This window comes from Oncorhynchus clarkii, chromosome 4 (assembly GCF_045791955.1).
Source record: "Oncorhynchus clarkii lewisi isolate Uvic-CL-2024 chromosome 4, UVic_Ocla_1.0, whole genome shotgun sequence".
Taxonomy (NCBI): domain Eukaryota; kingdom Metazoa; phylum Chordata; class Actinopteri; order Salmoniformes; family Salmonidae; genus Oncorhynchus; species Oncorhynchus clarkii.
In genome coordinates, this window is record NC_092150.1 from 59,186,533 (window position 1) to 59,330,711 (window position 144,179).

At 42.4% G+C, this 144,179-nt stretch overlaps 4 protein-coding genes and 1 pseudogene across 5 annotated transcripts; 2 read left to right on the plus strand and 3 right to left on the minus strand.

The window, feature by feature from the left end:
- Positions 1 to 13,519: 13,519 nt before the first annotated feature.
- LOC139407750 (insulinoma-associated protein 1a-like) lies at positions 13,520 to 15,858 on the minus strand. The gene has a single exon (XM_071151608.1). It carries the CDS (start codon positions 15,763 to 15,765, stop codon positions 14,353 to 14,355), a length of 1,413 nt encoding a protein of 470 aa, XP_071007709.1. The 5' UTR covers positions 15,766 to 15,858; the 3' UTR covers positions 13,520 to 14,352.
- Positions 15,859 to 23,704: 7,846 nt separating this feature from the next.
- LOC139408015 (cilia- and flagella-associated protein 61-like) lies at positions 23,705 to 53,392 on the minus strand (annotated as a pseudogene).
- Positions 53,393 to 55,215: 1,823 nt separating this feature from the next.
- LOC139407009 (crooked neck-like protein 1) lies at positions 55,216 to 61,410 on the plus strand. Its single transcript, XM_071150250.1, has 14 exons — positions 55,216 to 55,444; positions 55,840 to 55,992; positions 56,179 to 56,270; positions 56,398 to 56,556; positions 56,754 to 56,920; positions 57,772 to 57,950; positions 58,055 to 58,225; positions 58,355 to 58,546; positions 58,658 to 58,717; positions 58,821 to 58,901; positions 58,986 to 59,225; positions 59,397 to 59,498; positions 59,644 to 59,892; positions 60,651 to 61,410. The coding sequence occupies exons 1-14, from the start codon at positions 55,397 to 55,399 to the stop codon at positions 61,224 to 61,226; spliced, it is 2,469 nt and encodes an 822-aa protein (XP_071006351.1). The 5' UTR covers positions 55,216 to 55,396; the 3' UTR covers positions 61,227 to 61,410.
- LOC139407010 (N-alpha-acetyltransferase 20-like) lies at positions 61,304 to 63,186 on the minus strand. Of its 2 annotated transcripts, XM_071150252.1 has the most exons (6): positions 63,098 to 63,186; positions 62,702 to 62,726; positions 62,473 to 62,563; positions 62,238 to 62,373; positions 61,879 to 62,024; positions 61,304 to 61,800 (listed from the first exon to the last, which is right to left on the minus strand). In XM_071150252.1, exons 1-6 carry the CDS (start codon positions 63,148 to 63,150, stop codon positions 61,715 to 61,717), a joined length of 537 nt encoding a protein of 178 aa, XP_071006353.1. In that variant the 5' UTR covers positions 63,151 to 63,186; the 3' UTR covers positions 61,304 to 61,714. The 2 variants fall into 2 exon arrangements, with proteins under 2 accessions (XP_071006353.1, XP_071006352.1); XM_071150251.1 differs by having other exon boundaries at positions 62,238 to 62,563.
- A 685-nt stretch (positions 63,187 to 63,871) lies between these two features.
- Positions 63,872 to 85,459, plus strand: LOC139408016 (CD109 molecule). The gene is made up of 33 exons (XM_071151857.1): positions 63,872 to 63,885; positions 64,048 to 64,181; positions 64,426 to 64,454; positions 64,933 to 65,172; positions 65,321 to 65,446; positions 65,884 to 65,923; positions 67,497 to 67,578; positions 67,792 to 67,885; positions 68,030 to 68,168; positions 68,307 to 68,416; positions 68,800 to 69,078; positions 69,229 to 69,330; positions 69,577 to 69,639; positions 69,761 to 69,937; positions 70,140 to 70,292; positions 71,740 to 71,817; positions 71,943 to 72,012; positions 72,110 to 72,215; positions 72,378 to 72,495; positions 73,189 to 73,302; positions 74,584 to 74,802; positions 75,033 to 75,174; positions 75,891 to 76,067; positions 76,155 to 76,236; positions 76,347 to 76,575; positions 76,679 to 76,850; positions 78,677 to 78,867; positions 79,764 to 79,919; positions 80,056 to 80,153; positions 80,860 to 80,967; positions 81,169 to 81,325; positions 84,640 to 84,742; positions 84,847 to 85,459. Exons 1-33 carry the CDS (start codon positions 63,872 to 63,874, stop codon positions 85,038 to 85,040), a joined length of 4,296 nt encoding a protein of 1,431 aa, XP_071007958.1. The 3' UTR covers positions 85,041 to 85,459.
- The last annotated feature ends 58,720 nt before the right edge of the window (positions 85,460 to 144,179 follow it).

Consider the following 144,179-nt stretch of genomic DNA (forward strand, 5'->3'; position numbering starts at 1 on the left):
AAAAAACATTTACTTTACTTTTGCCATTTCTTACAAACGCAAAGTGTGCACTGTGCAGGGGACAAGTTAGCCTCGGACAGTAGTGTCATGCACTTGAGGGATTCTCTTAAGCAGCAGGAAGGTCGTTCTGGAAGTGGACTGTAAAACGCTTGTTCTCTAGTGGACCATCTTGATCTGACAGACCGAAGGGCCCCCTCTGTGGCACCCTTTGTGACTCCCTCTGTGGCCCCCTCTGTGGCGGTCCAGACCCCAGGCTCAGGTGCTCCTTGGCTCAGAGTTGCAGCAACCTCTTTCAGCGATTCGTTATGCCTTGGGCCAGGCCTGCTGCGCCGGCACGTGCCAGACTTTAGCAAGGAGTCACACACAGGGACCCTGGCAACCGTCCGGCCCGGCAGCCTCACCACCCCACCCCACCACCTCCCCGCCCAACCCCAGCCCAGGACAAGAATAGGCAGAGCCCCGAAGGGCATGTAGGGTCCCCTCTGGAAGAAGAGGAGGAGAAGGAGGAGGTGAAGGGCCTCTCTATTCTCCCCTGCAGCCCGGCAGGCTATTCATTAGCCCGAGTCATCAGGAGTTCAGTGTCTGAATGAGACAAGGACAAGTGGAGGGAACCAAATGCACACTGCAGAGAGAGCAGACAGACCGTGGCTGTTAGAATCGGAGCTGTGTGAGGAACACAGCGGAGAGGGAGTGTTTAACTGGGTTCGCTGCTCTGTGGCGATTAACAGCTATCTCTGTCAGAAAGGTCACGGCTACAGTCACAGGTCACTCTGCTGTTGTGATGAACACAGCTATATGAATAGAACACTGAGGTGGTTCAGAACATCAGAGTCAATGAGGACAAGGGCTATCAAATCCTGTCTGCTGTCATATCAGTTGGATTAGAGCTTGTCTTTTAAAGGAGGAAATATAAGGATTCTACTTGATCTGACTGTTCACAATCTGTTTCGTTCAATGAATAATAATATTGCACAATTTTTTCAAGAAAGCAAATTCTGAACAACCAACATCAACAATATACAACAACAATTTTACAATGATAAAATGTACAAATGCATTAATTTACTGTTTATAGAGAGAAATGACTCTTGGCTGAACTGGGTCTGGTGTCAGCCTGTGGCATGGGGTGCCCAGCTGGTCCCCTCATGGTGTCGATGCCCGCCCCCCCTGTCCGTCTGGCTGTATGCATAACATCATCAGACCCTTCATGGGGTCCCACATAAAAAAAAAATACTAGAATATACTATGGTAGAAATACTATAATATTCACTGTAGTGTTTTTGTGGACTTTACTGTAGTGTTGTGGACATGGATGTAGTATACTGTAGTATTTACAGTTTACTATAGTATAAACAACTGTTCAAAAGTTTGGGGTCACTTAGAAATGTCCTTATTTTTAAAAGAAAAGCAACATTTTTGTCCATTAAAATAACATCAAATTGATCAGAAATACAGTGTTGACATTGTTTAATGTTGTAAATTACCATTGTAGCTGGAAATGGCTGATTTTTATGGAATATCTACATAGGGGTACAGAGGCCCATTATCAGCAACCATCACTCCTGTGTTCCAATGGCACGTTGTGTTAGCTAATCCAAGTTTATCATTCTAAAAAGCTAATTCATCATTAGAAAACCCTTTTGCAATTATGTTAGCACAGCTGAAAACAGTTTGAGTTGTTTAGACTTGTTGAGTATCTGGAGCATCAGCATTTGTGGATTCGACAAATAACTTCGATAAATAACTTTCTTCTGAAACTCGTCAGTCTATTCTTGTTCTGAGAAAGGAAGGCTATTCCATGCGGGAAATTTCCAAGAAACTGAAGATCTGAACGCTGTGTACAACTCCCTTCACAGAACAGCACAAACTGGCGCTAACCAGAATAGAAAGAGGAGTGGGAGGCCCCGGTGCACAACTGAGCAAGAGGAGAAGTACATTAGAGTGTCTAGTTTGAGAAACAGACGCCTCACAAGTCCTCAACTGGACTTGATCAATTTTATGTTATTTTAATGGACATCAAATGGACCTCGGGGTCCTCATATGTAGTTACGGCCACTAACCTGTTTTGAACCCCACCTGTTTAGCAAACAAATTATAATAACAAAAATAAATATTTAAATATATATTTTTTGCCTGTTTTGCATGTGTCACGTATCAATTTGCAAACAATAGTCTTAATAATTGGTCTCTTTTTTGCTTTCTTGAGTAAGGCAGCTCCAAAATGCAGGTCTTTCAGCTTAGCTCAGTGTTTTCTGTAGTGGAGGGGAAGCCAGCGTGTGTAGGTTGGTAATGTTCTCTAGTTGCGCCGTGATTGGCTCAGTGTTCTGTCACTGATGGGGACACCACGTCACCGCATAATCTATGGGTAGAGCTCGAAAATTCAAGCCCCTTGGGTGCTACCATAGAGTTACATTAAAAGTTCCCATCCAAGAAGGCTCAAGATCATTGGCCACAGATAAAATGACATATTATATCTACAGTAGCTTTGATTGGACATGTCAACATCATACTTTCAAAATCTTAGCTAGCAAGCTAGCAGTCATCATCATGAATCACGTCGACAATCTACTGTCAAATCCTTTTTACTCCTTATCATGTGAAGATAAATAATGAAGAGAAATTATAGATAAAACGTGTCGGTGCTCATCGGCCATTGGACATAAACATCACACAAGTTGGAAATCGCAAATTCAACAATGAGTGATTTGGAAGGAATCAGAGGCTAACTGCAAGCATTGCAAAGTAATCACTAGCCTGCTATTCAGTGGAGTGGGTGTGTGGTCCCAAGTCTGGGTTTAAAGTTCTCTTTCCCAAGCTTAAAAGGGTCAACAAAATTCAACATTGTCCATGCTGTCAATCCAGCATGTCTTCTGCCGCGCTCAAAACAACTCGGGACTGGGAAATCTGACTTCAGTGAGTTCAAGACAACTGGGAACTGGGAAATCTGACTTCAGTGAGTTCAAGACAACTGGGAACTCTGAAAAAACATGCTCTGACTGGAAAAATATGTTTTAAATGGTCATCCAATTCGGAATTGCAAGTATGTAACTCGGGCCTCTTTCTAGAGCTCTGACCTGAAGATCACTAATGTTATCATGATTCAACCTTGTTTTTTTCCAGAGTTCCCAGTTGTCTTGAAAGCACCATAAATCCAGAGAATGCCAGACTTTTGATGACAACATTTTCCCATGAAGGACTGCCGCGCCACCTTCCTGTTCAAGTGAACACAGCACAACAAGGTGAGTCCGAAAATGTCTTCTATATCTCCCTGTAATATGCCAGGGAGATATGTACACTGTCTGTGGTTAAGAAATTAATACTGGGTGTATGTTGTCTAGTAAGCTGTTAGCAGCCCATCCTAATAATTTGGACACATTTCCCCTCGTAATTTCACCTACTGTTCTGACTTGGTGGTGCACATGTAGCCTATAGCCTGTTTTAGAATTCTGTCGCTGTACATTTCAAAAGTGCTGAACAAATAGTTACATTGACTATGTCTGTCCTAGCTCGCTCATTAATGTCTTAATCGAAACTACAGACTGCCTCTGATCCGCTTGTCCCCTTATGCCATAGTTTGTACATCTCAATTGTCAGTATAAACCACATTTGTTTAAGCAAGTCAGCCATATCAGCTATGTTTTTTAAAAGGCAGTAAATGAGGCTGAATGAACTGTTTTGCTGCCGGACAAGGCTCTGCTGATTGCCAGGTGTAGCAGTGGTAAGGTGTTGGGACTCTGCTGTTGGGACAGCTTTATGTAGGCCCTAACAGTGTGGGCACAGTTTGTCACAGTTATAGTGCAATTCATGTTTTGTTTAGTGTTGTGTTGTGTCGTGGCTTTGCTGGCATGCATGCCCCACCAAGACTTACATGCTAAAATTGCCACTGGTTACAGCCATGGGTAGCCCTGAACAGATAGTTCAATGTTAACTATAAACTGTAGTGAACACAGTATATGGTCTATACTTGGCATGTAGGTTCCTCACTTATGGGTGGCACAAACTGGGATATGGGGGAGGGAAATGAGCAGGGTATATGCAAATTAAATACTGTAGTACAGTATATACTGTAGTAATTACTGTAGTGTTTTTGTGGACTGTAGTGTTTTTGCTGACATTACTGTAGTATTTACTGTAGTGTTTTTGCGGACCTTACTGTAGTGTTTACTGCAGTGTTTTTGCTGACATTACTGTAGTATTTACTGTAGTGTTTTTGCGGACCTTACTGTAGTGTTTACTGCAGTGTTTGGCTGACATTACTGTAGTATTTACTGTAGTGTTTTTGCGGGCCTTACTGTAGTGTTTACTGCAGTGTTTTTGCTGACATTACTGTAGTATTTACTGCAGTGTTTTTGCTGACATTACTGTAGTATTTACTGTAGTGTTTTTGCGGACCTTACTGCAATGTTTACTACAGTGTTTTTGCTGACCTTACTGTAGTGTTTACTGCAGTGTTTTTGCTGACATTACTGTAGTATTTACTGTAGTGTTTTTGCGGACCTTACTGTAGTGTTTACTGCAGTGTTTTTGCTGACATTACTGTCGTATTTACTGTAGTGTTTTTGCGGACCTTACTGTAGTGTTTACTGTAGTGTTTTTGCTGACATTACTGTAGTATTTACTGTAGTGTTTTTGCTGACATTACTGTAGTGTTTACTGTAGTGTTTTTGTTGACATTACTGTAGTATTTACTGTAGTGTTTTTGCTGACATTACTGTAGTATTTACTGTAGTGTTTTTGCTGACATTACTGTAGTGTTTACTGTAGTGTTTTTGTTGACATTACTGTAGTATTTACTGTAGTGTTTTTGCTGACATTACTGTAGTGTTTACTGTAGTGTTTTTGTTGACATGACTGTAGTATTTACTGCAGTGTTTTTGCTGACATTACTGTAGTATTTACTGTAGTGTTTTTGCGGACCTTACTGTAGTGTTTACTGCAGTGTTTTTGCTGACATTACTGTCGTATTTACTGTAGTGTTTTTGCGGACCTTACTGTAGTGTTTACTGTAGTGTTTTTGCTGACATTACTGTAGTATTTACTGTAGTGTTTTTGCTGACATTACTGTAGTGTTTACTGTAGTGTTTTTGTTGACATTACTGTAGTATTTACTGTAGTGTTTTTGCTGACATTACTGTAGTATTTACTGTAGTGTTTTTGCTGACATTACTGTAGTGTTTACTGTAGTGTTTTTGTTGACATTACTGTAGTATTTACTGTAGTGTTTTTGCTGACATTACTGTAGTGTTTACTGTAGTGTTTTTGTTGACATGACTGTAGTATTTACTGTAGTGTTTTTGCTGACATTACTGTAGTATTTACTGTAGTGTTTTTGCTGACATTACTGTAGTATTTACTGTAGTGTTTTTGCGGACCTTACTGTAGTGTTTACTGCTGTGTTTTTGCGGACCTTACTGTAGTATTTACTGTAGTGTTTTTGCTGACATTACTGTAGTATTTACTGTAGTGTTTTTGCGGACCTTACAGTAGTGTTTACTGTAGTGTTTTTGTTGACATTACTGTAGTATTTACTGTAGTGTTTTTGCGGGCCTTACTGTAGTGTTTACTGCTGTGTTTTTTTGGACTGCAGTACACTGTAGTATTTACTATAGTATTTTACAGTATACTACAACATGCTATAGTAGCACTACACATGATCGGGGGACACTACAGTGTAGTATAGTATTCTACAGTATAGTACAGTTTACAACGAAATTCTATACTAAAATGTAGCACTTTATAATGTGTGGTATGTCCCAAATGCACCCTATTTCCAATATAGTGCACTACTTTCAATCAGGGCCTGGTCAAACGTAGTGCACAAAATAGGGAATAGTGTGTCATTTGGTACGCATACATGGTCTTTGTTCTGCTTTGGTCTGGTCCATTCCACACTGCCACCATCCGGACATTGGACATTGTCAGTCACCTGCTTACATTCCCCACGTACACTCACATCACATTACCAAAAACGTACATCAATGCCATAAAAGCTATTTGTTATTGAGTTATTGAATTTGCACAGATTCAATCAACCACTAATAAAATCAGTCTTTGTACACTTGGGTGCTTTTTCATATGATATGACACATTTGTTTCTGTAAGTGTGTGTGCACGTGCCATATTTGTGTGTGTGTGTGTGTGTGTGTGTGTGTGTGTGTGTGTGTGTGTGTGTGTGTGTGTGTGTGTGTGTGTGTGTGTGTGTGTGTGTGTGTTTATTAGTGTGTGTGCATGTCAGGGGATCATCTGCACAGGCTCACAGAGCAGAGGGCAGGCCAGAACAGCAGACTGGCAGGAACAGAGGGGAGCCAGGGCTATTTGCATAATTATGCCCCTGCTTCCTGGAGAGGCAATGAGAAACACTTCTCTAACCTCTATCGACCTTTCATGAACTGGAATACTGAACAGCACAGGGACAGAGGGAGAGAAAGAGGAAAATAAAGAGGTTACCAAAAATCTGTAGTATTCAGTTGTATTGTGCAAGGTTGTGTGTATACCCTGTGAGTGTGTGTGTGTGTGTGTGTGTGTGTGTGTGTGTGTGTCAGTTTGTTTAGGCTAGTTACGGTATGTGTTGCCTATGTGTTTTATGGATGTTATCTATGCGTCTTCAATTCAGGTAGGATTCCTTTGTAGTCAAGCCCCTATTGGCCGTCAGGACGATCACCCAGCCATTGGTTAGTCTAAGAATACACATTTATCTGCATTGATCGTAAATGGAGGATTTGTATCTCTCATCCCTCCATAAAACAGGACCACGTCTGCAACATAATCAGGCTCTAATGTGAGAGGCCTCTCCTGCCTTATTGGAAATTCATTCTGAATAGCTTGTTATTATCTTGGCCTCTGGATGTGTGAATAGATTTACAAGCATTAGGGCCGGGGCATTGTGTGGGGCATGTGTGGAGGACGTCCGGGGTCTTTTGTGTGTGCTGGGGTTGGAATCAGCTGTCCCCTCCACAAAAGCCGTCTGCTTGGAGGAACACAACAGAGAAATGTGTCGCTGTGTTTTCAGGAATCACCAAGTAGACATGTGCCAGCTTTAGACTGTGTCTCGCTCTAAACAAGCAAGCTGTTAACACGTAGGCTACAGACTCATGTGCATGTACAAATAAATGCGGGCGATGCGCTTGAGATTGTAGGGTTGAACGGTGGTTGGGGGAGGATGTCGTGATTTTTAAAAAGAATATATGGAGATATTTAAAACTATAAAATACTTCAAAGTCGTGACGGTTTGAGACAGTAAACCTTCACATCACCTGATGATCGTGTCACAACAATTGTCTGGAGGCCTATCTCTCTTGTCATTAGGATCCAAACAGACCGTTCCCTCCTCTCTGGTCTCTTGGTTGAAATAATTAGTCTTTCACTTTGAGAGTGTGTCAGGTCAACAGGGGGATTGGGGCTTATTGTTTGAGCCGTGCTCGTCCCACAGAGAAAGATGGGTATCAGAGCCACCTGTGTCCTGAACGCCACAAAAAAGGATCAGTAGCCATCTGCAGGACTAGACTCCCAACAGCCTTGAGCTGTGTCAGGGATCTGTAGCTAGGCTAGGAACAAGAAGGGCCGGGGGGGGGCATAGACATGATTATGTAAGAGTGGAAATTGGACTTAATTCTTTAGCAGCAACAGTCATTCAAGTTTCGTGAGCTCCTCTATGCTGTCTTCATTTTCCCGTGGTTGATGTGCCAATCTCCGTAACATCCAAATGACATAATCGAGTTATATAGGCAGGGGCAAGCTGTCACAACTCACCTTATAAAATTGTGGACAAGTAACAATGTAGAGATACGTGTACTATCGAAACAGCAACAAAAAAAGGAACCTCTTCCTACAGCTGTTCTATATGTTGTGGAAAAGTCGATTCAAAGATCTAGGCAGAGACTATTTAAGGTACAATAGTACATCTGTAATAGAAGCAGCTGCAGGGAGACCTGTCTCTGATTTACAGTCAGGGAAGAACTCACAGGGGAGATGGTTGCATGTCACTCATATAGAGGGAGGTGGTAGTAGTAGTTTTTATACAAGCAACATTAACAGACAACAATGGCCTTGTGTTGGGGTGCAGACATATAACAGGCGTAGGACTCTATGAAATGCAGTTCATCACAATTCAACACAGAACAGAGCATAGACCTTGAGAAGTTACAACAGCTCACCCCAATTTTGCCACCGCATATATAATGTCATTTGACAGGGTCAGATGCTGAGTTTGAGTAAAAAAAAAAAAATCTTGCTCACAGGTAAAACTGAAGAAATGCCGAATTTACAATACTAATAATTACAAAAAACGTAACACATAATGCATGACATAAAAAGAATACAGAACACTTGAAACGTTACAGGACATTTTTCATGATGGAAATTGAAATATTAAAATGTGATTGTAAAAAAAAAGGATGCAGGCTATTAATGACACACGGATTACCAGCCCCCCAAAACAAACAATGCAGTTGTAGTCACAACAATTTTTCTGTGTGTGTGTGTGTGTGTGTGTGTGTGTGTGTGTGTGTGTGTGTGTGTGTGTGTGTGTGTGTGTGTGTGTGAGTGTGTGAGTGAGTGTATGTGTGTGTGTGTGTGTGTGTGTGTGTGTGTGTGTGTGAGTGTGTGTGTGTGTTTGTTGACTCTCCTTGGGGTTGCCTGGACCTGACACCAACACCTGCCGTACTGGAAAATGCCTGGAGGTTTGTTTGACTTGCCATGGGCAGCCGGGGGGAGTGGATGAGAGTGTGTTTACTTTTCTTCTTTTGTCTTTTTCTTAGAACGGTGAAGATAAGAGGCACGCGCTGTGCTGCACTCTGCTGTGGACTAAGCTGAAAGACTGTCTGTTCACTTTTCCTTTTTTTTCAGGAGGTATGGAGCCGATAAGTAGATAGAGGATGTGAATCGAAAAGAGAGGAAAGGAAATTGGGGGTGTGGCTGACAAGCAAAGGGCAGGTGTAACTTCCACCACCGTGTGTGTGTGTGTGTGTGTGTGTGTGTGTGTGTGTGTGTGTGTGTGTGTGTGTGTGTGTGTGTGTGTGTGTGTGTGTTAGGTTAGGTTAGGTTAAAAAACACACACACACACACACACATACACACACACCCACATGTATGCCCTCACACACAGTAACACATCCAACCATGTAACACTACTCCCCAGGTCTGGCTAACCGCATTACACCGCGATGGATGTCTGATTACATCAGCTAAATTAAATAACTCTGTGTTGCTTTCATGTGAGATATCGAGTCAGCTCACAGGAGAAAATAAAGGTGTATTTGAACAGGACCAGAGAGGAGTAGAACTGCCTTGGGATGCTGACTGTGAAGCCTCTGCAATGCACACTTAAAGACAACACACAATGCAATTGTAAACAAGACTGGGGTTTCAGCTCTGTGACACTTAACCCTTCCTTAATTACAGAGTCAGTAGTGCCAGGATACATATACTCCATGTCCCTGTTACATTAACACAGTCTCACTCCTCTCTCCTTCAATGTTGATCAGATTAGCTGTCATATTTGAATAGTAGACGTGTGACTATTTGTAAATGCTACGGTTTTTTATCTTTCTCCAAAGGTTTTTTTCTCCTTCTGTGTAGATGTAGACTGCGACAGACAGCTCTATTATAGTGCAGCAGCGGTCTGTAATGTTTGTGTGAAAGGCTTTATCTGGAGCTCTTATCTTTGGCCCGCTCCCCAGCTGCCTGCCCTACACCTGTCTGTCTGTCAGACCCAGTGGGAGGAGGTGTGTGGATGGGTGGGGGTGGGGTGGGGGGGGGGGGGGGGTGCAGGCTGTTGGCCAGGCCGTCGCTGTGTGAGGAGTGGGGTTTGGGGTTCAGGGGGAACTGAAGGAATGTGTTGTGATTAGTGAGGACATACTTTGTGGTCACCGCAGGGCGTTTGTGAAGTGCAGTTGAGGACATTTCCTTGTCAGTGTTTTTTTTTATTTTTAAAGAGAGTCCAAGAATATTCAGCGTGATTATGTGACGTTTTACCACGACCGTCTTCTTGTTTTCTACATTACAGAATAATAGTGAAGACATCAAAACTATGAAATAACACATGTGGAATTGAGAGAATGCCAAGAGTGTGTAAAGCTGTCATCAAGGCAATGGGTGGCTACTTTGAAGAATCTCAAATATAAAATATATTTTGATTTGTTTAACACTTTTTTGGTTACTACATGATTCCATATGTGTTGTTTCATAGTTTTGATGTCTTCGCTATTATGCTACAATGTAAAAATAAAGAAAAACCCTTGAATGAGTAGGCGTGTCCAAACTTTTGACTGGTATCCATAATTTCAAAGCTCAGTGATTCACTCATAATGGTCCATTTCATAGAGAATGTTGCAAACTGGACGACATGTAGGAAATTACTTTTAAGAGATGGTGATTGGGTCGAAATAGGCATTTGGCTATTGCTAAATTCAGTATACGTGTCTTTAACTGCCACTTCCCGAAAGTGAGGCTCTTCCCACATGTCAACTCATTATTCTCAGCTTCGGAAGCATCGTCATTCATCAAAGTTCGTGTGGCTATCATTCAACACTGCATCCTTGGAAATATTCTCCAGACTTAGAGGGAGGTGTTGATATGTTGTCAATTTATTATTCTAGACCAAATTTTCTTCCCAAAATGCATTTTACGTACATGTCTTAGCATGTATTTTTTAGGCCAACTGTAAATGCAAATATGTACATATTTAATTCAATATAAACTGATTTGCATATCCTATCATAAAAAAATGCAGAAAATTGTTAATACAAAAAATGATTATATTTGTGTCTACATTCAGCTGGTAAAAGTTGATTGTGACATGATTAAGTTTTTAAAAAAATCCTTATTATAGTGTGGTGCCTGATCTTAATGTATACATTTTCTGTTTTTATCATCCAGCTTAAGTTTTTTTTGTCCAATCATTTTATAAGCTGAGGTTAGAAACAACCATAATAGGGCCATGCCTTAAGTTCCTGACCCATGCCACTCCCAGTGGCAATGACCATATGTGTGATTGACAGCATGTAGGCCTCTATCACAGGCAGCAGGTACTGTGTGAGGGTGTGGCTGGCCCAGCCATCACACCTTTCTACTCCTCCAGTGATCTGGTTGCCATGGAGAACCAGGTGCAGCCCAGGTGTGAAGCGTAGTGTGAGCTGTACAGACATGCTCAGTTACTAAGACACACTGAGCCGGGGGGCCATTTTCTTACCCCCTTAGTTGCAATGTTAAAAAGGTCCCCTTATTTCCTTTTTTTTTTTAAACACAAAACACTGTACTCAGTATCACTAAGCCAAATACAATGTCATTGCATGATTATTAATGTGCTTTCTGAAAAGTGATACTTTTATAATTTTTATACTACAGCCATACTTAAATGGTAGAAAAATAAAAAGAATATAGACCTATTTCCTCCGTTTTAAGCAATCAACTCCAAACCAAAGTTGAAATGTGCAGACTGACTCAACTTAGTGTGCTTGGATTCAGAATTGTTATACTATTTATCCTTTTTAAAAAAAACATTTGAAATTTGCATAAATGAACAATGGTTTGATTGAGAACCATAGGAGTACAGTGGTAGCTATTCAAAATGCCCCTGCCAATTAAGCTACAAGATTTTAAAACATCCCGGCTCAAATTCTCTAACACTTCTATAAACTATTACTAATTGTAATTTGCATAAATTAGCATACAACTTCAGAGATTCAATGCCAAGCAAGGTTATTATAGTTTTTTGATTTTATATTTGTTTTTATTTCTATTCGTTTTATTTGAAATTCTGTTTACTTTCAGTTCGTTTTCAGACCTGATTTACTAGTTTTATTTAGTTTCAGTTGTAAAATAAAAAATAAAAAATGTATTTTATTATTTGTTGTCAGTTTTAGTTGTAGTGTTAGGGACAGAAATCATGACTGGGAGGCTAGAAGCCATTCGTGACTTTTGTGTGTTTTTCGGGATGTCACTTCTTGCAACTCGGAGGCAGTAATACATAAGGTGATGGGTCAGGTCATAGGTCAGGTTCAAATTATAATGGTAATGTTCTTTTGCTCAGACGTTGCATGCATCAACCAATGGTTGCATGCTATGTCATCTAATGTGCAGTTTGGCACCAGATTGCTATAACATATGATGTGGTTAGCTGATATGTAAAATACCTATCCAGGCATTGAAAGATCTGGCATGCGTCAGGAACATACCCAATCTCAATGTGACTTGGATTGAAAAGGAATAGTGCAGAGACTGGTGCCAAAAGAAATATGACGTAAGGAAAATCTCTCTCGCCCATGTTTACACCAATCCAATGCTTTTTAACTTTAGTGGTACATGCAAGAAGAATCAAGTTAGTTACCTAGAAAATGTTTTCCGGTAACAAACTAGGCCTATTTGAAACATTGCTATTTCCTGGCCACATTTACCCCCCAGATTTGAGTTTGTTTTGGAGTCAAGGATAATAGTTTAATATAGTTTTAGTTTTTCAAGCAGGTTTGTTTTTTTTTTTTTAAATCAGTTTACTACATTGTTTTTTCATGATTAGTGTTAGTTTTGATTTCAGCTTTAGTTTGCTATAATAACCTTGATGCCAACCACAAGAAGACCGTGGTAGACATTTTAAATGCTACTACTCTTGAACCATTTCAGCTTCAAACATTAAAACAACTTTAACATGTTCTAAACAAGAGCAATTATAACTATTAACATTATCATAAAATAATAACCCACAGTTAAAGTAACGCTTAAACCATTCAAGCTAGAGACACCAAACCAACTTTCACATGTTCCGGGCATGCTATCTATCAGTCAATCAATCTTTCCATCGACCTACTTTTTCAACTATAAAAGGTCACTACTATTACTACGGTAGCCACTACCACTGCTAGAACTTATTTCACAACCGTAAATACCTTAAGACAAGCTAGCAAGCACACATATTTTCTTTAGGAAATGTACTTGTATAGTTATGTGGATAATAATTAAGTGTCTGATAATATCTAAAACATGTATGTGACTTCTAAGTAGCCCTAGTAGTGACAGAACCTACTGTAGCAGAGTATCCTTTCTCTCTAACTATCCTCTGCTGTGCTGATGGGATGCAGTGAATAAACACAGTGCCCCCCCCCCCCCGTCCCCCCCACTATCTGGTGCAGTAGGGCCATCTCTGCTTCCTGTTGGTCTGCTCTGTGCTGCTAGGATGTCGCTAATGGAGGCTGCCTCTTGTGTGAAGACGATAGCCTGAGACCCAACGTCAGTGTAGTGAGGGGGAGCCTCAACAAACTCAAGTCAAGTGTCTGTCTTGCCACCTGCTAAACACCTGCAACTGCCCTGTGCTCCCTCACTGACTGACCATGCAGTGCCAAGTCGAGGCTGTGTCCATTTACTTACGGACAATAGTGACATGCACTGCAATATGGTGTTGACACCAGCACTATGGCTGCAAGGTCCTACCTAAGCTCAGGTCAGCAAACATAAATTAGTCCAAGTTAGTCAAACAATATGGATTTTTTTGCTTTTATTATTTGGACATTTAGCAAATACTGCAGAAACATACAAACGCGATAAGAGCTTATAGATACAAAACAATCAGAGGGGAAAAAAATATGATTGCATTTAAGAGCATTGATGAGAATGTTTTATAAGCTCATGGTCATTAGATTGTAGCCTACTTCACTCATACACCATTCTCGGTATCTATGTAAACTTGACATAAATAAGTAAAAATGATACTTTGCTATGGCATGAAGAAATGCATTAATGAGTCACACATAAATCACACAAAACAATAATTTACATAAGATAAATTCAATAAATAAATAAATAAAAATCATGATGGTTTACTTGTAGTATATTGGCAATACAGTATGCAAATAACAGTAATGATACAATATCTGGCCAAGGATAAATAAGACATTAAAAACAATCATTATTCGACACATAAATTAAGGCAGTTTTACAGCAGGTGTGTACAAGAGCTCTAATCCAAGGCATTGATGGATAGGGAAAACCTTTCAAATTCTATTATGTTCAGAGACAAAGCTAAAAATGGAATGTCCACAGATTCACAAGCTATAATAAAGCTAATAGATACATTTCCAGCCTGTGAATTAAAAGGCAATTTTATGACAACGGTACAGCTAGGATATCCCTTTCTTAGGTCTAGAAGCTAATGCAAAAGCACTTGTGCAGAGATACTAGAAAAATAAGTTAACAGTCTAATGCTTTACTTTCTTTAGATCAACTAAGATGAGTCTGAAAAATATAGAATTCAAGCTCCAAACAGGATTTAAAATCCCCCTTTACTAAATGCACAGGCTGAGGATGGAGTCGAACTCACGCACATGACTTCCATGCGTACAGACACAGGTTCAACAGGCTGGGCGATTAACAGGCTGGGCGCACAGGCATCTGAAGGAGGATCACCTGCCTGTTTTCTGAGGGATGACATTTGTTGATGTGCCGTGTAAGTCCCGGTGAACTGTAGAACATGGCAGGGCAATATTTGCATGGGTAGACCTGCGAGGAGTGGAGGAGACGGATATGCCTTTCCTGGTTGACTCTGTTGGGGAAGTTCTCTCCACAGACAGGGCACAGGTGGCACCCTGAGGAACTCAGATTCAATGGTGCGTGGCTTGGAGTTTGGTCACTGGGCTTTCCCTCGCTTTGGGATGGTGGATAGGCATCGTGGTCCTCGCTGCTGGTGTTGTGGGAGGATGTGGCATGTTGAGATAGGATGTGCTTTCTCAGGTATGCCTGGCGTTTAAACTTTTTCCCACAGTGATGACAATCATAGAGACCCTCCTCTGATCCAACTGATCCCGACTCTGACAGCCCGGGGCTGGGTGTGTCTCTTTCGCTCCGGAGCTTTATTTCTTCAGACACAGCCTTATCAATCGCCGGCATCTTATCACTCTGGGATTTCATATTTTGCGCACCAGATATTGACGCTGTATTCTGTGGCTTTGGTTTATGCCAGCGCCTATGGGAGGCTAGGTTCGCCGGGCAGCTGAACACCTTATCGCATTCAGGGCATCTGTATTCAACTCTCACAATCCTGGAGCACTTGTGCTGGGCCAGCGCGAACGGGTTGCCATATGCTTCTCTGCACAGTTGACAGACGAACTCACCGAGGGGTTTGTCACCTGCTGCCGGCTGTGGTCTGGGTTTTTGGTCGACAGGCGCCTCTTTAATTTTGAGGCCAAGCACGGGTGATGTGGTCATCTCGTCTTCGAAGTGTAGTTTCCTGATAGCTTTGTTTTTTTTGGATGGAGGCTTGTTTTTACGCTCGGTGTCGCTTGAAGGCCTTTTGGTGCCATTCCCGGTGACAGCGGGTGGGATTGGGTTCGTGGTTGTCCCGGTCCGGTTGCTGTTACTGGTACCGATTTTTAGGTCCACTGGGGCAAAGAGATTATCTAAAGTGGTAAGCGCTGCAGGTGTGGGAAATGATTCAGCAGACACAGGTGAGCCTAGATTTAAACGTCTCTCAAAATATGCCCGTTCATGGTCCTTACTGACGGGCCGGGTGGGGCTGTAGAGCGCCTGGTACAATGCCTCCGGGTTCCCAAACTGAACGGGTTTAGCGTCATGTCCGGGTGCCGCTGCTGTGGCTGATGCCTCGCAGAACACCGATGCTGCTGCTGAGCGCTCAGGGAAGGATGCGAGAGCCTCCGACTGTAGTGCGTCTTTTGGACTCTGTAAAGCGTGTATTTGTTGTCCCTGCTCCTCTTCGTCAGAGCGCACCCTGTAAGACACAGGGTTCGCTTTCTTGTTCCTTTTCACTAAAAACCCTCTTGGCATTTTTGCGGTGGACTAAGGCACTTTGGACCCACAGATGATGTTGAAATAAAATCCAGGTTCAGGTTATTATTGCAGACACATCGGACACTTTGATTTTCACCGTCCCCTGTTATTGATTCGTTCTCTTCCCGAGATGCTTTTACCACGACATAGCTGCACTCTTTTTAAGGAGACATGATGACATTGTTCTCGCCCCTTGTTGCCTCATCCCCAACCAATCAGATGGAACCAACATCCCTATGGATTTGCGAGTGGGTGGGGAGGGTGGAGAGGTGGGCTTGGTTTCGGGTGGAAATGTAGGAGGATTTGCAGATTTCTAAACAGATGTACCTGAGTTTGTATTATATTACTATGTGCTCATTGCCCCCCTCCCCTCTCTCCCTATCCCGTTAAAGGCACACGCCGGGACCCTCCTTTTTTACGGTCTGATGAGTTTGTATAGAAATGCACACGTGCCTCGGCTTTGTGTCTCCTTTGGGGGGGGGGGGGGGGGGGGGGGGGGGGGGGCTCTGATCTGCCAAAAAGGAGACGTCCGTCACTACACAACAACCATCAGAATCTAAAATCCAAATTAGGTAGGGGTGCCTGATTAACGGACAATGACAAAGATTCAGGGGTTGGTGTTGTTTATTAGTAGGTCCTACTCAAAATATTATCTTCAGTGCAGACACGCACACACACAATGTTGAGTGGCATGTTTTAGTCTGCTTCAATTGCATCCATATGCAACCTTATTCGAGGCTAAACCGTTTCGGCAAATTATTTATTGGCAACCTATATTCAAACATGTTGTATAGATTAGGCTATCCCATAAAAACACACAAAGCCCAAACAAGCAAATATATATATATATATATATATATATATATATATATATATTTGCTTGTTTGGGCTTTGTGTGTTTTTATGGGTATATATATATTAAGCAGCGACAAAGAAACATTTTAAGGCATTCATAGCGACATGTGTTGGATACGACAGTTGAACTCGGGACATATGAAGCAGTCATTTTACGCATACATAATTAACAAAAGGGGTTTCCTGTTTTGCATTACAATGGCCGCGCTTGTGCAAGCTGTAGGCCTATACCGCTTGTGATTGAAAAGGAAATTGCACGGTAAAATGGGCCCCAAAAGCAATCTGGCCAAGAGATACTGTCGGCGCGTGCTGTGCGTAATCAGTGCAGTTTGGACAAAGCGGACGGTCTCTAAATGGGCCAAACCATGATTATCTCTCCGTTAAAACAGTCAAACTCAATTCCTTCAGGGTCAAATCATATCCCATCTCTAAAATATAGCTTAGGCTACCCACCACCATCGCGATGAATGAGAAGATTTGTCTAGTTTGGTAAATGCGACAAGATTTAATTCCATTGTGCCATAAACCACATGTCTAGCAAGTGTTTTCGTGTCTATTTCGATGACACACTGCTGACATAATTTCACCCAATAATATTTTATTTGTATGCAATGGAATTGGTTATTGGAATGGCCTAAACCTCACCCGTTGTTAATAGGCCTAAATATGTATAGGCTACAACAACAAACACTCGGTCAAAGTCATCTGAAATGGAACTACGTGAAATGATTAATGATCAATTCAGAAAAAGCAAATATGTCGAGGCAAAAGCTCCTTTGAGTATTAAGTGTAGGCCTTCGACAACATAATTATCAAATAGGCCTAATGAAATCACACAAATGAGCTACGAATTAAAACAATCACACACATCTGGAAGATTTAATTTAGTTAGGAAAAGGCTAGGCCCATATGATGCAAACAAAAAAAAATAATTGGAAAAACTCTTAAAGTGTTTGGAAAATGTTTATAGGTCTACATGGCCTTCCTCTGTAAAAATTGTTCACATTAAAACTGGCGAATCAAGATACGACACAATTCATTGGGTGTCATTGAGCCGTGTCATTTTATAAATTAATATATTCTCGTTCTCCCCATTAACGTTTATCTTACCGAGCTATGTGATAAACGCGTGAACGACCCAATACACTGAGGCGCGTGTGCGGTTATTTGTTTGGTGGCGTGTGCTGCGCAAAGAGAGGCAGTGAAGATTTCAGGCACATTACCATACAGCTGTAGAATATAGAACCCCCTCCTCGCCATCACACTTTCATCTCCAGCCCTAGGTCAGGTCCTTATCAGTCATTCCAATTACCTTTCCAGTCACAAATTCGAGTAAGCCTATTCAAGGCGAATTTCAGAAGGAAAAAAAACTGTTGACTTGTTGTGAGAAAGCTGAATTTGACAATTCCTTGTGACTTTATTTTTTTTAATTATTTTTTTATTTTTACTTAAAGAGAATATTTATTTTAGGATTCTGTTTTGTTTTCTCTGGGGTAGATGTAAATAGAAAATGCAAATCTGTCTCCCTCAAGTTAGTATGAAATGTTATGTTTATATGGTATATATTAATTTGGGGCAGCAGGGTAGCCTAGTGGTTAGAGAGTTGGACTAGTAACTGAAAGGTTGCAAGTTCAAATCCCCAAGCTGACAAGCTACAAATCTGTCGTTCTGCCCCCTTAGGCCGTCATTGAAAATAAGAATTTGTTCTTAACTGACAAAAAATTTATGGATATCCATAATCCATTTCATATGATACAGTATGTTACTAATTACGATTTGTATGATATGTTACGAATTGCAATTACTACAATATGTATGACATGTTACAAATTCATTTTTTGTGTGGCTAACGTTGGCTAGGCGTCAGGGTTAGCTAACATGCCAAATTGTCCTTGATGTGATTTGAACACACAACCTTTGGGTTGCTAAACGTTTGCGTTATACACCCACCCATCCCCAGACAAACATCCCACATTCAAACCTGCACTTGATTCCATTTCCTGCTCAAAGTCCGCAAAGTGATGATGATCATGTGATCATGATATGTTGCCAAGCACCATTTCTCCTTGAAATAACTACAAAACTATGCACGCACACAGGCACGCACCCAGATCGTATAGCTAAACACGTCCACACACACACACACACACACACACACACACACACACACACACACACACACACACACACACACACACACACACACACACACACACACACACACACACAGTTAGTGCTTCATCTAATAACCCCCAACAACAGCAGCAGCAACATGGTCAATCAATTATTTTACCGGTTCATGATGTGTTCAGTCAGCTCCAATAATGACATTGAGAGTGGCCTTATTCAGAGCCATGACAAGGTCCAGTGAAAAATCCAGATTTAATATGTGTTACAGAGCCTTATGACCACTGCAGGGTGGCTAAGCCATTGTCTCCTCCATAGAGCAGAAAAGCAGATTAGGGACCTGCATAAACAGATTAGACCCAGGGACAATGGCTCCTATATCTGGGGGTCGCTTGTGTTGAAACATCAGAAATGAGGTCACCCACACACAGATCTTCAAATTCTAGCCAACCAGGAAACACTGACAGGGGATAATATCTGAGAGAGCTGCCTACTTCAAGAGGCTGATTTATACAACTAATAAAGACAAGCATTGCTTTACGACTCCCTATACCATACTTGTCTGTAAACATTTTAAATGTAACTATATCTTTCCAGTGACCTGAACACCCCCACTTCCTCCCTCTCCTCTCTGTCATGTAAACAGCCCCAGCAGCTACCTGTAGAGGTCGTGAACCAGGCCTTCATCATACCGGGAACACAGGTGGTTGAGCAACAGCTCATGTTTTCCATAGAGACACATGTAGTTGGACACTGGGAGAGGCTTCAGTGACAAACAAGTGATGGTCTCCACCATGTCATACTGGTTCAGGTGCAGGTGGAAGTAGTTGCCAGTCTCTATGCGGCCAGTCAGGATCTCTCGGCCCTGGGAAAAATAGGACGGATCAGATAGATTCCCGTGTTGCTGTTAACAGCACAACTTGTATGAGAACTTCAAAAAATGATCCCTATCCTTTTCATATCTCTTACTAAAATGTTCCAATGATCAAAGTAATTGAGAGAGAAATCCTAGATCTTACTTTGCAAAAGGAGCAGTCGAATTACGTCACAAAGAGATATGCATACCGATGTGGAAAAAAATAATTGAGTCATGCACTTTCTAGTGAGCATTTTCTGGAGTGATGACGCTTCACCAACGGACAAATCCAACGGACAAATCTGGGTTTGGCGAATGCCAGGAGAACGCTACCTACCCGAATGCATAGTACCAACTGTAAAGTTTGGTAGAGGAGGAAAAATGGTCTGGGGCTGTTTTTCATGGTTTGGGCAAGGCCCCTTAGTTCCAGTGAAAGGAAATCTTAACTCTACAGCATACAATGACATTCTAGATTATTCTGTGCTTCCAACTTTGTGGCAACAGTTTGGGGAAGGCCCTTCCCTGTTTCAGCATGACAATGCCCCCGTGCACAAAGCGAGGTTCATACAGAAATGATTGAGTGGCTCAATGGAAGTCCCAGCAGCAATGTTCCAACATCTAGTGGAAAGCCTTCCTAGAAGAGTGGAAGTTGTTATAGCAGCAAAGGGGGGACCAACTCCATATTAATGCCCATGATTTTGGAATGAGATGTTTGACGAGCAGGTGTCCACATACTTATGGTCATGTAGTGTACCTAATTAGTTTAACATTCCCAAAAGCAAATTGTAATAATTAATAATAATATTAGTAATAATAATAAAACAAATAATAATACTGACAATAATAATAACTTGGAACTTAGTAACTTGATGAGCAATAAATAGTTACAGTATGCATTTTCAAATGAACAGAATTGTGTATGTGTGGATGACTACCACTGCGGAACAGAAAATGCTTTAGAATTAGCAGTGAAATGCCTGGTGATGATATTGAATTTCTACCACTAAAAAAATGTAAAAAGCTATTTCATTCATTCGAAAAAAGAGAAGTGATTGTCTTGTAAACACACTGCTTGACATAACCTTGTTTACCATGTGACTAACCTAATGCAGAATAGGTCAACGTTGTTTGATTATCAAACTGAGTAGCTCAGAGATTCCATTACCAGGGAACAATGGAACACTGTATAAAAATGTGGAATACAGTCTCCTGAACAGACGTTTGCATAACAGGGTAGACAATGTGCTAATGTGTGGTTTTCAATACAATCAACACAGTGACAGAAAAAAAGTACAATTAGTTCTAATCAGAATTATGACTCAATCAGGGCCTCGTATCCCAGAGCCTTTGTAGCATTAAGATAATTGTTCGAACCTTCTTACGATGTATCTTCAGTAGCTGCAGCATTTCCTAGAGCCTTTGTTAGTAACGTGGCTCTTAAAAACGCTCATCTTGACCACTCATAGAGCATCGTTAGATGTTTTTTTTTGTTGCCCTTCCTCGTCACATTAGTCACAGATATCCTCTAAACATAGCCTAAACATCTGGATTCTATCCGTCTGACAGTGACTGCCGATAACTTACAATAACAAGAATACAAAGTTGCTAAAGTATTTGAAATGGTTAAAAAACAAGTGAAGGATAAAATGATTCTTCAAATGAAAACTGAGATGACTCTATTAAAAGATACATGGGCCTATATCAGCTCTTTGAATCATATTGAAATCAATTTCATGTTCAATCAATTGAGTTCTATTTTGCGTCTAGGCTGTCTCTAATATTTCGCTCAATGTGTTCCATGATATAAGACAAAACAAATCGTCACATGCGCCGAATACATCAGATGTAGACCTTTAAGTGAAATGCTTACTTAAAAGCCCTTAACCAACAATGCAGTTTTAGGAAAAATACCACACAAAAAAAGTAAGAGATAAGAATAACAAATTATTAAAGTGCAGCAGTAAATAACAATAGCGGGGCGATATACAGAGGGTACCGGTACAGAGTCAATGTGCAGGGTCACGGTGTCGCGGTAATTGAGGTAATATGTACATGTAGGAAGAGTTATTAAAGTGACTATGCATAGATAATAAACAGAGAGTAGCAAATAGTCTGGGTAGCCGTTTGATTAGCTGTTCAGGAGTCTTATGGATTGGGGGTAGAAGCTATTTAGGAGCCTCTTGGACCTAGACCTGGCGCTCCAGTACCACTTGCCGTGCGGTAGCAGAGAGAACAGTCTATGACTAGGGTAGCTGGAGTCTTTGACAATTTTTAGGGCCTTCCTCTGACACCGCCTGGTATAGAGGTCCTGGATGGAAGGAAGCTTGGCTCCCGTGATGTGCTGGGCCGTACGCACTACCCTCAGTAGTGCCTTGCAGTCGGAGGCCGAGCAGTTGCCATACCAGGCAGTGATGCAACCCATCAGGATGCTCTCGATGGTGCAGCTGTAGAACCTTTTTTAGGATCTGAGGACCTGTGCCAAATATTTTCAGTCTCCTGAGGGGGAATAGGTTTTGTTGTGCCCTTTTCACGACTGTCTTGGTGTGCTTGGACCATGTTAGTTTGTTGGTGATGTGGGCACAGCTCTCCACCTGCTCCACTACAGCCCCGTCGATGAGAATGGGGGCGTGCTCTGCCCTCTTTTTCCTGTAGTCCACAATCATCTCCTTTGCCTTGATCACATTGAGGGAGAGGTTGTTGTCCTTGCACCACACGGTCAGGTCTTTGACCTCCTCCCTATAGGCTGTTTAATTGTTGTCGGTGATCAGGCCTACCACTGTTGTGTCATCAGCAAACTTAATGATGGTGTTGGAGTCGTGCCTGGCCGTGCAGTCATGAGTGAACAGGGAGTACAGGAGGGGGCTGAGCACGCACCCCTGAGGGGCCCCCGTGTTGAGGATCAGCATGGCGGATGTGCCGTTACCTACCCTTACCATGTGGGAGTGGCCCGTCAGGAAGTCCAGGATCCAGTTGCAGAGGGAGGTGTTTAGTCCCAGGGTCCTTAGCTTAGTGATTTGAGGGCATTATGGTGTTGAACGCTGAGCTGTTGTCAATGAATAGCATTCTCACATAGGTGTTCCTTTTGTCCAGGTGTGAAAGGGCAGTGTGGAGTGCAATAGAGATTGAATTATCTGTGGATCTGTTGGTGCGGTATGCAAATTGGAGTGGGTCTAGGGTTTCGGGGATAATGGTGTTGATGTCAAAACATTTCATGGCTACAGACATGAGTGCTACGGGTCGGTAGTCATACAGGCAGGTTACCTTTGTGTTCTTGGGCACAGGAACTATGGTGGTCTGCTTGAAATATGTTGGTATTACAGACTCAGACAGGGAGAGGTTGAAAATGTCAGTGAAGACACTTGCCAGTTGGTCAGTGCATGCTCAGAGTACACGTCCTGGTAATCCGTCAGGCCCTGCAGTCTTGTGAATGTTGACCTGTTTATAGATCTTACGTCAGCTGCGGAGATCGTGATCACACAGTCGTCCGGAACAGCTGATGCTCTCATGCATGTTTCAGTGTTACTAGCCTCGAAGCGAGCATAGAAGTTATTTAGCTCATCGGGTAGGCTCATTTCATTGGGCAGTTCTCACCTGTGCTTCCCTTTATAGTCTGTAATAGTTTTCAGGCCCTGCCACATCCGACGAGTGTCGAAGCCAGTATAGTATAGAAATGAGGTAAAACTGATTTAAGTTTCCCTGCATTAGAATCCCCGGCCACTAGGAGCGCCGCTTCTGGATGAGCATTTTCCTGTTTGCTCATGGTGGTATACAGCTCATTGAGTGCGGTTTTAGTGTCAGTATCGAATTGTGGTGGTATGTAGACAGCTACGAAAAATACAGTTGAAAACTATCTAGGTAGATAGTGTGGTCTACAGCTTATCATGAGATACTCTACCTCATGCGAGCAAAACCTTGAGACTCCCTTAGATATCGTGCACCAGCTGTTGTTTACATAAATGCATAGTCCCCCGCCCCGTATCTTGCCAGAGGCTGCTATTCTGTCCAATCTGCTGTACTGTCCAACATGTGCCCAATCTGTGATTTAATGCATTATTTTTGGATAAGCATCATAAGGCACTTGTTGGACGGCAGCAGGCCTTAAATCTTGGCCTGTGTGTAGTTGGTGATGAGGCAGTCCAGGTCGGCTGGAGGGTTGATGGCCAGTTCCAGGGTGAGGTCGAAGAAGGGCAGCAGAATAGCAGCCAGCTCCTGGTCCACCTCCCTGGAGTTGAATCTGGAGTGTGACCACCGGTCTGAGTGGTAGTGCCGGGGAAACTTGGTCAGATGCCCAACGGCACGGATGGTGGAGTCGCTGGTATGGAAGGTGGTGTCTATGACCAGTCGACCATCGTACACCAGACAGGCATCGTAGTCCACCCCATTGGAGGAGAGGTTCATGAAAACCCACAATAAATCAAGGATGTGAACAGTTTTACTAAATTTGTATCAAAACCCTTTTCTACCAGCTATTTTACACTGCTCATAAGAGGATGAAATCGACAATGAAAATGGACAATAAGAAAACAACAATGATTGAAGCACTTCGGAGAAAAAAGACCACAAAACCACTTTTGTACAATCCATTTTAGAGATCTCTTCAACAATTCACTGAATCAAGTATAAGGTTACTGCACCCTAGTCAGAGCCCCTCTTTTCTCTCAGAGCTGTTGAGTTGGACTTAAAGAGCACTCCAGCCTGAGAGGTTGACTGTCACTGGTGAAGGACATGAAGGTGATTGACTCAGGGCAGTGTCCGTCATTCATCTGGGCCAGAAAACAGTTGTGGTGAACATGGACCCCACTTGTCCAAGGCCTTCTCCACCATGTGGTTACTGAAGCAGGAGCTGGGGCTGCAGCTAGAGCCTTCATCAGTGGGCAAGTGGATACGAAAGCCTTCAACACCCAGGCTTAACAGAATCCTCACACAGGTGTACATGTCGATGGTGTTGCTGTGATGATGGTATTACCTGTCGCGCCAACATAAAAACTAGACATTCAAACAAAGAACAGAGATTGAATGAATAGTGAGCTTGATGCAATTTACAATCACAAAAAGAGGATTGATTGAAATCTTTCACAGCCAACCAAATTACTCAGACGCTACGTGGATGGGGAAGATCAGGTCACTTGGCAACAAGGGGGCAAGGCAACCAAACAAATACTGCCTAATCGTCCCCTTATCAGGGTGAGATGAGAGCAGCTATCCCAGTGACCTCTGAATTCTTACAGCTCAGCCTCTGTATGTAAGACATGCATTGGTGATGAAAACACAATTATGCTAATAATGACAGCAAAAGGAGGATCTAAATGAGTTTAGCCTCAGTGAATGGGTTCTTTGATGCACAGGCTTCGGAAGTGACAGCTTTCTGCTCGGGGTAGGCATTCTTACCCTTGGCGTATTATCCTCAATGGGAGGAACAACAATGGTTGCGTCCCAGTTGATTAGAGCTTGTGCCTGAATAAAGTCATTTATTTAAAATTACTTTGTAGAAACAGAAAGCAGTTTATTGAAGGCCCTCACTGTTTTCCAGTTATTTTCTGTGCCCCTGTCCATGGTGCTGAAGTGGATAGCTACAGCAAAGCCACTGCATAGTACAATACTGCACTTTAAATGCATGCTATATTTCTATGATTTCTATTCATTATTATTCCTCCTTCCTCTTTCTTATTCTTCAATTCCTTTCAATTTTTTTGAGAGGAAATAAGGAACAAATAGAATACAGTCATTTCCAAAACATTTTCATTCTGTCTATAACATTCAATTCGTAGTAACAGTAATTTGCATTTTGTAATGATATCCTCCATAATGAACAGATCCTCTAATTAGTGAATATAATAGGCTTAATCTGAATCACTGCACGTCTCATATTCCTTCAGAGGAAAAAGATTAATTCCACTTAATGACATCAGTCTTTTCATCAGCAGAAAACAGAAAACCTTTTCTCTGCCTACGTTCCAAATGGCACCCTATTCCCTTTATAGTGCACTACTTTTGACCAGGGCCCATAGGCTCTGGTCAAAAGTAGTGCACTATATAAGGAATAGATTACCATTTGGGACACAGCCTCTCAGAAATTAATGTCACCCTGTAAATGGAGAGAGATGGAGGAGGCAGACCTGGTTGAGAGAGATGAAAGATTTCCCCCTTCTCACTAATTACCGTTATTATTCATATCCTATTGAACAATGGCACATCAGTGGGAATTAATGTAAGGGGGTTATCATGCCTTTAGCACTTCCTACATACAGTACATACAGTGCATTCGGAAAGTATTCAGACGGCTTGACTTTTTCCACATTTTGTTACGTTACAGCCTTATTCTAAAATGGATTACATTCTTTCTTTCCCTCATCAATCTACACAAAATACTCCATAATGACAAAGCAAAAACAGGTTTTAGCAAATATATTAAAAGTCAAAACACTGAAATAGAACATTTACATAAGTAGTCAGACCCTTTACTCAGTACTTTGTTGAAGCACCTATGGCAGCGATTACAGCCTCGAGTCTTCTTGGGTATGACGCGACAAGCTAGGTACACCTGTATTAGAGAGGTTTTTCCCGTTCTTCTCTGCAGATCCTCTCAAGCTCTGGCAGGTTGGATGGGGAGCGTAGCTGCACAGCTATTTTAAGGTCTCTCCAGAGATGTTCGACCGGGTTCAAGTCCGAGCTCTGGCTGGGCCACTCAAGGACATTCAGAGACTTGTCCCGAGGCCCCTCTTGCATTGTCTTGGCTGTGTGCTTAGGGTCGTTGTCCTGTTGAACGGTGAACCTTCGCCCTAGTCTGAGGTTTTGAACGCTCTGGAGCAGGTTTTCATCAATAGTCTCTCTGTACTTTGCTCCGTTCATCTTTCCCTCAATCCTGACTAGTCTCCCCATCCCTGCCACTGAAAAACAACCCTACAGCATGATGCTGTCACCACTATGCTTCACCGTAGGGATGGTGCCAGGTTTCCTCCAGACATGACGCTTGGCATTCAGGCCAAAGAGTTCAATTTTGGTTTTATCAGACCAGAGAATCTTGTTTCTCATGGTCTGAGAGTCCTTTAGGTGTCTTTTGAAAAACTCCAAGCGGGCTGTCATGTGCCTTTTACTGAGGAGTGGCTTCCGTCTGGCCACTCTAACAGAAAGGCCTGATTGGTGGAGTGCTGCAGAGATGGTTGTCCATCTGGAAGGTTCTCCCATCTCCACAGATGAACTCTGGAGCTTTGTCAGAGTGACCATTAGTTCTTGGTCACCTCCCTGACCAAGGCCCTTCTCCCCTGATTGCTCAGTTTGGCCAGGTGGCCAGCTCTAGGAAGAGTCTTGGTGGGCCCAAACTTCTTCCATTTCAGAATGATGGAGGCCACTGTGTTCTTGGGGGACCTTCAATGCTGCAGAAATGTTTTGGTACCCTTCCCCAGATCTGTGTCTCGACACAATCCTGTCTCGGAGCTCTACGGACAACTTCTTTGACCTAAAAATGTATAAAAACCTGTTTTTACTTTTTCATTATGTGTAGATTGTGTGTAGATTGATGAGGACCATTTTTTATATAATCCATTTTAGTATAAGACCGTAACGTAACAAACTGTGGAAAAAGTCAAGGGGTCTGAATACTCTCAGGAGCTAGCCTGGTTACTAGTCTGTTTGTGCCACTCCTCAACATTTGCTTGGCATGACAAGGAGTGGCAAGGTCTGGAATGTTGGCACAAACAGACTGGTGCCCAGGCTACATTCATACCCTCCAGCTCTACAAAGTTCAGGTGAGGGTGAAGAGGTCTATCTACGGCGGGGCTAGGAGCTGGCTGTTGGGAGGAAGTTAGCTTATGTCCACACCAGCGGGACAGGGAACCTAGCAGGGATGAATCTAGAAATCCTCACAGCAATCATTCCACATTGTGCACGTAAAAAGAAAAAGCACAGTATGTCATCAGTACAGCATCAGGGCGTTAAGAAATGATGATGATTATGTCGAAATAACTTGCTCCACCTATAGAAACATAGGGCTCTATTTTCGTCCAAAAGCACGTTCGTTTTTTTAGTCATGAAAAAGCTAACGCTTTTGGCATTTTCCATCCAAACACCAGGTTTGGAAATTTACCTGTGTATCATCAGCTCACTTGAGCTGAGGTAGGAGGGGTGGCAATATTTGACGTTTGTCCTTAAAAACAAGCACAAACGTGACAATTTCATGCAGTGCTAATGGGGAGTTTGAAGACCCACAAAAAGCAGGTCCTAACAGTAAAGCGGTTGATAATGGTATCATGGATTTTGAGAGCGGAAGCGAAGCCTATCCAGCCTTGACACACAGTGCCCATTGAAGGAATGATGTGGTGAATCTCATATTTAGAATCTCATATTTAGAAACATAAAATAAGTATTTGTTTCCCCCCATTTTGTTTAATTGTTATTATTATTTTTTTTACAAATAATGAAGCATAGCCTACCCTCCCCTCATTTAAGGCTGGTTTAGCAGCATTGGTTTGTCTTTTTATCTTGTCCATTAGCTGAGTAGTCTATGAATAAAGGGGCTTTACCGAGAGGGCTTTGAAGTATTTTGGACATTTTTCCCCCTTTTTTTTATTATCCACAATTCACATAACTGTCATTTTGCTTGTTTTAAGTAGGCTATCCATCCCCATTTTCAAAGAGTGCCCCTCGTCTGATTACCAAAGACAAGCTCCTCCAAACTATTCAACCTATAATGCCACATCAACGGCATACTTTTTTGAGAATCTGCCTCACACATAGGCAATGATACAATTGACAGGAGCTAGTATTTCGATATAGACCTTGTGAATGTTATGCATAAAGAAATGTAGGCCTACAGTGCCGCGAGAGAAGCGGTATATGATATCGTGCTTCTGACCCAATCCTATTTAGAGATGTTGTTGTTTGTTTTTCATCTAATTTGATTAAAAAAACACTGATTATAAAGATTCACTGCCCATGGGTTTATAGACGGGTTGGTTGTTTCGTAACAAAACCGAAGCATGCTCAACTATCAGGCGGGGTTGGCTTAGACTGTTGACCGTCACGTAAACTATTTTGTCTCCAAACGTGTATTGAAAACAGAAATACATTTGCACCATGACCACTTGTTGCCTCTCCAATGCATCATTTAAGTTGTTGGGTTTTCTATATAGCTCATTTCTGCCATTTTAGCGTTGACATGACAAGAGTCAGAAAAAACACCTCAGAACAAGTCATGATATCAACAACACGATACAACGCGCAGAAACGAGCCACCTACGATTCCCCACATGACAGCTTCTTGTCGTTGCTGCTAGTTATCTGACGGTTCAGAATCACAACACCACGTGGCCTTCTGCCAACCCGTCTAAAGTGAGAATGTGCGTTGCTCGAATGCAATGCAATTTCATCTGCTATTTCTGGAGAAGTGCAAATCCGATCTGTGAGATGGTTCCATGAGGTTTATAAAAAACATCACATTTGCCAGCAGTGTAATGGAGAGCGGACATTCCCCATTTGTCTTTATATTGGATCTTTATCCAGCTTCTGAAAAGATGGGATGTGCGTAAAAACCCTCCGTAGTCTTAGTTGCCTTGTCTGTGTTACACGCCCACGGAGATCAATTGTGGTGCCTGTAACTGTATTCAGACATAGCCTATATAAAGCAAGTTCTTGTTTCGTCAGTAGCTTAGATCATTTAATCTTGATGATTGACTACGTTTGCCATGTCCCATGTCCAGGCGGCAGTTTACAGTAGGCCTAGCCCCTACGTCCGTGTGAATGCTATAGCCTATGTTTAACAATGTATTCCCATATGGAAGCAATGCAATTAGATCAATGTGGACTACAGACATGTTCAACATGATCAAATACGGGGAAGGCAATTTAACGAACTAGGCTATAACGGACTAGCATTTGAATTGGAATTGATGACAATGGAATACATATAAAAAGGTAAATACACAACTTGGAGCAACCACATATTTAGCCATGGAGCACGTTCTGATTGGCCAGCCTTGACACACCCACAACTTATTCATCAAAATCTAGTCCTTCAGCGCCACAGCCAGCTATTGCGCCCATCATTACTGTACGGTTGTGAAAATAGCAAAAATATTTCTGACACACCCCTGAACCCTATAACGCTACCACCAGCGCTAAGATTTACTATTGCGTTTTTAAAAAATAGAGCACAGCGTGCTTTTCACCTGACACTGTTACATAGTAGACCAGAAGTGTCAAACATCCGGCCACTAATTATCCCCTAAATGAAATATAGACAGTCAGGGAGCATAGAAAAGAAATACAAATATTGACATTAAGAGGACCATTTCTTTTGCAAATTTTGACAGCGAGGAAATGATCATTGCGGACCTCACTGAAGACCGAATGCGGCTCCTGGTACTGCTGACCTGTATAGAAGATGAGGTGATCATAGGGCTGCCCCCAGACACCAGCACGTGCTTGACTGCCCTGTCGATGCCCACCATCTTGCCCGTCACCACGTTGATCCAGGAGCGGAGAGATATGGGTATTGTCCCTGTCACAGTAGCCATGGCTGTGGGTAGTGGACAGGGCGAGTGGAGTTAGTCAGCTTGGCACAGTCTACAACAGATGTTCATTATGTAGCATGTTAAAAGCTTTTATAGAGCCTTCTGAAAGGTGTGTTTGACAGGCAGACACAGTATATATTCTGTGTCTGGGTATTATACATTTGTAGTACAGGCCATTTCTGTGTCCATGAGATCAAAATGATTCCCAAGCTCTGATTTCCATTGACATTGATGACGACAGTCTTCCATGTAGACCTTGAATGACAGTAAGGTAAGCTGCAGGTATCTCATCTTGTGGACAGGAATCTCATCTTTTCATTGGTGTAGTAGCCCGGGAAGCCTTGCGTGGAGATCAGAGTCATGTTATTGAACCTGCAGGTGTGGGCCTTGAGCAGGAAAGAAACACAATGATTTCTGGGAAGATGACCTTGCTTCTGACAACTCAGTGGCCTTCAGCCAGCCTAGGAATAATGCATAGATAGATGAACAATGTCCAGTGCAGAATTCGAGAACGTGTATTTTCTGAGAGATGATGACCTCATCACACCTTAACACAAATGGTCTTGCCCTGATGAACAAATGGGTGTATTTCGGCAACAGTTATCTCAGAGTTCCTGTTCCATTTTGTAGTAGCGGAAAAATCGAAATACTAGACATGCAGTACATTGGTTCAGGAAGAACAGAGGGAATCACAGAGATATGAGCTAAGGCTCTATCTGCAGTGTGTTGTTATTCTCTGAGAGCTGAGTGAGAGGGCGCAGATGCAACTGAATGCCTCCATCTAATGCCCTTATTGCATTTCATCTCCATCGGTATACATTAAAAATCCTTTATTTTCTAAGCCTCGTAGTACAAGCCCTTCCTTTGTTTGGTCTGCTTTTGTCCCCAGCTTGTAGTGTTCCTCTTATGCGTTTACTATCAGGAGTGTAAAAGGTCTCTTGTGATGTAAATGTCCTCCTTTGTTCCGTGCCAAATGGACATTATTCTCATTGGTAATACAACAGAGAAAGCCTCAATGGTGCTGAGTGAAAAGGAGATGTACACTGGGCTGAGCCATGTCATGTCAAGCTTTAGATCGCCTGCAAGTCTGCTGCCTGTCTCTGGGAGGGAAAGTGATAGATCTGGTCTAAGTTGCACATTTGTGAATGAAGTGGGGGGGGAAAAAAACACCTTTTCATGCAACACAAACAGAGGTGTCAACACAATACTTATTACGACCCTTTAATGTCAATAGATTTTAACACTCGGTTTGATGTGTAGAATAAATAACTCAACCATGGTCTTTGTTCACAATGGCAGCCTAATCCAGTGTGTTCCTTTTCAGTCAGTCAACTTCGGTGCCACATACTATGGGGTACCACATGCCATGTTCGCACTCTCGCGGCTTCGGTTGAAGGATCTACTGTCACGCCCGCCAAAGGTCAATGAATTCCTCACCTCGCTGTGAGCCCCGCCTTCCACAGGTGGGAACAGTGAGGCTCGGATTCATTACTTTAATTACACCTCAGTGTGCACACTACTAAAACAAGCAATTGGAACACGAGACTGTTTTACGTTGCGCCTACTAAATTGTCCCTTAGTTGGCGTGCTCAGCCAACTGGAAGTTGTGTGCTGAAGTTTGTATGGTTCTCAAAAGTCTCCTAATAACGAACAATTAGTTATTCTTTGTAATTGATTGGCCTGGCTATAGCAATAAGTAAGATGGCTAACGTACCTGAAACGACGAAAGCTAACTAGCCGGGTTTGTTTTTTTATTTGTATTTAACCCTTATTTTACGAGGTAAGATGACTGAACAAATTATCATTTACAGAAACGACCTGGGGAATCGTTACAGGGGAGAGGGGGGGGGGGGGGGGGATGAATGAGCCAATTGTAAACTGGGGATGATTAACAACAATGTCCCAATCAATTCAAAGATACTCACGTTGATTGTCTTGTATGGCTCGGTGCATGCTCAGGCTGCCATCGCTCAAATCAGTTTGTGTGCAAGACTAGGGGACGGCTGGCAATGTTCCCTTACTAATCCGTGGCACAGGTTCTCTTCACAATAGTGTAACATTCTTTAGGGGGCTTTGTGTTTTCCGGTAGTGACTTCCTCTCCCGCATGCACGTACCTCGTCCGAGTTGCGGGACGCAGGTTCTCTGCTGCCAATGACTGGAACGAATAGCAAAAATCTCCCTCTATAACTTTAAGCATCAGCTGTCAGAGCAGCTTAACGATCACTGTACCTGTACACAGCCAATCTGTAAATAGCACACCCAACTACCTCATCCCCGTATGATTACTTACCCTCTTGCTATTTTGCACCCCAGTATCTCTACTTGCACATCATCATCTGCATATCTATCACTACAGTGGTAATGCTAAATTGTAATTATTTCGCCTCTATGGCCTATTTATTGCCTTTACCTCCCTACTATTCTACATTTACACACACTGCACATAGATTTTTTTATTGTGTTATTGACGGTACGTTTGTTTGTGTGTGATGTTGTTTTTGTCGCACTGCTTTGCTTTATCTTGGTTAAATAAAATAAAATAAAATAAAATAAATCAAAAAATAACATCTGCTAGCATTGCATAACTCCCACTGAATGAAACTTACTAGCGTTCCCCTGGGAATATGGCAACCCCATTCCTATTTTCAAGTCCTGGAGCTTGAGAAAGTAGAGAGAGCAGGGCTTGCATGTTCCTCCGATGAGGAATCTGCGCTGCTCCACAAAAAAACATTGCTGTGATGACAGTTCCCCCACATTTTGTTATGTCAAACTGGGCGCTACATCAGCCATTGCCGGAGTCCTCTGTGCCCACAAGGGAGCCGGGGTTCATGCAGGCTATACAATCTCACGGAAACACAACGCGTGTTGGAAGCTTGTCTATGTTTAATGCTCCTCTCGTACCCCGCGTCCCATGCTGTTCACGGAGTTCAAAGTGTAAATCAATCTCCCCAGTGTGGGAGTAATAAGTTGGGGGATTCGCTCCCTATGGGGGGGGGGGGGGGGGGGGGGGGGATTATTGGTATTCATTGCTGATTCCTGCCTGTAGCTCACTATTCCCTATGAGGTGTCTAGTGATACAGGTTATGGGCCCTGTAGGTGATTGGTGGTTGGTAGCGAAGTTGAGGGAACAAGCAGGGTTGGACATGACAATGCTATTATCCAACACACAGTCTCTGGGATTCATATGAACCTCGAAATCGCCTAGTGCTGGGAGCCAGCTGGTTACCGGAATGCATCTTACCACCTTAAACAAGTGAGGTTCATTGTGACAGTACTGCCAATCGGGGACATCACTGATCACCGAAGCCCTTGTACCCAGAGTGGGCCGGGCTTTAGGCTAACCTTGGCACACTTTTAACAACCTCGAAGTTCCACAGTGTTCACGGGTGTCAAAAGTGTTGTCTTCAACGTGTGAGTTTGATGGTTGTCAAGAGTGGTGGAAATGGAAGAAGAACCAATCTCTCACAGGCCACAAAGTGGTGTCCTGTCCACTCAGATGACATCGGGAGGCCCGCTGTCTGCTCCGTCCAGTGGCGCGCATGTGCAGTGTCACCCTTGATCATGTGAACAGTGATGCCAGGGTACAGGCTACAATTTATTGTGTGTCTCCCACGCTTCTGCAGCGTCATCACGTTGACTATTCTTGAGGCCTCAGTGCCCGTTTTGAGTTAGTAAATATTCTCCCGTCTCCAGAAACAGGCAACACGTGTGGTTCCTATGTCGAAGATCCAGGACGCTGGTACAGCCAGTGTTTCCTGGTTCCAAAAATGGACGGAACATTGGGTCCCATTCTAGACCTACAGTACCAGTCAAAAGTTTGGACAGACCCACTCATTCCAGGGTTTTTCCTTTCATTTACTATTTTCTACATTGTAGAACAATAGTGAAGACATCAAAATGATGAAATGACACATGGAATCATGTATGAACCAAAAATGTGTGAAACAAATCATTTGAGATTATTCAAAGTAGCAACCCTTTGCCTTGATGACAGCTTTGCACACTCTTGGCATTCTAGCAACCAGCTTCACCTGGAATGATTTTCCAACAGTCTTGAAGGAGTTCCCACATATGCTTTTGGCTGCTTTTCCTTCACTCTGCGTTCCAACTCATCCCAAACCATCTCAGTTGGGTTAAGGTGACCGGAAACATGACCGAATACAAACAGTGTAGCTTTTCCCTCCGCAAGGCAATCAAACAAGCTAAGCGTCAGTATAGAGACAAAGTAGAGTCGCAATTCAATGACTCAGATACAAGAGGTATGTGGCAGGGTCTACAGTCAATCAAGGACTATAAAAGAAAAACCAGCCCCATCGCGGACCAGGATGTCTTGCTCCCAGACAGACTAAACAACTTCTTTGCTTGCTTTGAGGACTTCTTCACTGCAGCCGACGTGAGCAAAACATTTAAATGTGTCAACCCTCGCAAGGCTGCAGGCCCAGACGGCATCCCCAACCGCGTCCTCAGAGCATGCGCAGACCAGCTGGCTTGTGTTTACGGACATTTTCAATCAATCCTTATCACAGTCTGCTGTCCCCACATGCTTCAAGAGGGCCACCATTGTTCATGTTGCCAAGAAAGCTAAGATAACTGAGCTAAATGACTACCGCCCCGTAGCACTCACTTCCATCATCATGAAGTGTTTTGAGAGACTAGTCAAGGACCATATCACCTCCACCCTACCTGACACCCTAGACCCACTCCAATTTGCTTACCGCCCCAATAGGCCCACAGATAACACAATCGCAATCACACTGCACGTTGCCCTAACCCATCTGGACAAGAGGAATACCTATGTGAGAATGCTGTTCATCGACTACAGCTCAGCATTTAACACCATAGTACCCTCCAAACCCGTCATCAAGCTCGAGACCCTGGGTCTCGACCCTGCCCTGTGCAACTGGGTCCTGGACTTCCTGACGGGACGCACCCAGGTGGTGAGGGTAGGTAACAACATCTCCACCCCGCTGATCCTCAACATCCCCCACAAGGGTGCGTTCTCAGCCCTCTCCTGTACTCCCTGTTCACCCACGACTGCGTGACCATTCACTCCTCCAACTCAATCATCAAGTTTGCAGACGACACTACAGTGGTAGGCTTGAATACCAACAACGACGAGACGGCCTACAGGGAGGAGGTGAGGGCCCTCGGAGTGTGGTGTCAGGAAAATAACCTCACACTCAACGTCAACAAAACAAAGGAGATGATCGTGGACTTCAGGAAACAGCAGAGGGAGCACACCCCTATCCACATCGACGGGACAGTAGTGGAGAGGGTGGAAAGTTTTAAGTTCCTCTGCGTACACATCACGGACAAACTGAAATGGTCCAACCACACAGACAGCGTGGTGAAGAAGGCGCAGGAGCGCCTCTTCAACCTCAGGAGGCTGAAGAAATTTGGCTTGTCACCAAAAACACTCACAAACTTTTACAGATGCACAATTGAGAGCATCCTGTCGGGCTGTATCACCGCCTGGTACAGTAACTGCTCCGCCCACAACCGCAAGGCTCTCCAGATTGTAGTGAGGTCTGCACAACGCATCACCGGGGGCAAACTACCTGCCCTCCAGGACACCTACACCACCCGATGTCACAGGAAGGCCAAAAAGATCATCAAGGACAACAACCACCCGAGCCACTGCCTATTCACCCCGCTATCATCCAGACAGCTTTTATCTCAAGGCCATCAGACTGTTAAACAGCCATCACTAACATTGAGTGGCTGCTGCCAGCATACTGACTCAACTCCAGCCACTTTAATAATGGAAAAAATTATATAATACATGTATCACTAGGCACTTTAAACAATGCCACTTCATATGTTTACATACCCTACATTACTCATCTCATACTGTATATACTGTACTACTTTATACCATCCACTGCATCTTGTCTATGCTGTTCGGACATCACTCATTCATATATTATTTTATGTACATATTCTTATTAATTCCTCTACACTTGTGTGTATAAGGTAATTGTTGTGAAATTGTTAGGTTAGATTACCCGTTGGATACTACTGCATTGTCGGAACTAGAAGCACAAGCATTTCTCTACACTCGCATTAACATCTGCTAACCATGTGTATGTGTCAAATAACATTTGATTTGATTTGAGGTCAGGTGATTGTGTAGGCCAGGTCATCTGAAGCAGCACTCCATCACTCTCATTGGTCAAATAGCCCTTACACAGCCTGGAGGTGTGTTGGGTCATTGTCCTGTTGAAAAACAAAGGATAGTCCCACTAAGCGCAAACCAGATGGGATTGTGTATCGCTGCGGAGTACTGTGGTAGCCATTCTGGTTAAGTGTGCCTTGCAATCTCAATAAATCACAGAGAGTGTCACCAGCAAAGCACCCCCACACCATCACACCTCCTCCATGCTTCACGGTGGATCCACACATGCGGAGATCATGTGCTCACCTATTCTGCATATCACAAAGACATTAATCAAATTTAGACTCCTCGGACCAAAGGACAGATTTCCAGTGGTCTAATGGCCTGATTCACGCAGTCTCCTCTGAACAGTTGATGTTGAGATGTGTCTGTTACTTAGCATTTATTTGGGCTGCAATTTCTGAGGCTGGTAACTCTAATGAACTTATCCTCTGCAGCAGAGGTAACTCTGGGTCTTCCTTTCCTGTAGCAGTCCTCATGAGAGCCTGTTTCATCATAGCGCTTGATCTTTTTTGCGACTGCACATCAAGAAACATTTTCAAAGATCTTGAAATGTTCTGCATTGACTGACCTTCATGACTTAAAGTAATGATGTATTGTCGTTTCTCTTTGCTTATTTGAGCTGTTCTTGCCATAATATTGGCTTGGTATTTTACCAAATAGGGCTATCTTACCTCTACCTTGTCACAACACAACTGATTGGCTCAAACGCATTAAGAAGGAAAGAAATTCCACAAATTCACTTTTAACAACCTGTTAATTGAAATGCATTACAGGTGACTACTGCATGAAGCTGGTTGAGAGAATGCCAATAGTGTGCAAAGCTGCCATCAAGGCAAAGGGTGGCTACTTTGAAGAATCTCAAATATAAAATATATTTTGATTTGTTTAACACTTTTTTTGGTTTCTACATAATTCCATATGTGTTCATAGTTTTTATGTCTTCACTATTATTCTACAATGTAGAAAATAGTACAAATAAAGAAAAACCCTGGAATGTGTAGGTGTGTCCAAACTTTTGACTGGTACTGTACATGTCCTCAGCAAGCAGCTGAGAGTGACTAGTGACGGCGGGGGTTGAGGCGGCAAGCAGCGTTACACACATCCATGCTACTGTCCTGTATTCAGTCTCTAGGCTTCATAGAGAAAGAGCTGTCTGGCACAGTCTCACTGCATTCCGTTGACTCGCTCATGTATCATGCTTTTCTATCCCAATGGAGGGTGTCCGGGTTTCGGCTCTGCTTAGCTACATTTCGACTGGGTCACTCAGTGCGTTTCTCCAGTGCCTACACCTGCTGGGGATGATGGCTTCTGTAATGGAAGTCGCTCCCATGGGGCTATTGTTGATGCGGCCCTTCCAGCTCTGAGTGCTAGCCACTCACTTGGACTCATCTCACAGCCCAAGTCGGTCACTTCGGGTGACCCAGTGGTTGGGACCCTATTGTTAGGGGGCTTCCATGGGCTTAGTTGTTTGGTGCAAAGTGATCACGACAGATGCCCCCCCCCCCCCCCCCCCCCCCCCCCCCCCCCGAGGGCGCTGTACAAAGGCAACTCGAATCGAGGGTATGGAAACTGGTGCGGAGTGCACTGCATATCAGTTACGCGGATCTCCTAACGCCGTATCTGGTGCCCAGGTGTGCTTGTGCTGGTCAGAACCGGCAATATGTCAGTGGTGGCGTGTATCAACAGACGGGGAGAGATGCTGTCTCTCTCCCTCCGAACCTTGGCTCGCTCCCTATTGATGGGGAGCAGTGCGCATATACTCTCGCTTTGGGTGACACTTGTCGCATCGCAAGAAAACGTGCAGTGCCGTCCTTTAGGCGTTTCTGCCAGTGTTTCTGATTTAACTTAAAAAAAAAAAAATGTAGCTATTGTTGTAGCTCCCCGTTGGCCCAGGCAGCCTTGGTTCGTGGAGATCGTTCACCTTTTACGTGGGGACCTGTGGCAACTACCAACAGGGACCTGTTGTCCCAGGCGCACCTGTTGTCCCAGGCTGGAGATTTGGCTCTTATGGGCCTGGCCCCTGAGAAGGCCAATCTGAAGACTAGAGGTTTACCTCTGAATGTTATTACTACCATTCAGTCTGCAAGGGCGCCCTCCATGAGAGGACTCTATGGGTATAAGTGGCAAGCGCTTGAGCTCTGGTGCCAAGAGAAAGGACTTGTTCCTTTTCAGTGTGCGGTGAGGGACATCCGTATATCCCTACAGGAGCTTTTGGAGCAGGGACAGGCATTCTGAACATTAAAAGTGTACATGGCCACTATCTCAGCGGGTCATGTGGGAATGGCCTCACAGTGTCTTGCGCATTGTTTAAAGGGTTGACTATAGGAGAATATTTGTGCTGCAGCAAGTTGGGCATCACTACACACTTCTGTCGTTTGTATTTGTATTTATTATGGATCCCCATTAGCTGCTGCCAAAGCAACAGCTACTCTTCCTGTGGTCCAGTAAAATTAAGGCAGTTCATACAATTTTAAAACATTACAATACATTCACAGATTTCACAACACACTGTGTGCCCTCAGCCCCCTACTCCACCACTACCACATATCTACATTACTAAATCCATGTATGTATGTTATCATGTGTGTGTGTACATGCATGTGTCTGTGCCAATGTTTGTGTTGCTTCACAGTCCCCTCTGTTCCATAAGGTGTTTTTTTATCAGTTTTTTTTTAAAATCTAATTTTACTGCGTGCATCAGTTACTTAATGTGGAATAGAGTTCCATGTAGTCATGGCTTTATGTAGTACTGTGTGCCTCCCATAGTCTGTTATGAACTTGAGGACTGTGAAGAGACCTCTTGTGGGATATGCATGGGTGTTCGAGCTGTGTGCCAGTAGTTTAGACAGACAGCTCGGTGCATTCAACAAGTCAATACGTCTCATAAATAAAAGTGATGAAGTCAATCTCTATTCCACTTTCAGCCAGGAGAGATTGACATGCATATCATTAATATTAGCTCTCTGTGTACATCCAAGGGCCAGCCGTGCTGCCCTGTTCTGAGCCAATTGCAATTTTCCTAAGTCCTTTTTTGTGGCACCTGACCACAGGACTGAACAGTAGTCAAGGTGCGACAAAACTAGGGCCTGTAGGACCTGCCTTGTTGATAGACAGACTTCTCCCCATCTTAGCTACTACTGCATCAATATGTTTTGACCATGATAGTTTACAATCTAGTGTTACTCCAAGCAGTTTAGTCATCTCAACGTGCTCAATTTACACATTTATTTATTACAATATTTAGTTGAGGTTTAGGGTTTAGTGAGTGTTTTTTGTTCCAAATGCAATGCTTTTAGTTTTAGAAATATTTAGGGCTAACTTATTCCTTGCCACCCACTCTGAAACTAACTGCAGCTATTTGCTGAGTGTTGCAGTCATTTCAGTCGCTGTAGTAGCCGACGTGTATAGTGTTGAGTCACCCGCATGCATTGGATGTCAATGCTCCCTGTGTAGCCCACAGTGTGCTTATGGCTGGGACAGGGGAAAGTCACTAGGCAACATTCGTGTGCGCAATACCCAGACCCCCGCATCTGGCCGGGACAGGTCTGGGGGGGTCTGACATCGGCCATTTAATTTAGTATCCATTGGGGTCGGGTTGGGGCGTGATTATATTTCCCCAAAATATGTTTTACCCAAGTTGACTGACTGAAAGGGAACGTAACGTTACGACTATAACTACTGTTTCCTGAAGGAGGGAAACGAGCTACAACATATCTTCGGCCCAGCACTGCCCGTTCCTGAGCTCGGTGAAGAGCGGTATTTAATTGAAGGAAGGAATGAATCCGAGCCTCACGCTTATCACCTGTGGAAGGCGGGGCTTCCAGCGAGGCGCATTTTTCATTGGCCTTGACAGGCGTGATTGTAGATCCTTCAGCCGAAGTTGCGAGAGTGCGACTCCCCCATAGTATGTTGTACATTGTTTCCTTTCTTCAGGGAACAGTAGTTACAGTCATAACATTACTTTTTCTGGTGAACAGAGAATAATCGGAGCTCATTTCAATCCAACTTTCCGTGTTAATTTGAGCCAGAAGGTGGGTTTAACTCCCAGCACTGAGGCATTAAGGCCTGTGATTGGGCTCTGGACACGACCAAATCACCAGCTCCTGGCTTTCTGTCTGTCTGTTATCAGACGCTGACAGATGACCGCTGTGACCCCGGCGCCCCACTCCTCCCCCCCCCCAACTCTGACCCTGTCGCACTGATTAATGGAGGAGGGGGGTGGGCTGCATGGAGGGGGATGGAAAGCTGGAGGCCAGCCGTTTGGGTTGGCCTGATAAGGGGGCCCAGCAGGGCCCAAGCTGATCCATCACTCACCCAGGCCCACTGCTAGCAGAGCAGAGCCATTATTTTAGTGGACACTAACTGCCTCATTAGTCAAGTCATTAGTGACAGCAAACACAGATCGCTGCAGAAGATCCCTGACAGGAGAACAGTGGAGTGGCTAATTAAAGGGCCAGCGCTCGGCCCTCCTGAATGCCAGCCCCAGGCAGCTGTGTGCCCATCGCTCCGCCGCTCCTGCCTGCCAACCCCCTCCCTGCGTTATGCACACGCCCTCCCTCCACGCTGCTTTCACATCCACACACAATGACCCGGTTGCCTGGCAGTTATCGGCTCATGGTGAATGAGCAGGCCTAAACGTCAAATTGTTTGGAGGAACAGTTAATCTCAAAGATGGGATGAGTGCAAACATAACAGCGCCTCCACTTTCTAACCGATCAAAGGTCTGGTGACATTTCCAGAGATTGGATTCCTGGAATAAAAGACAAATGCTGGAGAACTCTTTCTGCAAGTGAATGCTGTTGACATACACTTTAGACAAGTGTTTTTACTCGTGGTCATGGAGGGTTGTCTTGTGTGTGTGTGTGTGTGTGTGTGTGTGTGTGTGTGTGTGTGTGTGTGTGTGTGTGTGTGTGTGTGTGTGTGTGTGTGTGTGTGTGTGTGTGTTCAGGCTTTCATCCAAGCCTAAAACTATAAAGCCTCATTTATCCAATCGACAAAGCATCAAGACTTTGAGAAGCAAGAATCTGCACACACTGCACGCGCAGATAGATTAAGAAGAGTAAAAATAAAAAAAATAAAAGCTTATTTATGACAATGCAAAAAAGACGGTAATAACAAAAGGTGTTGAATTGGCGTTTATTTGAAGGTAATCATGAATTCAGAGTAATACCAATAGTAAGCTGGTTGTGCACATTGCCTTGGTGGGAAAGGGGATGATAGTGTGTTCACACATGTTGCTCTGGGTGGGTATACCTATTATCCTCTCCACTCATATTTCTACTAATCACTGCTGATAAAGCAGCACAAGCTGCTGCTCTAATACCGACCAGTCACTCCCCACTAATTACAATCATCTGGATGTCATTGAGCTTCCTCTAAAACACACTTTTTTAAAAAATGCATTATTTATTATTTATCGATTTTCAGATATGAGAAAAGAAAAGAAAAACCGTACAACAACCCCAACCACCCACATTTTCCCTCCCAACCACCCACATTTTCCCTCCCAACCACCCACATTTTCCCTCCCAACCACCCACATTTTCCCTCCCAACCACCCACATTTTCCCTCCCAACCACCCACATTTTCCCTCCCAACCACCCACATTTTCCCTCCCAACCACCCACATTTTCCCTCCCATCCACCCACATTTTCCCTCCCATCCACCCACCCATCCCTCCACCAAGGTGTCATACAAATATATCACAGAAAATGTAATAAGACAAAACAATGGAAAAAAATGATATAAAATACAAAAATCGGTATTGTAATCATAGTTGAAATTTATCAGCACAATATATGGCCACTAGATCAGACATGGCCGCTTACTAAAATATACAAGTTACACTATGTAAAAGACAGGCTTTCCACATAATGTATGAATGGGGACCCATGCACAGTGTACCTAACCTTCTCCAGAGGCAGGGATGACATCACCTCCTTAACCCACTGCATAAAGGAGGGAGGCTTTGCCCTGATCAAGGGGAAGTACTCCAAAAATAGCAGTGAATGGGTTGGGGCTAATAGTTTTGTTACACGTGTGAGAATGGCAAAAAAAAAAATGGGGTCCCAGAAGCCACTCAAAAACTGCCACGACCAAAACATTTGTCCCACAGTCGCTGGACTCTGGTGGCATCTCAAACACTTGAGGTCAACATTTGGATATATGTTTGCCAGCCTGTCATTTGAGAATGGAGACGGTGCAAAACGTTGAACTGAATGAGCCTTGTGCCTTGTGCAAAATGATGAGGTGTGAATACGCAGAATACTATGTTTGCCATATGTCATCGGGTAGCTCGGCACCCATGTCTTGCTCCCATGCAGATTTTGCATTTGCCCAGGAAGGCAGATTAATGTTCTGTATTAAATCCTATAATCTGGCGGTTGTGCCCTTCAGAGATGGGTTCAAATCTAAGCACCTCTCAACTGGACCAAAACACACACGAACGCTTGTATACAATTTCTCAATACTTCAAAAAAGGTGAAGCCAGTGTCTGATGACCCCACTACCACAATGATGGTGACTTTTGGTTCCATGGTTAGTTTTCAGTTGATGTGGTTGAGTGCATATGTTGCCTGAGGCGACGTGGCAGAGAGTGTCCGTAAAAGTCAAATATTCATTTGTTTGATTACCTCAAAAAATGTCTCTCCTAAAATGTTAATATTTCAGTCACTCTAGTATTTTTAACCAATATACAGTACCAGTCAAAAGTTGGGACACACCTACTCCTTCAAGGGTTTTTCTTTATTTGTACTGTTTTCTAGAATACAGAAGATACAGAATACAGAAGATAGTCCTATTTGGTAAAAGACCAAGTCCATATTATAGCAAGAACAACTCAAATAAGCAAAGACAAACAACAGTCCATCATTACTTTAAGACATGAAGGTCAGTCAATCTGAAAAATGTCAAGAACTTTGAACGTTTCTTCAGGTTTAGTCGAAAAAACCATCAAGCGCTATGATGAAACTGGCTCTCACGAGGACCGACCACAGGAAAGGAAGACCCAGTTACCACTGCTGCAGAGGACAAGTTCATTAGAGTTAACTGCACCTCAGATTGCAGACCAAATAAATGCTTCACAAAGTTCAAGTAACAGACCCATCTCAACATCAACTGTTCAGATGAGACTACGTGAATCAGGCCTTAATGGTCGAATTGCTCCAAAGAAACCACTACTAAAGGACACCAATAATAAGAAGAGACTTGCTTGGGCCAAGAAACACGAGCAATGGACATTAGACCAGTGGAAATCTGTCCCTTAGTCTGATTAGTCTAAATTTGAGGTTTTTGGTTCCAACCGCTTGGAACCAAATAAGGTGAACGGATGATAAGGTGAACACAGATAAGGTGAACGGATGATTTCTGCATGTGCGGTCCCACCGTGAAGCATGGAGGAGGAGGTGTGACGGTGTGGGGGTGCTTTGCTGATGACACTGTCTGTGATTTATTTAGAATTCAAGGCACACTTAACCAGCATGGCTACCACAGCATTCTGCAGCGATTTGAGCACTAAACTACCTAAAAGAGAGTACCAGCTTTCAGCTCAAACATTATATTATTATTTTAGCAGTGTTCATACCAAACAATATGGACATTTCTTAGTATTAGATGGCGCCACTGGAAGCACTGAGTGAAACTTAAGTGCCAGCGCTCCTACTTAAATACTAACACATTTATTATCCTGGGTGGCGCAGTGGTTAAGGGCGCTGTACTGCAGCGCCAGCTGTGCCATCAGAGTCCCTGGGTTCGCGCCCAGGCTCTGTCGTAACCGGCCGCGACCGGGAGGTCCGTGGGGCGACGCACAATTGGCCTAGCGTCGTCCGGGTTAGGGAGGGCTTGGTCGGTAGGGATGTCCTTGTCTCATCGCGCACCAGCGACTCCTGTGGCGGGCCGGGCGCAGTGCGCGCTAGCCAAGGTTGCCAGGTGCACGGTGTATCCTCCGACACATTGGTGCGGCTGGCTTCCGGGTTGGATGTGCGCTGTGTTAAAGAAGCAGCGGCTGGTTGGGTTGTGTATTGGAGGACGCATGACTTTCAACCTTCGTCTCTCCCGAGCCCGTACGGGAGTTGTAGCGATGAGACAAGATAGTAGCTACTACAACAATTGGATACCACAAAATTGGGGAGAAAAAGGGGTAAAATTCAACAACAAAAAATAAAAAATAAAAATAAAATAAATGTCCAAATGTCAGAGCATTCACCACAAGGTACGGAGTGAGAATGGTTGCAGAAAACGTGTTATCCACAGAAGTGTCCATTTCTCCAAATTCTTCCATGGATCACTACTAACCACACAGTAATCTTAGAGCGCTAACTGGTCTTTGAGCATTCAGAATGAGCTAGATTGGTTTCCCTGCACACCTTGTTGGATGGAAAATGGCAGCACACCACAAAGGAAGTGGGAACAGGGGTGGAATGAACCTTTGAGTAATATTGATGTTACTTCCGTTCTTTAAAAGAACACGTCAACAAAACGTAAATGCAAACTCTTCATGAAGCAAATGTTATCAAACCTATGTAATTAAAGTGCAAGGAGCATTGTCACTTCAGCTATTGACATCGTTATTTAGCGTTGGTCAAGAACACTCTCAAAAAGAATCACCTAAAATACTCCAGACAGTCAAACAACACAGGGCAGGTCTGATTTGTGATTTGTCATGTGCAGGTAGGTATAGCGTGGGGTAGGTGCAGCTGTCCCTATTTCCTATCCCTGTGTAGATGCTGCCTAACCTTTTCTCTAACATAATGGCCGGGTGCTGTGACCATGGCACTGTGTAATATGATCCCGTATTGATAGAGAGGGAACAGGTGCTTTAAATCTGATTAATACATCTGTGCTAGACACCAGGCTTACATCACAAAGCGGAGCCTGCGTCCTAAATGGCACCTGATTCCCATAGTGCACTACTTTTGACCAGGGCCCACAGAGCTCTGGTCAAAAGTATGGGGAATAGGGTGGTATTTGCGATGCACCCAGACAGACAAAGCTGCGAGGCAGCGCTCTGCTCTCCTCTTATCTACATGGCAGCCTGGATATGATGGTTGCCGTGTTACTAAATGGGGCTTTTAAATTGGATGGGCTGGAACGGGCGAATGCAGGTGTGTCTGCAAATGCACTGAGGCCGAGGGGAGTGATGCGTGATAGACGTGACACATATAGGAACAATTAGTCTCCGATTGAAATCTATGATCTCAGGTTAAAAAAGCACAGCGGCATGTTGCATAACTGTGCTGCTCCCATCGTATGGTTCAGAACATGCTGTGGACTAAAGCTCCATTGATATGATATTTTACAAAAGGTTGAGAATATAGACTGGTGTGAGAGCAGAACGTGCTGTGATTAGCAAAAAGTCAAACGGTGAAAGTGTTACCGTATAAAGTTGTGACTTAGAACAACATTGCATTTGCAGCATAATCCAACACAAGTGTTTCAATATGCGGATAAGGACAGGTCCAGGGTTTTGTTAGTCTGAAATGGCTTCCTTCCCTTGTCTCCTTTTGTTTTCTCCATGACCTACCTTTTATAGGTGAACAGACTGGTTAGGTTTACTTTAGACTATTTTGCTTCCACCTGTTCTGTCCAGCCAGATCAATGACCATGGAGGAAAAAGGACACAAGGAGAGGAAGATAGTTACAACTATTGAGATATAGCCCAGGTGCGGCAGACACTGGTTTATGACAGTGTGATAAGTGGACTATGCTGCTTTACCTTGTTAAAACAGCAGAGGCAAACACTCCCAACCGTCTGTCACAGCAACCATCTGCTGCCCTCATCTATATAAATATAAAGCCCTTTAAAAAAGAACCTGCGAAGGCTGGGTTGGAAAGACTATTAAAGAAAAGCTGTGCATATACAATACCACTGAAAAAGCTTGACAACTCATTATATGCAATGTTCAAAACTGCAATGCTGTTTGTACATGGCACGCCTTACTCTTGATTGAATAATTATCAGTCACATAAAATCATATTATCCTTCACAATATTTTACTGTTTGACACAAATATCAGTTATAAACACTCCATGCTAAGTGGGGGAATCCATCAATTTTAAAGCAGCGCCCTCTTGTGGGCATGTCAATTACTCACACTAAAGATGCTTCCTGTCTTTCTCCCTACTCTAGCTCTGTCTCATATCATCTCTCTCACGCTCATTCTGTTAACCTGGAGACAGTGGGTATTTCCCATTTGCATTCCCTGGCATGTTAAAACATGTTCACCAGCTGCTGCTGTGCCCACCTGGTCCTTGGTGATCTGCTTGGATGGTGTGTTGATGCCCAGCTCGTCCAGAGGGTAAACAATCTGGCGTCGTGGGCGCACCTGGGACCATGCAGTTCAGGACAGAGGTCAGGTAATGGGCACAGGAGTTCTGAGGGGAGAAGAAAAGGGGCAAAGGTCAGGTGAGGTGATACCTATGAGCTATACTATTGATGGAGGCAAGGGCGGGTGGTGACTAACAGGTGCCAAGTCTAAGGTGATATAGGATGCATTCCAAAGGCCACCCTTTTCCCTATATAGTGCACTACCTTTCACCAGGACCCATAAAAGGTCTGTAAAGGGATACGGTGCCATTTGGGAAGCAGACATAATTAGTTCAGATGAACACGTTGGTTTACACGATTTACACGCCCTTCAACGTGCTCTTGAATAGAAAGAAACCCCTTCATGGCAGGCCAACCCAATGCTCCACCATCCACTGCCCAAATGATGATTCCTTCTCCCATTAGCTTTTCCATAATTCCATAATTCTATTTACACCTCATCATCTCCCAATCTGGTGCATGTTTGTAGAAGGTAATTAGCAAGAGGAGGAGGCCTCTACACACTGAGGAAATGTCTTCTCACAGTCCAGAGAGCTGGAGCTGGCAGTCTTATATCAGCACCTGCTGCCTTAACCCCGGAGAGAGCTGCTGGTGGCTGGGCAGGCGCTATCTGGTACTGAACGCACGCACACACTCTGGAATGAGCACATTGAGGAGTCACTCAATGTGAGCTTTACGGTCCCGAGGCTGTTTCTCTCACCCTCTGGCTGTGGTAGGAGGGGTAGACTGGGTAGTAGAGGCAAGATTTGTGGGCGAGCTGCAGCGCCTCCTTCAGGAAGTGTTTGGCGTAGTGCTGGAAGATGGGGTTGAGGGCAAAGTGACACCGTTTGCCGTACTCCTCATAGCAGTGGTGACTGAAGTAGATTACATCCGAGCCAACCATAACATCAAAAACGTCATCTATATCGAGAGAGAGAGAGATGTTAAGTAGTACTAAATCTATGAAAGCAAAATACCATTGAAGTCTGTCTAGCGAAGATAAAAAAAGAAAGAAAATTGCTTCCTAATTTCTAAAAATTAAAATCCCAACTAGTTGGTTCGGAACTTTGGCCACAAACACCTGCAAGGGTGTTCCATCCTGGAAGACAGACCAAGAGAAATTGAGGATGGGAGATGAGATATTACACATACATGTGGTTCCATTTTCATTTCCAAAGTAATTATCTGTGTTGGAGCTCTGCCACAATCATGTTTGACATCTGGGGTGTCAATCACCACTGGTAATGTGGTTTACATGGTAATTAGTTGGTTCTTTGCAAAAAAACATCAATCAATCAGTGATACTCCAAGTCTTCCAACATAATAATTGTAATCACTGGAACAGTTTTGTGTGATTGATTGATAAACGGAGACTAGCTAAGGTAAATGGAGCTAGTGGTTATTGTACTATCTTTTGTCCTATTTGCAGTAGTATGCCCTGTGTGTCTGTGACTGACCATGTCTCTGTTGACCTTGAAGAACATGTCCAGGTCCTCCAGCAGGGCTCACATGCAGACCGAGTCTCTTCACCATGTCACAGACAGCAGGCCTATCTGCAGACACTGCCAGCCTCATGTCAAATGTCCTGAGATGACAACAAGACCATGATTGACATTACACAAGCAATATACAGTACATCTGGGGCAATGGTCAACAAATTGGTCGATTGCGATCGACTGGTCGATCTCCAAGACATTTCTAGTCGATCAACAAACATTTTTGTAAAAAAAAACATTCCTATTTAAAAAATAAAAATAAAAATTGTGCTGTTGGTGGTAGGTGCACTTGATTCAGCAGCCCGAGAGCCGGGAAGGCAAAGTGTTCCCATTTTGAACCATTTCATGTGTCCGAAGGTAGAACTCCGCCTACCCAGCAGGCCTAGATAGCAAACCAAGTGCAGCTATAGGTCTACCGCTGGCCAATCAGATAGCTCAGATCACCATGTCTGCACAGTTTCCTCGAGCCACAGACTGTAAAAAGAAACCTTGAACGCACAGCAAAGTTGATATGGTGAGATTTCAAAACGTTTAAAATCAAGACTAGAGAGAGACTCAACGAATACAGCAAAGAGCTGCTGTTTTGATGAGTAAGTTCATGTTTAAGTTGTTACTCAGCACGTTTACAAACCATTAAATGCGCGTTCTCCCTACTTCCACTCGCGCTACAACCTACACTGCAGCTGCAATGAATGAGTATCACAAAGTCTCCCGATAAGCTTGCGTTGTTATTATTGGCGGCTTGTGTCTTTTTAATATCGAGGATTATTTCACTTTCTCTGGTCATAGGGAGTAACAACATGAATTAGTACATGAGGCGGAAATAACGCAGTGCGACTTGAGTTTCGCCATCAGCTGGAAGACGGTGTCCCCTTTCTGCCAGCGGAGGGAGGGAGAGTGGAAGAATGGTGAGTCGACTGAGAGGCAGCCTCATCGCTGCTGCCTCCTTTTTTAACTGGGCACCAGTTCAGTTTTTTAAAAAGCACATTATCATGCTCACTCAGCTGTGCCTCACAAGTAATACAACAAATGATCTATTTCCAGTGTGATCATGTACCTACATGTTTTTCAATATAGTATAAAAATGGTCTTAGAACAACATTGGCAGGGCAATTAAATCATGGCCAAATGTAAGATAAACATATAGATGCATGCTAAGACAATGCACTTTGTACCCAATCACATTTTTATATTATACCCACTTATAAGCAGACCAGAGCAGTGGAAGATGTAGAGCTCCTGGGGCAGACTGCTGGTGTGGTGTGGTACCACCTTGAGGAAGCTCTGGAGGAGGGAGAACTCAGGGGGCAGCTTGGGCACAGAGATGATGCAGATGAGGCAAGGAGATTGGCTTCATGCTTATCACATAACCTCAGGTTCAAAGACCCTCCACAGTAAGGAAATCACTATAGGATGTCAGTCATACATGGGTTTAGTAATAAGCCTTATAGTGTACTTACAGGAAAAGGTTTTAATATATTGGGCAGGAAGTCCACCGATCTGTAGTTGAACGAGGGAAGTGAAGTGAAACTGTGTTTCTGCCAAAGCTCTAATCAGAGCCAATATGGAGATCATAGCGGTGGAACAACTGGCCAAGCAAGCTGCCCGTCTCAGTACAATGCCCGTTGGTCTCGGCTCAACTTCTCTCCTTCAAGTTACTGTCACTTTAAGCGCCATACTCATTAATTACATGCTCATTCTCGGTGGGGAGTGACTGGCTTCCATATTCCAGAACAGCTGGGCAGTAAGGCGACAGAGAGAGGGACCCAGCGGGAGCCAACTAACAATCCCTCGCTCTCCTTCACACAGCACAAGACTGATACACACTGGAGGGCTGCCATGATAAGTGAAAGGTTTCCACATATTCATAACATGGAGAAAGACATATTAAATGTGATCACCTTTGATTAATGGGAATGTTTTTCCTCTTTATTTTTCGAAATAGTAACCCTTTCTGTCAATGACTAGGTCATTAATTCGTCAATGAATTATTTAGTAATCAAATCATGCTTGTGATCTTCCCCTGAACTTACCTAATTTCAAACTTCTTATTGATGACAACTAACTGAATACAGAAAACATTGGGTGTTTCTGAGACTCTTGGTTGCAGAGCCACTTCTGAATCCTGAAGCTCTGCAGCACACGCCTGGATGTCCACCGGCTGCAATGAGAGCATCACGATGTTAATATATCCGTATGAGATGAAGGAGAGCACATAGCTAGGTGGACATGAAGGTATACCATAAGGACGTCATAATTGATTTACCTCTGATATTTCACTGGGTATGGCTGTAACTTCACTTTGATCTGCAATTCACATAATCAAACCAATATGTTACATTGTGCCTGCCAGTGCAGGCCCCTTTCCACTGGTGTTATGGTCTGTAGCTCAGTAACAGGGGTAACTAGTGTTAAGGTCTGTAGCAGGGGTAACTAGTGTTATGGTCTGTAGCTCAGTAACAGGTGTAACTAGTAACTAGTATCCACTGGAGGCCCCTTTACCTCTGGCTCAGTGGCCGTCTCAATCAGGTCCTCTGGGCTGGGCTTATACAGACGGTTGAAGGGCCCAAGCTCAAAGCACTCCTTGAGCAGCTTCAAGTTGATGTCACCACTCACACTGATGAAACCCACTGCGGTTCCCTCATTCTGTGAAGACAGTGCACAGACCGACACAGTCATTATACTGTAATGCCATTTGTAATTAAATAGATAGTATATTTCCTCTGTGAGTTTGAACACTAGTGATAAACATTTTTTTTTATTTTTTTATTTATTTTACCTTTATTTAACCAGGCAAGTCAGTTAAGAACAAATTCTTATTTTCAATGACGGCCTGGGAACAGTGGGTTAACTGCCTGTTCAGGGGCAGAACGACAGGTTTGTACCTTGTCAGCTCGGGGGTTTGAACTCGCAACCTTCCGGTTACTAGTCCAACGCTCTAACCACTAGGCTACCCTGCCGCCCCATGTGCATACTATCAACGCTGACCAAATACTTTGTTCTCGGCTACAACTTTCATTTGAGCTGTGTCAGAAACAACAACATGGCTGACTTGATCTAGAGCTTAATAATCATAAGGGCTGACGTTTTTTTTTCTTCTCGCCTGGTGGTTATGGCTGAAGTTGTATTAAGGAGAAACAAAGATAGTCTCATGACAACAAAGAAACACAGCTTTAAACATAGCTAACCTTACAAACAGCTGAATGATTCCCCTCATCCTGAGCCTCGATGAGCTCAGCCAGGAAGTAAGGACCATAGGATCTTGTGAGGACCTTTGTCTGCTCCGTAAAGATGTGTGCGAGGTTGTCATGATCCTCCACCCTGTAACGGAAGCCTCAATAATTTGCTGAGCCTCACAAGCAACCCAAGGATCGCTCATCACTCACCAAAATTAGAATAGAAAAACGTGTGAACGTGTTGAAATAAACAATAAATTACTTTTTGGAATTTAGGAATTTATCATACCCGAGAACTGCAAAATCAAATTTGAGAGTAAATCTATTGCTAAAGTGCTCCTTCATATAAAGCAAAAGGGTACAGAACAGAGGTGTGTTAAAATGACTATGAGGACCTGACTCGTTGGACATTTCACCTTTATTTACAGTTTTTTTCCAACTGCTTACACACAAAATCTTTTCATCTCACACGATTTTTGAAACCTCTCACTCAAAGTGCTAAACTACACACCAAATATCCAAAATCATAAGCTATTTCTCAGCCTTTGACTCAGTTGTCAATTGCATAAAACACTTTTTTCAAAACACTACACACAATTCTCTACCTAAAACACAAAAATCTAACAGGAAGTGACTTGCTCTCCTTTTCCAAACACAACCAATCAAAATGCTACACTTATTCACCAGGTCACACACACACTCATCACATGTGCAAACACTAATAGCTTAACTGATCACTAACCAATCACTGCTTTACTGTAGTATAGGCCTATAAATAGGTCAAAGGTCAGATTACCTGTTTTGAACAATGGATGCCAACAATGGACAGAGAGCAAGAGGAGTAGGAGGGAGAGGAAGAGGATCTCTGATGAGATTAGGGCAACACTTGTTGATCATGTGATCAACCACGGTTTGACCATGAGAGGCTGGACTGAGAGTCCAGCCCAACTTGAGTCGATTTACAGTGGCGTCCATAATTCGAACCTTCAGAAAACAGGTATGCAACTATCTAATGACTATTTTAGCATTACAGTAATGTACTGTAAAATACGTATGACTGCATAGTATTGCATAAACATTTGTAACTCTAAGCCATCCATTTACTGCACTGCATTGAATGAATGAGGTTGGTTATCATGCTGTACTACATTTATTTTTGTACATTGTTTACAGTTCCTATGCTGAACACATACTGTATTTAAATTCTGTACAGAGTGGAAAGGCAAAGACATCATGGAGGACGAGGATGCTTGTTTACAGATGTACAAGCGACTGCAATTATAAATATGGTTTTGGCCAACAATGCAATTAGGATTTGAGAGATAAGAGAGCATATCTTGAATAATGACACCATATTTAACAACATCAATGCAGTAAAGCCTGTCGACCATACAACGCGTCCTCCAACGGCCCCGAGTGACGATGAAACAACTTTACAAGGTGACATTTGAGAGAAACTCTGACAGAGTCAAGAATGTGCGACATGACTTTGTAGAGGTATGTATGCAACACTACTTCCAGTACTTCAGACATACCATATTTACTCATCTGTATATCCTTTTGTCTGTTACAGATAGTATTGGAGCTGGGTGCCCATGTAATTTGCCATGAATTTATTTATGTGGATGAGGTTGGCTTCAACCTCACCAAAACCAGGCACCGCGGAAGAAATGTAATAGGACAGAGGGCAATTACCAATGTCCCTGGACAGCGTGGGGGTAATATAACTATGTGTGGTGTCATTACTCAAAATGGGGTCCTCCATCACAATGCCACACTGGGTCCGTACAACACCGGCCATATGCTCACTTTTCTGGATGCAATTTACACAATGCTTGTCCCTGATCCAGATCAGGAGCCTGCTAGATTTGTGGTTTTATGGGACAATGTTAGTTTTCACCGGGCTGTTCTGGTTCAAAACTGGTTTGCCACCCATCCACAATTTGTCGTTTTGTACCTACCCCCATATTCACCTTTTCTAAATCCCATAGAGGAATTCTTCTCTGCCTGGAGCTGGAAAGTGTATGATCGCCAACCCTATGCCCGCATGCCGCTTCTCCAGGCAATGGAGGACGCATGTGGGGACATAGAGGTTGCCTCTGTCCAAGGTTGGATACGCCATGCTAGGAGATACTTCCCTCGATGTTTGGCAAGAGGAAACTTATCTTGTGATGTGGACGAAGTATTGTGGCCAGACCCAGGCCGGAGGAGAGATGAAGCGTAGCTTAGCACTGGTGATTGCCCCCCTGGGACCCCACACACACAATTGTGTTCTTTACTGTATTCTAAAGAATCTACTTTTGGTTTACATATGTTTATGGTTTTGTTGTATGCTACTGTATACAACAGTAATGTTTGGCCTAATAAATATTTTCTGTTTCTACATTGCATTGTTAACCCCCCTTGTTAACCCTCTCAGCAGATGACTTTCACTGTAGAACATTGTATTGAAATGTAGATATAAGCCTATGAAAGACCAAAGAGCTTTAGATTTAGTTTTTACATGGTATATCCAAAAATGTACTATTATGAAAGCAGTGTTTGCCATTTGATGCAAATGCTTCATTCTGACATGTGTTTATGGCATTTTGAATGCAGTGTTACATTTTGAAGGAGATGTGAGGCATTTAGCATTTTGTGTGTGCAGTTTTGGGAATTGTGTGTAGAGTTTTGAAAAAAAGGAGACCGTTTTTTAAAAACAGTTCTGTAGCAATGAGGTTTGTGCGGTAGGCTATAGGTCCAATGCATTGTCCCTGCATATTGGCTGTGCTTGAATTGCCCTGCCAATGTTGTTCTTGTTGTTCTTCTCAGACCATTTTGAAATTATATTGAAAAAAATGTAGGTACAGTACACTGGTAATAGATCATTTGTTGTGTTACTTGTGAAGCACAGCTAAGGAAGCATAGTAATTTGCTTCTGTTTTTATTGGACTGATGGCCTGTATCTAATGGTTGGTCTGAGGGGAGGGAGGGAGCAGTGATGAGGCAGCCTCTCACATGACTCACCATCCCTCCTCCCTCCCTCCCTCCGCTGAGGTGCAGGAAGAGTGTGTTCAGAGGCTGTCGAATGGTTCCCAAAAAGCTTGATCCACAATGTTTCCAATGGGGTGAACAGAGAAGGCAGTATGGGCCAGCACCTCATTCTTTGCATTGTTCAGGGTCACTGCCAGATTAACCTTCTCTCTGAGGATACCAACATACAGACATTGAGGCCAGGATAAATTATTGTGGCTAATGTAATGGATTGACGCGTGCAAGTTAATGCATTCTGATATGGTAAAAGTAAACGAATGATGTATCGAAAAATCTGTCTCACCTTAAATGTCAATATCTGTTGCATGCATTTGGCATGAGTAAGGGTAAGCATACTCACAGTAGATGAATGACGTTTACTCTTCCAAATACTGGTACTGTGGCAGAACTGATCAGGCTATTGATCGCATATGCATCCAATGACACTGTTCTCCTCACAGTCACAGTCTTAACTTTGCCATCTGAGGAAGTTATGGTAGTCATCTTTCTCTGATTTTGGGAGAGAAAAGCAAATGAGAAGCAAACCAACTAAATTATCATCAAATCAAAGTTTATTGGTCACGTGCACAGGATACAGGGTGTACACGTTGGGAATTTTAACAAAACACAACAAATACATTTCTGTAAAAGTTAACAATTCAATAACTATGAGGTATAATATCAATACGTGTTTACGTTTGAAGACCACTCCAGCATTCTTGTAAAATTAGCATAATGGAAACTTTTTCAAGCTCTATGTATTCTTCTGAATTTACATCAATGATGCAAATCAGGGTGTATCTTCTTTAACGGTTAGCTAATTATTGAAACATAAAGTGTCAATACATATTTGTCCTCCTGTAATAAACGAACGAAGAAAGTAAAGGAACGTTGCTAATGGGGTTGTGGTGTGTAACCATAGAAACAACCGCCAGTGACGTCTTGGGGTGAAAGGTTACAGTTCATAGGTTAAGTTTGACGCACGTTTTTGAAGGTGTCATGGCGGAGCTCACTGGCGCTGTGAAAATATTCTAAACTATTATCTGTTCGTTGTGTTTTATAGATTCAATTGTAACAGTTGTTTCTCATTGACTCCGCCATAGTACCGAGCAAAATGGCATCCACTGCAGCAGGGAAACAGAGGATACCGAAAGTGGCTAAGGTAACAAAACACTTAAAAACAGTTAGCTATCTAACGTTAGCGAACTTGTAAGTTATTGGCTAGCCATGTCTATATGGGCCTAGCCAGGTATCAAGCTAGCTAACCACAACAAGACTTGTCCTTTGTTTTAGTACCAATTTAGTTCAATTACTTTTAGCTACTTGCGACGAACGAAAGGAAAGCTAAGCACTGCAAATAATTGTATTTAGCAAGCTAACGTAACTAACGTTAGCTAGATACTCTGACCCAAGTCAGTGTCTGTGATGAAGTTAGCTAGTTACGTAATTAGCTAGCGAGTTCGAACTGTTTCCTTTTGGAACATGTACTATGTAGCTAACTAGTATTATCTCCAATTAATTTCACCCATTCTTAAATTCATGTATTAATTTGTGTAGGTGAAAAACAAGGCTCCAGCAGAGGTACAAATCACAGCTGAGCAGTTGCTCAGGGAGGCAAAGGAGAGGGAGCTCGAGCTTTTGCCACCGCCGCCCAAACAGAAAATCACTGATGAAGAAGAGTTGAACGATTACAAGTTGAAGAAGCGGAAGGTAAGACCCCCGTGACAGTGGACACACAGGTTACACTTCACGTTTACTGTTACTTCACTTTTACTCTTGATATTATGTTGGTCTGCCAGCCTGCCAGTTTCATAATTTCCGATTGTCTGCGAATCCTGTGAAGAATACAGTAAATACATTGATCTAATTTAGATGCATATTGGACTCTCCTCATAGGGATTTGAAGACAACATCAGAAAGAATCGTACTGTTATCAGCAACTGGATAAAATACGCACAATGGGAGGAGAGCCTGAAAGAAGTCCAGAGGTAAGCTAATGCTTGTCAATTTCACTTTGTGAATGTGATGATTGTGAACCATACCTATTTGTAATCTGATGTGAATGTTACAGATTAATTTTGACTGGGATACTTGTTGTCTAACCCCCCCGCCCAGGGCTCGCTCTATTTACGAGCGTGCTCTGGATGTAGACCACCGGAACATTGCTCTATGGCTGAAGTATGCCGAGATGGAGATGAAGAACCGGCAAGTGAACCACGCCCGCAACATTTGGGACAGAGCCATCACCATCTTGCCTCGTGTCAACCAGTTCTGGTACTGAACAACTTCACCTCCTAAACCGTTGATATCTGTTTAAAAAACTATATTTGATTGATGTGGTCACATTAGTGTTTTGATCCTCAATGAATCAGGCTTTTGCAGAATAATGACTAAAACATGCAGAGTTTACCACCAATGTGCACAATCTTGTTGCGGCTCATCTGTTCTTTTTCTGTTTCCCCCTGTTTCAGGTACAAGTACAGTTACATGGAGGAGATGCTGGGCAACATTGCTGGCTGCAGACAGGTGTTTGAGCGCTGGACAGAGTGGGAACCAGAGGAACAAGCCTGGCACTCTTACATCAACTTCGAGCTGCGCTACAAGGAGGTCGACAAGGCCCGCTCCATCTATGAGAGATATACCCTTTTGATGGGAAGTGCTTGAAACATTTACTTACTATGAGTTGTGGTTGCTGTAGTGTGTGTCATTAATTGACAGGTGTTTGATTTTTTTTCCTCACCTTTTATTTAACCAGGTAGACTAGTTGAGAACAAGTTCTCATTTGCAACTGCGACCTGGCCAAGATAAAGCATAGCAATTCGACACATGCAACAACAAAGAGTTACACATGGAATAAACAAAACATATAGTCAATAATAGAGTAGAAAAAAGAAAACAAAAAGTCAATATACAGTGAGTGCAAATGAGGTAAGATAAGGGATTTAAGGCAATAAATAGGCCATGGTGGTGAAGTAATTACAATATAACAATTAAACACTGGAATGGTAGATGTGCAGGAGATGAATGTGCAAGTAGAGATACTGGGGTGTAAAGGAGCAAAATAAATAAATACATTATGGGGATGAGGTAGATAGATGGGCTGTTTACAGATGGGCTATGTACAGGTGCAGTGATCTGTGAGCTGCTCTGACAGCTGGTGAGGGAGAATAGAGTCTCCAGCTTCAGTAATTTTTGCAGTTCGTTCCAGTCATTGGCAGCAGAGAACTGGAAGGAAAGGTGACCAAAGGAGGAATTGGCTTTGGGGGTGACCAGTGAGATATACCTGCTGGAGCGCGTGCTACGAGTGGGTGGTGCTACGGTAACCAGTGAGCTGAGATAAGGCGGGGCTTTACCTAGCAGAGACTTGTAGCAGTTTAGCAATTGATTACATGTATTATTATTCATAGCAACCTACTGTAGTGGTATTACCTTCATATTGTCATCATGCCTGTAGTGCATCTCTTTTAAAGCTCCTTAACTCCAGTGCACTTGTGATTGTCCACCCTGACGTGAAGAATTGGATCAAGTATGCCCGTTTCGAAGAGAAGCATGGCTACATCGCCCACGGGAGGAAGGTGTTTGAGAGATCAGTGGAGTTCTTTGGCGAGGAGCATGTCAACGAGAACCTCTTTGTGGCCTTTGCCAGATTTGAAGAGAAACAGAAAGAGGTATCTAAATCTGACACTTTGAACCATGTCAGTTTTATTCCCACACATTTATACACTGTGGTCAACAGAACACAACACAACTTTTCTCCCCCTTTGTCTCTTAGTTTGAGCGTGTTCGAGTCATCTATAAATACGCCTTGGACAGAATCCCCAAGCATCAGGCTCAGGAGCTCTTCAAATTCTACACAGTATTTGAGAAGAAGTTTGGAGACCGGAGGGGAATTGAGGACGTTATCGTCAGCAAGCGGAGATTTCAGTATGAGGAGGAAGTCAAGGTACGTTCAATTGAACCTGTAAAAATGTGCAAAGATTTCACTCCAAATAAACCATTAAAACACTATTATGGTTCAACATTTCATCCCCCTAATAGCTTTCCATTGGATTGTGTTTTGTTTCCTGTGTAGGCAAGCCCACACAATTACGACGCTTGGTTTGATTACCTACGCCTGGTGGAGAGTGATGCGGATCCTGACACTGCCAGAGAGGTGTATGAGAGAGCCATCGCCAACATCCCTCCTATACAGGAGAAGAGGCACTGGAGAAGATACATTTACCTGTGGATAAACTATGCTTTATATGAAGAACTGGAGGTCAAGGTAAGCCTGCTTCCTTGTGTGTTTTATGGAATGGCTATAATTCTCACATTGCTATGTGTGACATTGTGCATATAGCTGTGGATTTCAGTGCTTATTTTGTTGAATTGGCAGGACCCGGAGAGAACAAGACAGGTGTACCAGGCATGTCTGGATCTCATCCCTCACAAAAAGGTATTGGCAGTTTGCAATCAGTGGCACGTCCTTTCTGAAATGGGACATAAACATGAATCATCAACAAATGATCATATTTATTACTTTGCATCCTTCCTCATAGTTCACATTTGCCAAGATTTGGCTACTCTACGGACAGTTTGAAATCCGCCAGAAGAACATTCAAGCTGCCAGGCGAGGCTTGGTAAGGTCCCTACTGATTGCTGAAGATGTATGTTTTTCATTGTATCAAACTTCTCTCTAATTTGGGCTTCTTCCTCTCCCCCAGGGCACAGCCATTGGTAAATGTCCAAAAAACAAGCTGTTCAAGGGCTACATTGAGCTGGAGCTGCAGCTCCGAGAGTTTGACCGATGCAGAAAGCTCTACGAGAAGTACCTGGAGTTTGCCCCAGAGAACTGCACCACCTGGATCAAGTTCTCTGAGCTGGAGACCATTCTAGGAGACACAGAGAGGGCCCGGGCCATCTTCGAGCTGGCCATCGGACAGCCACGACTAGACATGCCAGAGGTCAGGCTCAAACGCTCACCCAGGGCATTTACTCAGTATTGACGTTCCACTGTCTGTCGTTTAGCAGGTCTGAAGATGCCCCTCAAGTGAGAAGTGTTGTCGTGAAAAGTAATGAAGGTACCTCTGAACAGTATTTTACTTTAATATATTCCATTTCCTTTTCAATCTTAGGTGTTGTGGAAGTCCTACATCGACTTTGAAATTGAGCAGGAAGAGTTTGACAACACCAGGGGCCTCTACCAGAGACTTTTGCAGCGCACACAGCACGTAAAGGTGAGAGCTGTCCCTTTAACCTTAGTGACTGTCTTGCTACCAACAGTCCCATGCTACAACTCACCTGCCAAACACTCACTGTGGCGCAGCAACTCCTCAAACATTTACTCGTTCATTGTGTAATTTAGCTAAATGTTACCTGCAGGTCTGGATCAGCTATGCCCAGTATGAGCTGTCCATCGATACCTCGGACCGGCTGCAGAGGTGTAGGGGGATCTTTGAGGAGGGCAACAAGGGCCTGAGAAGCTGTGAGGAGAAGGAGGAGCGTCTGATGTTGTTGGAGTCGTGGAAGGAGTTTGAGCAGGAGTTTGGTTCGGACACGACCAGGGAGAGGGTAAAGAAACTGCTGCCGGAGAAGGTGAAGAAGAGGAGAAAGCTCACAGCAGAGGACGGGGTAAGTGTTGTTTCCTTTGGTCATACCAATCCAATATCAATTCATTACCCTTGTTTGTCTTACCGAGTACCTCAACTCCTCCACGGAGTTGAGAGCAGAATAGTTTTTCAAATAAATCTCTGACTCGTTATGCGTCGACACTTAAAAAATGTCCATTCTAAAACCCTTACCGTGTATCTATGTTTTGTCCTCTTGTTGCATGCTTTTCTTCGTTTGCTGAAATCCATACTTTTTAATTAAACATTTAATCAAATACAGACAGACTGTTTCCTTGTTGAGATACAATTGGCACATGCGCATTCACACTGATTTGCACTAGCTTCTATAGCCACAGTCAAATTCCACAGCCACAACATGGGCTACAAAAATGTGCCTTTTAATTTGGGTTAGGCATAAGGTTAGCAGTGTGGTTAAGTTTTAAAATCAAATTTTAATGAGAAATTGTAGAAATTGGTGGGTTTTATGACTGTGGCTATAGAAGCTAGTGATAACCTTCCATGCTGAGTTGCCATCTTAGAGCAACAGCAATGATGAAACAGTCAGTGGTTGTATTTAACTTTTTATTAAAAAGTATGGATTTCAGCAAAGGCACGCAAAAACAGAGGACAAACATAGGTACGCAGTAAGGGTTTAAGAATTTACATTTTTGAATTAGACGCATATTGAGTCAGCGGTTAGTTGGGAGTCGAGGTACTCAGCAAGTTTGTCATGATGTGGTTCGATTGATCACTAATTTACTTTTCATTTTGATTCAACAGTCGGATGCAGGGTGGGAGGAGTACTACGACTATATCTTCCCTGAGGATGCAGCCAACCAGCCCAACCTCAAGCTGCTCGCCATGGCCAAGATGTGGAAGAGGCAGCAACAAGAAGAAGACGACGAGGAGGAAGAAGATGAGGAAGATGAAAACAACGGAGGAGTGGATAGAGGTAGTGGCAAAGAAATGGAGGAAGAAGATAACAGAAGAGTGGAGAGAGATGGAGATGAAAAAATGGATGGAGAAGAAAATGGAAGAGGGGAGGGGAGTAGAGACAAAGAAATGGAGGAAGAAGATAACAGAAGGGTGGAGAGAGATGGAGAAGAAAATGGAAGAGGGGAAAGGAGTAGAGACAAAGAAATGTCCGAAGACTCTGCATCACCATCAGAAAATCCTATGGTCAGTGAGCCTGTGCCTGAAAAAGACTCCAAAGAGAGCACATATGATGACAGCGATGATTCTGATGAAAGCAGCAGCAGCAGCAGTAGTAGTAGTGGCAGCAGCGGTAGTGATCGTGACAAAGATGGCAGTGAGAAACAGCCCAGGATGAGCAAAAAGGATTCAGTGAATGATTAGCTTGTCTGGGAAAATGTTTCACTCATGACAAGTAGGGACAAGTTGAGTACCTCATCAGGTAATTTCTAGTGCTTTAATTTTTTTTTTACAAACACCTCTTTTATTAATGTGAATTCTTATTCCATGTTTTTGTTTTAGTTACTGTAGTGCAATGACAATGTAAATAAATAACCACTGATATCCATTTTATTTTTATTTGGAAAATGAACCATAATTGATTGTTGTGACAAAGCAGCAGGTCCCTGGGTGAGTCAAGTAAGTAGATCATTTATTGAATTTGAATGAGTCCTTTCAATTCCATATAGCTCCAAACAGTGACTGACTCATTGGCAAAAAAAATCTTAGTTTCACAAAGGACCAGTTATTGGATAGTTCAAAATTATGTACAATGATATTCTGTCAGCTTTCACACATCACACCCTCAAAACTAGTCCTAATCACACTTCACCAATGCAGACGAGAGAAATATAAAAGTGTCCGTGTTCTGTCTATTCTATATCTTCTGGTCTGACGGGATGTGGTATAGGAACGATGGATTTCTTCTCTGTGTCGCTCGACAAGGCTTTCCTCATATCTACAAAGAGTGAGCACATGTCAACAAAATGATTGAGCTACAGTAATGTTTACATTGATTTGAAGGGGTTCATCTTACCATAGGCGTCTTCATCCGGTTCTCCGTTGCTAGCAGAATAGTACTCTATCACGGTTCTGTAAACGCTGTAGCCTAGCTGTTTGTACATGTTCACCGCCACTTGATTGGAGACTCGAACAAACAGGTCAACAAAGAACCCGCCCTTCCTAAAACAACAGTGAGACATGACATGGATTAGAATAAGCCAAGAAGTATGCTAGATAACATGGTCATGTTCAGTAGGGTGCACTATAGCAAAACGGTTTAAAACAGAAAACAAAAATAAGGGTTTATAATTTGTATTCCCACCTGGTTTCAGTACTATATATAGATATACATTGGTACCAAATGACACTGATCTTAGTAAAAGTCAGACCCACCTTTCTGAGATCTCCTCCAGCATCTCCATAAGCTTGGCTGCCAGTCCCAGTCGTCTGAACTCTGGGGCCACTGAGAGAGCTGTGACGTGCCCATGCCACTCTTCTCGCGCCACTGATCCCTCCGCCTTTCCCATGACTGCAAGGACAAAGTCAGAAGTGTAATTTTGATGGAGGCCATCCACAGTGTATGCTATTGCAATCATCATATAGGATGGTACATATGACGTGCACTTACTGTAACCCATCAATTCTCCACCAGGGGCCTCTGCAACAATGAAGTACTCAGGCCAGTGGGCCAGGTACTGTAGGTAAAATGGGATTCCATACTGTTAAAGAAAGTTAAGGACTGCTTGTCTTCTAATATAACAAGACAAAGCCTACATTATCTGGGGTTTCCATGCATAGATAGACAGGTGGTATATTATTACAATGCCGGGGTTCAATTTGTACGTGTGAAAGGATACAGTCTCTGTTAATGGATCCAGGTTGCTGTGAAGGTAGAAACAAAGTTTGAGATGTTTCATGCATTCAATGCAATGCCCCTGACGACGAGGGGCAGCAGACCTCAGTTTACTGTATTTATTCCTAGCTAGCCACCTTTGAAAGAGAGAGCCAGCTAGTGAGCTATTGTCCATACATTCCAAATACTGTATCTTATAGCAACAGAGTTGACTCGTTTATTAAGATAGCGTCTATGCATCTCTCTGTATGGCCAAATAATTAGCTTCTGGCTAGCTAGCTATACTTGCAACTAGCCAACAAGCAAAATGCTATTGGTATGGTCCACTAAAACATAGGTATTGTGTAGCTAGAATGTTAGCCTATTCAACAGTATTAAAAACTAATCGAAATGAACTCACATGTTGTTGAACTTGAACAAATCATCGCACGTAAAAGCTCGTAACGTTGTCATTTTCGCTGACCATTCAACTTTAGCGTCGACCAAAACGTCGATGCCCTCTATCTTTAGGGAGGTGTCATTGACTGATTTACTGCCATCTTCCGTTTGACTGAGGAATAGCAGGCTAGAATACACACTAGCAGAACATGGTGAGCAACGGTTGGAAAGATATTTCGATGACGTGTGTGACCTATCTAATCAAGTTTTGTATGGGAAAGTTGAGATATTAATCCATTACTTTGCAATAGTGAATTCACAAGCAAATGGATGGCTGACTTATGCTTGTTACTGTAGTAGTGTCCGATCCAATTAAAATGCATTAATTAGGTGGCAATTTAAAAACCAGTAGCTAGCTGTTCCTCCATGAAAAACGAATACTTTGGTAAGTAGCCTATGAGAAAAAAAAGATACATGCATCTAATTGCAGTAACTGAACTACAAATTTCCAAACATAAAAATATTGATTGAACAAGAACATGTTTTAGGAAAGAAAGGTTTTAAGTGAGGTGTTTTTTTCCTTTGATATGGTTGGTGGAGAGCATAATATGTATTCTCTGGGGACAGAGTAGGTGGAGTTACTTTTGAACATGTGTGAAGACTGTCACTGAAAGGACTTGGTTCCATTGATCAGTGGTGCACTTTGGTGTGTTGTTAATGCAAATGGAGTGGTTTCAAGTGTTGGGATTTCTTGGATTATTTGTTGTTTTCAGTGGAGCCCAGAACACACCAAGGTATGGGGAAAAAATGGTACTTCAAAAGTATTCTAGACAAATGTATTTGCAATCCTATACTTTTTCCATTATCAAAGCTCGTTATCGAAGATCCTCTATATTTGTTGTTATAGAGGATAATAAATAAATAAAAATTGCCTCCCTTACTTTCAAAGTTCTCTATCCTCTTGTCTTTCAGGCCCAGCATGGCCCCCAGCCCTTCATACCTGATCTCTGTTCCGGGGGTCCTAGGGCCTGGTGTCCCCATCACACTATCAGTCACTATCCTCACCAAGGCGGTGGAAGTCCAAGTCGTTACTGAGATTGTTAATGGTAATAATACTGTTGTCACAGAAACAACCACAATTCAAGGAGGTAAGACATTATTTTAAACTCAACTTTTAATATTTCTATAACTGTTTTTACGCTAAATGTTTGCTTGAATTTTGTTTCACACGCCAAGCAGCAACCTTGACATTTCTCTAAAATGATATGATTATCAGTGCTTTAACTCAATTGATTATGACTCAGTCGATGATAAACATCCCTGTTTCTTTATGCCATTTTCTTCATACAGGTTCGACTGAGCTGCTGGTTCTTTCACCGGTAAGAATGTATTTTTCTGAAATGCTTATACAATATAAAAACAATTCATAAAATAAAAGTAGCAATTAGATGCCAAAACTATCATCTATACATGGTATGAATGAAGATACACATTTACATGTTATAGTGGCAGTGATGTTGTTACCATTTTGGTTACTTGAGTTGTAATTCCCCCTTTCAAAGTAGAGACAGTATTTTTATAGTATGTGCTGTTGATCACAGTATTGTTGGTCACAGGCACATAGAAAATCCCTCTTCAGTTTTGGTATTCAACTCTGAGGTTCCTAGCATAAAAATGGGTTATTATAAACCACCACAAACATGACAGAGTAAGTCGCATTCGAAATATCACCGTCCACCATTGTGTCTGAGATAACAGTACACCTTAGCCTTGACTCGTGTCTGTCAGAATACTTGAATACTTCTTCTTCCTGACCCTCTTTGACCTTTGACCTATTCTGCTACCCCCCCCCTACAGATCCCCGACAGTGAACTGAGCTATTGGCACCCCTACACGTTGGTGGTCAAGGGCTATGTCGGGATGGGCAATATGGTGTTCACCAACTCTACGGTCCTGCGTTTTAACCCCAAAAGCTCATCCACGTTTATTCAGACAGACAAGGCCAACTACAGGCCTGGGCAGGTTGTGAAGATCCGGGCAGTGTCCATTTACCCAGATGGCAAGCCATATAAGGGCAAGATAGATATTATCATTAAGGTGTGTGTTACTGTTACCATGTCAAGTGGGTATTGTATGAACATTCAGTGTGGAAGTGATAGCAGGTGGATGGAATGGAAACGTGAGATATGAAACTATGATGGCCAGTTGATCATTCTCATTTCCTTTTATGAACGCTGTGAGCCAGGATCCTAAGGCAAACATGATCCGGCAGTGGTTGTCATTGGACAGTGTTCTGGGTGTTCTGTCCAAAGAGTTTCAGCTGTCTAAGAATCCATCTCTTGGCAAGTGGACCATTGTGACTTCCGTCAATGTAAGTCCTCTTAAAATTTGAAGGACTATGCTAACGTTTTGCTGCTCAAAACATTGAGTGGTTATTATAGCTTTATTGAGGGTTTTCAGGGTGATGCAGGCTATATATTTAATCTTGGCGATATTTCATCTCGTTAACAGATGGCCTTGGGGCTTGAATGTGTTTTTTGTCTGCAAATCTTCAGGAATAATTGACACTAAATACTCATAATAAATGAGTGTTATTTAAAAAACGTGTCTTCACTGAAACGTGTCTTCTGCGAACTATTACACAAAGACAGCCCCCCTCATGTTGTTTTAATCAAGGGAGAGTAGATAACTACAACGAAACTGTCCAGACATTTTAAAAGTCTTCCTATAGGAGGGCTAGAAACAAGCAGTACATAGTTCATTGTGCTGAAATGTGGTCACCTCTCAAATTTTCTCTCTGTCTTGCAGGAAGTTGTGAGTGAAAACCAATTCAACGTGGAACATTATGGTAAGATCGCTTTCATCGACGTTACATCATTGTTAAACTTAGGGCTCCTGTACCTTTTCCATATGTTCTGGTTCCTCCCTATATTGTTCAGAACAAAGGTAGATGACCCACCAGGGGATACTCACTGATGCTCTCTCATTTTGAACATGACTAAAGCTGAACTATTTACTCAGACATTCAACTAGAGCTAATAAGCTATACATTTTCCATTTGCATAAGCCAAACACATTCAATAAGGTACATTTAGATTGGTACATAGCATTTCCTTATTGTGTACTTCAATATACACTACATATGTGGTCACCCCTTCAAATTAGTGGATTTGGCTAATTCAGCCACACCCGTTGCTGATTCGAGCCCACAGATATGCCATCTCAATAGACAAGCATTGGCATTAGAATGGCCTTACTGAAGAGCTCAGTGACTTTCAACCTGGCACTGTCATAGGATGCCACCTTTCCAACAAGTCAGTTCATCAAGTTTCTGCCCTGCTAGAGCTGCCCCAGTCATCTGTAAGTGCTGTTATTGTGAAGTGGAAATGTTTAGGAGCAACAACGGCTGCCGTGAAGTGGTAGGCCACACAAGCTAACAGAACGGGACCGCCGAGTACTGAAGCGCTTAACGTGTAAAAATCGCCTGTCTTCAGTTGCAAGACTCACTACCGAGTTCCAAACTGCCTCTGGAAGCAACATCAGCACAATAACTATTCATTGGGAGCTTCATGAAAGGGGTTTCCATGGCCAAAGAGCTGCATACAAGCCTAAGATCACCATGCGCAATGCCAAGCGTTGGCTGGAGTGGACTAAAGCTCAGCACCATTGGACTCTGGAGCAGTGGAAATGCGTTCTCGGGAGTGATGAATCACGCTTCACCATCTGGCAGTCCGACAGATGATTCTGGGTTTGGCGGATGCCAGGAGAACGCTACCTACCCAAATGCATAGTGCCAACTGTAAAGTTTGGTGGAGGAGTAATAATGGTCTGGGGCTATTTTTCATGGGCCGGATTAGGCCCCCTAGTTCCAGTGAAGGGAAATCTTAATGCTACAGCATACAATGACACTTTACGATTCTGTACTTCCAACTTTGTGGCAAGAGTTTGGGGAAGGCCCTTTCCTGTTTCAGCATGAAAATGCCCTCATGCACAAAGCTAGGTCCATACGGAAATTGTTTGTCGAAATTGGTGTGGAAGAACTTGACTGGCCTGCACAGAGCCCTGACCTTAACCCAATCAAACACCTTTGGGATGATTTGGAATACCGACTGCGAGCCAGGCCTAAATGCCCAACATCAGTGCCCGACCTTACTAATGCTCTTATGGCTGAATGGAAGCAAGTCCCCCCAGCACTGTTCCAACATCTAGTGGAAAGCCTTCCCAGAAGAGTAGAGTCTGTTATAGCAACAAAGGAGGGACCAATGCCCATGATTTTGGAATGAGATTTTCGACGAGCAGGTTTCCACATACTTTTGGTCATATAGTGTATCTTGAATAAAAATAAACATTTGGAAAGCTTTTGCTGAGGTTTGTGTGTGATTGTAATCGATTTCAATGAATGTTCTTTGTGTTTGTTTCAGTGCTGCCCAGGTTTGAGGTGTGGATAGAGGCTCCCAGTGTCCTTCATCATGATGATACTCTCTGGGGCGTGGTCACTGCTAAGTAAATCAGTTTGATAACGTTTTACCTTATGGTTTGAACAAGGCTATGTGTTTTGTGCACACATACTTGAAGAAATAGTGTCTTATAAGCCCATATGGGCTGGGCGCGAAATGGTGTTTAACACTGAAAATTCAATCAAAACTATTTGGTTCTGATCATTTGAAGGTCCCACTGCAGCAAGAGGGATTGTAATCTACTCTCTCTCTCTCACAGATACATGTATGGGAAGCCTGTACGAGGTCACATGAACATAACCTACTCGCATCATTTTCATGGCATCAGTGTGAGTTCTGATGATTATAAAGAGGTAAGTTTGCCCCCCTCCCAAATGTAATTTGTAGTTTTATTCTTATGAATCACAAAAGGGATCCTGTTGGCATTTGAATGACATTCATGAAACCTGAAGTGGAGATCTCTGAGAGATGATTCATTGTTTGTCATTTTTATACAGATTTACGGCTCGACGGAGTTCTCTTTTGATGTGCCTGACTACCAGGTCATGTATAAACGATCTGCAGACAACATGTATGAGGATTATGAGAACGATGAGTTTCTTACCATCATAGTTTATGTCACAGAGTCCCTGACAGGTAATCAATCATACAATGATTTCAAACCATATAAGTTAGATTCTGTACACTCATTTCTTATTGAGAATGAAGAATAACGCTCTCATTCAGAGTCGACTGTTACTGATCTATAGAATCTGTTGTTTGTTGATTTTTAAGGACTGACCTATCACAGCACTATGGAGGTGGGTGTGGTTAAATGTAGATATGACCTTGCCTTCCGCGGATACCCCAGCTATATAAAGCCCTCTTTGAACTTTACCGCTGAGGTAAGCAAAATTACAAGTCTATAGAGTATTGTTCAGTTGCGTGGGTGTGGAAATAAATGTTCATCTTTCCATGACCAAACATATCGGCGCAGCTCTGACAAAAGTAGGTCAGGTAGCTTTTTCACGTTTTGTATTATTGCACCTGTTTTCATGCAGCGTGATCAGTGATGCATGAGTAGGGCATATCATGGTTTCAGACTACCTCATGCCAATGCCATGGAAACAAACGTACTACTATAAGTGTTTGTGCCATACCCAGGACCTACAGAATGTTGTACGACTCCAATTCTCATCACAGAAAACATTAGAAGTCATTATGATCTTTGGGAGTATGGATGTCATGTCCTGAAACACGTTTAGTTACAAACCCCTTGTTCTTGCAGCTGAAAATATCCACGTACAACAAGTGGCCCCTGACTCGAGAGGATCAGGGGAAGACTGTTACAATCTCCGTAACACAGCAAAGGCACAGTCCATGGAGCTGGAAGTTGGACGACTTGGGGTTAATGCTGCCTCGTGTGCTGCTGAACTCTACTGGTCCTGGCCTCCCTCCAATGCCAGATGAGATACCAGTCCAGACAATGGTTTTACCTGTACCTGCAGACGGGGTCATCCCCATTCACATACAGCTCTCAGATAAGGTGGCAACACTCACTGTAGATGTAAGTGGCCATTTCAAAATGACTGTTTCAAAATCACTGCCAACTTCCAACAATGTACAGTATCTCTCTTTGTATTGAACTGTACCTGGGTTAGGTACCGCAGTACGTGGTCAAAATAAAGATATGATCATTTGTGATAATATTTTTTAGGCTTCATTCAAGGACGGCTATAAGATGCTACAGGTCTATAGCAGCTACAAGTCCCCCAGTAAATCGTACCTGCAGATCCAGAAGTCCCGTTCAACTCCACAGGTAAATCTCACAGGGATGGTTAAGACATCCAGTCATTAAATACATGTTACCAAATGACTTTGTCCCTCCTAGGAGATTGAAGGAAGTCATGCTGAGACTGAGGCCCTAGATGTCATAGATGTGTGAGATGCTTTAGGCTTGAGCACCTTGCGCTAAAAATGGACCATTTCATAAACGCTAGCAACATGGCGAGATCCTCGTGGTATATTTACTCTAAGTGATAAACCAAACTTTGATTTTCTGAAGGTTGACGTCCCGCTCCAGTTGACACTGCAGAGCAATTTCCCATTGAAAGAGTTTCACTACCTGGTAAGTACCTCAAGCAGTTTACCTGTCATCTAATGATACCTTAAAAGATTGATCTTCATGTTAATCTCATCAGTTGGTATCCAAAGGTCCAGCATTCTTCTCTTGTCTCCCCTGTTTTCAGGTGATGTCCAGGGGACAGGTGCTGTCTTCTGGAAGAGGCAGCTCTTCTTCCCTCACCCTGACCCCACAGGAGTCCTGGGCTCCCTTGGCCTGTATTGTCGTGTACTGTGTGCATTCAGATGGCGAGATCTTCAATGATGCACTGCATGTTCCCATCGCCCAAAATCTAAAAAACAAGGTAGTTGCCACCCGCTGTTTAACTTTGAACATATGTAGTGCTGCGCCAGCTCAAGGTGCAGATTGAGACCCCCGCTGCCCTTCATCAAATCTCTCAACTGAATCGTTGGAATAAGTAGCAGGTAACCTAGCAGTATAGTCATTCATGATCCTGACTGTGAAATTCTGCCCCAGTATATCGTGGTGTGACCTCTCTCTGGCAGGTGTCTCTGAGCTGGAGTGAGGACAGGGCCAGGCCTGCTGATGAGGTGTCTCTCAAGGTGTCTGTTGCTGAGCCCGGTTCACTGGTGGGGATCCTGGTGGTGGATAAGGCAACACGCTGGCCCCACTCACACAATGACATCACCAAGGACATGGTGAGGAAGACCAATGTTGTAAAAGGAAAAAGAACGGCCTAAAAACATGCGCGAACTTGACTGCCACAGAATTTCAGTAATGTAAGGAAAATGCATGTAAGCAGATACTGTATGTACTTCTTGTTTTGAAAGACATTGTTTGTTTCACAAAAGAGTGCGATCCATTCTGTGACCTTGGACTAGATAGTACCAGTGATGGATGGGCAACTTTGTTGGGGGTGGGGGTCACAAAAAAATCTGAATTTACCCACACATCTAGTCAAAACTTTTTACTGGCCCCCATCTTTTTATTTAACCTTTATTTAACTTGGCTAATCAGTTAAGAACAAATTATTATTTACAATGACGGCCTAGGAACAGTGGATTTTTACCTTGTCAGCTCGGGGATTCAATCTAGCGACCTTTCAGTTACTGGCCCAACGCTCTAACCACTAGGCTACCTGCCACCTTGAAGGTGGAGATACATTTTTCCTGCAAATTTCCTGCAATCCTACACATTTTGCCACGGGGCAGAGAGAAAATGTTGCAGTTTTAAAGTCAGTTTACTGCAAATCTACACATTTTGCAACCGTATAACACATTTAATGCAATTCTACTCATTTTGCCATGGGGTACAGACATTTTTGCAGTTTTTAAGCTAATGTCTTGCAATTCTACACACTTTGCCATGACTTATGCCATGTTAATATTACATCTGAGTGAGAAGGACAAACAAAATCAATGGGGGCCCACTGGAGGTCAGGTTCCCCGGGGCACATGCACGGTTGGTATTCGGCCAACTTTAATACAAGTTTAGATAGCTGGATAGACTAACACACCAATCAAAATATTGTTAGCTGACATGGTTAATTGAGTGACTGTCAGTAACTGACATAACATGAGAGAAGCTACTGATGCACAACCACATTTCTAAATTGCACCTGGTGTATTCTACTATTCTAACTCTAACAGTAAGTTGAGACCCATATTGTTTAGTTTTTTTATAGTTGTTTCAACCCTCTTCTATCCTCTCCTCCTTTCCTTTCCTGTCCTCCCTCACCCCCCTGTCAACAGTTCATGGATCAGGTAATATTTGGAAATTGATCCGCGGGCACACTAAAGGGGGGGAGCTTTTCGTTGTTTTGTGATTCCCTTACAGCTTTTCATCGTCTGACTTTAATGTGTTTTAACCACACATGTTTTTTTATTTGATTTATTTCATCTTTATTTAAACCAGGTAGGCCATTTTACATGATATAATATCCCGTGCAAGTACACCTATGAATCACTTTCTATTGCCCCCACCCAAGTATCGGTCAAGTGTAAACAAAGTCACTATGAACTGTCTGTTTTGAACCTGACCAAACAGGTTTTAACAATGCATAATCTTTTTGTATTTGGCTGTTTTGTTGTGCTGTGTAGGTTGTAACAGTAGGAGGCTTTAGTGAATGATGGTGTTTTTTCTCAGGTGCTGGAGGAGATGGCAGAGTACGGCAGAAAGACGACAGGCGACATGACAATGGGAGATCCCTACTCCATCTTTACGGTGGCTAGCTGTGACCTTGACAGGCATATCAGATGCCATAACACCATCACACATACTGTATATCACATTCCTAGGAAAATGTGCATGTTTCTTATGCTCTTTGTGATTGTTTGCTACATCCCCAGACATCTGGCATCATGGTTTTGACAGATGCCAAGTTGGAGAAGATGGGGGAGCAATTGAGACCTCAATTTCGTAAGCTCAGATAAACGACCCACAAAGCGCATTGTTATTCCAGTACGCCTATGTGCAGTATTTGTCTTGGCTGTATTGACCCCTGTGTTCCCTACAGCAGGGGAGGGAATCCAATTGTTTGGAGATGAGGGGGATGATATGGAACAGCCTCGGGAACGCAGGGACTTCCCTGAGACCTGGCTGTGGCTGGACACCAACACAGGGTGATGGACAGGAACCATGGTCCATAATACGCTGGCACACACACACACACACAGACACACACAGACACAGACACACACAGACAGACAGACACACACACTTTAATTAAATGTGCATTAATCCTACTTTTACTGACAACATGCATTTCATTATCTTGGTCACAGGGATTCTACCACAGTTGAGTTTCCTCTGACTTTACCAGACAGCATTACTACCTGGGTAGCCACTGCCTTTGTCATGTCTGCTGATCTGGGCATAGGCATCATTGAGACCCCTGCAAAGGTACTGTACTATACCCTTTAGAAGAAAAGGAAAAGCTGTACATTCTAATAGCTCCGATGCAATATTTTACTTACCAACTTTTCCTGTACTATATCCTCACACACGCCCTGATCTGCATTGTTGGCGCCGTACAAGTCATTGTTCATTCCCAGATAGACTTACTCTACTTTACTCTACTCTACTTTACTCTATGATACTCTACTTTCATGTACAATACTCTACACTACTCTACTTTCTTATACAATACTCTACTCTACACTACACTACTCTACTTTCATCTCCGGTACTCTACTCTACACTAATCTACTTTACTCTACTCTACTTTTGTCTACTCTACCCTTCTCTACTCAACTTTCATCTACTATACTCTACTCTACTTTCATCCACTCTACTCTTCTATATACCCTTCTCTACTCTACTTTAATCTACAATACTCTACTCTACCTTCATCTACTCTATTCTACTCTACTTTACTCTACTCTACCCTTTTCTACTCTATTTTCATCTACGATACTCTACTGTACTCTACTCTACTCTACTCTACTTTCATCTGCAATATTCTACTCTACTTTACTCTACTTTACTCTACTCTACTTTTCTCTCCTCTCCTCTCCTCTCCTCTCCTCTCCTCTCCTCTCCTCTCCTCTCCTCTCCTCTCCTCTCCTCTCCTCTCCCTCCATCTTGTGTTTTCAGCTTACAGTGTTCCAGGACTTCTTTCTGTCCTTGAATCTACCTGCTTTCATCATCCGAGGAGAGCTGCTGGTCGTGGAGGTCACTCTCTTCAACTACCTCGAACAGGATCTCGAGGTGAGCTGCACTGTCTGGCATCAATGTGCCTGTCAGATGTCTCTGGCATAGCCACTTTGATATTGAGAATCTCTCACTACAGTCAGTGGTGTAAAGTACTTAAGTACAAATACTTCAAAGTACTACTTAAGTCGTTTTTTGGGGTATCTGTGCCTTACTTTACTATTTATATTTTTGACAACTTTTACTTTTACTCCACTGCATTCCTAAAGAAAATAATGTACTTTTTATTCCTTACATTTTCCCTGACACCCAAAAGTACTCGTAATGTTTTGAAGGTCTAATTCACGCACTTATCAAGAGAACATCCCTGGTCATCCCTGCTGTCTCTGATCTGTCAGAGTCACTAAACACAAATGCTTAGTTTGTAAATTATGTCTGAGTGTTGAACTGTGCCCCTGTCTATCCGTAAATTAAAAAGTTGTCTGGTTTAAGAAATATTTAATGATTTAGACTTTTACTTTTGATACTTAAGTACATTTCAAAGCAAATACTTTTAGACTTTTACTCAAGTAGTATTTTACTGGGTGACTTTCACTTTTACTTGAGTCATTTTCTTTTAAGGTATCTTTACTTTTACTCAAGTATGATAATTAGGTACTTTTTCCACCACTGACTATAGTACATCTAACAGTATTTATTTCATTTTTTGACACATTCATCATAACATATTTAAGCGGTAAGGCCCGAGGGGGTGTGGTTATATGGCCAATATACCACGGCTAAGGGCTGTTCTTAAGCACGACGCAACACGGAGTGCCTGGATACAGCCCTTAGCTATGGTTTATTGGAAATATACCACAAACACCCAAGGTGCCATATAGCTGTTAAAACTGGTTACCAATGTAATTAGAGCAGTAAAAATAAAGGTTTTATCATACCCGTTGTATAAGGTCTGCTATACCACGGCTTTCAGCCAATCAACATTCAGGGCTCGAACCACCCAGTTTACAATTACAAATAGAATCCTGTAAGGGAGTTGCAGCCAGAACAAGAATGAACCAGTTTGGATGTTTATATGCTAGAGGTAACAAAGCATTGTACCCATTAATCCAACAGGGACCTATCCCAGGAATATCACTCCCCTCTATGTGGAGCAGGACCTAAGACAATTCATTTATCATAGTTCTAATCTGTAATATTGTTACGGGACAAACATCTGGGGGTAAAGAACAGTTTGTTTTACCTCTAAATACATTCCATGTCTTTTGAGAAGCGTGTAATGTGATCTGGGCGACTTCCCTTTCTTCCCTTTCTCTTGCTCTTATTCTCCACTTCCAGGTGATGGTGATTGTTTCCCAGAGTGACTCATTCGAGTTTGTCTTCCTGGACAATGAGGAGCTCTCTATGGCCAGTACACGTACTGTGTCTGTGGGGAGTCAGAATGGGACCTCTGTCCTATTTCCCATCAGGCTACTGGCCCTGGGGGAGACCCCAATCTCAGTCGAAGCCAAATCGTCTGTGGCCTCTGACGCCGTCCGCCGGATGGTTCTGGTCAAGGTACAGGTCACAAGTTTCACTTTACTTTGATGAACGTACAAGTCAGTGAAAGCAATTCATTTTTTCCCCCTAATTGGAGTATCAAATGAATGTGTTCGTTATTTCAGCTCAAACACACAAATCTCGTTCTTGTTAAACTTCTTCAAAGGACTTTTCAGTCTCACCCAGGTTGTATTGCATATTATTGTTCCTTTGTGCGTAATACTTTTTTGTCCATGTTGTTTTGGTAGCCTGAAGGACTTGAGCAGTCTTTTTCGAAGACCATGTTTCTGGAGCTGGTGGGGTCAGAGAAAAGCCTTTCCAGGGAAGTGGCGTTTACCTTCCCTGCAGATGTTGTGGAGGGCAGTCAGCGAGCACAAGTGACTGCAGTCGGTACGTAAACACATCCAGCTTGGCCTCTTCCGCTCCAAGTCACAAGCTAGTGACCAAAAACTCATTTTCGATGGTCTTCTTATAACGAGCACGGTCACAATACATTAGACCTTTTTATCACCACGTTACCCCTATAAAATGTCAAAGCGAACGCTCTTTGAAAACACCCGAGAAAGAATGTTAAGCGAAGGCAAAGCCTTGAACACGTTGAATCATAGATTTCTGTGGAAAATAAGGACATGTTTGGCAACGTTTCGTTTCCTTTTTTATGGCCAGCAGCTGTGTGAGTGTTTTCTTACCCTTCGGAGAATGGAATCCTAAAGAGTGCTGCATCTGTCACTCTAGTCAACCTGTCAATCTAGCGGGCTACTTTGGATGCTTGTGTTTGTTGTCCGGTAAACATGCTTGCTGTTTTAAGTGGCAAATCTTGTAAATATGTCAGGGAAGAGCAAGTCGGGTTGTTACTTGTTTGACTAATTGTTTGTCACCATATTAAAAGAAAGACCTTTTTAAAAAAGTTGTCACCACGTGGGCTCCTTTGGATGTTGACAGGCCATAGAGATCTTATTCAATTATTAGTGTTCTAATTCCTAATTCTTTGGGATGAGCTGTCTCAGTCTGGGGATGCATTGTGAGAGTTAGACCAAGATGTAATTCCTCATGATTTCTCTCTGGTTTCTGTCGTCTTTTCTTCATTTTCCTTCTTGGTGGAGAAGGTGACATCCTTGGACCGTCCATCACGGGCCTGGAGTCCCTCATCCAGATGCCTTCTGGTTGCGGGGAGCAGAACATGATCCACTTTGCTCCCAACATATATGTCATCCAGTATCTGACCGCGTCTGGACAAGCTGACCACGATACCTTGATTAAAGCCACGTCTTACATGATGAAAGGTGCTAATAATACCAACTCATGCCACTGAGCGGAAATTTGCATGATGAAGATGAATAGTTAAACCTTTTTGTCCCTTATCCATGTAGGTTATGAACGTGAACTGTCCTACCAGAGAGATGACGGTTCCTTCAGTGCTTTTGGGGATAGTGACTACTCTGGAAGCACATGGTGAGAGAACTTGGCTTGTGGTTGTCTGTCTGTCTGTCTGTCTGTCTGTCTGTCTGTCTGTCTGTCTGTCTGTCTGTCTGTAACCCTGTATCCATGTTTTCTCTCTGAAGGCTCTCTGCGTTCGTACTGAAGTGCTTCCTGCAGGCGAGGCCCTTCATCTCCATTGATGGCAGAGTGCTGTTCAGTACTGCTGCCTGGTTGGGGGCCCAGCAGGGGAATGATGGGGCCTTCTTGGAGCCCGGCCGGGTCATTCACACTGAGCTCCAGGGAGGCCTGGATGGCCCTGTATCTCTCACAGCCTACGTTCTCATGGCTCTACTGGAGGATGACACCTACAAGGTGGGAGTCATGCTACTATTAGATTCTGTGCTACACTATTTGGTTTGTTAAATCTGAGCCTGTTAAATCTGTGGTTGACGTTTTCTCTGTTTCTATTATTCAGAACATGTATGCGAGCCAGGTTTCCGGGGCCCTGTTGTTTTTGGAGACCAGGCTTGCATTAGGCATCTCCAGTAACTACAGCCTGTGTCTGACCACCTACGCTCTGACCCTGGCCAACAGCGAGAGTGCAGAACGAGCGCTGGCACAGTTGATGGGACGAGCAGAGATGAAGGGTAAACACTTGGGGAGTTGGATGGGGATGGATGAGACACCTCTTTACTAAGGTGCTGGTTACATCTAAAAACATTTCAAGAGGAATTTAGAAAACACACAATTGTTATTTCTTGATTAAACTTTCTTGATTTCTGCATGTTTAATAGTATGTTATTCTATATACAGTTGAAGTCGGAAGTTTACATACACCTTAGCCAAATACATTTAAACTCAGTTTTTGACAATTCCTGACATTTAATCAGAGTAAAAATTCCCTGTCTTTGGTCAGTTAGGATCACCACTTTATTTTAAGAATGTGAAATGCCAGAATAATAGTAGAGAGAATGATTTACTTCAGGTTTTATTTCCATTCCCAGTGGGTCAGAAGTTTATATACACTCAATTAGTATTTGGTAGCATTGCCTTTAAATTGTTTAACTTGGGTCAAACATTTCGGATAGCCTCCCACAAGCGTCCAACAAGAAGTTGGGTGAACTTTGGCCCATTCCTCCTGACAGAGCTGATGTAACTGAGTCAGGTTTGTAGGCCTCCTTGCTTGCACACGCTTTTTCAGGTCTGTCCACACATTTTTGTGTAGAATTGAGGTCAGGGCTTTGTGATGGCCACTCCAATACCTTGACTTTGTTGTCCTTAAGCCATTTTGCCACAACTTTGGAAGTATGCTTGGGGTCATTGTCCATTTGGAAGACCCATTTGCGACCAAGCTTTAACTGATGTCTTGAGATGTTGCTTCAATATATCCACATAATTTCCTGCCTCATGATGCCATCTATTTTGTGAAGTGCACCAGTCACTCCTGCAGCGAAGCACCCTCACAACATGATGCTGTCACCCCAGTGCTTCACGGTTGGGATGGTGTTCTTCGCCTTGCAAGCCTCCCCCTTTTGCCTCCAAACATAACGATGGTCATTATGGCCAAACAGTTCTATTTTTGTCTCATCAGACCAGAGGACATTTCTCCAAAAAGTACGATCTTTGTCCCCATGTGCAGTTGCAAACCGTTGTCTGGATTTTTTATTGCGGTTTTGGAGCAATGGCTTCTTCCTTTCTGAGCGGCCTTTCAGGTTATGTCGATATAGGACTTGTTTTACTGTGGATATAGATACTTTTGTACCCGTTTCCTCCAGCATCTTCACAAGGTCCTTTGCTGTTGTTCTGGGATTGATTTGCACTTTTCTCACCAAAGTACATTCATCTCTAGGAGACAGAACGCGTCTCCTTCCTGAGCGGTATGATGGCTGCGTTGTCCCATGGTGTTTATACTTGCGTACTATTGTTTGTACAGATGAACGTGGTAACTTCAGGCGTTTGGAAATTGCTCCCAAGGATGAGGTCTTGGCTGATTTCTTTTGATTTTCCCATGATGTCAAGCAAAGAGGCACTTAGTTTGAAGGTAGGCCTTGAAATACATCCACAGGTACACCTCCAATTGACTCAAATTATGTCAATTAGCCTATCAGAAGCTTCTAAAGCCATGACATAATTTTCTGGAATTTTCCAAGCTGTTTAAAGGCACTGTCAACTTTATGCATGTAATCTTCTGACCCACTAGAATTGTGATACAGTGAATTATAAGTGAAATAATCTGTCTGTAAACAATTGTTGGAAAAATTACTTGTGTCATGCACAAAGTAGATGTCCTAACCGACTTGCCAAAACTATAGTTTCTTAACAAGAAATTAGTGGAGTGGTTGAAAAAGGAGTTTAAATGACTCCAACCTAAGTGTCTGTAAACTTCCGACTTCAACTGTACAGCGCAAGCCTTGTCTTCTAAATGTTGATGTAGTTCATTTGTGTTTCCCACCATTACTTACTCTGTTTGCAGACAGTGTTCCATCCTGGAGTTCATCAGGCATAGGGCTTTCTGAGTCATGGCAGCCGCGCTCCGCAGACATCGAAATGGCTGCCTACCTGCTGCTCTCCCTCCACAAGCTATCCAGGCTGGAGGAGGGCTTCAGCCTCATGAAGTGGCTCAGCCAGCAGAGGAACTACTTGGGAGGATACAGCTCCACACAGGTAAGGAAGGAAGGGTCCGTCTCTGATCCCATATCAGCAAGGCTGGTTCAGAACATATGCATTTCAAGGGTCACTGTGTGTCAGTGACGAAACCCAGATCTGTTAGACTTGGTCAGAATAGAAGCATTTAAAGAGTCAATCTCTGAGTCCAGATCAGTTAAGTTGGCTCAGAACATACTGCATTCCAGTTTCACTGAATATAACCAAAAGGAACATTCACAAAACCCATAAGAACAATCCTCTAGTTTAGTGTCTATGGAGCCTGTTCTGTGTCAGTCACAGGGATTGAAATTAAGTCCCTCAAGTACTGTGAGGCACGTTGTGATAAAATGGACCACTTTACCCAAAGTCCCACCACGGACAGAGTTAGGGTATAACAAGATATTAGGGGCCCAAGGGCTTACAAGAGATACACAGTGACGATAGGAGTAAGGATCAACAGGCTGTATTGAGCTGGCATGCAGCTACACGTAGAGCTGGAGAGAGGATAATAATAACCAATGGGGAAGAGGGAACAGCTGCTCTGTCTGTGTCAAATCGTTAGGGAGACTGTCTTTGGCTGGCTGGGCTAAAAGAAAAGTTATTGTAAGCAGCCCAGTTCGTGCTCAGACACTCAAACAACATCCAAAGCAAAAACCAGATATTGGTTTCATTCTGTGGGAATTGGCATTCATTTATTGAATTTTTTTTTTCTCGAAAATGGCCTCTTCTTGCCTCCACATTTGGAAATTAAGTCTAGGGCTGTCCAAAATGGTACCCTATTCCCCTTCATAATGCACTATTTTTGACCAGGGCCTCTAGGGCCCTGGTCAAACGTAATGCCCTATATAGGGAATAGTGTACCATTTGGGACTCAACCGGAGTCTAGCTGCTTTATTGTCCCTTTCTCTCCTCAGGATACAGTGATAGCCCTGCAGGCCTTGTCTGAGTATGCAGCCTACAGTGGGTCTCAACTCATCAATCTCCACATTACAGTCAACACAGCACCCTCAACCACAGTGGCCAGCTTCCACATCAACTACACCAACTATTTGCTATACCAAAGCCGAGAGGTAAAATGAAAATATCCCCATTCAAATAAATATCTAAAAACTATCTACCGATAAAGAACAAAGCAGCGCATGATTCTCCAGGTTGGTGACACCTTAGTGATGATGTTGCAACTGATTGCTGGGATTTACATTGCAGATCGAGACAGGCAGAGAGGTACGCTTAAAGGTTTCTGCCAAGGGCCAAGGATTCGCTCTGTTTCAGGTACCGATAATCTTAAATGTACTTGATGTCACGTCTGCCAGCAATTTCCATCAATCTCAATAATGAAAACCTGTCACCCTGGTTTTATGATCATAATAGTAACCCCACCATGCCGAGCAATGTTGCGTCAGTAAGAGATTACATGACATTACAGACAAAAGCTAAGCCACCCTTGCTGGGCTATTGTAGTATTCACATGAACTCCATGACATAGAGGTTGCCAGTGCCTAGAACATTGTAATTATCAAGGTACAACACATGAAAACAAAACGCTCAACTGCTGTGAATGATTACACAGCCTCCTGCATCATACCAATGACTAAACTCATATCAAAATGATAAGAAATAACCTAAATATATAGTAAAAATGTCCACTTTGCAGTGTTATTGAGTACTATCTCATGCTGACACTGTCTGATTGTGTCCCAGGGAGTTTATGGTGGAGCCTCCTGCTGGAAAGTGGCCTGTAGTCTCAGTCTTCTTGACCTATTTTCATACTTGTGAACGGGCTGCAATAAATCAGCCCGTAGTCATTTTGAAGAAAACAATCTGTCTGTCAGTTAAACAATGGAAATGAAACTTGCCTGTGAATTGTTTTGCTTCTCCTGTCCTTTATTTATATCTCTCAAATGATTTGTTTCTCTCTCTCTCTCTCTCTCTCTCTCTCTCTCTCTCTCTCTGTCTCTCTCTCTGTCTCTCTCTCTCGCTCTAGATTAATGTGTTTTACAATTTAGAGAGCAGAGGGTTGTCACGGAAATGGAGAGACACTACACAGGAGGCTTTTGATTTGCACATAGAGTTGTTTGACACTAACATGTACTACATCCATCTTTACATTTGCACAAGGTAAGGGTTAGGGTCTGGCTTGGTAACACACATTTACAACTTAAAAATGAAAAACAAGAGAGACAACTCTGTTTTTCAATCGCCTGCTGTTAAATAAGACCGATATTGGAAAGGACCACATGGTCTGGCGTGCCAGTATGCTACTAAAGGTTTAATACCTGCCACGTTTGAGACAGATATTTATGTATTTTTCTCTTCCAGTCTGTTGGAGGGCCAAGGCATTAACCAGACTGGCATGGCCATTCTAGACGTGGGCCTTCTCAGTGGCTTCATCTTGGCTCAGGATGGCATCGAGACCAACGATCTGGTTCGGAGAGTGGAAACGCCTCCGGGGAAAGTCATCCTCTACCTGGACTCTGTAAGTGTTACTATTATATATATATATAATTCAGAAAGTATTCAAACCCCTTTACTTTTTCCACATTTTGTTACGTTACCTACCGCCTTATTCTAAAATATATTCAATTGTTTTTTCCTCCTTCGTACACCCAATACCCCATAATGACAAAGTCATTTTTTTTAAAATCATGTTTACATAAGTATTCTGACCCTTACTCAGTACTTTGTTCAAGCAGCTTTGGCAGTGATTACAGCCTTGTCTTCTTTGGTATGATGCTACAGTGCCTTGCGAAAGTATTCGGCCCCCTTGAACTTTGCGACCTTTTGCCACATTTCAGGCTTCAAACATAAAGATATAAAACTGTATTTTTTTGTGAAGAATCAACAACAAGTGGGACACAATCATGAAGTGGAATGACATTTATTGGATATTTCAAACTTTTTTAACAAATCAAAAACTGAAAAATTGGGCGCGCAAAATTATTCAGCCCCCTTAAGTTAATAATTTGTAGCGCCACCTTTTGCTGCGATTACAGCTGTAAGTCGCTTGGGGTATGTCTCTATCAGTTTTGCACATCGAGAGACTGACATTTTTTCCCATTCCTCCTTGCAAAACAGCTCGAGCTCAGTGAGGTTGGATGGAGAGCATTTGTGAACAGCAGTTTTCAGTTCTTTCCACAGATTCTCGATTGGATTCAGGTCTGGACTTTGACTTGGCCATTCTAACACCTGGATATGTTTATTTTTGAACCATTCCATTGTAGATTTCGCTTTATGTTTTGGATCATTGTCTTGTTGGAAGACAAATCTCCGTCCCAGTCTCAGGTCTTTTGCAGACTCCATCAGGTTTTCTTCCAGAATGGTCCTGTATTTGGCTCCATCCATCTTCCCATCAATTTTAACCATCTTCCCTGTCCCTGCTGAAGAAAAGCAGGCCCAAACCATGATGCTGCCACCACCATGTTTGACAGTGGGGATGGTGTGTTCAGGGTGATGAGCTGTGTTGCTTTTACGCCAAACATAACGTTTTGCATTGTTGCCAAAAAGTTCAATTTTGGTTTCATCTGACCAGAGCACCTTCTTCCACATGTTTGGTGTGTCTCCCAGGTGGCTTGTGGCAAACTTTAAACAACACTTTTTATGGATATCTTTAAGAAATGGCTTTCTTCTTGCCACTCTTCCATAAAGGCCAGATTTGTGCAATATACGACTGATGGTTGTCCTATGGACAGAGTCTCCCACCTCAGCTGTAGATCTCTTCAGTTCATCCAGAGTGATCATGGGCCTCTTGGCTGCATCTCTGATCAGTCTTCTCCTTGTATGAGCTGAAAGTTTAGAGGGACGGCCAGGTCTTGGTAGATCTGAACTTCTGGAGAGAGCTTGCTGCACTGAAAGTAAAGGGGCTGAATAATTTTGCACGCCCAATATTTCAGTTTTTGATTTGTTAAAAAAGTTTGAAATATCCAATAAATGTCATTCCACTTCATGATTGTGTCCCACTTGTTGTTGATTCTTCACAAAAAAATACAGTTTTATATCTTTATGTTTGAAGCCTGAAATGTGGCAAAAGGTCGCAAAGTTCAAGGGGGCCGAATACTTTCGCAATGCACTGTACAAGCTTGGCACACCTGTATTTGGGGAGTTTCTCCCATTCTTCTCTGCAGATCCTCTCAAGATCTGTCAGATTGGATGGGGAGTGTCGCCACACAGCTATTTTCAGATCTCTCCAGAGATGTTCAGTCGGGTTCAAGTCCAGGCTCTGGCTGGGCCACTCAAGGACATTCAGAGACTTGTCCCAAAGTACCTCTTGCGTTGCCTTGGCTGTGTACTTAGGGTTGTTGTACTGTTGGAAGGTGAACCTTCACCCCAGTCTGAGGTCCTGAGTGCTCTGGAGCAGGTTTTCATCAAAAATCTCTCTGTACATTGCTCCGTTCATCTTTCCCTCGATCATGACTAGTCTCCCCATCCCTGCCATTGAAAAACATCCCCACAGCATGATGCTGCCACCACCATGCTTCACCGTAGGGATGGTGCCAGGTTTCCTCCCGATGTGATGCTTGGCATTCAGGCTGAAGAGTTCAATCTTGGTTTCATCAGACCAGAGAATCTTGTTTCTCATGGTTTGAGAGTCCTTTAGGTGCCTTTTAGCAAACTCCAATCGGGCTGTCATGTGCCTTTTACTGAGGAGTGGCTTCCGTCTGTCTACATTAAGGCCTGATTGGTGGAGTGCTGCAGAGATGGTTGTCCTTCTGGAAGGTTCTCCCATCTCCACAGAGGAACTCTGGAGCTCTGTCACGTGACCATTGGGTTTTTGGTGTGACCATTGGGTTTTTGGTCACCTCCCCCAATTGCTCAGTTTGGCTGGGCCGTCAACTCTAGGAAGAGTCTTGGTGGTTCCAAACTTCTTCCATTTAATATTGATGGAGGCCATTGTGTTCTTGGGGACCTTCAATGTTGCAGAAATTGTTTGGTACCCTTCCCAAGATCTGTGCCTCGACACAATCCTGTCTCGGAGCTCGACAATCCTGTCTCGGAGCTCTACAGCTCCTGTCTCGGAGCTCTTCGACCTCTTGGCATGGTTTTTGCTCTGACATGCACTGTCAACTGTGGGACGTTATATAGACAGGTGTGTGCCTTTCCAAATCATGTCCAATCAATTGAATTTACCACAAGTGGACTCCAATCAAGTTGTAGAAACATCTCAAGGATGATCAATGGAAACAGGATGCACCTGATCTCAATTTAGAGTTTCATAGCAAAGGGTCTGAATACTTAAATACGTACATAAATAAGGCATTTCTGTTTTTTATTTTTAATACATTTGGAAGAATTTCTAAAAACTGTTTTTTTGCTTTGTCATTATGAGGTACTCTGTGTAGATTGATGAGGGGTATAAAAAAAAATCAATTTTTAGAATAAAGCTGTAACGTAACAAAATGTGGAAAAAGGGAAGTGGTCTGAGTACTTTCCAAATGCCCTGTATATATCCTCACCTCTTCCCCTCCGTGTGGTACTGTTTGTCTATGTGTGGTGTGAGGTGTGTCTTCTACTACTGTACTGTGTGGCATGTCTACTGGTTCATGTAACAAGACCGTCAATAGGATATACCCTGTGGCACTCTCGTTCAGACAATGGCGAGGAGGAAACATATCCCTCATTGAGATAGATCTTGAAACTCTTGAGCACACAATTGTTGTCATAGGAACTCATTACAGAATGGAGGCCTTGGAAACATTAGTCAGAAGTCAAAACTTGTGTTACATGACCCCAAGTTCACTGTTCAGCAGGAAAAACCAACTCTCGTTTTATTTCTCACGTTGACTCCCTCCTCAGGTGACGACAGAGGAGATGTGTGTGAAAATCCCTCTAGTCATGGACTTCAAGGTTGCCAACGTCCAGGATGCAACGGTTCTCATCTATGATTACTACGAGCCCAGTAAACAATACTTAAGTTTCGACACACATTCAAAATGAGGCATGAGATTACTTGGTGGACTTGTGCCTGTGAACTAATTGTTTCCTTTCTTGTCTCATACCAAGGGAGGAAGACGGTGAGGACATACCAGTCCTATTGGAGGCATGACATGGACGCCTGCTCATTCTGTGGGGAAGACTGCAGCCAGTGTAAAGGACAGATGGCCTATGTGTCTAACAGTGTATCTGTCTCCCACCATTGCCACCATGTGGCCACTCTTGCCTGTTCTCTCCTTGTCCTCCTGGCCTGCAGCTTGTAAAAGAGATCTGTATAGACTTTTTATACCATTTAGGTTGTTTAATAATAAATAAGTGGAAACTGTGATTTTACTGGGGGAAGTGTGAGGTATTTTTATTTTTTTTCAATCAAGGTTTTATTAAATCTCGCTCTGCAGTATATTTTGTCTTAGGCATTTCAAAGTCATGCACTGGAATGTTTGTGAATACTGTTTAGAATTTTTTATTGGACTTTTAAGTGAAATATAAATAGAGGTGCCAGAGCGCAGAACATTGCCCAGGTCGTCGCTGTGAATGAGAATGTGTTCTCAGTCGACTTACCTGGTAAAAATAACGGATAAATAAAAATTACAGGCATATTATGCATTTATTTTAATTCTTCTTGTTCTTCTATTTGAATTCTTCTTTATTTGAATTAATTCTTCATCACTTTTAAGGCATTAATGACAAGTACAATTTAGTATTTCACAATTAATATAATGACTGACTGTCACAATCTGATATGTCTTCATATGTTGGGTATGAAAGTGTACAATGTAATATAAAGTCTGTTGAATAAAGAGAAAGACACCCTTCTCTGAGAGTAGACTGACTGACCTGAGAGGAGTTGAGAGCACTTTAGTAATACAGGTGTAGGATCTTAATTGTATCACCCTGTTTAGTATGTTCAAGGTTTAAAAAGTATTTTAAAGTTTGTAATTTCCACTTAAACATGTCAGACTTGATTTGCCCTAACTGAAAATGTATCAACCCCTACAAAAATATCCATTCATTATAATCCACACAATAATTCACATTTCCTGTTGCTGCAGGATTATTTTCCTGCTGTGACAAACTGGTCAATTTAAGATCCTACACCTGTATATACTCAAGTGGCTGGCAACTGGAAACGGCAGAACAGATCAGACAACAAATAGTTCACAACACCTCCAGCCTCTCATGCAGACCTTTTTGAAGTAAATGACAGACAGTATGCATCGGCGCATACTCTGGGAATACCCATTACCCATTGCAGAAAGATTGGAGTTTTAAAGATCCAATGCAGCTGTTTTGATCTCAATATCAAATCATTTCTGGGTAACACTTAAGTACCTTACTGTGATTGTTTTAAATTAAAATTGTTTTAAAAAGTGCTTTTTAGCAAAAAACTATTTATCAAGCAAGAATTTTGCTAGGACAGTCTGGGAGTGGTCTGAGTGACCTAAGGGCCTAATTTGAGGAGCCTAATTGGAGGGATATGTAACCTGAAAACTAGCTGTTATTGGCAGAGAGGAGGGTGAACTCTCTTTGTTATTGGCCTATTAACTTATACCACCTGTTGATGTAGCCAGGTGGTCCAAAACCCGACCCATGCAAAACAAGCTGAAATTTCAGGCAGTCTCTTCAAACAGCTCTTACATTAAAAAAGGGCGTTATCATCATTATCGTAATTTCACAGTATTGTAATGAAACAGCAGGGAGCAGGTCTCGAACACCTCGGCCTTCTAGCCCGAGGTCTGGCGCGCTATCGAGGATTATTCCAGTCTCATAGTATGGAAATATACATAAAACACAGGAAATCGCGCTTTTGACTGCACTTTAAAGAAAACATTGACCCATTTTATATTGTTTTGTGCATCACTGAGCGATGTTCTGTCGATTCCTGGCGGCATTTCATGTGTTCATGTGTATCTGAGCTAGCCGTTTAAGCAGACAGAAATACAGCTGGTATGACAAGTTTTGCTCACTGTATTTCTGCCTGCTTGAATAGCTCAGATACACATGAAAACATGACATGAGAATGGAAATCGATAGAACATCGCTCACAGATGCACGAAAACAGTATAACATTCAAAACGGGTAAATATTTTCTTGAATACAACAAGCTGTCTCCATGACGATGAATTACAACAATCATACTGCCCTTACTGGACGCAGACTGAGGAGAAGAGAGAGTTACGTGAATAAGGTGATAACATGTATATTTTTTCCCATCGGCACAAAAACATATGAGTGGGGTTGGAGAGCTGGCCCTGACCGAACAAAGTCAAGCAACCAACCCACTGGGCACACACTGGTTGAATCAACGTTGTTTCCACCTCATTTTTAGGAAATTACGCTGAATTAACGTGGAATAGACGTTGAATTGACGTCTGTGCCCAGTGTAGTGTATGACGTTAGTCTATTAGGTCATTTTTGACCTCATGTTCTGGATCCTTTGTAATATTCGTAGTTCCTTTGAGGTTTTTCTGGGTCGATGGATGCCCTCTGGTCCTTGGCATGCTGTTTCACACTGCTGTTTTTATTTATTGGCATTCCTTCTGACAGCAGGGGAAACACTTCTATCACTACATACTACTCCTTTGCTGGTAGTGTACTTCCATGGCAGATATTGGTAGAATCATTTTGTTACGATTCTTCGATATTGTACTCACTACCAGCATTGTAACGCTGATTACTCAGAAAGTGTGATGGATGTTGTTAATTCCTATAGTTCTGCAGAGTTGACATACATCTACCCTGTTGATTATGTAGGATTATTTTAAGTCACTGTTTTGTAGTTCTCAAATATGGTGAATCTGTTGTTTGGAATAGTAAGGGTAATTTAATATCTGTCTAGCTACTTTTTTTTTATAGCTCTGTGGATTATCTACCTAGTTACTACTTAGCTCTACCTTGCTCTATTCTGATTGGTCAGATGTAGGCTAATCGTTGGGACAGAACAAGAAGTAGTTGAGTTGATGCATGGGTGTGAATATGGTCAGCTCAAAAGAGAGATCGGCATCCATCCAGTGTTTGTCTATAGAGAGTAATCCATCCATCATCTAAAGAACCTTCAAACTACTATACAATCAAATAAGCCACAAGGTTCTGTATATGTGTAAATGTCAATGAGCCGAAGTGTTGCTTCTTCCAGAGGAGGGGAACCCTGTCTTTGCTTACCGGTACCTGAGGCCTTGCAGGCCTGGGTCTGAACTGGACATATCCTGGGCTCTGATCAGCACCAAATGGCACAGACAGGGCTTTACTTTGGGTGCGTCTCTCAACTAGGTCCGTCCAAAAATCACTTCCTGCCCCTCAGCCTGCCTCTGATCTCAGTTAGGGTTGCGTCCCAAATAGCACCCTATTTCCTATATACCGTGCCTTCGGAAAGTATTCCGACCCCTTCATTTTTTCCCACAATTTGTTAGGTTACAGCCATATTCTAAAATTGATCAACTTGTTTATTTAATCCGTTTAAGAATAAGGCTGTCACGGAACAAAATGTGGAAAAAGGGAATGAGTCTGAATACTTTCAGAATGCACTGTAGTTAGGAGGTGCTTTCAGGGTATATCAACAGTAGAAATGGGCCTGAATGTCATCTCCCACTGTTAACAGAACAACACTGGACTCAGTCGGAGATACCGGAGATGGATGTCATGCTCAGGAGATATGCCTTCAGAAATGACCAAGGCAACCAGGGAGTCCTGAGCAGCCAAACCAGGAAGAAGGGCAGTTAGAGGGATATTCAATGCAGCTGTGAATTACAGAGGTGTATTGCGGACTTTGGGCCATATGTTACTGACTAGAGCATGCAGCACTTTATTTCATAGGCTCTGTTCCAAATGGCCCCCTATTACCTATTTAGTGCATTACTTTTGACCGGGGAAAAGTAGTGCACTATATGGTAAATAAGGTATAATTTGGGACGTAACCATAGTAATTACATTGGCTTTGATAGCAACTTGCCTGTTTTTTCCAGCTTTATCATGCACACATTGCAGTACTGTTCAGTATGGCATAACACAGTGAGGTTTATGTCTGCAATAAGGACACAAGAGGAAGGGTTGTTTACTTGTTAGTGTATCTGGTCATGAGAGACTGACCTCTGGTTCCAACGAGGTCCAAAAAAAAAGGGAAGATACGTCCCTGTAAATAAACCCGTTTGCTCGCCGCACGCCCAGCCAGAAAATCGTGTGTCTAGACCTTGTGGGAATATAAACACAATAAAGGCTGAATATTTCCTCAGTGGAGAATCTTACTCTACACAAACACAAAGTTCTGGTTCATCGTTAGTCATTCTAAATAGAACAGACCCTCTTGTATAGCCTACATCTCTCCACCCCCACCGACACATGTAGCACAGACCACATTGGTCATCAAACAACACACAGGCAGGAATGTCAAAATGACTCTGTGGTTCAGTGTTATTTCAGAGAAGAAAATAATGTGATACTGTCAGCAACCACCTGGCTCCAATTGTCCAACAAGATCCAGTTACGATCATTTGTTGGTAAAGGACAAGGCTGCAACAAGACATCCAGCATTTTCGCTCAAGCCACACTAATTCATTTACCAAGGACACCCTTCCCATTTGAGCTTACCTCGTAGGCAATCAGACATAACTGATCGTCAGAGCAAAACCAGTGTCAATTGGGCTACTCTGGGACTAAAGATTGGGAAAGATTGGTCTTACTAGTGATGGATGAGGGAGACAAGAATCACAACACCTCTTCTTCTGGGGCAACGAGAAAATGAGTTCAAATAACCCTCCCTCAGATTTCATTCATACATTGTGGATCCTGGATGTTCTTCCCTCTGTGCTGACCATCACAGTCATCCATTTCACCACTAGATGGCAACCTTGCTCAAGGCAAAGTTTTGAGAGAAAGAAAAAAGTAAATGACTTTCCATGACAAAAAAGGTAACAACAGGAACCTTTTTATAGATGCTTTCACATCGCCTGAGTAAGTCAAACTGTGTGAGAAGAGAGCCTTTTTGACTGTCCCTGTTAATCGAAGGCAGATGGGCCGAGATCACTGCCAGAGACTCATAGACCACATGCAACACAATAATTAAGAAAATATGGAATCAGTGGAAGTGTAGCACATAACACAGAAACACCTATGATGTCTAGCAACAAATCCACAGTGTGCTAAGGTTCTCTTGGGGTGGATATCCTCGCGCCATTTTACATTACAAGTGTATTCATATAATGTCTATCTACAGTGAAAAGTGACACGACTGACCTTGGGTGAGAGGAACTTGGCTATCAGTCTGTTTGTGCCATCATGCTACTCCTTGCCACTCCTTGGCATGCCATGATGAGACGACGTTGACATGGATGCATTTACACACACATCTTTTGTCAGTAATTGGTCATTTGACCAATCAGATCAGCTCTGAAAAAGATCTGCTGTCAAAATATCTGACGTGATTGGTCAAAAGACCAATGAATGGAAAAAATATCAGAATTGGGCTGCCTTTGTAAAAGCAGATCTGGGACCAGGCTAAGGGTAACCATGACAATTAAACACTGCTCTTGTTCTGTTTGAAAGCATTCTCACAACTAAAACATACTAGTAATTAGATTCACTAAAGGTCAGGGGAGAGCCAATAAAAATAAAAAAAAATGTGGTAGGCTCGTTAATGCACCAAGGAAGTTATTTTCTCATTCTACTTAACGACTGCCTGGCAACAGCAAGTGTTATCGTTCAATTCGTTCCATTCTTTTATTCATACTAAACTGTCATGTGAATCTTGGTCAGCTAGGCGCTCCTCAGAACAAGGGATGCTTCTTCTTCATGCCCCAGTTTACAGGAATCTGGAGTGAACTGAGGCAGGCAGATATGCAGCGCAGCTTTCCATAAACCCCAGAGCCTAGCAGATGAGATCCAGGCCTGGATGTATACGTACATGGCCGACGACTCGAGTGGGATTGTATGAATGTAGCATTCGTTTTGCTGACTAGGATAATGGAAGTCATAAAAGACAAATGTATCATTAAGGTTTCCCCGGGGATGGTAGTGAGGCAGTTTGGTAACGTAACACACAGGATGCGTCCCAAATGGCAACCTGTTCCTAATACAGGGCACTGCTTTTAACCAGGGCTCTGGTCAAAAGTAGTGCACTATATAAGGGATAGGGTACCATTTGGGTTGCGGAGTGAAAGCATCGTTACAACACAAGTCCATCCCACCATTGGAGAGAGCAGAGCAGTCCTGGCTGGAGGTGATGTATAACATTCATTAGTATTGAGCTCAGCTCGACTCAGGGGCCCAGGTCATAGAAGTCAATCCATAACCCCAGGGGCTTCCAAGGACTATTGACTCTCAGGATCCTGTTACAGCACTAAGCCACTGTGGCCCCTCGGCACACCCCAAGCTGCCTCTTCGAGGTCATCCGCAGAGGCAGGTCAGGGAAAGGAAAATCCAAATTGATCCTTAGAGGATCATTATTAAACTGTCCGGTATGTCCAGGTGGGTTTGGTTGTCCAGAGGTTTGAGCTACTGTTGTTGTGATGACATGTTCCAACACTGGGGCCCCTGATTATCCCACACACAACTTACAGTCACTATGGGAGACGCCAGCCTCCAATTATTGGTTTCCATGGCCATGCTCTTCATAATTGTGTTGCGTCTCCCAATAATACATTACCATTACCCTAGTGACACTTACTGCATCAAGCTGAGGTTGCCGTTTATGGAAACAAGCATGAGTGGTCGTGGATGCAGCTATTTACTCAATCACATGTCGACATGTGTTTGTGCTGTTTACATTGATGAAATCAGGGAAGGGAAACATTACAAAAATGTTCCCGTCTAAACATTGCTTATGGGATGTGGTTCCAGGGTCCAAGAACACTAAACTTTGAAAATGCTATTAGCTAACAGATTTTGGGGGGTATGTAAAAACAGCTCACTGCCCAAGGCATTTGGATTCAGTTTGTAATTGGCTAGTTGTATTTGGCTCGATATGTAACACACCGCAGTTCAACAGAACACAATAGGAGGTCTAGGTAAGAGCATGTGTCACAATCAAATAACTTCACTAGAGGCACATCCATTTAATGATATCCAGGAACGAAGAAAGACCTCAAAGAACACCCATAAAAATGGGTTACCATGAGGATGCAGATGACATAAACAAATAAAAATTCAACACCTACCAAGAATCACTTAATACAGAAATGCTCTGACAGATTTGGATTGGAGGGAGCTTTAATGCATGATCAATTGTGGGTAGGCTACTTAAAACGGTGAATGTAATTGCAACTAAGTCAACCTTGGAGTCACAAATATTTTCAGTTGTTTTGCCTGCCCTTAATCATAAAAGGCAACACCACCACATACGTAACCGTTGCCATGGAAATAAATGCAAAGGTTGAGCGCTAGCTTTCATAGATATTTATAAAAGGTATCACTAAATCGCTTTCGGGGCACTGTAACCCTTACAGTATCAATGCCATACATGTTTTACTGTAATAACCCAAGTCTCATTATCTTAATATTCCAAAATTGCTTCACAGGACAAGTGATGGAACTTTGATTACATTTCTCGAAAACTCCCTTAAACTATAAAAGCCTACTCATCCCCTTCACATACCTCCTTTCATCTTGTGAGCCCAAAATTGCAGCTGTGTAATGATTATCTTTAGATTAAGCTGATAGGCCCCGAACACAAAGTCCCACTGCTGTCTACATAAGAATCAAAAGCAAACATGCCCTACCCACATAACCCTGATTTGGCCCAGAGCCAACTCATGATGTCATCCCATCCCTTGGAAAAGCCCATGGGGGAGCTCTCATTTGTTTCTGACAAAGAACCAAACATGACCTTAGTGTGGCTCGCCAGACGTGGTGATGATGATGCATGCATCTGGCAGGACTCGCTCATCTCATCCCGGGGAGTCATGGAAAGTCCTCTGGTCCTCTTCCCACCAGCTAACTCATAATTCAGTCTAGGGTTTCGCAGGCCAAGCACACCAAGTCAACTAGGCTAGCCACACTACTGGGAGCACCACTGAGAGATCAAAGAGAACGTTGTGATGTCAGAGAACGTTGTGATGTGAGACAACGTTGTGGGAGTTATACAACACGTTTTACTTAAAGCGCTGATGGAACTAATGTCTATTTTTTTCTGCCGCTAGGCTTGAAACAGCTGTGATTACAACGGGGATCACAGTACCTGTCAAGACAGCGATTCACTTGGCAAGCCCAGAACAGATCTGATGGTTTTCTCAGTTTAGTCAATTTAAGTAAATTGGGTTAATTTAGTACCATTAGTAGGCAGTTGCACGTATTCACTGTGATTACCATGGAACCTTTGCTCTTTGAAAATATGGGATAATGGTAATTCTGAAGATAATGAGCACTGTTGGTAAACGCGGCACAACACAATCACTTTTTACCGCCACAAGTTACTGCCTACTTATAGCATACGGTATATAACTGAGTAACTATTGTGTACTACAACTAGATATCCATTCCATTCCTTAGATGCCCATGAAATAATACAGTTCATTGATAACTACTATGGCTGTCAGTGATGTAAGTATGGATTGGAGCCATGATTTATGAATGGAAAACCTTTAACAGGGTCAAAAACCCACATCTTGTGGAAAAAACCTGCCTGTCTCCACCGAAAGGGCAAAAGGGCAGGCCCAGGAGTGCCTGTGGCCCTCTCCCTGCATACACGCCAAAGGAATGGATGATTGGCAGTGTCTGCAGGCCGTCTGTTGTAAATCATTCTCCAACATGCTAGGAGGAGAGGCCCGTTTATGGTCCCTTGGAGTGTGAGTGTTTCTCATTTGTGGAAAACTGAGTTCAAAGGAGAGATTTGGGAAAGGAGCTTAGCTATGCTGCTAGGGGCTGGGTGGTAGTAGTAGTGTTGGTGGTGGTGGGGGGGCAATTCTTCATGGGTTGGCCAAATATGACCAAAGGTAAAACGAGAGGCTCCAGCTTAAAGTCATTGAAAACGGCTTTAGAGCTTTCAAAAGCCTTAGCTAACTGTTAAGTTCTTAGATGCTGCCAGGCAAGGGAAGCTGCTGGGAAGTTGCCGCTTCAGCCCGGCTCTCTTATTAGCAGAAGAGCTTTCATTTATTTTGCCCAAGCCCAACATGAGCTTACTCGTACAAATTTAGACAGCTGCCCTACATTTTCCTTAACACAATCACCAATTTAGGATAATGAGAAACAGGCCACTGCATTAATCTTTTGTGGCACGTGTCGCCACTGCACATGTGAATGGACTAATGTATGGAAAACATGACGGTTGTGGCCATGCCTGATTCACACAGCGTTGCTTCCTTCACCTTGTGCGTGACAAAAACAATAGCCATTCTCAAAAGTATCTGTCTTCAGTCTTTCTGGGTGAATGCATCATAACATCAAATCTTCATCCAACATTCTAATAAAGACATGACTCTCAACAATTTCCTCAAACAGTAATGGCAACACATTTGTCCTTGTGGAGGGCTCTCACTTTAAAGCTGCAGAGCTGGATAGAATCACTTATTTAACGCCTCAGTGGTATGATGCCAGATTATGTAGACTTCCAGAAGCAACATTTTCCACTGCTGCAGAGCTGGCTGGAAGCTAGGGCTTAGGGTGGAGAGCAGGACCCCAGGGAGGAGATTTTTCCGGATGCCCCATTCCTGCAGGGTGGGTAGTATCATATAGGCTCTGTCCCAAATGTCACCCTATCCCCTACATAGTGCACTACTTTTGCCCAGATCCTCATGGGCCCTGGTCAAAAGGAGCGCACCACATAGGGAATAGGGTGCTATTTGGGACGACGCCATTCTCTGGCCCAGAAGACATGTGGACTGCCTACACCTTTACATTGTAAGCCATAAAGAAAGTTACCGACGAACAGGCAGATCTGCTGCACTATATTGAGAAAATGTTTTTCGTGTGAATGTACAAATCCTCTTTGATGCAGATATTTTCATTAAGAAAGCTGCTAGGGTAGCTTTATAAGGTCAATATGATGATGAACTGTTATTAAATTGATAAGTGCTTATGTTCATGTTTAAGTCAAAGGAGACAGTATAAGGAGTATAGGTAAGTCCATGTTGTTTATAATTGTCATTGAAAACTGCTTTATGTCAGAACTCTGTATCATCTAATGACAATAATTTAATGGTTTAGCCACCGTGTCTTTACCCTCAAATCTAGAATAGTCGCATTTGAACAATGTAAGCTTGACGAACAGTTCTGAAAGGATCTATGGCTCCAAATCCCAATGAATATGGGGCCTTCTTCCACAATGTGGTATCAATCACACTGCTATAAATTTCCCCAGTTTCTGGCTCAAACTGTTTGGCATATCCTCAACTTTAAAGACGGAAAAATATAATAAAAATGTGAGCGAGGGAGACAAGCTAATATTACATTTATGTATATACATGTATGTAGAGAACATACCCCTCAGTCAGTGGTCAAGTATTGCCTCCTCTGCTCCTCACCATATGCATTCTTTCCACATTGCTTGATACTGTCGAGGATTCTACAAATATGTAATCCTTGAAAGCAGATAGATTAGAATTCAGAAATTAAAAGCACACTCAAGCTCCATACAGTTTGGCTTTGCAGCCAGCACCGACTGATGTAAATGTTGCTGATGACATGAATATGGATAGAGAGGATAAAATGCAAGGCTCCATGTCAGCAACAAGGATATTTCAGAAATGTTTTGCATTTATTTAAAGTACATCAACCTTTCAAGTGAGATTTATGTGTAAAGTCTACTGACTTTTTTAAGTCAGGCTGTATGTGAATCAATACACCCAGTCAATAAAAAAATACAGGCATCCTTTCTAACTCAGTTGCCGGAGAGGAAGGAAACCACTCAGGGATTTCACCATGAGGCCAATGGTGACTTTAAAACAGTTACAGAGTTTAATGGCTTTGATAGGAGAAAACTGAGAATGGATCAACAACATTGTAGTTACTCCACAATACTAACCTAAATGACAGAGTGAAAAGAAGAAATATTGTGTTTGCAATAAGGCACTGAAGTAATACCGCAAAACATGTGGCAATGCAATTCACTTTTGTCCTGAATACAAAGTGTTATTGTAGGGGTAAATCCAATACAACACATTAATGAGTACCATTTTCAAGCATAGTGGTGGCTGCATCATGTTATTGGTATGCTTGTAATCGTTATTAAGGACTGGGGAGATTTTCAAGATAAAAAAAATGTAATGAAGCTAAGCACAGACAATATCCAAGAGGAAAATCTGGTTCAGTCTGCTTTCCACCAGACACTGAGAGATTAATTCACCTTTCAGCAGATCAAAAAAAGGCCAAATCTACTCTTACCAAGAAGACAGTGAATGTTCCTGAGTGGCCAACTTACTTACTTAAATCTCCTTGAAATTCTATGGCAAGACTTGAAAATGGTTGTCCAGCATTGATCAACAAACAATTAGACAGAGCTTGAATAATTTTGAAAATAATTATGGGAAAATATTGTACAATCCAGGTGTGCAAAGATCTTAGAGACTTATCCAGAAATACCCACAGGTGTAATCACTGCCAAAGGTGATTCTAACATGTATTTACTCAGAAGTGTGAATACTTATGTAAATTAGATATTTCTGTCTTTCCTTTTAAAGAAATTTGCATTTCTCAAAATGGGTTTTCACTTTGTCATTATGGGGTATTGTGTGTAGACGGGCGATAAAAAAAACATATTTAATCCATTTTTGAATTCAGGCTGTAACACATCAAAATGTGGAATACGTCTAGGGGTATGAATACTTTCTGAAGTCAATGTAGTTTTCTAACAGTCCTGTATTGGCACAGTTATACTGCAACTGCTTTATAGACTCAGCAAAAAAAGAAACGTCCCTTTTTCAGGACCCTGTCTTTCAAAGATAATTCGTAAAACGCCAAATAACTTGACAGATCTTCATTGTAAAGGGCTTAAACACTGTTTCCCATGCTTTTTCAATGAACCATAAACCATTAATGAACATGCACCTGTGGAACTGTCGTTAAGACACAATTAAGGTCACAGTTATGAAAACTTAGGACACTAAAGAGGCCTTTCTGCTGACTCTGAAAAGCACCGAAAGAAAGATGCCCAGGGTCCCTGCTCATCTGCGTGAACGTGCCTTAGGCATGCTGAGCATGAGGACTGCAGATGTGGCAGGGCAATAAATTGCAATGTCCGTACTGTGAGACGCCTAAGACAGCCCTAAAGTGAGACAGGACGGACAGCTGATCGTCCTCGCAGTGGCAGACCACGTGTATCATCACCTGCACAGGATCGGTTCATCCGAACATCACACCTGCGGGACAGGTACAAGATGGCAACAACAATTGCCCGAGTTACACCAGGAACGCACAATCCCTCCATCAGTACTCAGACTGTCCGCAATAGGCTGAGAGAGGCTGGACTGAGGGCTTGTAGGCCTGTTGTAAGGCAGGTCCTCACCAAACATCACTGGCAACAATGGGCACAAACCCACCATCGCTGGACCAGACAGGACTGGCAAAAAGTGCTCTTCACTGATGAGTCGCGGTTTTGTCTCACAAGGGGTGATGGTCGGATTTGCGTTTATCATTGAAGGAATGAGCATTACACCAAGGCCTGTACTCTGGAGCAGGATCAATTTGGAGCTGGAGGGTCTGTCATGGTCTGGGGCGGTGTGTCACAGCATCATCGGACTGAGCTTGTTGTCATTGTTGGCAATCTCAATGCTGTACGTTACAGGGAAGACATCCTCCTCCCTCATGTGGTACCCTTCCTGCAGGCTCATCCTGACATGACCCTCCAGCATGACAATGCCACCAGCCATACTGCTCATTCTGTGTGTGATTTCCTGCAAGACAAGAATGTCAGTGTTCTGCCATGGCCAGCAAAGAGCCAGTATCTCAATACCATTGAGCACGTGTGGGGCCTTTTGGATCGGAGGGTGAGGGCTAGGGCCATTCCCCCCAGAGAGGTCTTTACACATGTTTTTACACATGTTAAGTTTGCTGAAAATAAACGCAGCAGCAGAAAATAAACACAGCGAGAGGACATTTCTTTTCTTGCTGAGTTTATAAAAACATATAGTAAACCAGACTGTGATATGGACAATAGTGTAAAAAGTACCCAATTGTTATACTTGAGTAAAAGTAAAGATACCTTAATTAATAGAAACTGTCTCAAGTAAAATTCACCCAGTAAACTTCTAAAAGTATTTGGTTTGAAATATACTTAAGTATCAAAAGTAAAAGTCAAAGTATAAATAATTTCAAATTCCATATATTAACCAAACCAGACAGCACCATTATTATTATATATATATTTTTAAATATACAGATAGCCATGCTCAAACATACAGACATAATTTACAAATGAAGCGTGTGTGTTTAGTGAGTCCTCCAGATCAGGGGCAGTAGGGACCATATTCCTGTCCTGCTAAGCATTCCAAATGTAACGAGTACTTTTTGGTGTCAAGAAAAATGTATGGAGTAAAAACTACAATATTCTCTTAAGGAATGTAGTGAAGTAAAAGTAGTCCAAAATATAAATAGTAAAGTACAAATACCCCAAAAACCGTTTTTGCGTTGTCATTATGGGGTTATTACGTGTAGCTTGATGAGGAACAATAACAATTTAATCAATTTTAGATTAAGGCTGTAACCTAACAAAATGTAGAAAAAGTAAAGGGGTCTGAATACTTTCCGAATGCACTGTACATGGTATAACTACTGTATTACATATCATGATATGTCCTTAACACTAATCCATGCATGCACTGTGTCTGTGAGAGGTGATCTGTGAGTGCTACTATTCACATTTTCTTGTGGAGTATGATTTGTGATGACTTCATGGGCTCTGGCCATCCAATGCCCACTTTAACATGGGGTTGTGTTTGGAATCCTCACATATACAGACAGAATGTTTTTCCAGGGAGATTTGAGCATTTGATTCCCCTCCGTCCGTCTGTCCGTAAGGTGCCTCATACCATGGTGATGCCAGATCCTGTAGAATTATGTGCTCTGAGGAATTTCCGTTTGATGGCTCACTTCGAACATCTGAGCTCCACATGAAGCGATCTGTCTGGTGATACGGATCCTCCATCCAAACCGTTTTATAGGCCATTATCTTTTGGTCAACACCAGAGAAAGGATGGTACAATTAAACTACGTTGTGAATTGTTATGTGTTTAAACAATCCCACATGCTAGTCAGACAAACTCTATGATACATCTGTTTCGGCTAAAAGAACACATAAATTCCCATGCATGATCACACATAGAATGATGATGACATATAGAATTATGATCCCTGGAAGAAATTAACACAAGATCTTAATTCACCAAATGTAACTCATCTTGACTGAAACTTGAATGGCCCTCACTGGTCTTATACATCTTTTTTTTTACGTAAAAACTGGTTGAATCAATGTCGTTTCCTCATCAATTCAACAAAACCAAAAAACTTGACGACGTTAAGTCAACGTGGAAAACTAACTGGATTTGTAAAAAGTCCATCAGTGTAAGGGAATTTAGTATTTATTTTCACCTTTGAACCCAAATCCAATGACATGGTGAAATGTTTTTTGATTTCACGTTCAATTCACGTTAGTTGACAGCAACCAAATTACACTTTGTAATGACGTCTGCACTTAGTTATTATTATTATTTGTAATTGTTTAATTAACCCCTACACCACCCATTCCATACCCCCCCTTAACTTTAAGTGTATGTCTTAACTTTAAGTGTATAATTTTTTTACCATTCCCGAACCTGTGACCAGAAACAAGCTACATAGGGGCAATACCTGAATACATTTTCTATTGATTCTGTCTATTCGCAGCAAAATTTAGAGCTGAGATTGTTTATGCCCCATATATATACAGTGCCTTGCGAAAGTATTCGGCCCCCTTGAACTTTGTGACCTTTTGCCACATTTCAGGCTTCAAACATAAAGATATAAAACTGTATTTTTTTGTGAAGAATCAACAACAAGTGGGACACAATTATGAAGTGGAACGACATTTATTGGATATTTCAAACTTTTTTAACAAATCAAAAACTGAAAAATTGGGCGTGCAAAATTATTGCCGTTTAATTTTGTCTCGCTTAGCATTCCAAATAAAATGAAGTGTTTGCTCATATGGCAACACGATGGCAACACGCGCTCCAGCAGGTGTATATCACTGATCATCCCTAAAGCCAACACCTCATTTGGCCGCCTTTCCTTCCAGTTCTCTGCTGCCTGTGACTGGAACAAATTGCAAAACTCGCTTGAAGTTGGAGACTTTTATCTCCCTCACCAACTTTAAACATCTGCTATCTGAGCAGCTAACCGATCGCTGCAGCTGTACATAGTACATCGGTAAATAGCCCACCCAATTTACCTACCTCATCCCCAAACTGTTTTTATTTATTTACTTTTCTGCTCTTTTGCACACCAGTATCTCTACCTGCACATTACCATCTGATCATTTATCACTCCAGTGTTAATCTGCAAAATTGTAATTATTCATGCCTTTTGCACACAATGTATATAGACTCTTTTTTATTTTTTCTACTGTATTATTGACTTGTTTATTGTTTACTCCATGTGTAACTCTGTGTTGTTGTCTGTTCACACTGCTATGCTTTATCTTGGCCAGGTCGCAGTTGCAAATGAGAACTTGTTCTCATCTAGCCTACCTGGTTAAATAAAGGTGAAATAAATAAATATGATTTAAAAAATGAGTTGACTGGATTAGGTAGTGCCATTAGTAAGCACAGTAAGTAAACTGTGATAGGACCAAAGAGTTCATCAATGTGATTTTTCCATAAATAGACAAGTATTTACCTTTCCATGGTTGCTGAATCTTATCTATTTTTGCCAACTTTTTAAAAAATTGATTGTGGTAAGTTCATTTATATATTTGTAGATGTGAATACCAAGTATGCCTACTTCACCATCCGCCCATTTGATTGGTAAACTACAAGGTTGTGTAAACACTGTTTTTTAATGATCCAATACGTAATATTGTCAGAAAAAAATAGAGTCATCGGCATACATTGACACTTTTTTTAGCCCCTGGATTTCTAACCCCTTCATGTTCTTGTTGGATCTAATTTTAATAGCTAACATTTCAATTACCATAATAAATAGATATGGAGACAACGGACAGCCTTGTTTTTCTCCTCTTAAAAGCTCAATACTTTCTGAGAAGTAACCATTATCTACTATTTTACATCTGGGGTTGCTGTACATAACTTTAAACCATTGTATAAGAGATTCACCAAAATTAAAGTAATCCAGGCATTTATATATCGATTCTAGTCATACTTAATCAAACACCTTTTCAAAATCTGCCATGAATACCAGGCCTGGTATCTTTGATGTTTCATAATGTTCAATTGTTTCAAGTAATTGTCATTGATTATCTCCAATATATCATCCATGTAAAAAACCTGTCTGATCAGGATGATCAATATCTGGTAAAAACCTTTTAATTTTATGTGCTATGCATTTCGCCTGGATAAGTGTTAGAGACCTCCAGTTTTTTAAATGGACTGGATCTTTATACTTAAATCCTGAGTCCTGTTTTAGTAGTAATGAAATCAGGCCTTCTTGTTAAGTACCTGAAAGTCTACCATTTGTATAGGAGTAATTAAACCGCCCATAGGGCGGTGCACAATTGGCCCAGTGCCGTCCGGGTTTGGCCAGGGTAGGCCGTCATTGTAGGAATTTGTACTTAACTGAGGAGCCTTGTTAAATAAAATAAATCAAACAATTAAAACATGCTAATAATGGATCTGATAGGTCTGATATACAGTGGGGAGAACAAGTGTTTGATACACTGCAGGTTTTCCTACTTACAAAGCATGTAGAGGTCTGTAATTTTTTATCATAGGTACACTTCAACTGTGAGAGACGGAATTGAAAACAACAATCCAACAAATTCTCCAGATCCTTCAGGTTTCGGGGCTGTCGCTGGGCAATACGGACTTTCAGCTCCTTCCAAAGATTTTCTATTGGATTCAGGTCTGGAGACTGGCTAGGCCACTCCAGGACCTTGAGATGCTTCTAACGGAGCCACTCCTTAGTTGCCCTGGCTGTGTGTTTCGGGTCGTTGTCATGCTGGAAGATAAAATTTAAATGCTCTTACTGAGGCAAGGAGGTTGTTGGCCAAGATCCTCCCCTCAATACGGTGCAGTCGTCCTGTCCCCTTTGCAGAAAAGTATCCCCAAAGAATGATGTTTCCACCTCCATGCTTCACGGTTTGGAGGGTGTTCTTGTGGTTGTACTCATCCTTCTTCTTCCTCCAAACACGGCGAGTGGACCAAAAAGCTCTATTTTTGTCTCATCAGACCACATGACCTTCTCCCATTCCTCCTGTGGATCATCCAGATGGTCATCAATAAAATGCAAATTAATTACTAAAAATCATACAATGTGATTTTCTGTATTTTTGTTTTAGATTCCGTCTCTCACAATTGATGCTTTGTAAGTAGGAAAACCTGCAAAATCGGCAGTGTATCAAATACTTGTTCTCCCCACTGTACCTCTACGGGTGTACCGTCAAGCCCTGGTATTTTTCCAGACTGAAAATATTTTATCGCCTAAAAAAGTTCCTCTTCTGTAAGTTGGCCTTCACACGGGTCTTTTTGGAAATTTGTTCATTTTACATGATTATTGTTATTATTATTAGGAAAGAAATCCTTTAAGTTAACATCATTCAGTGGAAATGGAGGAGACTGAAAAGAAACCACATGCTTAAAATATTTTGCTTCCTCTTCCAAAATATAATTTGTTGACTCATGGATGACGCCATCATTTGTACTGACATTCTGTAAATTATTTTCGGTATTATTTCTATGTTGAAGATTCTAGTTCTAATGTGTCCATGATCTTCAAGATCTCCTTTAGTGCTTGGGGTTGATAGTTTGTAGAGTGATTTCCTTTACGATCCATTGAGGTACTTAAAACCATATTATAATCTCCCACCATAATAATAGAATCATTTGTTGCTTGTGAGCTCAATAGATTATTATATATATTTTCAAAGAAGTGTGGATCATCGTTATTGGCCCAAATAGATGAATTAGCCATATCTGTTTTTATCAAATAGCGTATTTAAAATAACCCACCTTCCTTGAGGATCTGTTTGCACAGTTTGCAGAATCGGATCAAAATTGGTTTTAATTAGTATAACCACCCCGTTGAGTTTCTTTGCCCATGACAAAAATATATTTCTCCCCCCAGTCCTTTTCCACCCAACCTCATCTGTATTTGTAGAATGAGTTTCCTTTAAACAATATATATTATATTCTTTCTATTTTAGCCATGTAAAAATGTACCTTATTTTTTTATGAACTGTCGCATCTGGCGGGGACAAGTCTGGGGGGGTCTGACATCGGCCATTTCATTTAGTATCCATTGGGGTCGGGTTGGGGCGCGATTATATTTCCCCATAATATGTTTTACCCAAGTTGACTGACTGAAAGGGAACGTAAAGATTGGCAGGGAGTCTGCTGTCCTAGCCTCAGGAGGGAGCTCGTTCCACCATTGGGGTACCAGGACAAAGAAGAGCTTTGATTGGGCTGAGCGGGAGCTGGCCACCCACAGACGTGAGAGGGCCAAGAGACCAGAGGTAGCAGAACTGAGTGCTCGAGTTTGGGTGTAGGGTTTGAGCATAGCCTGAAGGTAGGGTGGGGAAGTTCCCGTTGCTGCTCTGTAGGCAAGATCCCTGGTCTTGAAGCGGAATGAAAGATTTGGCTGGAAGCCAGTGGAGTGTGCAGAGAAGCGGGGGAGACAAGATACAACACCTGGGAAGCAAGGCACATCACCTGGGAGGGAAGCGAGGCACATCACCTGGGAGGGAAGCAAGGTACATCACCTGGGAGGGAAGCGAGGCACAACACCTGGGAGGGAAGCGAGGCACAACACCTGGGAGGAAAGCGAGGCACAACACCTGGGAGGGAAGCGAGGCACAACACCTGGGAGGGAAGCGAGGTACAACACCTGGGAGGGAAGCGAGGTACAACACCTGGGAGAGAAGCGAGGTACAACACCTGGTAGGGAAGCGAGGCACAACACCTGGGAGGAAAGCGAGGCACAACACCTGGGAGGGAAGCGAGGTACAACACCTGGGAGAGAAGCGAGGTACAGCACCTGGGAGGGAAGCGAGGTACAACACCTGGGAGGGAAGCGAGGTACAACACCTGGGAGAGAAGCGAGGTACAACACCTGGTAGGGAAGCGAGGCACAACACCTGGGAGGAAAGCGAGGTACAGCACCTGGGAGGGAAGCGAGGCACAACACCTGGGAGGGAAGCGAGGTACAGCACCTGGGAGGGAAGCGAGGTACAACACCTGGGAGGGAAGCGAGGTACAGCACCTGGGAGGGAAGCGAGGCACAACACCTGTTGCCTGCCGTATATTAAAGATACAAATAGGCATAAAAGGCATAAATATAAAAATATACCAGTTTCATTTGAGGACAAAAATGTTGACAGCTCCGCCATACAGGTTGCAAAATAAATGGAAGAGATTTTCGATGTACCAATTCCATGGCACATGGTTTATGAACTGGTACAAAAAACTACACTTGATTCAACACTTAGAATTTTTCAATTTAAATTATTATATACAATTCTTGCCACCCACAGAGTCCAAAAAAATGTAATCTTATACAATGTCACTATCAATTGATCTATTCACCTTCTGTAAAAGAGAATATGTGTAATTAAATTGAGGGTTCATAGAAATTATAATAATAATAAACATATTTGGTAGCGGAATAACATTGGGTGAAATCAGGTCGAGACTTTTATTTTATTATTATCATAATTAAATAGCCTGTCTATAAGATGTCATGTGTCTTGTTAAACTACGTGGAATTTCAGGAAATGAGCTTCAGAACAACAACATTTTCCAAGCACCCTCAAAATAAACCATTTCAAATGTGAAAAAGGTGGCCATGGGGGAAAAAGGTTTGGAACCTTGTAGACAACAGACCACAATTCGAACTTTGGGGCTGGGTTTCTGCTTTCCTTTGGAAAATAAATGCTTGGGGTTTAGTTACTGTAGGCTTTTAGCATAGTGACAAAACAACCATTCATTCAAGAGGAATAGATTGAGTATGTTGAAAGGGTGATGAAACGTAAATCTACACTAACAATGTTTTTAGGGGATTTGTCTTCTGAGTTGTCAGAGTTCAGCGTTTACTTTGGAATTCTGCTATATCATATTTCATTCCACAAGGATCCCATCCAATGTGCGTGCATGTGCGGGCACGCAGATCCCCTGGGACTGTCGGGCAGGAGAAATATCAGACAGCGCAGAGAAGTACGAGATTGAACATCACTCAACTTTTTAGAGTTTTTTCCCCTTAGTTAACACTATCAACGTTTCCCCTTACTGTGGGAATTGTGATTGAATTAATACAATATTAGCCACTTTCAATGCAACATACCCAAACAAAACAAACTATGCAAGAGATTTTGTTGTATGCAAAACACATCGGAATAGGATTCTATTGCATTGACAGGCACCACTCAGCCTGTACTCTACACACACCTGTGTGGCATAACCAATCAGAGCTCCAGTAGGCCTATATGCAAATATACCATTGCCAAATATGGATTTGTGCCATTCACTTTGAACTGGACTGTGTTTACAATATAGGCGGGCCTGAGAAGATGCTTTTGTTTTGAGATCAAAGCGAGAGCTGCACGTGTGCACATTTGTTCATATCCTTTGCTAGTTAGTGAGTTCTCCATTGTTTTTAATGGGAGGCCACCCTGGTAGGCCTACATTGTGATCAAATAGCAACAGTAGCTTACTTGGCGCTGTGAAAACTGTAACTTAAAGCGGGTCCCAGCCTCAGTGTTTACAGTAAACGCACTGGTAATTGCACAGAATTTTCACAACATTAAAGTTTGCGCTGTGCAGACCTGACATTTTCTCAGCACCTAAATGTTTTGAGGGAACATTGATCACATCTAAAGCAACTTATTAGATCATTTTTGTTGTACAATCTCATTGTTGCCAAATTTGAGGCACTAACTAAGTGCTTAGTTGCAGAACACCCCATTCTCTATTAGTGAACAATTTCACCATGAAAAAGTGGAGAGATGACGTGCCCTGTACTCCACTTTCAAAAGGCTCAGAGCAGAGAAGCAGAATGCTCATCTAGTGGTCGATAAATTATACGTAAACCACCAAATGTTCAAGGACTCGAAGATTACAACGTGGTTGTGAGTAATAGCTACATCCTGTTGAAGTAGTCCCCGATACGTATTTGCACGGCATTACACAGTACAAATATGGATTCAAAAATCATGCAGTACAGAACCGCGGACTATGTGGACTTAAAATAAGGTTGGACTCATGGTAATGCAGAAAGGGCATGATGAACTTATCCTTTTTCTATTTAGGCAAAATGGAATGTTGGACTATATGGACCAACATGATTGTTTATTTATTTAATTTGAAGATTGAAAATACCAAGATTGGTTTTTGTTTTGTTTGATATGATATGGCCTAATTGTAGAGGTCGGGTATATTATGACTTAAAAGCTGTTAAATAGTATGGCCCTTTTTCGCTGATGTGAATCGGAACGATTAGCTTTTAAGATAAACTGAAAAAATATGAATAGATTTATTGTAAGGATAAAGGATTTTAGAATTAAGAACCTGCCTAGGTTCTCTATTGGAATAGGCCTATACGATCCCAAAATTAATGGTGTCATTACCCTTTTACATTTAACAAATACATCTCAATATAATTTTTTTTAAGAATGGTTATTGTTCCAATACATACCGGCAAATGGATTAGGTATTGTCAACAGGGCTGTTGTCTATATTAGTGTGTGGTGGGCTGGTTAACACTGGGATAAACTGATTAAAGTTAACGGTAGAACTAACACAACAACTGGCTTATGGAAGCACTTCTCTAAGCGAGAGAGTTATATTATACAGTTGAAGTCGGATGTTTACATACACCTTAGCCAAATACATTTAAGTCCAAGTCATGTGACTCGAGTCCACACCTCTGGATGCTTCAATATATCCACATAATTTTCCTCCCTCATGATGCCATCTATTTTGTGAAGTGCACCAGTCTCTCCTGCAGCAAAGCACCCCCACAACATGATGCTGCCGCCCCCATGCTTCACGGTTGGGATGGTGTTCTTCAGCTGGCAATCCTCCCCATTTTCCCTCCAAACATAAAGATGGTCATTATGGCCAAACAGTTCTATTTGTGTTTCATCAGACCAGAGGACATTTCTCCAAAAAGTACGATGTTTGTCCCAAAATGTGAAGTTGCAAACCATAGTCTGGCTTTTTTTATGGCGTTTTTTTTAGCAGTGGCTTTCTCCTTGCTGAGCAGCCTTTCAGGTTATGTCGACATAAGACTCCCTTTACTGTGGATATAGATACTTTTGTACCTGTTTCCTCCAGCATCTTCACAAGGTCCTTTGCTGTTGTGGAATTGATTTGCACTTTTCTCATCAAAGTACTTTCATCTCTAAGAGACAGAACGCGTGTCCTTCCTGAGCGGTATGATGGCTGCGTTGTCCCATGAAGTTTATATTTGTTTACTATTGTTTGTACAGATGAACATGGTACATTCAGGCGTTTGGAAATTGCTCCCAAGGATGAACCAGACTTGTGGAGGTCTACAATTTTTTTTCTGAGGTCTTGGCAGATTTCTTTTAATTTTCCCATGATGTCAAGCAAAGAGGCACTTAGCTTGAAGGTAGGCCTTGAAATACATCCACAGGTACACCTCCAATTGACTCAAATTATGTTAATTAGCCTATCAGAAGCTTCTAAAGCCATGACATCATTTTCTGGAATTTTACAAGCTGTTTAAAGGCACAGTCAACTTAGTGTATGTAAACTTCTGATCCACTGGAATTGTGATGCAGTGAATTATAAGTGAAATAATCTGTCTGTAAACAATTGTTGGAAAAATGACTGCACAAAGTAGATGTTCTAACCAACTTGCCAAAACTATAGTTTGTTAGCAAGAAATGTGTGGAGTGGTTGCAAAAACGAGTTTTTATGACTCCAACCTAAGTGTATGTAAACCTACGACTTCAACTGTATATTTCTATATAAGCTATTTATGATACCTTTTATATTCTTGATCCTAATGATATTGGCCTGTAGGTGTAAAATAGCCGAGGTGATAGACCCTGGAATAAAAAACTAAAAGTGTGTGGTTGGAGAGAGGGTTGGTTTTACAGGTTTACTCGCTCTGGATTGTCAGTACTGCATGTATTCATGGTTGTGTCAGAGTCAATTGTAAGTTAAACTTAGGTATTCCTTTGTTTACTTGCAGCCATTAGCGGCCATTAGAATCTATGTTCCTTTTTCCTTCTTCTTTTTTTCGTCGGCATTCAACAGGATATAATAAGGACTACATGAAATATGTCTTGTGATATGGGACTGGTCTTGTGATATATTTAGGTTGTTTTCTCTTCAGTTTTTTCAAAAATTTCTAGCCTTGCTAGAACTTTCTAAATATGAGGATGCATTTATAAGATTGTGCTGTTATTATTTATATTGATCCTATCTATTATTGTTACTATTTACTATTGGTTAATTCTCTTAAGATCAAATTCTTATTTACAATGACGGACTACCCTGGCCAAACCCTAACCCGGACGATGCTGGGCGAACAACATGAGTATATTTTAATTAACTGGGGTATGGTCGTGAACCCAAACCTGGCTTGTTAGTCTTCGTCGTGTCAGTCGCATTAGCCATCTTACTTATTGCTATAGCCAAGCAATTTGAATAATAACTAATGAGAACCATTCAACTTTAGCACACAGCGTCCAGGGGTTGAGCATACTCTAGCACTAAGGGACAGTTTAGCTGTTGCAACGTAAGACAGTCTCGTGTTCCAATTGTTTGTTTTTAGTAGCGTGAATCGTTCCTGGTCACACCGAGGTGAAGAAAGAATAATTGAAGGAATGAATCCCAGCCTCACGCTTATCACTTGTGGAAGGCGGGGCTTCCAGTATGGCGCGGATTTCATTGCCCTTTACAGGTGTGATTGTAAATCCTTCAAGTATGTTGTACCGAAGTTGACTGACTGAAAGGGCGCTGAGATGTGGTTGTCTCACCTAGCTATCTTAAGATGAATGTACTAACCGTATAAGAACATCTGCTAAATGATGAAAATGTAAAATGTTAACCAGATGTCCCTGACCTCTGACCTCCCTTGCACTCTTCTCTAGATGGGATGCTCTATGATGTCTTGTACTTGTGTGCCGACACACCATGTTGTCACTGTGAAGGACTCCTCTCTGTCCTCTGATGTGGTGACCTAGCATGGTTTTACAGCTGACCTATCCAACGCTCGGACAGTCTGGACAGCAAGGTCGACCTTGAAACATGGAGGTCAAGTGAAAGAAAAATAAGAAGAAGATGACAGAAGGACCTGTCACATAATGACATTCAAAACAATGAAAAAGGAGGGAATTGTTTCATTCCCATTGTATCATTCCCTTGAATTGTGTAACACTGGCCTGGCCTGTCATCCCTCATGTCTGCTGTCAGCAGTAGCATGCCTTGTCACTGACCAGGGAGAGGGATAATTGTTGCTAGTCAGTGGAATGGTGCCATTTGGGATGCAGACATAGTGTTCCCACGCTGTCTGAGTGAGCACCACACACTGACCAGAACATTAAAAGAGGCGGTGATTCTGAAGTGATTCATCTGTGATTTGATTTAAAGTCACACTCTGTTCTGTTCGGATGTCGCAAATACTTTGTGTTTTTGTCTGGGAGAAGGGAGAGACTAACAGCTTTTGGTGGTGAAGGGAGGGAGGGTGTGTGTGTGTGTGTGTGACCTCAGCATAAGCATTTGTTTACGGTGCCATCATGCTTCTTTCTTTGGTCATCACCAACAAAACTACTCAGCTACTAAGTTAAATGGGTTGTCCAATGAAGTTTGTTACGGATACAAGTATCCTGTGTGTGTATCCTGTGTGTGTGTGTTTCTTTTCTCTCCTTCTCCCCTCACAGGTGAAAATCATCACTCCCCAATCAGTCAACAATCAACCCATCAATCAGAAGACACACCTCCTCCTGTTTCCTACCCTATCACAGTTCCTTCCCCATGGTTTAAAAACCCCATCATTTGTTTGTTCAGTAGCTCAATCTTTGTAATGCCATGTTGGTAGATCTCTGCTCTTGATAGATTTCAGTAGCTCAATCTTTGTAATGCCATGTTGGTAGATCTCTGCTCTTGATAGATTTCAGTAGCTCAATCTTTGTAATGCCATGTTGGTAGAACTCTGCTCTATATAGATTTCTAGCTTAATCTCTTTGTAAATGCCATGTTTGTAGACCTCTGTTTTGCACGCGCTCTCTGTGCATTAATTAACCTCTCTTTTGTTTGAGCACCTCCATAGCACTTTGTCATCACCTGTGAGTATTGTTTTGGTTATGGTGTTTGTTTGTTGCTGGTGGGAAAAGGGGAAACCAAGACAAGTCGCCCATGGGCATACACTACCCGTAGGTAAACTTTGTTAAAAACACTAGTTAGAACTGGGTGGACCACCCACTGTATTTTTGGTTAGTTAGTTAGCTGTTGTTAAAGTAGGCTAGTCTAGCTTAGGGGTGTTTTTGCATATTTGTTTCTTTCCTTGGGTCCAGCTCAGCCCCTTTTCCTGCTCTCTCCCCCCCATTACCGTGTGTTTTACAATAAACCCTGAGTTTGACGGTATTATTTCAGTTGTCCTGGTTATTTCGTTCACACGTACTTTGTCACAATTATAATTTACATGAGTTATGTTACGCGTCTCACTACCATCCCCCCTAGACTGTCGGGCCAAAAAGGGATTCGTAACATAAGTGGGGGCTCATCCGGGATTTGTCTTTACTGACACCCATGCCGCTCATGTAGATTGTTGAAGTGGTATAGTTCAGTGTTGAACGTCATAGCTGAAGTAGCATTAGTGTTTGCTATTTTCGTTGGCTCTTGTGAAGTAGTGTAAGATGGCTACTTTTGATTTGAAGTCCTTTTTGGATAACCCTTCGTGGGAGGTTTTTGACAAATGTCGTAGAGTTGATTTAATGACCTTGGCTGACCATTATTCAGTATCGATTCCACAGAATGTAGTTAAGTCGGAGGTTAAAAAGCTGGTGTTAAATGTATTGTTGGAAGAGCAGGTGCTTGTGTTACCGCTGCCTGAGCATACTAACCCTGTAGGGGATGTTGCTGCTCCTGTAAGCCCATTGGTATCTGAGAATGAGGGCGAGGCTAAAACACCAGCCACATTGTCCCATTTTGAACCACTCTCCCCACTGTCAGACGGTGATGCCAGGAGGGATGTCCGTTTAGCACAGTTCCAACTAGAGGTGGAAGAGAGAGCCCAAATTAGGCGAGAGACTCTCCAGTTGGAGATGTGTAAAATTGAGGCAGAAAGAGAACAGCGGCATTTAGATTTGGAGATGTGTAAAATTGAGGCAGAAAAAGAACGAGAACGAGAACAGAGGCAGATGACGTTTAAAATGCGCCAGATGGAACTGGAGGTAGAGACAGCAAGGCTAGCCTTCGTTCCTACTGTGCCTGTTAGTGAGCCGTCCTCACCTGCTGTGTCCTCAAACACGTTTGACATTAGTAGGCAGATAGCCTTAGTACCTTTGTTCAGAGAGTCGGAGGTTGACTCCTATTTTTGTGTATTTGAGCGTATAGCCGTAGCATTGAAGTGGCCTGAAGAGGTATGGTGCCTATTACTTCAGTGTAAATTAACTGGTAAAGCCCAAGAGGTTTTGTCAGCGCTACCTCTGGAGGACAGTTTGAATTATGAAGTGGTCAAAGCTACTGTTCTTCGTGCCTATGAGCTTGTGCCTGAGGCATACCGACAGAGATTTAGGTCTCATAGAAAGTCTTCTAGTAAGACTTATGTGGAATTTGCTAGAGACAAGGGAAATCTGTTTGATAAATGGCATGCTGCTAGTAAGGTAACTGATTTCAACTCTCTCCGGGAGTTAATCTTGTTGGAAGAGTTTAAAAATTGCTTACCCGAACGCATTGTAGTTTATCTAAACGAACAGAAAGTATCCTCCCTGGCAGAAGCGTCTGTGTTGGCAGACGAGTTTGTGTTGACGCACAAGAGTGTGTTTTCGGCTCAAACTGAGAGTAGAACCACTGAGTTTCCTACCTTTAGCCCTAGTCGACCAGCAGTAGTATATCAAGCACGGCAGAAGAATGAGCGTTCCTGTTTCTATTGTCATAAAGTGGGACATATGATTAATGATTGCTTCCTGCTTAAACGCAAACAAGGGATGCCTCTTCGTGCCAAGCCACCAACAGGTGTTGCTCTAATTCGTACGGTTGTGAGGTCTACAACAAAACAGGTGCCTCAGAGTAACTGTAGTTTGAAAGACCCAGTCCCCGACCGTAGTTATGAACCATTCATTTCCGATGGGTTTGTGTCCCTAACGAATGACGAAGCGTCTCAGCGTCCGGTTAAAATCCTTAGAGATACTGGTGCGGCGCAGTCGTTTATATTGTCTGATGTGTTGCCCTTATCTGACGATACATACTGTGGTTCCAGTGTGTTAGTGCAGGGTATTGAAATGGGTTTTGTCCCCGTGCCGTTGCACTTTGTGAAAGTACACTCTGAGTTAATCAGTGGAATATTCAGAGTGGGGGTACGTCCTAAGTTGCCAGTGAAAGGTGTGACCTTTATAATGGGTAACGATATTGCCGGAGGAAAGGTAGTACCCATATTGGAAGTATTGGATAAAAGTGACCACTCTCTCTCGAATGAGTTGGCACAGAGTTATCTACATGTGTTCCCCGCTTGTGCTGTCACTCGTGCTCAGGCACTACAAGAGGGTGACGTGATAGATTTGTCGAACACGGTTCTGTTCAAAGAGGATGATCAAGAGGAAGGATTGTGTGATACCTCTGAGAAGCTGATCACCTCTGACAAACAGCCCAGGAAAGAATTAAAGAACGTTGAACTTATTGCTGATGCAATACAGTTACCAGTCACTCGTGAGCAGCTGATTGCTAACCAAAAGGTTGACGACAAACTTGCTAAATGTTTTACTAGTGTTGTCTCATTGGAAGAGGTGAAGAAGAAGAATGTGGCTTACTTCATTGATGGTAATCTCCTCATGCGTAAATGGAAATCCCATGTTGACGCGGGTGGAGATTGGAATGCTGTTTACCAAATAGTGATTCCTACAGCCTTTCGACAAAATGTGTTATCCCTTGCTCATGATCACCAGTGGTCTGGTCATTTAGGAATTACAAAGACGTATGATCGGATCCTTCGACATTTTTTTTGGCCGGGTTTAAAACAAGATGTGGCTCAGTTCTGTCGGACATGCCACACCTGTCAGATAACAGGAAAACCAAATCAGGTTATTCCTCCCGCTCCTCTTTGTCCCATACCTGTCATAGGTGAACCATTCGAGCATGTGGTGGTTGATTGTGTCGGACCGTTACCGAAGACAAAATCGGGTAACCAGTTTTTGTTAACGATAATGTGTATGGCTACAAGATACCCCGAGGCTATTCCTCTGAGAAGGATTACAGCTCCGATAGTGAGTAAAGCCTTAATAAAATTCTTCACGACATTCGGGTTACCGAAGGTGGTACAAAGCGATCAAGGTACCAATTTCCTATCCAAGCTCTTCAAGCAGGTGTTGAAATCCTTATCAATTACGCACCGTGTATCAAGCGCCTATCACCCAGAGTCTCAGGGTGCGCTTGAAAGATGGCATCAGACACTGAAGTCTATGCTGCGTAAATATTGTTTGGAATCTGAGAAAGATTGGGATGAGGGAGTTCCTCTAGTTTTGTTTGCTGCTCGTGAAACTGTGCAGGAGTCCCTAGGTTTCAGCCCGGCTGAACTAGTGTTTGGTCACACAGTAAGAGGACCAATGAAAGTCCTTAAAGAACAGTTCTTGTCCCAAGAGTTGTGTACCAGAGATGAGAATGTGTTGGACTATGTTAGTCGCTTTCGTGAGCGCCTACACCAAGCTTGTGCTCTTGCAAAGGAAGCTCTGTCTTCCTCACAGAGGAGCATGAAAAGACACTATGATAAAGAGGCTGTTTCTCGTCCACTACAGCCAGGTGACCAAGTACTGGTGTTATTACCTGTTCCAGGATCTTCACTGTCAGCTCGTTTCTCTGGTCCTTATTTATTTGAAAAGAAAATAAGTGAAACTGACTATGTGCTTCAAACTCCTGATAGAAAACGCCAATCTCGTGTGTGTCACATTAACATGTTGAAAGCATACCACACCCGACCCATCACACAGTTAGATAGTTCAAAAACAGAGGAAGGTACTGCTGTCTCCTCTGCTACTACTGCGATGATAGTGGACTGTCAAATTGATGATGTTGATGGCTTGGAGTTGCGCAATACTCAACAGCAGTGTGTTAGATTGCCCAACTCAGAAATGCTGCTGTCTATCCAGTCAGGTCTGGTTCATTTAACGGATGGACAGGCTAATGATATTGTGAGGCTACTACACAGTTTTCCATGTCTCTTTAATGACGTTCCTACTCGCACAAATGTGTTGGAACATGACATTAATGTTGGAAATGCTACACCTATCAAGCAACACCCATATCGTATCAACGCTTCCAAGAGGAAGCTAATGAGGGATGAGGTGAGATATTTGTTGGAGAATGACCTGGCTAAGCCAAGTTCAAGCCCTTGGAGTTCTCCTTGCATTCTGGTTCCTAAACCTGATGGTACGTCCAGGTTATGTACGGATTATCGAAAGGTAAATTCTGTCACAATGCCAGATTCGTTCCCGTTACCCAGACTGGACGACTGTATCGACACTATTGGTGCTGCTAAGTATGTAACTAAGTTGGACCTCTTAAAAGGTTACTGGCAGGTTCCGTTAACTTCACGTGCTTCAGAGATTTCTGCCTTTGTGACCCCAGACAACTTCCTACAGTACTCAGTCATGGCTTTTGGGATGCGAAATGGACCAGCCACTTTCCAACGACTGGTTAACTCTGTATTAGCTGGCGTTCCTAATTGTAGTGCATACCTTGATGACCTAGTGATTTATTCGTCTGAGTGGTCAGGTCATGTTGACTTGCTAAGGGTAGTATGTGAACGGTTGGCAGCTGCTTCTCTAACCCTGAACTTGGCAAAGTGTGAGTTTGGGAAGGCTACTGTTACCTATCTCGGTAAAGAGGTTGGCCATGGACAGGTGCGCCCTGTTGATGCCAAGGTCTTGGCTATAACTGCATTCCCTGCACCTACCACTAGACGAGAGCTACGCCGCTTTTTAGGGATGGTTGGCTACTACCGTAGCTTCTGCAAAAATTTCTCTGCGGTAGTTGCTCCATTGACTGATTTGCTCAGTCCGGCAAGACCATTTGTGTGGTCCCCTGATTGTAAGAGAGCTTTTGAATCAGCGAAAGCACTCTTATGTAGTACCCCTGTACTTGCTGCTCCGGATTTTGAACAACCGTTCAAGCTTGAGGTAGATGCTAGTGCCAGAGGTGCTGGTGCTGTTCTACTGCAGCAGGACACGAGTGGAGTAGATCATCCTGTTTGTTATTTTTCCCGTAAATTTAATAAATGTCAAACAAACTATGCGACAATAGAACAAGAAGCTCTTGCTTTGTTGTTGGCTCTGCAATACTTCGAAGTATACATTGGTTCCAGTGCCCTACCAGTGATTGTGTATACTGACCATAACCCTTTAGTTTTTCTCCACCGAATGTACAACCAGAACCAGTGCCTTATGCGTTGGGCGCTGATTGTACAAAATTATAATTTGGAGATCCGCCACAAAAAGGGTTCAGATAATGTGTTGGCAGATGCTTTGTCTCGTGTGTAATGATTTTTGTATGTTTTGGTTGACTTTGTTATCGTTGTGAGTATTCCTTTATACTGTAGTCGCAACCCCCCCTAGGGTTGCTCTTTTAAGGGTGGGAGTGTTACGGATACAAGTATCCTGTGTGTGTATCCTGTGTGTGTGTGTTTCTTTTCTCTCCTTCTCCCCTCACAGGTGAAAATCATCACTCCCCAATCAGTCAACAATCAACCCATCAATCAGAAGACACACCTCCTCCTGTTTCCTACCCTATCACAGTTCCTTCCCCATGGTTTAAAAACCCCATCATTTGTTTGTTCAGTAGCTCAATCTTTGTAATGCCATGTTGGTAGATCTCTGCTCTTGATAGATTTCAGTAGCTCAATCTTTGTAATGCCATGTTGGTAGATCTCTGCTCTTGATAGATTTCAGTAGCTCAATCTTTGTAATGCCATGTTGGTAGAACTCTGCTCTATATAGATGTCTAGCTTAATCTCTTTGTAAATGCCATGTTTGTAGACCTCTGTTTTGCACGCGCTCTCTGTGTATTAATTAACCTCTCTTTTGTTTGAGCACCTCCATAGCACTTTGTCATCACCTGTGAGTATTGTTTTGGTTATGGTGTTTGTTTGTTGCTGGTGGGAAAAGGGGAAACCAAGACAAGTCGCCCATGGGCATACACTACCCTTAGGTAAACTTTGTTAAAAACACTAGTTAGAACTGGGTGGACCACCCACTGTATTTTTGGTTAGTTAGTTAGCTGTTGTTAAAGTAGGCTAGTCTAGCTTAGGGGTGTTTTTGCATATTTGTTTCTTTCCTTGGGTCCAGCTCAGCCCCTTTTCCTGCTCTCTCCCCCCCATTACCGTGTGTTTTACAATAAACCCTGAGTTTGACGGTATTATTTCAGTTGTCCTGGTTATTTCGTTCACACGTACTTTGTCACAATTATAATTTACATGAGTTATGTTACGCGTCTCACTACCATCCCCCCTAGACTGTCGGGCCAAAAAGGGATTCGTAACAAAGTTAAATGATCAGAGATGGAAGCAGCAGGGGCCAACAAATGTGACCTCGTGTCTGGCATGATGGGGAGATAGCTGGTGTGGTCATTCCTTCAGAAAACTTTTTGCAGCCTCAGCAGCTGGTAATCCAGTACAAATATTTCATTTTGGCATAAGCTCCAGTTTAAATGTCATACTTGCCCCTTTAGATCAAGGCCATTACATGTCCTGATGTAATGCAACGCTTCGTAAATGAACAGTGACCTATTAGAGAAGCTTTGGAAGAGATGAGGTAATATCTGATGAATGAATGGGACTGATAAGGCCCTTCTAAGATGTTGTTAAAATCTCTCGTCTGGAAGGACTTCAAATGATTCACTTCCAAAATCTGCTTTTCATGAACATTTTAAGTGGCATAGGTTGTAAAATTAAAGTTTTTTTTAAAGTGAGTAATATTACAACATTCATGCAAAAACAATTAGTTTCCTTACTCTACTCATGACCCCAGAGTATTTATCTCTGGTATCCAAAGATCTGCCATAATATCATACCGCACTCTGGATGCCAAGGGTTTCTATTACGTGTGAAATGCAGCCGTTACATCAGCTCAAAGGATACTAGGGTATTGATGGAATAAAACAATCAGTAATGGGAGTCTGCCTTCCCTTTCCCTACAGCATACAGGAAAGCCTTTTTATTCAGCTTGTTATGCCTCCCACATAACTGGTAAACAAATGAGTTCGAAACACTTAAATGACATGAGAACGATACTCCCACAATCATATGATTAGACAGGTAGACAAACGTGAAATGCATGTACACACAAACCCTCCACAAGTAGGCATTTTATCACCCTAGGGCCTTGTAGTGTTGGATGCCAGCTGTATTAATCGCTACATGTACATTTCGGGTTTACCAATTGCCAGAGGGCTTGGAATACTTTCCAACCCAGCAAAGTAAACTTTGCTCAATTCTCTTTTCCACTCATTAAAAGCTCACGCATTATAACTTTAGTGTCATCGCAGATCTACACATGATACACTAGCGATCAAGTTCCCCCAGGGATGTTAGATTGTTAACTACCGTGAACTTGTCCATCCTTGTGTTTGATAATTAGATGAATGGGTTCTTTGGGGTTTAATAAAACGTCTTCAGTGGACCTAGTGTCTTGCAACCAGGGAATCCTATTTCGTGCTATGATTGATTTACGTGTTTGTGCAGTAACAGTTCCTCACGTTTAGTGTATTAAATTCAACTGGTAGTGAGTGGGCTGATACACAGAAGGATAAGAGGCAAGTTCACAAACTTGGTATAACTGTTCAACCATGTTGTGTCCAGCTGTCCTGATTTTATTTTTTGCACACCTACAATTCTACGTCACCATGGTTACATTGCCATATACTCCCACAACTTTTGGACTGTAAACGACCCGGGAAATGTATATACACCTCGGCTGAATCTAGACTAGACTGGCATCATTAGCCTAGCTCTAGCGCTAGCAACAAACTATTTTGTTTTTTCAAAATGTAAACCATAACAAAATGTCTCCCAGATGTGTGCTAAAACTTCAGAGGCAAATGAAAGCCTGCTCACATGGCCGTGGATATAGCATGTTAGCTCATTGTTGTCGTTGTGCACATTAAAGAAGATTGATAGTGCTGGCAGATAGCAGCCGTAGCCCCTTCACAGTGAGAGGCGGGGCACGGTGAGAGTGCGTAAAGCTTTCTCCAACTAGGTCTGGAATGACTGAGACTGCAGGTGGTCTATGACCATGGAAGTGTCTCTACCTTCTCTTTCCTATTCAGCATGCACAACTTTATCCACGGAAAAGGCTCATACATTTATTGTGGCTTTTTCCTGAAACTTGGCTTGGAGATGTATCCCTCATCCCAGACTCAGTATTCCCATTGAGTGTGCAGAAGTCATTCAATTCCAGACAATGACTGCTGCTTTATGGCAGGAATGGGAGGGGCTATGGGGAGACTGGACAACAAATGGAAGGATGCAGAACGTATGAAACCAAACAGAACTTAAATATGATGGTTACCCATGTGCTCCTATGTCTATTTTTTTAAATTCCCTGACAAACATAACTTCACATCCCACAGCTAGGAAACCGTCAAATAAATCTATATGATGAGTAGGCTATATCTTTATAGTGGCTAATGTTTTGTGTGAACGCGCCCCTCGAGGACCAGTTTAATTTTGTGTCATGGGAGGAATAGAGTTGGCTTCAAATACTAAGTTAAATCTCTCAAGTACTTTAAACGTCTGCTTTCCTCCTGGAGTGCCAGATGGGCACGGTTTATAGTTGTGCGGTTATTCTATTGGTTCATCAATTAATCAATGAATCAAGCCCAGCTAAAGCATTTGAAATGATTTCAAATAGCATTTGAACAGTGGTCTGGACAGATGTTAGAGAAGACATGTATAGGTTAAGGTTTGAAAGTATAGGTTTGAAAGTATGTATAGGTTAAGGTTTGTGCATAGGTTAATGTTTGTTTCAAGTGTGCCTGCCTGAGTAGATTAAGAGGTATGTCAGGTCTGTACCTGAGGAATTCTTGCCCTGCAGTCTTACTGTACAGATTATACAATGTAAAGGAAAGATTGAGAGGGGAAGACAGGTCCTGCCGGAATGTTTTGTAATTTATGAGAAACAGTTTTTCATGTTGAAATATGTGTGCTTCTGGTCCATGACATACTGTACATAGGAAGACAGCAATAGGACTGAGTGTGTGTGTGTCTTGACAGAGGTTTCCATACTTTGTCTGTCAGTTCATATCATTGCATACTGGTATGCATAACTATAACTGTTTGAAGTACTACGGCCTTCAAGAACTATCGTCTCAGTTCTGCAGTCTCATCAGGAGGTGGGGAACCCTGAGGCTCGGGTCAAACCAGAGGAGGAGACTGCTTGGAAGAGTTTAACAATTCAGCACAATTCATGACCGGCTCACAGATGTTCTGTTTCTCAAAACCCCCAAAAGAAGACTAAATTATGAGAGGGCCAACTACACTGAACAAGAATATAAACGCAACATGTTTTGGTCCCATGTTTCATGAGCTGAAATAAAGATCCCAGATATTGTCCATACTCACAAAAAGCGTATTTCTCTCAAATGGGTTACACACATTTCTTTACATCCCTGTTAGTGAGGATTTTTCCTTGGCCAACATAATCCATCCACCTGACAGGTGTGGCATATCAAGAAGCTGCTTAAACAGCATGATCATTACACAGCTGCACCTTGTGCTGGGGACAATTCAAAGCGACTCTAAAATGTGCAGTTTTGTGACACAACACAATGCCACAGATGTCTCAAGTTTGGAGGGAGAAATTGGCATGCTGACTGCAGGAATGTCCACCAAAGCTGTTTTAGAGAATTTGGCAGTACGTCCAACCGACCTCACAACCGCAGACCACATGTAATGACGTAGTGTGGGCAAGCGGTTTGCTGATGTTACCATTGTGGACAGAGTGCCCCATGGAGGCGGTAGGGTTATGGCATGGGCAGACATAAGCTACGGAAAACAAACAAATGCATTTTATCAATGGCAATTTAAATGCACAGAGACACCGTGACAAGATCCTGATGCTCATTGTGGTGCCATTCATCCGCCGCCATCACCTCATGTTTCAGCATGATAATGCCCGTTCCCATGTCGCAAGGATCTGTACACAATTCCTGGAAGCTGAAAATGTCCCAATTCTTCCTTAGCCTGCACACTCCCCAGACATTGAGCATATTTGGGATGCTCTGGATCGATGTGTAAGACAGCATGTTCCAGTTCAAGCCAATATCCAGCAACTTCGCACAGCCATTGAAGAGGAGTGGGACAACATTCCACAGGCCACAATCAACAGCCTGATCAACTCTATGCGAGGGAGATGTGTCGCACTGCATGAGGCAATGGTGTCACACCAGATACTGACTGGTTTTCTGATCCACGCCCATACCTTTTTTTTAAGGTATCTGTGACCAACAGATGCATATCTGTAATCCCAGTCATGTGAAATCCATAGATTAGGGCCTAATGAATGAATTTAAATTGGCTGATTTCCTTATTTGAACTGTAACTCAGTAAAATCTTAGAAAATGTTTCATTTTGCATTTATATTTTTGTTCAGTATATTTTATAAGGCAAGTGTTGTACTAGTGGTGGAAAATGATTCATACAAAGTGAATGAATAAATATGGGAAATTATTTGAGCAATTCCAGAAACTGCATTATTGTGAGCGAAATGATATGTTGGGATTATTGGGGGATAACCTGTGGAGAGCGCTACTATCTGATTCAGCTACGTGGCAGAACAGAACACACAGAGGAAGGAGAACCAGGGCTGGTGGATAAACCCTGAGGAATGTGGAGTATGCTGGGGGAAAACAGACAGTGGTGACTAGACTGAAACACGGTCCACTTTGAATGAACTTGCGGATAATGGTGTCATTAGAGACAGACACATGCCAGAGAGGAGTGTAACTTCAGCCATTAGAGTTGATGGTTTCATTTGTACCCTGACGCCTCAAATTCTTTGTTAAGTTCAGAGGTCAGAAAGGTCACCTGTTCTGCTTGGTCACACACAAATGGATGGGGACTGGATATGTCAAATGAACTACAAAAAAAACGTATCTGCAAGGACAATTTGTTTACTTCTCTAGAAATACTTTGAATTTGATATACTTTTCTGTTGGACACAGTGTGTGTTTAACTATGAGAAAAGTGGGTATTTTTATTCCTAGACGTGGCAAAAGTAGACAGAGACCAGTTAATGAGTATAACCTAATGATGTATATTGTTACTGGACTTCGAAATGTTACTGGGAGATCCAAATGAAATTATCCTGCTACTGTTGTGAAAGGATTTCTGTTGCCATTGTTATTAGATATCCAATTTTTCATTTAGCACACAGTGTCTCTCTTTCAGTAATCTGCCGGGCAAAATATTTCTCCACAGGTTTTGATTGCATTTGGGATTTTCTCTGTCAGACATCTCATTTGCTACTGATTTAGTGTCCCAAGGTCTTATCAGGAACCCAGGAAAGTTTGGAAGTAAAGTTCATGAACTTTATTACACTAGTCATTAAAGAACAACAAAATCACCGTTAAACCGTTTTTTACCAGTGTGTATGCTGGAATTACAGTACAATTGGTTAGTTGTTCTGTTAAACCATTCATATTACAGATGTACACTGAGTGTACGAAACATTAGGAACACCTTCCTAATATTGAGTTGTACCCCCTTTTGCTCTCAGAACAGCCTCAATTTGTCAGGGCATGGACTCTACAGGAGTCCGATAGGATTCCACAGGGATGCTGGCACGTTTTTACTCCAATGCTTCCCATAGTTGTGTCAAGTTGGCTGTCCTTTAGGTGGTGGACCATTCATGACCATATGGAAAACTGTTGAGGGTGAAAAGCCTAGCAGAGTTGCAGTTCTTGACCGAATCTTATCGGTAAGCCTGGCATGTACTACTTTACCCCACTAAAATCTTTTGTCTTGCCCATTCACCCTCTGAATGGAACACATACACAATTTTTTATTTTTTTATTTTTTATTTTACCTTTATATACTAGGTAAGTCAGTTAAGAACAAATTCTTATGTTCAATGGCGGCCTAGGAACAGTGGGTTAACTGCCTGTTCAGGGGCAGAACGACAGATTTGTACCTTGTCAGCTCGGTGATTTGAACAATCCATGTCTCAATTGTCTCAAGGCTTAAAAATCCTTCTGTCTCCTCCCCTTCAGCTACACTGATTTGAAGTGGATTTAACAAGTGACATCAATAAGGGATCATAGCTTTCACCTGGATTCACCTGGCCAGTCTATGTCATGGAAAGTGTTCCAAATGTTTTGTACACTCACTGTATAACCCGTAAGACTAGTGTGAGAGGAAACCTGATCGTATTCCTTTTTCTTAGTTTAGCTCAGTCATACTACATGCACGAACCCTCTAGTAGCATGCAGTGTGTCTGAGATGATTTATGTGCTTGACCCGTCTCATCATGAGGTGGCTGATTGAGTTGTGTCTCTGTCAATCTACTGGCCCTCATCCAGAGCGACCACTAGGTGTCAGTATAGCTCTGCTGGGGCTCCAGTCCGGATAAGGGGGTCCGAACGAGACGCTAAATATTGCTTTTTCACATGATATAACTTCAAGGGTTTTTGTTCCCCTCTCGGTCTTACTTCCTAGACCACACTACTCCCCACTCTCTTGGTCCACAGTGCAGAACATTTTGACAGGCACACAGACGAGAGGAGGACATTTTTTCCACTACCGCATTTCACCTCAGGGCGACCGCGTCTGGAAACACAATATCTCCAAAGAGGTCATCCGTCAGAACAAGCAACATGCACCCAATACCGCTGTAGTGCCAGTGATCGCAGTCTGAAGTGAGCCTATGCTGCTAAAAACCTGGCGCAAGCACATTTACTGAAGTGACGTCAGATTTAACGTGGGCACCAGGCTGTCTGTGTGTCTGTAACGTAGTGTCTGTCACATGTATCTGAGTGTCTTGTGTGTGCGTGCGCGCCAACGTGTGTGTGCAATTCTAAATCTCTTTCCAATTGGTTTCAGAGGATAGCTGTATATTTGAAATGACAGACATGTTCCATACCTTTCTATTATAATGGTCTAGAAATAAACTAGGATTGTCCTAGTGAAAATAACGCCTGTTTTGTTTGATAATTTCCTGTATGGAAAAGAGTGTCACTGGAAAAAGGTGGGGGGGTGTGAAAGATGGAATACTTCACACAATGTGAAACCTCATGGAAAAAGCATTTTGGATGGATGGGTTGTGGTGGTCATATAAAGGGAAATTGTTAATCATTGACATACTTTCAGGGATATGCAGATGTCTAAAAATGTTCACTATTTCCCTTAATGGGGAAATGCTTCCTTTGGTATTTAAAATGAAAGCTCCAAATGCGTCACTGCTCTCTGCCCCTGAGAATCTCAGCCAAACACACCTCCCGCCAGCCCGCCTGCTGGCCGACGTGCACACACACACACACACACACACACACACACACACACACACACACACACACACACACGCCATCTGCTCTGATGTAACAACATCAGTGCGATCAAACACAGTTGTCAGATGCCCAAAGCGGAGCGTTACCCCACTGATACTTTTGGAGCTTTAGGAACTTGTTTGCCAAAATGGGAGTCTGTGGTTTTCAAAACATCTGTGTTATTTAAATCAGACCGTGCCAATCTATCTATATGTACGTGAGGCTTACGCACAATTCATACCTGGTGCGTTCTGAGGTAACAATAACAACCACGTCTCTGTGATGAAGGGCATCCTCATTGTCTGTTTTACAGCAGTGTCTACCAATGTTACACATACTGTAATGCAGAGTTTTTTGTCGGAGCGGATGGTTGCAGGGCCAGAACATAATTATAATAATTTGTACACTGTAAATTGACCACAACTAAAACCTTTTTTTTTTTTTTTTTTTTTTTTTTACAAACCTTTATTTTAACAAGGAGTCATACTGAGACCAAGGTCTCTTTTACAGATGAGCCCTGAATAACGTAAATTACAGAAAATACACACATCAAAATATAAATATAAAATTCAGCAGAAAGAGAAACACAGCCATAAAATACAAACGCGTTCATCAGTAATAAGTTCCTGAATCAGCTTTCTGAATGGCCCTCGAGGCACCAAAACAACACATTGAAGAACATTTTGGAGATTGTTTCACAAATAAGGTGCAAGAAAACTAAAAGCTGATTTACCTAACTCAGTAGAGACCAAAGGAACTTTTAGATTTAACCATCCCTGAAACCGGGTGTGGTAACTCCTATGTCTAAAGTTTTGTAAAAATGTTAGGTAGAGTGGGATTTTTTTTGTAAAAGGGGCATTATAAATGAAAACCAACTTTCTGATAGAGAATGCAGAGATGCAGTGAGAATGCAGAGATGCAGTGAGAATGCAGTGAGTACAAAAATTGTTGCCCGTAATAAAGCACAGTGCAACTGCAACTAACAGCTTTAATGAAATGGCAGCTGCGTTCATATAGTAGATGATGTCGCCATAGTGTAGGACCAATAGGAACGTCGACTGAATAATCTGCTTTCTACTATTTAGCGAGAAGCAGGACCTATTTCTATAGAAGAAGCCCCCTTTTATTCTCAGCTTCTTAACTCATCAATATGCTTTTTAAACACAGCTTTCCATCTATCCAGTTGCCCAGGAATTTGTAAGCATGATCAAATCAAATCAAATTTATTTATATAGCCCTTCGTACATCAGCTGATATCTCAAAGTGCTGTACAGAAACCCAGCCTAAAACCCCAAACAGCAAGCAATGCAGGTGTAGAAGCACGGTGGCTAGGAAAAACTCCCTAGAAAGGCCAAAACCTAGGAAGAAACCTAGAGAGGAACCAGGCTATGTGGGGTGGCCAGTCCTCTTCTGGCTGTGCCGGGTGGAGATTATAACAGAACATGGCCAAGATGTTCAAATGTTCATAAATGACCAGCATGGTCCAATAATAATAAGGCAGAACAGTTGAAACTGGAGCAGCAGCACGGCCAGGTGGACTGGGGACAGCAAGGAGTCATCATGTCAGGTAGTCCTGAGGCATGGTCCTAGGGCTCAGGTCCTCCGAGAGAGAGAAAGAAAGAGAGAAAGAGAGAATTAGAGAGAGCACACTTAAATTCACACAGGACACCGAATAGGACAGGAGAAGTACTCCAGATATAACAAACTGACCCTAGCCCCCCTGACACATAAACTACTGCAGCATAAATACTGGAGGCTGAGACAGGAGGTCAATATGGACACCATCCAAAGTACATATGCTTAAATCATCAGTCATTTTTGTGCATATACTTAGTTTTACCTGCATTCAATAAGGTTTTTCTGTAATACAATGAAGGCAGCCTGGTCAACTGTGGGGGCTATAGTATACACAACAGTATCATCCGCATAAAAGTGCAAGTTACAATTTTTTACAGACCAGTCGATATTGTTAATATAAACAGTAAACAGTATAAACAGTAAAAAGTACAGGACAAAGAACCAACCCTTGCAGGACACCTTTCGTAATATCCAGGAAACCTGATTTAACACCATCAGTAGTTACACATTCAGTTATCCCGGGGCGGCAGGGTAGCCTAGTGGTTAGAGCGTTGGACTAGTAACCGGAAGGTTGCAAGTTCAAACCCCCGACCACCGACCCCCCACCATATTTCCACCCATTAGACTATTCTCAATTTAATCTTGTCTTTACTAATATGTACAATTAGATTAAATTTAGAATGATAATGGGCAGGAACAGGGACGTCATCCTTATGCACACAAATAGCAAATGGAGGCTGCATTCCCGCTGTTCCTTTTTCAATCATGCCAGGTAGGTTACTCTGGTTTTATAGTGGAGAATGTGCTTAATAGCAGCTGAGAATCAAATCAAATCAAAGTTTAAAAAGACAGGCTACATACAGTAGCGAGGCTATAAAAGTAGCGAGGCTACATACAGACACCGGTTAGTCAGGCTGATTGAGGTAGTATGTACATTTTTATTTTACCTTTATTTAACTAGGCAAGTCAGTTAAGAACAAATTCTTATTTTCAATGACGGCCTAGGAACTCTCAACCTACTCCACCCCGTCGATAAGAATGGGGGCGTGCTCGGTCCTCCTTTTCCTGTAGTCCATTATCATCTCCTTAGTCTTGGTTATGTTTAGGAATAGGTTGTTATTCTGGCACCACCCGACCAGGTCTTTGACCTCCTCCCTATAGGCTGTCTCGTCGTTGTCGGTGATCAGGCCTACCACTGTTGTGTCGTCTGCAAACTTAATGATGGTGTTGGAGTCATTCCTGGCCATGCAGTCATGGGTGAACAGGGAGTACAGGAGAGGACTGAGCATGCACCCCTGTGGAGCTCCAGTGTTGTGGATCAGCTTGGCAGATGTGTTGCTACCTACTCTCACCACCTGGGGACGACCCGTCAGGAAGTCCAGGATCCAGTTGCAGAGGGAGGTGTTTAGTCCCAGGATCCTTAGCTTAGTGATGAGCTTTGAGGGTACTATGGTGTTGAACCCTGAGCTGTAGGCAATGAATAGCATTCTCACATAAGTGTTCCTTTTGTCCAGGTGAGAAAGGGCAGTGTGGAGTGCAATAGAGATTGCATCATCTGTGGATCTGTTTGGGCGGTATGCAAATTGGAGTGGGTCTAGGGTTTCTGGGATAATGGTGTTGATGTGAGCCATTACCAACATTTCAAAGCACTTCATGGCTACGAATGTGCGTGCTACGGGTCTGTAGTCATTTAGGCAGGTTGCCTTTTTGTTCACAGGGACTATGGTGGTCTGCTTGAAACATGTTGGTATGACAGACTCAATCAGGGACATGTTGAAAATGTCAATGAAGACACCTGCCAGCTGGTCAGCACATGCCCGGAGCACACGTCCTGGTAATCCGTCTGGCCCCTCAGCCTTGTGTATGTTGACCTGTTTAAAGAACTTACTCACGTCAGATACAGAGAGCGTGATCACACAGTCTTCTGGAACAGCTGATGCTCTCATGCATGCCTCTGTGTTGGTTGCCTCGAAGCAAGCATATAAGTGATTTAGCTCATCTGGTAGGCTCATTTCACTGGGCAGCTCACAGCTGTGCTTCCCTTTGTAGTCTGTAATAGTTTGCAAGCCCTGCCACATAAGACGAGCGTCGGAGCCGGTGTAGTATGATTCAATCTTAGCTCTGTATTGATGCTTTGCCTGTTTGATGGTTCGTCCCAGGGCATAGCAGGATTTCTTATCAGCTTCCCGGGTTAGAGTCCTACACCTTGAAAGCGGCAGCTCTACCCTTTAGCTCAGTGGGAATGCTGCCTGTAATCCAAAAAATGCCAAGGACTCCAGCCACACTAGTCATAGACTGTTCTCTCTGCTTTCTCACGGCAAGTGGTACCAGAGCACCAAGTTTAGGTCAAAAATGCTTCTTAACAGCTTCTACACCCAAGCCATAAGACACTTGAACAGTTAATCAAATGGCTACCCGGACTATTTGCATTGTCCCTCCATCCCCAATTTTAACGCTGCTGCTACTATTTGCATAGTCACTTTACCTCTACCTACATGTACATATTACTTCAATTACCTCGACTAACCGGTGACCCGCACATTGACTATGTACCAGAACCCCCTGTATATAGATTTGCTACTGTTATTTTATTGTTGCTCAATATTTTTTTTGTTGGTTAAGGGCTTGTAAGTAAGCATTTCACTGTAAAGTCTACCTACACCTGTTTTGTTCGGCGCATGTGACAAATATAATTTGATTTGATTCACAACTGAACATATTTCATATCACCTCATGTTTCAGCATGATAATGTGTGGCCCCATGTCGCAAGGATCTGCACACAATTCCTGGAAGCTGAAAATGTCCCAGTTCTTCCATGACCTGACATACCACCCAGACATACCACCCAATGAGCTTGTTTGGGATGCTCTGGATTGACGTTTACGACAGCTTGTTCTAGTTCCCGTCAATATCCAGCAACTTCGCACAGCCATTGAAGAGGAGTGAGACAACATTCCACAGGCCACAATCAACAGCCTGACCGGAGATATGTCATGTTGCATGAGGCAATTGGTGGTCACACCATATACTTTTAAGGTTCCGTATTTATTTTCTTGTGTTCTGTTTCTTTGTGTTCTTGAACATAGCCCTGTCTTTCAATTTTGTTCATTGATTTCACCTGTGTTAGTTACTCACCTAGTCTCATCAGCTCCTTATTTAGTTCAGTTCATTCTGTTTGTGCCTTTGTGAGGTATTGTTTGTTTTGACTCTGCTAAGCCTTTTCCTAGCTCGTTTGTGAGAACCAGTTATTGCTTTCAGTCCTAGTTTTGATTCACCTGCCTGTTTGCCTACCAGTGTATGACCATTGCCTGCCTGTGACCACAATTTCCTGCCTTCTGCAAAGGCGAAATGAACACACGCCACGCTCTGCGCGTGAATCTATACCTTTTTCTCCCTGAGTATTCATTACAATACTGACTGGTTTTATGATCCACGCCCCCTTTTTACAAGGTATCTGTATTCCCAGTAGTCATGTGATATGCATAGATTAGGGGTAATTTATTTACATTTATTTCAACTGTAATTTAAATTGTTCCATTTATATATTTTTTCAGTGTATAACAAAACCTTTTGACATAGAAATACTGGAATTTCGACAGTTGTTTTTGAAAGAATGTGATTTAATTATTAACATTCCACCCATGAGGCCACAAGGTCATTTGACTACAGGAAAGGGCTTCTTCCAAAAAAATGTTTTGGGGGGGGGGCTTACGCTCGACTTTTACACATTTTGTTATGTTACAGCCTTATTCTAAAATAGATTCAATCGTTTTTTCCCCTCATCAATCTACACACAACACCCCATATTGACAAAGCAAAAACAGTTTTTTTTCACATTTTATATATTTTTTTACTGAAATACTACATTTACGCAAGTATTCAGACCCTTTACTCAGTACTTTGTTGAAGTGCCTTTGGCAGCGATTACAACCTCGAGACTTCTTGGGTATGACGCACTAAGCTTGGCCCACCTGTATTTGGGGAGTTTCTCCCATTCATCTCTGCAGATCCTCTCAACCTCTATCAGGTTGGATGGGGAGCGTCGCTGCACAGCTATTTTCAGGTCTCTTCAGAGGCGTTAGATCAGGTTCAAGTCCATGCTCTGGCTGGGCCATTCAATTATATTCAGAGACTTGTCCTGAAGCAACTCCTACACTGTCTTGGCTGTGTGGTTAGGGTCATTGTCCTGCTGGAAGGTGAACCTTCGCCCCAGTCTGAGGTCCTGAGAGTTCTGGAGCAGGTTTTCACGGATCTCTCTGTACTTTGCTGCGTTCATCTTTCCCTCGATCCTGACTGGTCTCCCAGTCCCTGCCGCTGAAAAAACATCCCCACAGCATATGCTTATGGGTTTTTTGAATTAATCATCACTTTAGAAAGCACTGTTCATTTTGTTGTGTTCTGCTTTAAACCACATCCACTCCGACCATGTTTTCCACTCAGTTGAACCTGTTCTTGAACATCTTTCTTTAAATTGATTGATCTCAGTGAAGTGAGTTATAAAAAGCATAATATTGTTTTGATGAAGTGCTTGATGTGATTTTTTTTTAATGCATTTGCATTGATGTCAGAGAGGTTAGAGGGGAAATAGAGCGCTGAGTTCCATAAGAGGAGATTACCATGACTCAACAGTCACGTGGAATTTGACTGCGGTCATGACTCATAACTGCCGGTGTGCCGGTAAAATGGTCACCGCAACAGCCCTATTCCTAGGCTATATTTATTCAGTGGCCAGCGGGTGTACCGGTATGTGCCACGGTCTCCAGGCAATTCATCAATGTCTGCTACTGCTGCTGAAACTTGTATGGAATTGACAAGCTCAATTTGTTATTTATTTTCCACTGCTGTGGGGCACAGTAGGAAGAAAGGTGAGGATGAATAATGGGTTCTGTGCCGGTGGCTCATCTCATTGCCCTCACAACTTCATGGATCCACAGGACGGTATATCTGGGAGTGGAGCCAAAAAGTCCAAATGGAAATGTATTTTTACCTTAAACTTGTTTCTCGCCCGGCACAGTAATCCAGGTGTTACTACTTATCTACAGCAGATGACTTGCCCCAAAGGGAGTTATTTGTTATTAAGTTTACAAATGGATGATATCATTGAGGATTTGCATATTTAATCCATGTGGTTAAAGAGTCATGGCATGATTGACTTTACCCTCCTTGGCTCTACTGTTCTCAGTGTGATGAAGGAAATATTCATAGAGAAGCTGGGCATCTGTAGACACATCAACACCTGCCTTTAAATGACCAATCATAAAACTGGGATCCTGAGCTGTTTTTTGTAAGTGGTGGCATAAGACAGTCCAGCACACTGACTTTTGGATTCATCCCAAATGGCACCCTATTCGCTATATAGTGCACTACTTTTGACCAGAGCCCTATGACCTGAGTATGTCGCATCATAGACGCCGAAGGACCACCACTGTGAACCCACCTCAGGGGCTGGGCTCATCAAAAGACCATCAGACATTCCCCACAACACTCTTCCATGCTCCGCAGGCTGGGAGTCAGCACTTCCTCCGTTGTAAACATTTGTTACAAAGTGTTCCTCTGGGCTGTTTTTTTCCCTGCTCAGCCTGTCTTTTCATTGTTTCCTTCCATGTACTTCACACTTTGTGTCTTTTTTTATGCCGTCTTGGGGTAACTGTTTCCCCAAAGCCTCACTGGCAATCTCTTTATTTAGCATGTGCTAACAATTTCCTTCACCCTTATCTAACCTGAGGTTTGGGAGACTTCCTGGCATTATGGATTCTCAATCGTTGGTTGGTCAAACCCCTTTTTTCCTGTGTTTTTTTTTTTTTTTGAGGAACACAACTGTCACCACGTCAGCAGTCTGTCAAAGGAAATGATAGCACATTGGACCTTGGGCATATATCCACTTTTCAATATCCCATGGGTATTTTAGTTCCTAGCTTTTGGAAAAGGCATTTCAATGCCTCCTTGTTTTTGTTGACAGCTCATTAGCCAACCTCCACATTTCATGATTATCCTTTTCATACAATTAAGGAACATTTCATAACAGCTATTTACTATTAAGGTTTGGCGATAAAATGGTTTTGACATCTGAAGACTTTTAATAAAAGGTTTTCAAGCAAAGTGCATTGTTTTGAGGGGTTGTTGGCTATAGGGCAGAATTGTTCAACTCTATGAATTAGATTTTGTTTTGTTGGGGCCATAGTATAACACTATACAGAACATGTAATATTTGTTACATCATAACACTTTGGACCTAAAAACACATATGTAAAGCTGGTCCACCTCTACCACACTCTTCTGGAGTTTTCTAGACAACTAAGAACGGTACTTCTTGGTTGGTGTTCTCTTTTACATTTTTTATGAGATTTTCAATCAACTTTATTATTCCATTAAATAAACCCATAGTAAACATACTACTTAACTAGCAACAAACCCATAATAAATAGCCTGCAGACTTTCGCACGTTTCAGACTAGCCTGCCATGATGTCACATCCCATGTTAAAGACCAGCGAGTGACAGAGATAATTGCTTTTCAATTTGGATCAGGAAAATGTCCAATAAGACAGTTTACAGCATTATTTTATTTGAGTGTGATAGTTATAGTGAGATTTTGTGGCGAACACGTCATCCATGGTGATAAATGGTAGTCATAACAACGACTTCATACAAGGCTAATTACTTGAATTATTATTTTGAAAGACACTGGAACCTAGATAGGATAAACCTACCTCAAACATCAGATGTCTGTTAGGTCAATGTTCTTGACGAAGACGATGATGATGATGATGATGATGATTGGACTTGACCTCCTCTAACCACAAAGGACCTCTTTCTAACTGGAGGGACAGTCTGAGGAGGATTACATTAACCCAGTGAGATACACTCACGGGACTATATATAAATTACAAACTATATACATATTCACTCACACTCTCAATTAAATTACAGTTAAAAAAAAGTTTATAAAAAATATACTCTGCATTGTTGGGAAGGGCTCGTAAGCAAGCATTTCACGGTAAAGTGAAGTATTCGGCGCATGTCACAAATACAATTTGATTTGACACACTTCATCATGCTCTGGCATATTGCCAGCCCACAGAGGTGTCAGACCAGTACAGCATGTTATTAACACCACCAACACCTGCAGGTCCCTAAAGGCCGGCTGAGGCTGACCCCTGGGCCACCATTTTGGGTCTGCTACTGCAGAGAGGGGGCCTCTGGTGATGCTCAGAGCATGGTAGCTGGGAAGTGGATTGGATGGCAGCTCTGATCTGCCCTCTCTCAACAACCTGCCTCTCTGTCCAAATGTGCTTTCTTGGAACACTCCAAGTTTTAAAATTATAGTTATATTTTACTGAGGGCCTGCTGAGGGCTGCCCTTGACAATTGGGAATACTTAGAGATAGTTAGCCGAATAAAAGTTTATGTACACAATGATGTAATTCCTCCCTTGAAATAGCAACATGAGACTATCAGGGCATGCTTCCCAAATGGCACCCTATTCCCTTTATAGTTCACTACTTTTGATAGGGCTCTGGTCAAAAGTAGTGCACTTTGAAGGGAATAGGGTGCAGTTTGTGATGCAGAAGGGTAAAGAGGCACCGATATTTGTTGAGAGGCTGGAAAATAGAATAAGCAGACTAATGTGAGATTTTTGTTAGGTTATTTGCCCAGAGGGAGTGAGATAAAGCCAAAGCCCAAAGCTCATTGAGGCAATTATCCTAACTGCTACTTAATTTCTTCCTAAATGATCTTCTGCATATTAATGGGTCATTGCCTTGCAGTAAGAAACATATCCCTGCTTACTGTCAATGTCTGCTTTGTTTAGTCTAATATATAGCATACTGATACAATTAATGAAGGGTTCATAAAACAATCAAGATGGTTGAACCATGTTGAAAATTAGCAGTAATACACTCAAGCTCCACCCATTCTTTTTTATATTGAGCAAGATGATACAGCCCAGGAAGTTCCTGGTGTATTGGTTTAACCATTGTCATCGATCATACTTTACATCTTTCCTGTATCCATCATCTCTTCACTAACTTATCCATTTTTCTTTCTGTTCAGGCCGTGACTCCAGCTCTTAATGAGAAACAGTTATGGCATTTGGAAGATCCTGAATGGTTCACACTGTAGTACAGTATTTCTTGGCCTTTCTTAATGCTAGCTGGAGCTTCATCATAAATAAATAAAATTAAACCTCTACATTGATTCAGCGCAATAATTACTACCTTCTGAGAGGGTTTTAAATAAAGAGCGAACAGGCACAACAAAAAAAGGTCAGTAGCCATAAATGGGATTGATGGTCATTACAAATGATATGTTTGTGATCCAGTGGTCCTTTCCCATACAGCATGTAGTTCGCACCTGGGTCATAAAGACCATATCCACTTTATAATGTATTCTTCTGTAGAGCAATTATTACGTTCACCACCGTTACCTGTAATCTCCAGTCTTACTTTGAGGTCAGTCTGGAGAGAGTTAAATATGCGTAAAAAAAAACTGAAGATTTTTGATTTGTAATAGATTAAACGGAACTTTAATGGAGAGAAAGAGGCTATACCAATTAAGTTATCAGTGGAAGAAAACTTTGACAAACTCATGACTACTGCCGGTTTCAGTTGACTACTGTCCGTCAGGCCAGACGGATTTGGAAGGATGTCTAAGCGAGACAAGGCCAGCCCAGATACAGCTAGTTTTTCTGGGAGTAGTTTAGAGCCCCTCTGGACATTCTACTGAGGCGCTGCTCCACATAAAATATATTTGTAATTTTCATGTTGGTTTGAATGTAAATGAAATAGCTTATTTGTGGGAAATTACTATTTACATTGGTATTATACTGGTTTCCCAAAGTGAAAGGGCCCAAACAGAAACCAAATGTTGGTGAGAGTTATTGGAATGCGGGAAGGCTAAACAAGTCCATAAAGTTTCTTTCATGGTAGACAGAGGCCCAATAATTATATAAAGTATTAGAAGTGTTGGTCAGCTACAGTTGAAGTCGGAAGTTTACATGCACCTTAGCCAAATATATTTCAACTCAGTTTTTCACAATTCCTGACCTTTAATCCTAGTAAAAATCCCCTGTCTTAAGTCAGTTAGTATCACCACTTTATTTTAAGAATGTGAAATGTCAGAATAATAGTAGAGAGAATTATTTATTTCAGCTTTTATTTCTTTCATCACAATCCCAGTGGGTCAGAGGTTTACATAAACTCAATTAGTATTTGGTAGCATTGCCTTTAAATTGTTTAACTTGGGTCAAACGTTTCGGGTTCCCACAATAAGTTGGGTGAATTTTGGCCCATTCCTCCTGACAGAGCTGGTGTAACGAAGTCAGGTTTGTAGGCCTCCTTGCTCGCACACACTTTTTCAGTTCTGCCCACAAATGTTCTATAGGATTGAGGTCAGGGCTTTGTGATGGCCACTCCAATACCTTGACTTTGTTGCCATTTTGCCACAACTTTGGAAGTATGCTTGGGGTCATTGTCCATTTGGAAGACCCATTTGCGACCAAGCTTTAACTGATGTCTTGAGATGTTGCTTCAATATATCCACATAATTTCCTGCCTCATGATGCCATCTATTTTGTGAAGTGCACCAGTCCTTCCTGCAGCAAAGTACCCCCACAACATGATGCTGCCACCCCTGTAGTTCACGGTTGGGATGGTGTTCTTCGGCTTGCAAACCTCCCCCTTTTGCCTCCAAACATAACGATGGTCATTATGGCCAAACAGTTCTATTTTTGTCTCATCAGACCAGAGGACATTTCTCCAAAAAGTATGATCTTTGTCCCAGAATGTACAGCTGCAAACCTGGCTTTTTGGCTTTTCTGGCTTTTTTAATGGCGGTTTTGGAGCAGTGGCTTCTTCCTTGCTGAGCAGCCTTTCAGGTTATGTCGATATAGGACTCATTTTACTGTGAATATAGATACTTGTGTACCTGTTTCCTCCAGCATCTTCACAAGGAACTTTGCTGTTGTTCTGGGATTGATTTGCACTTTTCGCATCAAGGTATGTTCATCTCTAGGAGACAGAACGCGTCTCCTTCCTGAGTGGTATGACGGCTGCGAGATCCCGTGGTGTTTATACTTGCGTACTATTGTTTGTACAGATGCACGTGGTAGCTTCAGGCATTCAGGCATTTGGAAATTGCTGCCAAGATGAACCAGGCTTGTGGAGGTCTACAATTTTTGGCTGATTTCTTATGATTTTCCCATGATGAAAAGAGGCACTGAATTTGAAGGTAGGCCTTAAAATACATCCATACCTCCAATTGACTCAAATGATGTCAATTAGCCTATCTGAAGCTTCTAAAACCATGAAATAATTTTCTGGAATTTTCCAAGCTGTTTAAAGGCACAGTCAACTTAGTGTATGTAAACTTCTGACCCACTGGAATTGTGATACAGTGAATTATAAGTGAAATAATCTGTCTGTAAACAATTGTTGGGAAAACGATTTTTGTCATGCACAAAGTAGATGTCCTAACCAACTTGCCAAAACTATAGTTTGTTAACAAGACGTTTGTGGAGTGGTTGCAAACGAGTTTCAATGACTCCAACCTAAGTGTATGTAAACTTCCGACTTCAACTGTACATACATAGATTGCCTGAATTGCCCACCTTTTTAAACTTCACCACAACATAGGTAACATGAGCTAACTTGCCTATTGCCCATTCCCTGTTCAACATTCCTTCTGTTATCAGATCAAATGTCCTCCAACAACAGTCTGTCTACATCGTGCTATTTCTTTTCATCTTTTCATTTACATCCACCGCTGATATTTTGTACTGATAGCAACATTCCTAACATGGCATGACCAGCATGGACAACCATTGAAAAAGTTCTGTTAATTCTGATCCTTGTTTTAACCTGTATGTCAGAATTGTCTTGTAACATCCACTGTAACATCCACTGTAACATCCGTGTCATGTTATCTACTGATGTTACTTATAAAGAGCTGTTTCTCACCTCAGCTTTGCAGAATCACTGATTTCTGTAACGGCTTCTCATTCTGGTGAGTTTAAGTCTCTTTTGCATGAAATAATGTTCAACTTAGGGATGGGCAATTTCCAAAAACGGGGCCCATAGGAACACAGTCAACTTCCGAATAGCAGAACACACCAGGTGCAATTTTGAAATTTGGTTGTGCATCAGTAGTTTTTCTCTTGTCATGTCAGTCACTCAACCATTTTTGGATTAGTAAGTTAGTAAGTAGTAATCATGGCTGAATACCGACAGGGCACATAGGGCACGTTTTTTTTAAACCTTTATTTAACTAAGCAAGTCAGTTAAGAACAAATTCTTATTTTCAATGACAGCCTAGGAACAGTGGGTTAACTGCCTGTTCAGAGGCAGAATGACAGATTTGTACTTTGTCAGCTTGGGGGTTTGAACTTGCAACCTTCTGCTTACTAGTCCAACGCTCTAACCCTGCCGCCCCACTTCATGTTGCCAGGGGCCCTTACCTCAATGGGCCTCCCATTGATTTTGTTAGTCACTCTAACTCAGATATCAAATTAACATGGCATAAGTAATGGCGAAATGTGTAGAATTGCAGGAAATTAGCTTCAAAATGGCAACTTGATTGGATGTAAAAAGTCTAATCTTTTCTCTCTGCCCCATGGCAAAATGAGTAGAATTGCATGAAATGTGCTCTAAAACTGCAACATTTTCTCTCCACCCCATGGCAAAATGTGTGGAATTGCAGCAAACTTGCTTTAAAAGTGACATTTTTCTCTCCTCCGTTAAGACTGAGCTATGGCTACTAGTATAATGTGTTTTGTTAAGAGAGTTAAGTAGTTTAACTGCACACAATTGCACAAATAAGTTGACTGCATGTGTGGGTATGGATGTGGTTACGCAGACCGGCAAGCCACTGCAGCCCCTCTTGATGAGTTCAGATTTTTTGTGGCCCCCACCCCTATCAAGTTGCCATCCCTGGTTCAAATGCATAATGAGATTGTATCCAATAACATTTATAGATCAAGGCAGACCTTTGAATATTATACGTAATTGTCAATATAAAGTGACCCCACAGTGGCATTAGTTGAACACACGAAATTCTGCTCCAGTATATGTTTCCAATTGTGTACCACTACAGTACATCAGATTCTTTTTACCCAGCCATTTCTATCAGTGGGTTGCTAATGTAACAGAGATGCATGATACAGTATCTGTTTTGTACTTGACTGCTATGATCTAACAGGGGATATCTGTACGGCAAAACAATCTGTTTCCCATTGCTCTTCTGTAACTTTGTTTTCGTTCAAGTTCTCTCCTTATCATTTTTTTCCCCCCACAAACAGGCATGCAGTTCGACAGATATCATATTGTTTTTATATTGTTAACCTTTTTCCAACCTACAGCCCAATATCAAAAAATATTCCATCACCTCAGTTCTGAAGGAAGGAAGCTCCCTAATATCTATAGACGATTGACATGAAAAGTGAAGGTTTGAAAGCCTCTTTGACGAGTCAGTGGTTTGCCAGTAGTATTTATGTGAACACCGACAACTACTCACGTGATTAGTGTGACCTTAGTATTACAAGGTTATTTCACAGGATATTTTCGAACCTTTCATCTTTTCTCATTATTGAGTCTTTGGGGGGTTATTTGTAGATAATGGGAGATTAAAAACATGGCTTCATGGTTATTGGAGAAAAGGGCCATTATGGTTTTAGGGGCTTCACTTCCTCATCCTGCCAAAGAACATGAACCATTTTACATGCAAGTCTATTCAAGTCGGACATGTTAATGGCCATAATGGTATGTATACAGGATATGGCCATTTATGTTTCCACACTGGTGTCAGCGTCCTGTCCAGTCCACAGCAGGTACAGGTGCTGTAGTCTAGCTGCTGTTGACTTAGTGAGTCAGAGTTGAAGGACTGTATTCCAAATGGCACCATATTCCTACGGGCCCTGGTCAAAAATAGTGCACTAGGGAATAGGGTGCCATTTGGGACATAACCTTGACATATTTGTCTCTCAATGGACCATGGCCCTGATTGTCACACACTTGAGATCTCCATGAAGTGGACATTCTATAGAAATGTTAACTCCAGGCCCTGTTTTGACAACACACAAAGTGGCACTAATGGCGAGAGAGATGGTACTCCCAATTCTTGTGAACATTTATGCCATTTAGATTAAAACTCTACAGAGTGCGACATCCAACAATGTGCAGCAATCATTGATACAACTTCAAACAATGGGATACCACACTTAATATAGCCTAGGCTACATCTGCAGGTGCAGAGGTAATAATGAGTGCACAGTCATTCTGAAGTCTGACATAAGGTCCTAGGTTGACAAATTGTGTTTATAGAAGTCTGTTGGAGAAATCTATTCCATGGGGTGAGCACTGTGTGACTCCTCCTTGGTCACGAAATGTTGCTGTTCTTGGCTAATATGTTTCTAGTGTGTTTTGATGATAATTACTCATCCATGTTATAAAAAACAGCGGTGGTGATTTTAGTAGTAGGAATGCTTTAGATTTGAAAGGTCATGCATGTACATAATTACACATAAACGAGCAAACAAAAGAACATTTCTTGTGTATATATAACTTTCACGGATTTCATGAACACATTTGATACATTAGATTCAACTGTTTTGATGGATAAAAGCACGATTTTAGTATAATATCCTGCACACACTTATTTGCCCTTTGAGGTTCATGTGTATCTGTCTTGCCTTAAAACTTCTTAAGGATCCACCCCTTTTTTTAAATGTTTGCCTAAAATGACATACCAAATCTAACTGCCTGTAGCCCAGGAATTGAAGCAAAGATATGCATATTATTGATACCATTTGAAAGGAAACACTTTGAAGTTTGTGGCAATGTAAAATGAATGTAGGAGAGTATAACACATTAGATCTGGTAAAAGATAATACAAAGAAAAAAATATTATTTTTAAGTATTGTTTTGTACAATCATCTTTGAAATGCAAGAGAAAGGCCATAATGTATGATTCCAGCCCAGACACAATTCAGATTTTGGCCACTAGATGGCAGCAGTGTATGTGCAAAGTTTTAGACTGTTCAATATTTTGTATCAAGTCTGCCCAAATGTGCCTAATTGGTTTATTAATAACTTATTAATAAAGTTCATAATTTTGCACTCTCCTCAAACAATAGCGTGGTATTCTTTCACTGTACATTGGACAATGCAGTTAGATTAACAATAATTTAAGCTTTCTGACAATATCAGGATATGTCTATGTCCTGAGAAATGTTATTTTTGCTTACAACCTCATGCTAATCGCATTAGCCTACGTTAGCTCAACCGATCCTGTAGAGGGATGGGTGTGTTACAATACACTAGCCACACCATGGGCATAAATAGCCTTGAGGTCCTGAAACAGCAGTCAGTTGACAATTAACCATAGTAGTTGTGTAGTTATATTTACATATATTTACATTTTAGCAATTTAGCAGACTATGTCACCTTGGGTGACATATTAATTATGTCTCTAACAATAATACAGGAGCACTAGTGCTAGGATGGAGGTCAGGGTGGACGTGTCCCTAACCCTAACCCTAGCTTTGTTTTCACATCATGGCCCAACCCTAACCATAAGACCACGTTGAAAAGGCACTAGGATGCAGAAATGGTGCTGTTGGTTTATAGAAAACATCGCTGTGTATGCCTGATTTTCAATAGAGCATCACGAGAGCTATTAAAGACAATTCAAGGCAAGATGCCATGCATTGAACACGGGTTCAAGTGCAACAAAGCAAGCACATGCTCTCATTCTCTCATTTCATAATTTCTCTCCAGCATTAGTTGTCACTGCAAATGTACCTCTCAACACAGATCAACCTCTCAACACTTTGCTCTAAAGATCATGCAGGGCTGAGGGGAGGTGCTTCCCTGTAAATGCTTAGTTCAGTGGCGGGAAAAGGAGTTGAGCTGATCATCTCACATTATATCACAAATGGCAACCTATTCTCAAATGAAATGACATATTATTTGTCACGTACGCCGCATACAACAGGTATAGATAGACCTTACCGTGAAATGCTTACTTAGAAGCCCTTAAGCAACAATGCAGTTTTAAGAAAATAGAATGAAGAAAATATTTACTAAATCAACTAAAGTAAGAAAAAAAAGTAACACAATAAAATAACAATAATGAGGCTGTATACAGGGGATACAGTCAATGTGAGGGGGTTCAGGTTAGTCGAAGTAATTTATACATGTAAGTAGGGTTAAAGTGCCTATGCATAGATAAAAAACAGAGAGAAGCAGCAATATAAAAACAAAGGGGGGCCATTTGATTATTTGTTCAGCAGTCTTATGGCTTGGGGGTACAACCTGTTAAGGAGCCTTTTGGGCTTGGACTTGGCGCTCAGGTACCGCTTGCCATGTGGTAGCAGAGAGAACAGTCTATGACTTGGGTGACTGGAGTCTTTGACAGTTTTTTGGTCGTTCCTCTGACACCGCCTAGTATAAAGGTCCTGGATGGCAGGAAGCTTGGCCCCAGTGATGTACTGGGCTTTACACACTACCCTCTGTAGCGCCTTAAGGTCGGATGCCGAGCAGTTGCCATACCAGGCGGTGATGCAACCGGTCAGTATGCTCTCGATGGTGCAGCTGTAGAACCTTTTTTTTTTTTTTTAACTCTGTTTATTAAGTTTTGAACATACACACACACAGACAAGACAAATCAATATAAATAATATACTCAACTAGAAAAAAAATACATAAAAATACAAATAAAAAAAATAGCTTTAAAGATACCATACTTTAGACAAGTTAAACACACCAGGCAGAAGGTTAAAGGGCAATCTATAGTACAGGGACAGAGCAAACACCTCACCATTGTTCCTGTAAACAGTCAAGGGATAAGGGTGGAGAAATGCAACCACTCACAGAGAGTCATGGCCACAGACCGACCATCCACTGGACAAAAAAAAAAGTTTACAATGCTTTAAAATAAAAAAAATAAAATGATTATTCATGTCGGCGTGAACAAAATGTAAAAATAACTGGGAAAAACAAGCTCACACTTCAGTCTCTGCCTGGGCAAGATGAACAAGGCATCTGCGGATCACAATCAATAAGCACATGGACCTTAATGCCCCCCCCCAGCAAAAACACAGAGAGAAGCTCCTCCAACCCTTAAGTCACAGACTTATTTTAGTATTAATTGGAATGCCATCAGAGGATGGACTGTTTAAAGTAAGACCGGAATGGAGCCCAAGCCTCATCAAACAGTTTGGGGTTCCCACGTGAATTGAATTGAATTTTTTCTAGTTTCAGAGAGCACAACACATCCCTCACCCAATATTTATAAGATGGGGGAGCTGCCATCTTCCAGTTCTGTAGTATTAGCCGTCTAGCTAAAAGAGTTGTATAAGCAACAGTGTCCGACTGGATTCTTGATAGGGGGGTACCCATGGGCAGTACTCCAAAAAGGACTGTAAGGGGAGACGGATCTATAACAGTGTCATATATATCAGAGAAACATTTAAATATTAATTCCCAGAAACCTGACAGTTTATGACAGCCCCAAAACATATGCAACAGTGTGGCTGGTTCCACTTTACATCTGACACAGGTAGGATCAAAATCAGAGAATATTCTTCCAAGTTTGGCCCCCGACCAGTGGATACGATGAACCACCTTGAATTGAATGAGGCTGTGTCTAGTGCTAAGAGGACGAGTGCACCCTGTGAAGCACAGATTCCCAGGCGTCTTCCCCAAGTTCCTCCCCCAAATCCTTTTCCAATCGAGTCTTTAAAGGCACCAAAGAAGGGTTCTGTAAGTCATGAATGATTGCATATACATCTGAAATTGCGCCCCTAGGAAGCTTGTTCAGCTCCAAGATGCTCTCTATAGCTGTATTCGCAGGCCTATTGGGAAATCCAGGTGTGTTAGCCCTGACAAAGTTTCTAGTCTGGAGATAGCGGAAAAAGTGGGATTGGGGGAGATTTAACTTTTCCTGCAGCTGAGAAAAAGAGGCAAATGTATAATCAAAGAATAATTGGGCTAGCGAGGAAAGGCCTAGTGAGTGCCAAATGACAAAAGCCCCATCATTCAAAGATGGAGGAAATAAAATGTTCTGATTGATTGGGCCTGATAGAGAAAAGCCTCAGAGGCTAAAGGCTAAACGGAACTGATTCCAAATTTTAAGAGACTTCTTTACAATTGGGTTGGCACACCTTTTGCCTAGGGACACTGGGAGAGACGAGCCGCTGTAGAACCTTTGAGGATCTGGGGACCCATGACAAATCTTTTCAGTCTCCTGAGGGGGAAAATGCATTGTCGTGCCCTTTCTTGGTGTGTTTGGAGCATGAACGTTTGTTGGTGCTGTGGACACCAAGGAACTTGAAACTCTCGACCCGCTCCACTACAGCCCCGTCGATATGAATGGGGGCGTGTTCGGCCCTCCTTTTCCTGTAGTTCACGATCATCTCCTTTGTCTTGCTCATGTTAAGGGAGAGGTTGTTGTCCTGGCACCACACTGCCAGGTCTCTGACCTCCTCCCTATAGGCTGTCTCATCGTTGTCGGTGATCAGGCCTACCATCGTTGTGTCGTCAGCAAACTTAATGATGGTGTTGGAGTTGTGCTTGGCCACACAATAGTGGGTGAACAGGGAGTACAGGAGGGAACTAAACCCTCTCTAGAGCGTCTACAGATGGACAATCTGGACTATCCATATAAAGTGTGACCAAAGTAATGCACTATGTAGGGAATAGGGTGCCATTTGGGACACAGACATAGTATTGTTGTTGTTAGGAGTGTGATCAACATGCACATCAGCCTTCAGTACCACTCCCATTCCCTGTCATGTGGAGAGAACCTTAGCTGAGGGGGGGGGGGGGATCTTTCAGCTTCAGAAAATCAACAATTGTTCTTGTGAATTAATACATCAGAGTTTAGAGACACTTGACCATTACTTATCCATCACACGTTGTAAATGGTCTAATATTTTTTATTAACATGCATACAGCTTCTGATGGTTTAAGGGTTAACTATACGCTTTGGTCAAGTGGCCTCATCAACTAACAGATGAACTGAGCTGGAAATGTGTCTTGTGTAGTTCAGGATTTTGATCCAGCTTTTATGATCTGGGTTTTCACAACTCAGCACGTATGTCTCTGTTTAATATGTAACATTCACCTTGGCTATGAGAATTCCTGTCGAGAATAAAGCCATGAGACGTTCTTGTCCAGATAGTAACGGATATGCACACACACTCCGCCCAAACCGTTGTGATGAAAACCTCCCTGCAGATTATAGAGACGTCGTACACCAGAGAGTTTCTCAATATGTCAACCTGTTACATTACTGTATATAAGAGAAAAGTGCTCTATTGGATAACAATAGGAGCTATGGAGGAGGATTTCCCATTTAAGGCAGAAACAAAATGTGGGGCTGATGTCAGAGTTAAAGCTGCAATCCCCACTGGTGAGACAGCCACGGTGTGTGTGATATTACAACAACAAAGAAGTTACTGAAAACAATGAATATTGTTTTTCCCGGTCAAAACATCATTGCACACACGTTCTGCCCCTGTATAAGGCAGTTAACCCACTGTTTTCCCCGGTAGGCCGTCATTGTAAATAAGAATTTGTTCTTAACTGACTTGCCTAGTTAAATAAAGCTTACACACATCCGTGTGTGTGTTACACTTCAGATAACTTCAGATAACGGGTGAAGTCATTTCCCCACCAATTAACACTTTTTTTTTACAGACTGTGGAACTCCATGAACTGCTCTTGCTAATCAGTATTTATAGAAAAAACATAAACACCAGTAGGAGTTCTCGGACCTGATCTAATTGAACTTGAATGTCAATGTGTCTGGCCCTCCCCTTCTAGCCCTCCATGTTTTAAGAGCAGCTGTAACACACACACACACACACACACACACACACACACACACACACACACACACACACACACACACACACACACACACACACACACACACACACACACACACACACACACACACACACACAAAACAGGCTCTCCCCAAAGGGTATCCACAACCGTGTTAGTGCTGTTTGGTGCTTCAGCTGTCATCGCTTAATGCTGTTAAACAGA

Excerpts from the sequence above, each read along its gene's own strand:
- LOC139407750 (XM_071151608.1), bottom strand. The coding sequence starts at position 15,765 with ATGCCAAGAGGGTTTTTAGTGAAAAGGAACAAGAAAGCGAACCCTGTG.
- LOC139407009 (XM_071150250.1), top strand. The coding sequence starts at position 55,397 with ATGGCATCCACTGCAGCAGGGAAACAGAGGATACCGAAAGTGGCTAAG. Across the intron at positions 56,271-56,397 it reads AGCCTGAAAGAAGTCCAGAG|GGCTCGCTCTATTTACGAGC; the intron begins GTAAGCTAATGC and ends CCCCCCGCCCAG. Across the intron at positions 56,921-57,771 it reads CCGCTCCATCTATGAGAGAT|TTGTGATTGTCCACCCTGAC; the intron begins ATACCCTTTTGA and ends ACTCCAGTGCAC.
- LOC139407010 (XM_071150251.1), bottom strand. The coding sequence starts at position 63,150 with ATGACAACGTTACGAGCTTTTACGTGCGATGATTTGTTCAAGTTCAAC. Across the intron at positions 62,564-62,701 it reads TGGATCCATTAACAGAGACT|TATGGAATCCCATTTTACCT; the intron begins GTATCCTTTCAC and ends TTTCTTTAACAG. Across the intron at positions 62,025-62,237 it reads CTGGAGGAGATCTCAGAAAG|GAAGGGCGGGTTCTTTGTTG; the intron begins GTGGGTCTGACT and ends CTGTTGTTTTAG.
- LOC139408016 (XM_071151857.1), top strand. Across the intron at positions 69,331-69,576 it reads AGTCCCGTTCAACTCCACAG|GTTGACGTCCCGCTCCAGTT; the intron begins GTAAATCTCACA and ends GATTTTCTGAAG. Across the intron at positions 76,851-78,676 it reads GGGACGAGCAGAGATGAAGG|ACAGTGTTCCATCCTGGAGT; the intron begins GTAAACACTTGG and ends CTCTGTTTGCAG.